This window comes from Pollachius pollachius (genome assembly GCF_949987615.1).
Source record: "Pollachius pollachius genome assembly, chromosome: 1".
Taxonomy (NCBI): domain Eukaryota; kingdom Metazoa; phylum Chordata; class Actinopteri; order Gadiformes; family Gadidae; genus Pollachius; species Pollachius pollachius.
The window spans coordinates 615,155-754,475 of NC_136934.1; the positions used below are offsets into that span (position 1 = coordinate 615,155).

The 139,321-nt window shown below is 47.8% G+C and overlaps 10 protein-coding genes across 15 annotated transcripts; 6 read left to right on the forward strand and 4 right to left on the reverse strand.

Moving 5' to 3' along the window:
• Positions 1–5,930: 5,930 nt before the first annotated feature.
• sub1b (SUB1 regulator of transcription b) lies at positions 5,931–8,906 on the reverse strand. The gene is made up of 5 exons (XM_079731170.1): positions 8,812–8,906; positions 7,731–7,800; positions 6,915–7,058; positions 6,460–6,568; positions 5,931–6,272 (listed from the first exon to the last, which is right to left on the reverse strand). Exons 2-5 carry the CDS (start codon positions 7,797–7,799, stop codon positions 6,193–6,195), a joined length of 402 nt encoding a protein of 133 aa, XP_079587296.1. The 5' UTR covers position 7,800; positions 8,812–8,906; the 3' UTR covers positions 5,931–6,192.
• A 141-nt stretch (positions 8,907–9,047) lies between these two features.
• uqcc3 (ubiquinol-cytochrome c reductase complex assembly factor 3) lies at positions 9,048–12,685 on the reverse strand. Its single transcript, XM_079741520.1, has 2 exons — positions 12,452–12,685; positions 9,048–9,780 (listed from the first exon to the last, which is right to left on the reverse strand). Exons 1-2 carry the CDS (start codon positions 12,566–12,568, stop codon positions 9,658–9,660), a joined length of 240 nt encoding a protein of 79 aa, XP_079597646.1. The 5' UTR covers positions 12,569–12,685; the 3' UTR covers positions 9,048–9,657.
• Positions 12,686–13,085: 400 nt separating this feature from the next.
• pias2 (protein inhibitor of activated STAT, 2) lies at positions 13,086–23,843 on the reverse strand. 2 transcript variants are annotated; one of them, XM_079729375.1, is made up of 14 exons: positions 23,806–23,843; positions 22,132–22,626; positions 21,955–22,042; positions 21,754–21,804; positions 20,585–20,675; positions 20,361–20,495; positions 20,126–20,231; positions 18,891–18,964; positions 18,650–18,810; positions 17,909–18,042; positions 17,333–17,537; positions 15,689–15,828; positions 15,265–15,302; positions 13,086–14,939 (listed from the first exon to the last, which is right to left on the reverse strand). In XM_079729375.1, exons 2-14 carry the CDS (start codon positions 22,241–22,243, stop codon positions 14,703–14,705), a joined length of 1,572 nt encoding a protein of 523 aa, XP_079585501.1. In that variant the 5' UTR covers positions 22,244–22,626; positions 23,806–23,843; the 3' UTR covers positions 13,086–14,702. The 2 variants fall into 2 exon arrangements, with proteins under 2 accessions (XP_079585501.1, XP_079585500.1); XM_079729374.1 differs by having other exon boundaries at positions 15,632–15,828.
• A 968-nt stretch (positions 23,844–24,811) lies between these two features.
• ube2l3b (ubiquitin-conjugating enzyme E2L 3b) lies at positions 24,812–29,861 on the forward strand. The gene is made up of 4 exons (XM_079757784.1): positions 24,812–24,876; positions 27,018–27,113; positions 28,494–28,680; positions 29,511–29,861. The coding sequence occupies exons 1-4, from the start codon at positions 24,850–24,852 to the stop codon at positions 29,663–29,665; spliced, it is 465 nt and encodes a 154-aa protein (XP_079613910.1). The 5' UTR covers positions 24,812–24,849; the 3' UTR covers positions 29,666–29,861.
• A 1,121-nt stretch (positions 29,862–30,982) lies between these two features.
• Positions 30,983–35,780, reverse strand: ydjc (YdjC chitooligosaccharide deacetylase homolog). Its single transcript, XM_079752050.1, has 5 exons — positions 35,263–35,780; positions 34,684–34,843; positions 34,109–34,208; positions 33,126–33,303; positions 30,983–32,531 (listed from the first exon to the last, which is right to left on the reverse strand). Exons 1-5 carry the CDS (start codon positions 35,424–35,426, stop codon positions 32,219–32,221), a joined length of 915 nt encoding a protein of 304 aa, XP_079608176.1. The 5' UTR covers positions 35,427–35,780; the 3' UTR covers positions 30,983–32,218.
• A 1,653-nt stretch (positions 35,781–37,433) lies between these two features.
• On the forward strand, positions 37,434–40,313 carry sdf2l1 (stromal cell-derived factor 2-like 1). Its single transcript, XM_079735765.1, has 3 exons — positions 37,434–37,700; positions 39,061–39,257; positions 39,531–40,313. Exons 1-3 carry the CDS (start codon positions 37,487–37,489, stop codon positions 39,807–39,809), a joined length of 690 nt encoding a protein of 229 aa, XP_079591891.1. The 5' UTR covers positions 37,434–37,486; the 3' UTR covers positions 39,810–40,313.
• A 12,364-nt stretch (positions 40,314–52,677) lies between these two features.
• Positions 52,678–73,915, forward strand: top3b (DNA topoisomerase III beta). Its single transcript, XM_079733185.1, has 18 exons — positions 52,678–52,924; positions 56,788–56,919; positions 56,989–57,095; positions 57,685–57,759; positions 60,892–61,088; positions 61,504–61,660; positions 61,948–62,061; positions 62,670–62,760; positions 63,677–63,831; positions 64,051–64,156; positions 66,018–66,164; positions 66,513–66,686; positions 67,207–67,335; positions 68,257–68,406; positions 68,504–68,604; positions 70,373–70,574; positions 71,147–71,334; positions 73,449–73,915. The coding sequence occupies exons 1-18, from the start codon at positions 52,855–52,857 to the stop codon at positions 73,725–73,727; spliced, it is 2,574 nt and encodes an 857-aa protein (XP_079589311.1). The 5' UTR covers positions 52,678–52,854; the 3' UTR covers positions 73,728–73,915.
• A 472-nt stretch (positions 73,916–74,387) lies between these two features.
• ppm1f (protein phosphatase, Mg2+/Mn2+ dependent, 1F) lies at positions 74,388–81,406 on the forward strand. Of its 2 annotated transcripts, none has more exons than XM_079746475.1 (8): positions 74,388–74,554; positions 75,494–75,718; positions 76,557–76,696; positions 76,791–76,996; positions 78,568–78,756; positions 79,053–79,196; positions 79,517–79,610; positions 80,481–81,406. In XM_079746475.1, exons 2-8 carry the CDS (start codon positions 75,549–75,551, stop codon positions 80,897–80,899), a joined length of 1,362 nt encoding a protein of 453 aa, XP_079602601.1. In that variant the 5' UTR covers positions 74,388–74,554; positions 75,494–75,548; the 3' UTR covers positions 80,900–81,406. The 2 variants fall into 2 exon arrangements, with proteins under 2 accessions (XP_079602601.1, XP_079602602.1); XM_079746476.1 differs by having other exon boundaries at positions 75,541–75,718.
• An 8,751-nt stretch (positions 81,407–90,157) lies between these two features.
• On the forward strand, positions 90,158–100,951 carry LOC307087836 (phosphatidylinositol 4-phosphate 5-kinase-like protein 1). Of its 3 annotated transcripts, none has more exons than XM_079753495.1 (10): positions 90,158–90,271; positions 91,549–91,768; positions 93,322–93,372; positions 93,825–93,979; positions 95,044–95,168; positions 95,653–95,705; positions 96,118–96,173; positions 98,585–98,694; positions 99,827–99,989; positions 100,174–100,951. In XM_079753495.1, the coding sequence occupies exons 2-10, from the start codon at positions 91,580–91,582 to the stop codon at positions 100,550–100,552; spliced, it is 1,281 nt and encodes a 426-aa protein (XP_079609621.1). In that variant the 5' UTR covers positions 90,158–90,271; positions 91,549–91,579; the 3' UTR covers positions 100,553–100,951. The 3 variants fall into 3 exon arrangements, with proteins under 3 accessions (XP_079609621.1, XP_079609622.1, XP_079609623.1); XM_079753496.1 differs by having other exon boundaries at positions 95,653–95,696; XM_079753497.1 differs by having other exon boundaries at positions 95,653–95,687.
• Positions 100,952–101,284: 333 nt separating this feature from the next.
• On the forward strand, positions 101,285–133,034 carry LOC307083779 (endophilin-B2-like). 2 transcript variants are annotated; one of them, XM_079747736.1, is made up of 11 exons: positions 101,285–101,418; positions 101,800–101,941; positions 106,805–106,933; positions 108,010–108,143; positions 110,216–110,308; positions 120,753–120,815; positions 120,978–121,001; positions 121,336–121,425; positions 121,524–121,624; positions 130,973–131,120; positions 131,215–133,034. In XM_079747736.1, the coding sequence occupies exons 1-11, from the start codon at positions 101,356–101,358 to the stop codon at positions 131,320–131,322; spliced, it is 1,095 nt and encodes a 364-aa protein (XP_079603862.1). In that variant the 5' UTR covers positions 101,285–101,355; the 3' UTR covers positions 131,323–133,034. The 2 variants fall into 2 exon arrangements, with proteins under 2 accessions (XP_079603862.1, XP_079603863.1); XM_079747737.1 differs by lacking the exon at positions 106,805–106,933.
• Positions 133,035–139,321: the final 6,287 nt, after the last annotated feature.

The following is a 139,321-nucleotide window of genomic DNA, read 5'->3' on the forward strand; positions in this document are numbered from 1 at the left end:
GAGCAGGTAGGGGTTAGACAGTACAGAGACAGGTCATTAAGGAGCAGGTAGGGGTTAGACAGTACAGAGACAGGTCATTAAGGAGCAGGTAGGGGTTAGACAGTACAGAGACAGGTCATTAAGGAGCAGGTAGGGGTTAGACAGTACAGAGACAGGTCATTAAGGAGCAGGTAGGGGTTAGACAGTACAGAGACAGGTCATTAAGGAGCAGGTAGGGGTTAGACAGTACAGAGACAGGTCATTAAGGAGCAGGTAGGGGTTAGACAGTACAGAGACAGGTCATTAAGGATCAGGTAGGGGTTAGACAGTACAGAGGTAATTTGAATAGTGATGAGTACTACTTTTAATACTGCTACTACTAGTTACCACAAATACATCTGCATTTTGGGATTTATTATCATGTATTATCATGGGTATATTTTCATGGATGTATTTTCAGGGATTTATTCGTAAGTATTTATAGGAATGCTTTTTATGTACTTGCAATATTCTTGCATTCTTTGGGTGGTGTCTTCGTTGTTGAATGCAGTTATTGTTAATGTTTTGGACAAGAGTATCAGTTCAATGTATTGTAATGTCACAGATCATGATTTGTTTGGTTTATTTGTGACATCACAAATAGCCAAGAAGATTTGGTTACTCACGGTTCACCAACATACTTTCTAAGATTTTAGCTCGATATCCCAGGGACTGAAACATTCTCACTGAAGTTTTTTTTATAAAAGTACATGAACAAATATGTTCATTTAAATGTAAATACCATTCCAGTGTATACTTAGTTCAGCTGAGTTCATAGGTGTCTTCTGAACCAGCTCAGCTGAGTTAATAGGTGTCTTCTGAACCAGCTCAGCTGAGTTAATAGGTGTCTTCTGAACCAGCTCAGCTGAGTTAATAGGTGTCTTCTGAACCAGCTCAGCTGAGTCCGGGCTCGCGGTCTCCTGGGAGCCTCCTCCTGGCGGAGCTCTTGTCTGTTTACTCCGTCTGAGGTTCAGTTGAACAGAAGAGATCTGAGGAGGAGGAGGTGGAGGAGGAGGAGGAGGAGAGCGTTGTCCAGGCAGGGGGGTGCTCCGTGTACACTGGCCCCCCCACGCCCCCCCACCGACGTTGACTCAGACCTCCACCGCCTGGGAAACGTCAATAAACACTGGGGCCCCTGAGAGCCACTGGAGGGCCGGCCATTAAAGCTGTGTACCTTGTTCTAACGACCGAAAACACACAGCAACCACCTCGACCCGACCCGGGACCCGGGACGGCCAGGGGAAGGGTCGTTAGACCAGGAGACACCAGGAGACACCAGGAGACAACAGGAGACACCAGGAGACACAAGGAGACACAAGGAGACACCAGGAGACACCAGGAGACACCAGGAGACACAAGGGGACACCAGGAGACACCAGGAGACACAAGGAGACACCAGGAGACACCAGGAGACACAAGGGGACACCAGGAGACACCAGGAGACACAAGGAGACACCAGGAGACACCAGGAGACACCACACTAGGAGACACCAGGAGACACAAGGAGACACTAGGAGACACCAGGAGACACCACACTAGGAGACACCAGGAGACAGCAGCAGACACTAGGAGACACCAGCAGACACTATATATAATATCTTGGCTGACCCTCTGGGGGTCAAATTGTCTTGGATCTTGTTGTGATTCTCCGTGTTGTTGGAGACGTTGTTGATAAGAAGGGAACATTCCAGATCGCACACTCTGAAAACACACCTAAACACACACACACACACACACACACACACACACACACACACACACACACACACACACACACACACACACCTCAACACACACACCTGTGTGTGTTTATACAAAATAAACATCTTCAATATGTTAAAGTAATAGTATGTTGTCCTGGCCCTTAGAAATAGTACATAGCATTGGGCAGCGTCTTATCCTAGCTGTCTTGTCTACGGGGAATGGGTTAACCTAGTGATGGTTAGTGCTTGGCACTTGGTTCTATGAACATCCTTACTGTACCGACAGATATATTGTTTCTCTTTCTCCGGAAAAATGTACAGATTGTAAGTCACTTTGGATAAAAGCATATGCTAAAAGACCTAAATGTAAATGTCAATATGATTATTGCTACTACTTAAGAGCCGTAATGGTAGCCAGCATGAATTATCTTCAATAGGACGGCGGCGTCCGACAGGACGTGGATGTTTTCCTAAACCGTCACATCACAGGTCATTAGGGACAGGAAGTAGCACAGATTACCAACGAGGAAGAAGGAACAACACAGCCACCACAACATAAACCATCAGCTACAGTCGGAGGACCTGAGAGAGATCAGGCAGAGCGGAGCTGCTCAATGGGGAACAATGCTGAGGTGGTTAGCTCAGCTTAGCGATCAACTATCAGCTCAACACTAGCAGCTAGCAGCTATCCTCTGTCAGCTGGCAGCTAACAGTTACAAGCTATTAGGTGGCTGCTATCAGCTCAACACTATCAGCGTGATGCTAGCAGCTGGCAGCTATCGGCTCAACGTTATCAGCTAGCAGCTATAAGCTAGCAGCTGTCAGCTCAACAGTATCAGCTAGCAGCTATCAGCTCAATGTTATCAGCTAACTACTAGCTGCTAGCAGCTATGAGCATGGCTTAGGACAACACAAAACCACACTGATCACAAAACCAGTTTCAACTTGTTTTAAATACCTCTAGTTAGGAGTTACTTGGTGTTTGGAACATCTTTCCCTTCTCATCGGCCCTTTCACAGAAGTGACATCTTCCACCTCTCTAAACACAGTGAGACGACCCAAGATGGACGTCATATCAAAGTACAGATCCTCCACATCATCTAGACCAGAAGATTGAATGCTATCGAACAACCATTTAAAATACTATTACAATGCTAGTAACATTCTGGAAGTATGGGAAGTATTTTAGAGAAGTATAGTCAGTGTATTGTAGAGCAGTATAGACAGTATTATAGAGCCATATAGACAGTATTGTAGAGCCGTACAGAGTATACAGAGTACTGCATAGGGCTGGGATGGGTTCTGGTCAGACACTAACAAACATCCACTGATGGGCACATCAGGAGGGGTTGACGAGCGGAACCAATCACACGGACAGCACTGCCAGGCTCTTGATTCTGATTGGCCGGCAGGAGGCTGAGTGTTCTGTGTTAACAAGGTTATTGGACAGTGTATTGTGTTCTAGGATCTCAGCAGCATGTGAGGAAGGTATTGAGGAGCTGTGTTGACAGATGTGTATATTGTTCCATCCAGGAGGTTGTTGGTTCAGAGCTAAGTTTAGCCCCAGAGTTGAGGCTCTCCGAGGCTCCGCACTAAATCACTAAGTGGTCCGGAGCGTCTGACACCAAAAGCAAACGATTAAAGCTCTGGGCTCAGACCAGACATTCCCCGCCTGGCAACATCTGGACGACCTTTCACACCAACAGGCTCACCTGCAGGCCGCCGTCCTGGTGGAGGGGGGGGGGGAGGGGAGGAGGTGGTGGAGGTATGCAGCGAGCCACGGGGAGGAGGAATGTGCAGCAGAACCGGCCCCTGACCCGGGCTCCAACGCAGCGCAGAACCTCTGTGTTGACTGAGGGCCCTCCTACGTCACAACCTCCAGCCTCTCCTCCGTCAGCCTCTCCTCCGTCAGCCTCTCCTCCGCCAGCCTCTCCTCCGTCAGCCTCTCCTCCGTCAGCCTCTCCTCCGCCAGCCTCTCCTCCGTCAGCCTCTCCTACGTCACGCGTCCTCACAGCCTCCTCCTACTGCACCGCCCCTCAGCAGCGACAGCGAGTCATTGGCCGACGGTTACAGAGTTCCCTCCAATCAGCAGGTGTGACTGCGTCTGCTGTTCTAACAGTCTGAGGTTCTGTTTGTTGTTCTGTGTGTTCTGTGTGTTGTTCTAACAGTGTGTTGGTTCTCACTGTGTTGGTTCTGCTTTGGTTCTTACAACGTTGGTTCTCACTGCGTTGGTTGTGTTAGTTCTCACTGCGTTGGTTCTGCGTTGGTTCTCACTGCGTTGGTTGTGGTGGTTCTCACTGCGTTGGTTCTTTGTTGGTTCTCACTGCTTTGGTTCTGTGTTTGTTCTCAGTGTTGGTTCTCACTGCGTTGGTTCTCACTGCGTTGGTTCTGTGTTTGTTCTCACTGTGTTGGTTCTCACTGCGTTGGTTCTGCGTTGGTTCTTTGTTGGTTCTCACTGCGTTGGTTCTGCATTAGTTCTCACTGCGTTGGTTCTGCGTTGGTTCTCACTGGGTTGGTTCTCACTGCGTTGGTTCTCACTGGGTTGGTTCTCACTGGGTTGGTTCTCACTGCGTTGGTTCTCACTGGGTTGGTTCTCACTGCGTTGGTTCTGCGTTGGTTCTCACTGCGTTGGTTCTCACTGGGTTGGTTCTGCGTTGGTTCTCATTGCGTTGGTTCTTTGTTGGTTCTCACTGCGTTGGTTCTGCGTTGGTTCTCACTGTCGGTTCTCACTTCGTTGTTTCTCACTGCGTTGGTTCTGCGTTGGTTCTTTGTTGGTTCTCACTGGGTTGGTTCTGCGTTGGTTCTCACTGCGTTGGTTCTCACTGCGTCGGTTCTGCGTTAGTTCTCACTGCGTCGGTTCTCACTGGGTTGGTTCTGCGTTGGTTCTTTGTTGGTTCTCACTGGGTTGGTTCTGCGTTGGTTCTCACTGCGTCGGTCATATACTACAGTGATAATAGTGTTGCAATGACAGAAGAGCGCAGTGATAGTGTAATTAGTTACTACAAATAAAATACTTGAATGTTGGTGGTATTTTCTACCTTTCCTCCCAGGAAACCTAATTTATAGAACAGAGTATTTGTTTTAATAAATTACATCCCAGTAAAGGGGTACTGGTTCAGGTCCCAGTAATGAGGTACTGGTTCAGGTCCCAGTAATGAGGTACTGGTTCAGGTCCCAGTAATGAGGTACTGGTTCAGGTCCCAGTATAGGGGTACTGGTTAAGGTCCCAGTATAGGGGTACTGGTTCAGGTCCCAGTAATGAGGTACTGGTTCAGGTCCCAGTATAGGGGTACTGGTTCAGGTCCCAGTATAGGGGGACTGGTTCAGGTCCCAGTATAGGGGGACTGGTTCAGGTCCCAGTATAGGGGGACTGGTTCAGGTCCCAGTATAGGGGGACTGGTTCAGGTAAGTTCAGGTCGTCTTCCCGTTGATCAGATCTCTGGCTGAGGGCGGCCGTCACACCTGAGCCCGGAGATATTTCACACGGCCTCCGCGGGCATTCCTCTCCGCTAACACCAGGAACATCTCCAAATCCCCCCCAACAAGTAGGTGCCAAGTCCACACACTGGTGACCCCTAAGGCCCCCCGCCCCCCCCCCCCTCGTTGACCCCACGAGCCTCACCGCCCCCCCGTCCCGTCCTGTCTGCGTGACGGTCAGTACGAGGACGGCAGGCCGGTCACATGTCTGTCAGGGGATCTTCCAGTCTTCTAAAACCATGACTGATCCTCCATGTCTCTCTGACCAGTCCTACCAGACCAGAAACAGGACGTCCTGGATGAGAACACGACCAGCAGCTCAACCAATCAGGAGCCCTCCATTTTAGAACCCCAAATCATGGTTTTCCTTCAAAAGGTTGGAGAAGAGTGGTCAGGGTGTCGCTGTCCTGTACACCGCACCACCTCAGAGGTGGACAGGAACACAGTCTGTTTTGTCAGGCCTCGAGTTTGGGTGATATTAAATAGTTTGTTTCCATGTTCTTTGAGAATATGAAACCTAATTTAGATTGGAGCGAGATAGAAACACTAATTGGGAAAGCAGCATACGTCCGTAAAGAAATTAACAACATGACTGCCTATGTTTCCATATGTGACCCGAGCCTGCCCCCTGGTGGCCAACTCACAGAATTAACCCGGAGTATGACCCGAGCCTGCACCCTGGTGGCCAACCCCTACCCCACCACCCCAAAGAGACCACCGGAACACAAATCATCTGGGTCAGTCTTTTTATTGTCAATATCTCAAAGAACACACACACACACACACACATACACGCACGCACGCACGCACACACGCAGGGCCTATCAGCCCAACAGCTAGGAAACTCTGCTTCTGCGGGTCATCAACAACACAAACTACCAAACACATGCAGGAAACATTTGGTCCAATACAACGCAAACTTCATCTAGTCGACTATAAAAAACTGAAGGAGTCAAGAAGTCGTTTAACAAAAAGAAAGGCAGGAGGAGCCCGCCTACAGCTTCTTCACCGCCTCATCGATGTCACTGATCTGCTCCTTGAGCTGGCTCCACTGCTCGGCATTCAGCGAGATCCCTGGAGGAGGAGGAGGAGGAGGAGGAGGAGGAGGAGGAGGAAGAGAGGGAGAGGAGCAGGAGGAGGAGGAGGGGGAGACAGAAAGAGGAGGAGAGGAGGAGCAGGAGGAGCAGGAGAGGAGACAGCAGGCCGTGTTTAACCAGCAGTGATATGGCCGTGGCTGAGCAGAAGGAGGTGAGTTCTGTACCTTTCTTCCCGGGCTTCATCTCTCCGTCCGGGTTCATCCAGTACTCCCTGATGTCCACCAGCGTTTTGCCCTTGAAGTCCCTGACACTCACGTACCGCATCTTCCCGATCTGAAACACAGACGGAGGTCAACAACAGAGCCTCCTCCCTCCAGACAGTACACACTGATCCCAAACTGGAACCACAGCTGGGGCCTGGAGCGTCGCCTAGCAGCATGAAAGAGCCCTATACCTGCTATGCTAGCAGGCGCAGACGCCCGTCACTAGCTCTAAATGCTAGCAGACGCCCGTCGCTACTCTCTAAATGCTAGCAGACACCCGTCGCAAAGCTCGAAATGCCCCTCCTACCTGGAGCCCCGCCCCCTGGCCCCTCCCACTTGGAGCCCCGCCCCCTGGCCCCTCCTAACTTGACCCCCACCCCCTCCTACCTGGAGCCCCGCCCCCTTGCCCCTCCTACCTGGAACATGCCGTCCTCTACGCCGCCGCCGCCGCCGCCGCCGCCGCCGCCGCCGCTCTTGGCCGAGCCGCCCGCTCTCGACGGCTCTCCGCTCTTCGGCTTCTTGGCCGCTTTCTCCGGAGCGCTCGGCTTCTTCCGCTTCGCCTAGCAACACACCACGCCGTCAGCTGATTGGTGGTCACAGATAGAACCTGTCTCCTATTGGTCCTTGCATAAGGATCCCTTCTCAGCTATTGGTCGTCACAGACAGAACCTGTCCCTTATCGGTCGTCATAGATAAAACCGTCCTCTCATTGGTCATCACAGATAGAACCTGTCTCTTATTGGTCGTCAAAGATAGAACCTGTCTCCTATTGGTCCTTACATACAGATACTTCTCAGCTATTGGTCGTTACGTAGTTGTCAAGTCATTATTTTGTCATTAAGCAGACGCCTTTACGTAAACAGGCACAGCAAAGTTAGTCGGACGCTGTCCTACCTGTCACTCAGGACGTGGCCCTACCTGTCACTCAGGACGTGGCCCTACCTGTCACTCAGGACGTGGCCCTACCTGTCACTCAGGACGTGGCCCTACCTGTCACTCAGGACGTGGCCCTACCTGTCACTCAGGACGTGGACCTACCTGTCACTCAGGACGTGAACCTACCTGTCACTCAGGACGTGGCCCTACCTGTCACTCAGGAAGTGGCCCTACCTGTCACTCAGGACGTGGCCCTACCTGTCACTCAGGACGTGGACCTACCTGTCACTCAGGACGTGGGCCTACCTGTCACTCAGGACGTGGCCCTACCTGACCAGGTGAGTGATGAGTCTTACCTTGGTCTCTACCTCGCTGTCCGAGTCGCTGCCCGACGTGGACGACAGAACTTCCTTTGATTTCGGCATCCTGAAACAGATGTGGCTAGAGGTTTGAATAAAGGTTGACACTGCCCCCTGGTGGCCATCAAGGAAGGTTCCAAGAAATCAACCAATGAGAAACCATTGGCCAACTTAAGGCTGCAGTAGGGTGCTATATAGGCTGCCATAGGGTGCTATAGGATGCTATATAGGCTGCAGTGGGGTGCTATATATGCTGCCATAGGGTGCTATAGGGTGCTATATAGGCTGCAGTAGGGTGCTATATAGGCTGCAGTAGGGTGCTTTATAGGCTGCAGTGGGGTGCTATATATGCTGCCATAGGGTGCTATATAGGCTGCAGTAGGGTGCTATATAGGCTGCAGTGGGGTGCTGTAGTATAGTTTTTTCCATTATTCCCCCTAACAGCTGAAGGAATGTATTTAATTCTGAGTGGACACACGTTAAGGGTTTCGAAAGAATCACTACTACTAACTGAGTAGCTTGGGAAGAAGGAAATAAATTGCCACAATTGCAGTCACACACACAATACACATATAATTCACACACCCAACCGTCAGCATACAATCAAAACAGAGCTACACAGACTGCTGGCTGTGTGTGCGTATATGTAGGCTGTGCGTGCACACAGGCTGTGTGTGTATGTGTTTGCGTATGTGTAGGCTGTGCTTGAGCGTGTGTGAAGACCACCTCAATGGCCGCTCGTTCCCACTGCGCTCAACAATGCTCGCTTTCAGCAGCACGTGCACTTCGTGTTCATCTGCCCTCGAGTTTAGAGGTGAGCGCGTAGCTGTAGCATAATGTCGACTAGGAGAGCCCACGGCTCGTCCTGTCTAGGATGCTCCACTAGCCTAGCTAGCGAAGCATCCTAGCCAGGAAGAATAGCCTAGCCAGTGGTTAGCCTAGCCACTGAGCTAACAGCTAGCTCCTCTACCTGGTTTCTTATCCTAAGTTATCAAACGCTCTTCTAGCCTCATCCTGCGGAAGACTTCATCAGTGTAGCATCAAGCTGTGTTGCATAGCGCGTGCGGCGAGTTCTTACGTGTGTCTGGTCGCGAGGCTGTGGCGGTCTGGAATCGGCAGCTCGAGACGAGGAAAGACTTAAAGAAACCGCAGCTCAGCTGTGTGCGCGTGTACGTGTCGGACATGATGTGTGCGCGTGCGTGTACGTGTAGTGCGGTCCTCAGAATGAATTACTAATTCTGATAAATTCGTAAAAACCTTTCGCCAGTAATGGTCCACATTTACACCTTTTTGTTTCTTTAATTTTCAGCTTCTTTGACAATGTGTTCATTTATGTAGAGTTTGTTTTTTAAATCAGGTGCTTCTGTGAGATTAGGCTGGAGTTGACAGATATTGTTTTAATGACATATATAAAACTAAACCAAAACACACAAACATGTTTAAATATTCCCCACAGTGCAGGTTGCTATGGTTACGGTTCTTATGTTATATTATCATACGTCCTCACATCAGAGGAACACAGCCACCTGGGGAGGGGTTCAGTCCAGTTTAAACCAGTTTAAACCCTCTAGAACACCTAGAGAGGGGTTCAGTCCAGTTGAAACCAGTTTAATCCAGGGTCTGACCAGCATTAGGACTCTTGAGCTCTGATTAGCTTCAAGCAGAGCAGCAACAGGACAAGACGATGAGGGGTGAAGGACCACCATGGCCCCGCCCTGCTCCACCCTAACCTCAGGGGGCCCCGGGGGGGAGGTGCTTCTGGGGTCCCAGCGGGTCCAGGTGGTTCTGGGGGTCCCAGCGGGTCCAGGTGGTTCTGGGGGTCCCAGCAGGTCCAGGTGGTTCTGGGGGTCCCAACAGGTCCGGGGGGCAGGTGGTTGTAGGGGGTCTGGGGTCTGGGGAGGGCTTCAGGGGGGTCCCGGTCCTCTCACCTCCCGATGCCCCGGGCCAGGTTGGCGTCGGTCTCGGCGGCCTCCTTCAAGACCTGCATCATCAGCGCGTTTCTCCGGCGCGTCTCCTCCGCCCGCAGCGGGTTCGCCTCCGGGAGGTTCTGAGGGGACAACAACCGTCACTTCACTGGTCCTTCAACCATTAGCTACACTGGTCCTTCAACCGTCACTTCACTGGTCCTTCAACCATTAGCTACACTGGTCCTTCAACCGTCACTTCACTGGTCCTTCAACCATTAGCTACACTGGTCCTTCAACCGTCACTTCACTGGTCCTTCAACCATTAGCTACACTGGTCCTTCAACCGTCACTTCACTGGTCCTTCAACCGTCACTTCACTGGTCCTTCAACCATTAGCTAAACTGGTCCTTCAACCGTCACTTCACTGGTCCTTCAACCATTAGCTACACTGGTCCTTCAACCGTCACTTCAGTGGTCCTTCAACCATTAGCTACACTGGTCCTTCAACCGTCACTTCACTGGTCCTTCAACCATTAGCTACACTGGTCCTTCAACCGTCACTTCACTGGTCCTTCAACCATTAGCTACACTGGTCCTTCAACCGTCACTTCACTGGTCCTTCAACCATTAGCTACACTGGTCCTTCAACCGTCACTTCACTGGTCCTTCAACCATTAGCTACACTGGTCCTTCAACCATCAGCGTCACTCGTCCTTCAGCACAGCTCCAGGGTACCCCTAGTGACCCCAGAGCCTCTGGGGCAGTGGTTCTCAGATGGGGGGTCTGCAGTTCCCTAGGGGTACTTTGGAGCACTGCAGGGGGCACTCAGGAGATACTAATTTAAAAGAAAGCCAACTCATTTATTTCTCCAGTATGTGGTTGAAATCTAAACAAAGAGAAGAAAGGATAATCTGTGAAGGGGGTACACTAGTAGAAAGAGGGGGAGAACCACTGCTCCAAAGGACCAGAGAGGAACCTCCTCTGTAGAAGAGCGAGGAACTCAACCTCAACGACACAGCAACATGAGACACCACGTTCAGACAGGAACCCCTGCTTTACAATGTGAACCCCTGCAGGACATGAACTCCTGCTTTACGACGTGAACCCGCTTTACGACGTGAACCCCTGCTTTACGACATCAGGTTCTAACTAATATAGTTCACTTCAACACCATTAAGCCAAAAAGGCAATTAAAGTGACTGCTCCTGAGTGAAGTATCGTGGGGGTTTGATGAGGGACATCTTAAGATACCCCACGGGTATTTCCAAATGCCAAACAGAAAGGAGTTGACACCGAAACGAGCCCTGACAGCCTTGACCCGCACTGCGGGGGGCGCCACCATGTTGGAGAGGGCGTCCTAACGCCGCCATGTTGGAGATGGCAAGATGTAAACAAATACAAACCAATGAATAAATACGACTAATTGAGTCCCTCGATAAATGTAAGCATTACGGTGCTTTTTATCCAGTTTACTTTAGTGGTTTACAGGCCGATCTTGGCCTCTACAATTTGCTGCGACGTGACGCGAGGTTCAAAGTTCATGTGTACGTATTCACCCCTTGCTAGTGACGTCACGCAAAACTCGCGCGAATTATGAACTCCATGACGGACGGCGGAAGTATCGGAAAAGCTATGCTGTAGTTGGCGGACGGCAAGCAAAATAGACATTCTCTGGTACGTGTTCACTCGTTCGTTCGTGTACCATGGTTATTTCTTGTTGTGCAGTTGGCTGTGCCAATAGGCAGGGTAAAGCCAATGTTTCGTTTTACCGGATACCATTCGATGGGGAGAGAAGGCAGCGATGGGTTGCTGCTATAAGCAGAAAGGACTGGCAGCCCTCCAAGTACTCGAGGATTTGCAGCGAACATTTTTTACAAAATAAGATTCATGTATTTCCCAATTACTTGTACTTAATCTGTGTAATGCCATACCATCATCCATGTCCAGATGGAGACCCAGTCAAATTGTCATTTGTAACATGAGTGGCCTGTGTTATGGGCAAGTGCCAACTAGCGTGATGGGGCTGTGCAGTCTAACGTTACCCATTCACAAACGTAGCCTAATGTCAGAATTCACTGATCAGTCTCAAACAGTGTCATCTGTATCTTACACAAGTGGTTATTACAGATAGATAAGTAGGCTATAAGTCCACAGATACTGAGAGATAGATGGATAGATGGATAGATAGATAGATATAGATACATTCATAGATAGGATAGTTATAGGCAGGGGCCATGGTTCTCAGCGCCCTCTTGGTGGTACAGTAGCCTTCTCAGGCAGCTTCCCTATATTTTATGACTAGGCTCTTGTCATATTGAAGCTCACTCAAATTGAAGCGACTTGATGCAGTCTGAAGTTAAGTCTGTTTGGCACCTACCAGATGCCCTACCTCCAACGATAAACTTCCAGCTCGTCTACTACACTCTTCTGCTGGTGATTTTGCCGTCCGTCATGGCGTCGTCACGTGGTCATGGTCACGTGCTTGCAAGGGGTGAATAGAGAGGTGTAACGTCCGGAGATCAATAAGGTTACTCCAATACTGACATGGTCAGAAATATCGTCTGAACACCCCCAAATGCTAGGCTTTTCCAAACAACATGAATACATGGAGTCCTATATACTCAGATCTCACCGTCGCGCGTCCTGCCGCAGCGCCTTACCGCCGCAGGTCTTACCGCTGCGCCTTACGGCACGTTTCCCCTGCTGTATAAACTTCCTTTAGGTGTAGTTACACCACCACGACCACACTATTACTGCTCCTGGGTAACGAACATACCGTCCTGCTCCTGCTGACCCATAATCAATAATCACCTTCACCATCTCCTTCTTGCGCTCCTCGGACGGTACCACGATGTACCACAGGCCCAGCCCGCCGCCCACTGCCAGCGCGCACCACGCGTAGCTCACCACCTTGCGAAGTGCGCTCATGCCTTCTGTTTGAGTGAACGGTTGAGTTCAGATAGTGGACCAAAGCGCGCTGCGAGGCACCGGGGAAGTGTCAACGCATAGCACCAACTTTTTGTGCAGCGTTGTTGTCTGGTTACGTATCCACGGTCGTGTGTGCAATGCATTGTGGGCCAGGCGCTATATAACCGGTCGTCCTTCCCGATATCCTCGACCACGCACCAAGATACAGTGAACACCACCTTACAGCGAGGCTTATGGGGAACGAAGTAAAGATATATCTGTCATGTACGACAGATACACCTCTTTTATATATACCTAGATTCTATGCCTTTTCTTTGGTGTTATACATGCACTTTACGCGAGAGGGCACCAGATCTACACCTCATGAAAAAATGCATAATTAGCTTTTCATGGAGGATTACAAAAAGAAAGTGCCTCAGCATATTAACCGGCCCCAGTGTTAATGTTAATGCATGCTAATGCTGGGGCTGGCGGGGTGGTTCAAACGACACGTTAATACAAAAACAAATTTTATTCATTGAAGTTCAGATCAGACCGGAAGGATCAGACAGCTTTCATAGCTTTTCGTTCCCGCACATCGTCCCAGGGTTCTGCCAGGACCCCCTACCGTTCAACCCCTAGTTACAACCCTACCATCACACCAGACCCGGGTCCTCCAATAGAACCCGGGTCGGGGTCTACTGGAGGACCTGGGTTCTACTGGAGGACCTGGGTTCTATTGGAGGACCCGGGTTCTATTGGAGGGGTTTCCCGAAGTTTCCTCAGACCGCCTGTCAGTGGACCGGAGGCGTGTCTTGAGGAAACGTGTTTCTGGTCCCACGGTATCAAACATTAAAACAGAATACAAACAAAACAAATCCTTCCAACGTCCATCACAGCCTGAAAAAAACCTCAACAAGAGAAGAAATGTTCTGCGGAGAAATTAAGAAACCAAACATGGCGGGACAGTAGAAACGTGAGAGACCATGGAACATCTTCAAGTTCTGTGTTGGTCACACCGGTCACGCGGTCCTCACAAAACGGACCAGAGGGATCCCATACGATTAGAAACAATCCCCACTCCCGACAGAGCGCCCTCAGAATGCATCATGGGAGGTCCAGTAGGACTCCGGCGGCCATGTTGAGGCGTCCAGAGGTCTTCCTGTTCAGGACTTAAACCAACGTAAAAATACCTTATAAAAAAACTGGGTTAAGGTTAGGGTCGTTTCAAACACAATAATGTTTTCCCATAATGATATCATTTCCCAAACAATTAAGCAATGACCCCAAAACCATGACTATCACCATGACAACATACCTCCCATGACTATCACCATGACAACCCACCTCCCGTGCTCCTCTGATTCCCAAACCAAAGGCTGGATTGCGATGTTGAGCCCTTATTAAATTAACGGCCAATCAAACAAAAGAAAACCTTTTTCAACGGTATTAAATTGGACTTTTGATTGGATATCACAAATACACTTTTTTTCAGTCACAGTGTAATGACATGTGCCCTTTTTTTTACTACACTTCAAAGGGGACTTGAATGCAACACAGGACTGATCTGTTATTGCTCTGGGATACAGAGAAGACCTTTAGCCTTCCACAGGGAGCCAATGGGATCGCTAGGACATTTAGCGTTCCACGGGGAGCCAATGGGAACGCTAGGACCTTTAGCCTAACACAGGGAGCCAATGGGAACGTTATGACCTTTAGCCTTCCACAGGGAGCCAATGGGAACGCTGGGACCTTTAGCCTTCCTCAGGGAGCCAATGGGAACGCTGGGACCTTTAGCCTTCCTCAGGGAGCCAATGGGAACGCTGGGACCTTTAGCCTTCCTCAGGGAGCCAATGGGAACGCTGGGACCTTTAGCCTTCCTCAGGGAGCCAATGGGAACGCTGGGACCTTTAGCCTTCCACAGGGAGCCAATGGGAACGCTGGGACCTTTAGCCTTCCTCAGGGAGCCAATGGGAACGCTGGGACCTTTAGCCTTCCACAGGGAGCCAATGGGAACGCTAGGACCTTTAGCCTTCCACAGGGAGCCAATGGGAACGCTGGGACACGCCCTGCTGCCGTGGGTCCGGAGTCCCGCCCAGCGGAGGTTCAGAGAGCCCCAGTCCTAGCTCTCCTCCGGGGGCCCCGGGGGTCCGGCTCAGTCCAGGGAGATGATGTCCGAGATGCTGCCGGGCCCACCGCCCCCCCCGGTGATGACGCAGGTCTCGTGGGGGGGGCCCGCCCCGTGGAGGCCGGCCCCCCCATGGAGACCGGGCCCCCCGTGGAGGCCGGGCTCGTAGCGTGTGCTTGACGAGGTCACCAGGGCCGAACCACTAGCCCCCCCGCCGGGCAGCCCCCCGGACAGGGTGTCCAGGAACATGGGGGCCCGGTAGTGCTGCACACACACACACACACACACACACACACACACACACGGTATTTAAATAAAAGACATCATCAGCAGCATGAGATGTGTCTGAGCAATGTAGCCGGGGCATTCAACATGGCTACATAGAGCTACACATAGAGCTGCTCATAGAGCTACACATAGAGCTGCTCATAGAGCTGCTCATAGAGCTACACATAGAGCTAATGATAGAGCTGCTCATAGAGCTGCACATAGAGCTACACATAGAGCCGCTCATAGAGCTGCTCATAGAGCTACACATAGAGCTAAAAGCCAAGTTAAAAGTGAAAGTATTTGTGTATTAGTGTTCTACCTGGGAATCTGCTTGAATCAGGGAGAACAGATCCAGACCTGTAAGTAAAGTAGAGAGATTTATAAGTATAATACAGAATATATACTAATAGTAATGTTGACTCACAAGTCAATTCATAAATATCCTGTTATCAGTTTAGATTTAACATCAGCAGTTCTGTTCTTCTGGGTTCTACAGCCACAGTGAGCTCATGAAGACCCCTGAGCCTTCTCCAGGGCTAGAGGAGCTCCAGCCTCATGAAGACCCCTGAGCCTTCTCCAGGGCTAGAGGAGCTCCAGCCTCATGAAGACCCCTGAGCCTTCTCAAGGGCAAGAGGAGCTCCAGCTCCTGAGGAGAGCTGCTGTGGGCCTGAAGGCTGTAGGCCTACTCTGCATGTCTGTGGGGTTGGAGGTCAGGGTGGAGTGGTGGAAGGCTGTAGGCCTACTCTGCATGTCTGTGGGGATGGAGGCCAGGGTGGAGTGGTGGAAGGGCACAGCGTAGTCGGCCAGGGTGGAGCTCAGGTAGGGCGCGTCCAGACTGGGCACGGTGGGCATTCGCACCGACGACGGCTGGTAGGTCAACACTCTGAGACGGAAGACACAGGAGACAGACGACAGGACACACAGACACGTCAGGACACAGCTGGGCTGGCCTCTGATCACTGAGACCGCTGCCGGTCACTGAGGTCCAATATGTTTACCTGCAGGCTAACCCCTACCCGCTCTTTAGACCCATCAGGTTACTGTCTAACCCCTACCCGCTCTTTAGACCCATCAGGTTACTGTCTAACCCCTACCCGCTCTAGACCCATCAGGTTACTGTCTAACCCCTACCCGCTCTCTAGACCCATCAGGTTACTGTCTAACCCCTACCCGCTCTAGACCCATCAGGTTACTGTCTAACCCCTACCCGCTCTAGACCCATCAGGTTACTGTCTAACCCCTACCCGCTCTTTAGACCCATCAGGTTACTGTCTAACCCCTACCCTTTCTCTAGACCCATCAGGTTACTGTCTAACCCCTACCCGCTCTAGACCCATCAGGTTACTGTCTAACCCCTACCCGCTCTTTAGACCCATCAGGTTACTGTCTAACCCCTACCCGCTCTCTAGACCCATCAGGTTACTGTCTAACCCCTACCCGCTCTAGACCCATCAGGTTACTGTCTAACCCCTACCCGCTCTTTAGACCCATCAGGTTACTGTCTAACCCCTACCCGCTCTAGACCCATCAGGTTACTGTCTAACCCCTACCCGCTCTCTAGACCCATCAGGTTACTGTCTAACCCCTACCCGCTCTAGACCCATCAGGTTACTGTCTAACCCCTACCTGCTCTAGACTAGTGATAGTGATAGTACAGTGATAGTGATAGTACAGTGATAGTGATAGTATAGTGATAGTTTAGTGATAGTACAGTGATAGTATAGTGATAGTATAGTGATAGTATAGTGATAGTACAGTGATAGTACAGTGATAGTGTTAGTACAGTGATAGTTTAGTGATAGTATAGTACAGTAGTGATAGTGATAGTACAGTGATAGTGATAGTACAGTGATAGTGATAGTACAGTGATAGTATAGTTATAGTATAGTGATAGTTTAGTGATAGTATAGTGATAATACAGTGATAGTATAGTGATAGTATAGTGATAGTACAGTGATAGTAAAGTGATAGTTTAGTGATAGTATAGTGATAGTACAGTGATAGTACAGTGATAGTGTTAGTACAGTGATAGTGATAGTTTAGTGATAGTACAGTGATAGTACAGTGATAGTGATAGTACAGTGATGGTACAGTGATGGTACAGTGATAGTATAGTGATAGTATAGTGATAGTGATAGTACAGTGATAGTGTTAGTACAGTGATAGTACAGTGATAGTGATAGTTTAGTGATAGTATAGTGATAGTACAGTGATAGTATAGTGATAGTATAGTGATAGTATAGTGATAGTACAGTGATAGTACAGTGATAGTGTTAGTACAGTGATAGTACAGTGATAGTGTTAGTACAGTGATAGTACAGTGATAGTGATAGTACAGTGATAGTATAGTGATAGTATAGTGATAGTACCGTCAGCAGCAGACTCACCCCTTGCCGTGCACGTCCTCGGTCTTGGTCATGTAGAGGCAGCGTTTCTTAGGGAGGGGGTCCTCCTCCTCCTCCTCGTTCTCCGAGGAGGAGGAGGAGGAGCTGTCCAGGGTGAGGTCGATGACGTCAGCCTTCTTGGTGGAAGGCGAGGATGGCTCCGAGCAGACCGACACCACCGCCGGGCTGGGCCGCTGGGGGGCCGACGCTGGGGGGATTAACACCCAGTAATGATCACATGTCTACTGCTCAGCCAATCTCTGATCAATACTGATCACTGTACTGATCAGCCAATCTCTGATATCTCTGATAGGACCTTCTTCTAGAGACCTACCTTCTTCTAGAGGTAGACCTTATAGAGACCTACCTTCTTCTAGAGGTAGACCTTCTTCTAGAGACCTACCTTCTTCTAGAGATAGACCTTCTTCTAGAGGTAGGCCTTCTTCTAGAGACCTACTTTCTTCTAGAGATAGACCTTCTTCTAGAGGTAGACCTTCTTCTAGAGACCTACCTCCTTCTAGATAGACCTTCTTCTAGAGATAGGTCTCCTGTATGGTCTATGATCTGCTGGAGACCTACCTTCTACTTTGGGGATGCACTGGGATGACAGCTTCAGTGCCTCCTGCTTGGGCCTCATGGGACACCAGGTCCCGTCCTCCTGGAACTTTATCTCGTCCACGTCAGAGCAGTCGTTCAGGATCTCCATGAACAAGCTGCAGGAGACACAGGAGGTTTATAGCAGCAAAGAACCTGGAGATCAGTATCTGGCAGGAGATGAGACAGGAGGTTTATAGCAGCAAAAAACCTGGAGATCAGTATCTGGCAGGTCCACATCATTACTTCCTTCGTTCTACTGTCCAACAGAAAGGTAGGAGCTAACAGGACAGTAGAAGTTAACAGGACAGAAGGAGCTAACAGGACAGTAGGAGCTAACAGGACAGTAGAAGTTAACAGGACAGTAGGAGCTAACAGGACAGTAGGAGCTAACAGGACAGAAGGAGCTAACAGGACAGTAGAAGTTAACAGGACAGAAGGAGCTAACAGGACAGTAGGAGCTCAGAGGACAGTAGGAGCTAAGAGGACAGTAGGAGCTAACAGGACAGTAGGAGCTAACAGGACAGTAGGAACTAACAGGACAGTAGGAGCTAACGGTAGGAGCTAACAGGACAGTAGCAGCTAACAGGACAGTAGCAGCTAACAGTAGGAGCTAACAGGACAGTAGCAGCTAACAGTAGGAGCTAACAGGACAGTAGCAGCTAACAGGACAGTAGCAGCTAACAGTAGGAGCTAACAGGACAGTAGCAGCTAAAGGCCACCGACCCGTCGATGATGAGGCCCTCGTAGGCGGCCTTCTTGTCGCACACGGGGCAGATCCAGGTGGGCTTCTTCTCGTTCATCTGCAGGTAGAGCGCGGCGTCGAAGCACTGCAGGTGGGAGCAGGTCAGCGCCCGGCACGGCACCGTCAGCCGCATCTTCCCAAGCTGGAGGAGGACGGAGTCAGAGACCTCACACACACAGGACCTCATGAGTGGACTGACCGACGGACGTGGAGACAACTTACCGGGCACATAAGGGACACGCGGAGGCTGGTGGTGGCGATCTCACTGTCCGGGTCCGCGGTCAGCTTCTCTTTGACTGAACAGAAACATGTTGGGTTAACCCTAACCCTCACAGAAACATGTTGGGTTAACCCTAACAGAAACATGTTGGGTTAACCCTAACCCTCACAGAAACATGTTGGGTTAACCCTCACAGAAACATGTTGGGTTAACCCTCACAGAAACATGTTGGGTTAACCCTAACAGAAACATGTTGCGTTAACCCTAGCAGAAACATGATGGGGTAACCCTAACCCTCACAGAAACATGTTGGGTTAACCCTAACCCTCACAGAAACATGTTGGGTTAACCCTAACCCTCACAGAAACATGTTGGGTTAACCCTAACAGAAACATGTTGGGTTAACCCTAACCCTCACAGAAACATGTTGGGTTAACCCTAACCCTCACAGAAACATGTTGGGTTAACCCTCACAGAAACATGTTGGGTTAACCCTAACCCTCACAGAAACATGTTGGGTTAACCCTCACAGAAACATGTTGGGTTAACCCTAACCCTCACAGAAACATGTTGGGTTAACCCTAACAGAAACATGTTGGGTTAACCCTAACCCTCACAGAAACATGTTGGGTTAACCCTAACAGAAACATGTTGGGTTAACCCTAACAGAAACATGTTGGGTTAACCCTAACCCTCACAGAAACATGTTGGGTTAACCCTCACAGAAACATGTTGGGTTAACCCTAACAGAAACATGTTGCGTTAACCCTAGCAGAAACATGTTGGGTTAACCCTAACCCTAGCAGAAACATGTTCGGATAACCCTAGCAGAAACATGTTGGGTTAACCCTAACAGAAACATGTTGCGTTAACCCTAGCAGAAACATGTTGGGTTAACCCTAACCCTAGCAGAAACATGTTGGGATAACCCTGGCAGAAACATGTTGGGTTAACCGCTTTGGAGGAAAGCATCCATGATGTGAAACATGGTGGGCCTAAGGTGTGTGCTGTGTTAGCATCTAGCAGAATGTGTTGATGTCATTAAGGAGCTGGTAGGAGTCCTGCTGAAGGATTCCTACAGGTAGGCTGTTGACAGAGGGGCGTGGACACACAACTCTGAGGAAGAGGAAGTGATGCGTACTCAGAGCTCTGCTAGGAGGAAGTGATGCGTACTTAGAGCTCTGCTAGGAGGAAGTGATGCGTACTCAGAGCTCGACTAGGAGGAAGTGATGCGTACTCAGAGCTCTGGAGTGGTCGGGGTTCCGGATGCCCTTCATCCTCAGCCTCTGGAGGAGCAGCGGCGACGTCAGCTGCCTCACCAGGTACACCGACAGGGAGTAGGTCTGCACACACACACACACACACACACTGGCTCACCCTTGGGTCATGATGGTGCAGATGGGGTCATGATGGTGCAGATGGGGTCACGATGGTGCAGATGGAGTCATGATGGTGCAGATGGGATGTCGTACCTTTCCGATCTCCGGCGACCAGGTCACAGAGATCTGATTGGGCACGGCCGACGACAGGCGTACCAAGGAGGTGATGTTGAGCGCCCTTCCTGGTCGTTTCTGCTCCACACCATTCTTAGGAGGCGGGGCATAACCCTAGACGCACAACAACCACAAGATGAGGGAACGGCGACGGCAGGAATGCCAGGTGGGGGGGGGGGGGGGGGGGGGGGGGGGGAACTCACCGGCAGGGGGAACAGCTTCCCGTTGACCTTGATGCACAGGCTGTTGGGGTAGTTATCTTCCTGAGGACAGCTGGTCTCCGACAGACAGAACCTAGGAGACGACACGGGACAACACCTGCTGGGACACCTCTTCACCAGAGGACCACACGCTGAGGACAGCACCTGCTGTCTTCTAGGGATGGGCAACGATCGTCGAATAGTCGAATAGTCTGAGTCATGTAGAATATCGAATAATGAATGTGACTATCGTTATTTATTACACGGCTCTTCTCAATGCTGTTGAACGCTCCGTTCACTTGCATGGGCTTTCACAACTTCCGCTGGTGAATCATTTTTTGATAATTCACCGTTGCTAAGGATATAATGAGCGCTGTCAAGGAAAGTTGATTTCTTTGTTTCTATCGTATCACTCCGGAAGTAGTCTAGTAACTTATCAACCCCAGCGTCCTCGGTTGCTAAGCGACGTCAATGTCTTTGGCGGACTATTTCTCTGCTGATCAACACTACGAATGCTGGTAACAAGTAAATTGTAAAAAGACACACCGTGTGAAGTTATTTTTTTGGCCATAGTTTCCATATGCTAAAGACGTGTCTAGATCACGTCATGCAGGCTGTGTTCAGTAAAATAAATAGCGATCTGTTTTCGGCGCATGTAGGTCTATCTGCCTAAGCCCACGTTGAAATCATTTTGATGTTGAATGTTGATGCCGCAGTTGTTGAAATAAACAGATTGATTTCATACAAATCATAAAAGCCTCTCCCAGTGTCATTGTGTGTGCGTGTATCCGAGGTGCGTGCGTGCGTGGGGGGTTCTTGCTTGACCGATTTTCGAATAGTATTAGAATACTTCTCAGCGAATATCGAATAGTATTTTTGCCAGAAATGCACATCCCCAGTGTCGTCACCATAGGACAACACCCTGACAACACCCTGAGGACAACCCCCTGACAACACCCTGAGGACAACACCCTGACAACAACCTGAGGACAACACCCTGACAACAACCTGAGGACAACACCCTGAGGACAACACCCTGAGGACAACACCCTGAGGACAACACCCTGAGGACAACACCCTGAGGACAGCACCCGGTGTCTTCCCCACAGGACAGCACCCGGTGTCTTCCCCATGGGGGACTACCTGAAGTAAAGGGAGCCGTATTAACTCACCTCAGCTGGATCTGAACCATGTAGTCCCGCCGGCCGCCTGGAAGGAAGTCTCTGATAAACCAACAGACAGCTTGTTAGTGTGGCTCTGCCAGTGGTAGAAATACAGAGAAAATAAAGGAGATGTAGCTACAGCATGAACCATGTGAAGAAGGTCTCCATGATACAGGATCTTCTATCAGAGCGGAGGAAGGTGAGTCCTACCTGGAGATGCAAATCTCTCGTACTTGCTGGGGCGTCAAGGCGAAGATGAAGTACTTCTCTTGGTGGTAGCGCTGGACTGTGCTCGCTCCTGTAAAGAAAGACAAGCTCGGTCAGGAAGGGGTCAGCAGAGCAGGAGGGAGCCACAGCACTGCTGAGAGGACCAGAGAGGGCTCAGACCCAGGCTGGAGGGCTTGATCAGCACGTCCAGCACGTCGTAGAATGGAAGGGCCTTCATCTGCACGTCAGGGTGGACAGGGGGCGGGAGAGGCGCCGGCTGCTGGAGGTTCATCCTGCTGGTCCTGGAGGTCACCTGGAGGTCACCTGGAGGTCACCAGGAGGTCACACTGGAGCAACACCGAAACAAGGGGACTCCTGTAGAAATATCCGGGTTCCCTCAGCTCCCAGCTCCTTGGGAGAACACTGCAGACCTAGCTGAAACCGGGCCAGGAGAAGGGGTCAGGGGGGACAGGGGTCAGAAGACGGGGTCAGCAGATGGGGTCAGGGGTCAGCAGATGGGGTCAGGGTCAGCCGGGTCTTTAATCCCGGGGGGAGGGGGGCAGTGAGCTACTCTCCGGGGCTCCAGCGGTTCTCGAGACACCTTGAGTCCCTCAGCAGAATGTGGGGTTCAGGAACACTCCAGCTGGGTCCAACAACACTTGAAGCTCGGGAGTTCTGGAGAAAGAGGGTGAGGGTTATCTCTGTATAGCGATAAACAATAGGGCTACAATAAGGGTGTGTGTGAAGTTGTTTTGAGGTAGTCTGGTAGTTTGGCTGGTTTGAGGCCCTGTGGGCAGGCAGGTAGGCCCACAAGTAGACTGCGGACATTGGGGGTTGAAACCAGAACCCTTGGGCTGGGGTCAACCTAGCCGCTAGATGTCTAGAGTGACTATCTTAGCCCCTCTGAACAGATGAACAGTATGCCCAGAGCTATGGCTAAGCACTATAGACACCGTTGTCGACCGACAAAATGGTTCAATAGGTTCATAAGTCCTATACCTTACGACCAAATTCTCCAGTAAAAGGAGTAGAAGTAAAGGGGGACTGTTTAGGGTAATGAAGTTCTACCGGCCGTTTGTTAAACCAAAAATATGATGGCAACAGATTAAACCTCAACCATGTCCCTTCTCTGTGGAGCAGTTCAACCGGAGATTAGACTGACGCCGTCCTCCGCATGCAGAGCACCTCGGACCTCCTGCACAACAAGCGATCAAGACGAGCACATCTGCATGTACAACGCTGACGTCCCCTGGCGATACAATCGCACACATTGCAGGACCTTAACGTGTCACAAGACGTTAAATTCACCTTTACTTTAGAATCGAATTTAAAATGTTAGCTAAATCCTTCCCGCCGTCCGCTAGGCAGCTCCCTGTAGTCCTACAGAGTTACGATTAGGGTTAAATGATGTTGTTCATCTGGTTTTATTTTAAAGTAACAGATAATAACATTCGGTATCCACAGAGACTCTGAACACCTCAACAGCTTCCACTTGGAAACCTTCACTACAGATTGAAGCTCAAGTTTAACGTGCGAGTAAACTATAATCCCACTTTCCTGGGTCTTTCTCTACCATTGGTACAGCCTGCGGTAGGAGGCCTGTCAGGTAATGGAACGGGACCACCGTTTAAAACGGTTATATAACATGAATATACAGCTATTTATATTAATATTATAATTATATCTCAATAGGAACTATAAGCAGAAGCTATCAGCTAGCCACATGAAGCTAGCGTTCAACAACAGAGATCCGATCCCTGAGCCCTTCGACCTCCGCGGCGAGAGCCCGTCAAAGGAGAGTATAAATATATATATCGTTATTAAACACAAACACTCGGTGTTGTTCTCACTCACCATCACAATCCGCCATCTTGTCTTCGCGGTCATCCGCGTCATCCTCTCCTGACATGTGACCAGCGTTGCCAGATTGGGCGGGAAATCTATCTGGCAACACAGGTCACTTGACCAGGATCCCAAGCCCGTTCTCTCAATGATCGATGATCCATAAATACCAGCAAAGTTCCAAAAAAAAGAAAATGTGTGAAGTGTCTTTATAGGTAATGAATTATAATATCACAAATAAATCTGGATAACATCCTGCTTATTTAATATCGTAATTGCATATAATAAATAATACAATTGATTGGAATGGCCACTTGGGGCTCTACGTGAAGGGGGATAGCAGATGAGACATTTTAAAACCATTTTTATAACCTCTTCATTTGGGATGCGGAATGGATCCTTGTTTTCAATGTGAAATAACAAACTGAATTGGACTGTAGGTAAGGTTTAATATAGCCATAGCGCCATTGTGTTTCAGGTATCTGAATAAAACCATATGGATAGAAGGCAGCTCTCTAAATACACATTAAATATGAAATACCAAAATATACTAGGTATATAAAGGAATATACACAAGATAGATAAACCATATTGGTACATAATCTATAGATCCTTCTACTAGATCTCAGAAATCTAGGAAAAGCAAAAACATAACATACAAGGGAAATTATATAATAAGGGCTGGTATGGATAATAAGAACTAGGGTGTATATTGGGCAGACAGGTAAATTATATAATAAGGGCTAGTATGCATAATAAGAACAAGGGTTAGATCGTGTACAAAGGTATTCAAACAAGGTAGGTGAGGTATAGAAGGGATTTACCAAAACATTTGCAAACATATTCGAAAATGAAAACGCATAATAGGATAACATGTATATCAATTATGATGTAAATAAGAAAATAAACTGCAAAATATAACCTGTTTATAATAATATTTACATCATCATCATCATCATCATCATCCTCCTCCTCCTCCTCCTCCTCCTCCTCCTCCTCCTGCTCACCAGGTTTGGGGCGTCGCGCCGTGCATGCTGGGAGCACATCGGTTTCAGGATGGCGGCGAGCAGACGGCTAGGGAAGGTAAACCATCACTCTCTACACTCACGTCACCTCCAACACATTCATACCAGGTCACTGGTTGTGTCTAGGGACCCGCTGTGTGGGTTTACCGGGGGGTGTCGGGGCGGATCTCCGCCTATGAGCGAGGCTAACCCCGGTCCTGTGGCACCGGAGCCCCGGAAGAGTGAGGCCGACCCGGGCCCCTCCGGACCCGGCCTGGGAGCGTCCACACCCCGCTGAACCGCAGCGTGGGGGACGGGGGAGGATCGGAGAAGATGATAGAACATGGGTCCTCTACCTGCTTTCGCCCTAAGTTCTACTTGCTAGCTACTTTACGAAACGAAATGCTGTTCATTTCCGTAACAGATAGCATTCCATTAGCATCTCCCGAGCTAGCAGCTCTTCACCTAGCATCTCTTAGCTAGCTGCTGGAGCTCTGCTGCTAGCCTGGCACTAGCTAGCCTGCTGAGGAGCTCCTAGAGCAGATGAGAAGCCACTAGCTAGGATAGGAGCTGCTAGGCAGCCAAGGGACAGCTAGCTATTTGGCTAACTAGGTAGCTTTTGTTGAGCTAGCTAGCTAACCAACCAGTCATTGTTTGTGGGTGTTATTCTGACATTTAAAAACACGTCCAACGTTTGTTTTGGAGGATATCTCGAAGAAGGTAAAAGGAATGTTATTGTAGAACCAGCTGACAGCCTTCATGTTCTTTAAACCTCTCATCCTGATCGTCAATAACACAATGAAATGAAGAGCTTTTACATTTCCACTGCCGTTTGACGTTGTAATGATGTTTGGTTGTGCCTTAATAATGTATAAAGGCTTATCTAGGCAGATCGTTTAGTTATAACTATCGTGAAAACAAAAGTGAAACTAAAGCTGAGCAGACTAATGATGATAACTTGAAACCCACTTCCTCATAGACATGTTGTCGTGACATGTTGCCCCCCTGTTGTTGTCGTATTTGACATGATCATTATGGTATGTTCCAGATGCCTCATGCACTGCCCGAGTTGCTCTTGTGACGCCATTTCCTGGTTTGCCGCGCTTACAGCGTTCCCGTCTCTCATTGGCTAGTTATTGTTATTGTAACTTACACTAGCCTCTTTAGCAAACCAGCTCGAAAACAAACAACACCATTTTACATTGTATTGCACAAACAGCAAGACATTAAAATGACCAACGTAGTACAAATATAAAGAAAATAAATCTCTTAACGGGCGCAGCCATTTTTGTTGTCGGGTCCTACGGTCAGCTTCACTGAACTTGGTGTACTCACAGTATTTCCGAGTGGGGCCGACCAAAAATGAGGGTTCCTCCGTGAAATGCCACAAGAAAGCTGGGAGATTTCTCCACTTGCAACTGGTGCGAGCGGTGTACGAGGCGTCTGGAACACGCCATTAGCCCAGTTTCCAGACTCAGGTCAGCGTAGCCCCGATTGGTCAATGGTCCTACCGGTTTGTTTTGGCCCTAGGACCCTGTGGTACGTCAAGAGGGCTCCTAGGACCCTGTGGTACCTTAAGAGGACCCTGTGGTACCTTAAGGGGCCTCTAGGACCCTGTGGTACCTTAAGAGGACCCTGTGGTACCTTAAGGGGCCTCTAGGACCCTGTGGTACCTTAAGGGGGCCCTAGGACCCTGTGGTACCTTAAGGGGGCCCTAGGACCCTGTGGTACCTTAAGGGGGCCCTAGGACCCTGTGGTACCTTAAGGGGGCCTAGGACCCTGTGGTACCTTAAGGGGGCCTAGGACCCTGTGGTACCTTAAGGGGCCCTAGGACCCTGTGGTACCTTAAGGGGGCCCTAGGACCCTGTGGTACCTTAAGGGGCCCTAGGACCCTGTGGTACCTTAAGGGGGCCCTAGGACCCTGTGGTACCTTAAGAGGACCCTGTGGTACCTTAAGGGGCCCTAGGACCCTGTGGTACCTTAAGGGGGCCTAGGACCCTGTGGTACCTTAAGGGGCCCTAGGACCCTGTGGTACCTTAAGGGGGCCCTAGGACCCTGTGGTACCTTAAGAGGACCCTGTGGTACCTTAACGGGGCCTAGGACCCTGTGCTGTGGTACGTTGAGATGTTTGTTTTCATATCGGGGCCTCACCGATTTGAAACCACGAATATTAAACATGTTTAACGAATTAACTTATTTTTCTTCCCTCCAACATTCCAGGAACTCGATGAAATCCGCAAGTCTGGGATGAAAAACTTCAGAAACATTCAGGTTGATGAAGCAAACATATTGTCATGGCAAGGACTCATTGTGCCTGTAAGTGGATTCCTCTATTACATTGAATTTAAGTGTATGCTTAATATAAACACCCCTTCTGCTGTAACGTGATTAGGCCTGTCGCGATAAGCAATAAATCAATTAATTGCGCGATAAATTAAAATGAGCGATCATATCTTGCCAGCCGTAATAATTTCCATTCGCACTCTTTTTTTTTGTAATCAATGCTTTATTGGCCTAATCTGAGAAGAAATCTATGCCATAAACACAAATATTATAGGCCTTTATTACACGGGTCTCCTCAACGCCGTGGAACGCTCCGTTCACTTGCATGGGTAGTAAGTAGTCCGGTAACTTATCAACCAAGCGTCTTCGGTTGCTAAGCAACGTCAACGTCTTTGGCGGACTATTTCACTGCTGATCAACACACCATGTGAAGTTATTTTTTTTTCGTTTTGGCAAGTAGCCGTGTAATAAGCGGGATAATGTATAGAACGTTGCTGGTCATTATCGAAAATAAGCCTTATTTTCCCGATAATGACCGGCGTTCTATACATAATATATATTTATATATTTAGCAGAGTAGGCCTAAGTAACAAATGTCGGGTTGAAATCGGGCTCGGGCTCATAATTACAGGGCAAAACAAGCATTTTTTGTTAAAATAGACTGACTCCATTTTATTTATTGTTTTTGGTTGTTTTGTTAATTTATTCTGGATATTTTAAATGTCTTCCAGACGTCCAGTTCCAGTGTTCTTTACAAATAAGTTTATGGATCTTCGAAAGGGTGTACTTGCATTATTATGCCATTATCATTATATTAGTTAAAAAACTGCAATATTATCGCTTATCGGAATCATTTCTGGGGCAATTCATCGGCCAGAAAAATGTGTTATCGTGACAGGCCTACGTGTGATGTAATTGCTTATTCATTGTATATCTGTCTTTGAGTGAATCTTGACAAGTTGGTTATTTTAATGATGAAAATAATGGATTCGGATTGAAGCAAAACTCTCTCCTGGCAGCACTGGTCTCTCCCCAGTTCACCACTGGTCTCTCTCCAGTTCACCACTGGTCTCTCCCCAGTTCACCACTGGTCTCTCCCCAGTTCACCACTCGTCTCTCCACAGTTCATCCCTGGTCTCAAGTTCACCACTAGTCTCCAGTTCTCCACTGGTCTATCCCCGGTTCACCACTAGTCTCCCCAGTTCACCACTGGTCTCTGCCCAGTTCACCACTGGTCTCTGCCCAGTTCATCACTCGTCTGTCCACAGTTCATCCCTGGTCTCAAGTTCACCACTAGTCTCCAGTTCTCCACTGGTCTATCCAAGGTTCACCACTAGTCTCCCCAGTTCACCACTGGTCTCTGCCCAGTTCACCACTGGTCTCTCCCCAGTTCACTCCCGTTTTCTGTTCCAGGACAACCCTCCCTATGACAAGGGGGCCTTCAGGATCGAGATCATCTTCCCTGCGGAGTACCCCTTCAAGCCCCCCAAGATCACCTTCAAGACCAAGATCTACCACCCCAACATCGACGAGAAGGGCCAGGTCTGCCTGCCCGTCATCAGCGCCGAGAACTGGAAGCCTGCCACCAAAACGGACCAAGGTGTGTGTGTGTTCTTGGTCCATTACACACCCATTAGTTTTGTAGTGTAGCAGGGTCTAACAGAGGGTGTGTGCGCTCTTGTGTCCCCTGTACTACAGTTTGTGTGTTGTGTGTCCCCTGTATGACAGTTTGTGTGTTGTGTGTACCCAGTATGACAGTGTGTGTGTTGTGTGTCCCCTGTATGATGGTGTGTGTGTGTCCTTTGTCCCCATTATGACGGTGTGTGTGACGGTGTATCTTGCGTCTCCTGTATGACAGTGTGTGTGTCCTTTGTCCCCATTATGACGGTGTGTGTGTCCTGTGTCACCATTATGACGGTGTGTGTGTCCTTTGTCCCCATTATGACGGTGTGTGTGACGGTGTATCTTGTGTCTCCTGTATGACAGCGTGTGTGTCCTTTGTCCCCATTATGACGGTGTGTGTGTCCTGTGGCCCCATTATGACGGTGTGTGTGTCCTGTGTCCCCATTATTACGGTGTGTCTTGTGTCCCCATTATGACGGTGTGTGTGTCCTGTGTCCCCATTATGACGGTGTGTCTTGTGCCACCTGTATGCCAGTGTGTGTGTCCCGTGTCCCCATTATGACGGTGTGTCTTGTGTCCCCTGTATGACGGTGTGTGTGTCCCGTGTCCCCATTATGACGGTGTGTCTTGTGTCCCCTGTATGACGGTGTGTGTCCTGTGTCCCCATTATGACGGTGTGTCTTGTGTCCCCTGTATGACGGTGTGTGTCCTGTGTCCCCATTATGACGGTGTGTCTTGTGTCACCTGTATGACGGTGTGAGTGTGTCCCGTGTCCCCATTATGACGGTGTGTGTCTTGTGTCCCCAGTGATCCAGTCCCTCATCGCGCTGGTCAACGACCCCCAGCCGGAGCACCCCCTCAGGGCCGACCTCGCAGAGGAATACTCAAAGGACCGGAAAAAATTCTTTAAGAACGCAGAGGAGTTTACAAAGAAACACGGAGAGAAGCGACCAATGGACTGAGCCTCGGCCCCGGGCCCCTCCCCCCTCTCGCTCTGTCTCTCTCTCTCACCCGCCCAACCAAATATCCTCCCTCCTCCTGGCCTCCCTGATGCACCCTGCTCTCACCTCACTGTCTCCTCGCTTTCTCTCTCTGTCACCTCACTATTTAACCCTCTCTCACCCTCCCCCTCTCTTACCTCACTCTCACCCTCTCCTACCTCACCCTCTCTCTTACCTCACTCTCACCCTCTCACCCCACTCTTACCTGCCCCCCTCTCCCCCCCACCCCCAGGACGGTGTTGTATAACTCACCATGCTGTGTCTAACTTTCTACTGTTGAATTAAAAGCAAGGAAGCTGTTGTAGAGCGCATCCTGTGAGTTAGAGACGGCGGTGTTTCTGGCTGTTGTAGTCCTCACGCGTAGCCCTGTTGTGTTTTAAACTATGATTCCCTCCCCGTTCTCCCGGAGCACGTCTGCTGTCCCTGGCCCGGTCCAGAGGGGGGGGGCCCGAGGAGCCGGCTCTAGAAGCCCCTGTAGGGACATCCCATCCCCCCAGGGCCCTCGTTAAACACTCCCCCCCGCTGGTCCACGGCTGTATGCTTGGGTTTCTGTGCCAAATAAAACGGCACTGAGCAATCTGTGAGACGTGATTCTGATGGTTTTTGTAGATACATTTGTGTGGGTGTGTAGTGATTCTAGGCCAGGGTTTCTGGACGAGTGAAGGCAATTCCTTTATCCCTCATCTACTACCTTTCACCGTTTACTTTAAATTATTTGAATTGGCTTTGGGTGCTCGAATGTTTTGTCCTTCTGTGTCTGCTGAGACCGCCCCATGACCCAGTAGACCCCCCTGCTGCCTGCCTGGGAGCCCCATGACGGGACTCCCCCCCCCCCCCCCCCCGGGGATACCTGTCCAGGTGTAGAGAGGACGGGGACAGCCCTCCCCCCGTAAGCCACTCTGACCCGGTCCACTCTGGTTTCATAATAAAGATGACCCCCGTTAGCCCGTCTGTCTGCCGGGACACCGGATGCGTTGTGTGTCTGCCTTTTCACATTTGGGTGTCCTTAGTTTTTTATTATTGGGAGGTGTGTGCGAGTGGGTTCTTATTGGTTACAGGTCGGAACCATTTACAGCCACTAGGGGGCGCCAGAGCAGCAACATGGCTGGACGGTTGAGAACTGAGCCAATGGGTTCCGGTCTACAGGCAGAAGTTGGCAGCAGTGACGGAGGTCTGGCGTTACCGGACCGTTGGATTGGGTCACACCTTAGACTCAAGGTGGGATAAATCAAAGCTGGAGCTCCCACCATGAATGTATTGTATGAACTTTAATCCCCTTTTCGCATTGTATGGCGTGTTACAGGAATTACTTTGGCTCTACACACTTAACTTACTGAGTCCACAACCAAGGGATGCATGTGCTAGACATATTCAATATCACTGGAACAATTAAAGGCATTATTATACAGTAATAATAATATTAACGTGGCAGTAGTGAGCATTGCATTGTCTGTTAGCAGACCTGAAGGTAGAGGAATGTAAACCAGGGACTCTTCTGGTTCCCCAGCCTCACAGGAGGTCCAGAGAGAACCCAGGCTGGCAGTAGTGTTACACAGATTGTGAGGAACAGAGCCCGACAGCATTCCATCAGGAAGAGTAAAAACCTGTTTAGGTACATGAGCCTGAAGCTCTTTGTGTGAACGTCCTTCATAATTCCAGTTTCTATATTCACAGTAGTCACTGAGCGTGATGAGTTCTAAAATGGTTGTAAATAATATTCATAAGTCATACTTAACACGACCACGGCACAACGCCTGAGACGGTGTTCTGTCTGTGTGCTTAGCACCCTACAACAGTCAAGCGTGAGCTACTGAACACGCCCACCTGGTGACGCTAGCTACTGAACACGCCCACCTGGTGACGCTAGCTACTGAACACGCCCACCTGGTGACGCTAGCTACTGAACACGCCCACCTGGTGACGCTAGCTACTGAACACGCCCACCTGGTGACTCTAACTACTGAACACGCCCACCTGGTGACGCTAGCTACTGAACACGCCCACTTGGTGACGCTAGCTACTGAACACGCCCACCTGGTGACGCTAGCTACTGAACACGCCCACCTGGTGACGCTAGCTACTGAACACGCCCACCTGGTGACGCTAGCTACTGAACACGCCCACCTGGTGGTGACCTCTAGCTGACTGAGGACAGGGTCATGGCGGAGACCTGAGTACCTCTGTTTCTCTGTGGCTTAGGGTGGAGTTCAGATGGCTTTAGGTGGAGTTCAGATGGCTTTAGGTGGAGTTCAGATGGCTTTAGGTGGAGTTCAGATGGCTTTAGGTGGAGTTCAGATGGCTTTAGGTGGAGTTCAGATGGCTTTAGGTAGAGTTCAGATGGCTTTAGGTGGAGTTCAGATGGCTTTAGGTGGAGTTCAGATGGCTTTAGGTGGAGTTCAGATGGCTTTAGGTGGAGTTCAGATGGCTTTAGGTGGAGTTCAGATGGCTTTAGGTGGAGTTCAGGAGGGGGTGTAGCAGCCGGGTACAGCTCCCTTGGGCCTCAGGAAGGGCTCCTCAGAGGTCCTTGAAGGCACAGAGCTGGACCCCCTCCTGGGCGTAGAGCTCCAGCAGGGCGGGGTCTGAGAGGGTCTCCATCTCCCGCCGACGGTCCGCCGAGCGTGAGAACTCGTCCGGCCCTGCGCCGCATCCCCCCTCGGCCGGCCGGCTGGGGTACCCCGGGTGGGCCATCAGCTCGGCGGTCAGGACGCGGGGCGGGGGGCAGGGAGAGCAGGGGGGGGGCTCCAAGGCCAGGCGCAGAGCTCTCCTCACGTTGGAGATGGACATGTTCTGGCCCATGGTGGTCAGGCCCAGGTAGACATCAGGCCACCTGGAGAGAGACAGCAAGACACCATGTGAAAACCTGTATCACTCACACTAGCCACTAGGGGGTTCCCTAGAGCCTAGCCTCTGACGCCCTCTAGGGGTTCACTAGAGACTAGCATGTGGTTCCTCTGACGCCCTCTAGGGGTTCACTAGAGACCAGCATGTAGCTCCTCTAACGGCCTCTATGGGGTTCACTAGAGACCAGCATGTAGCTCCTCTAACGGTCTCTAGGGGGTTTGCTATAGACCAGCAGGTCTCCTAATTCACCGTAAAGCTTCAGTTATGGCTCCGGTCGACGCAACGCAATGGCCACACAGACACTTCAACGCAGTCATGAACCTGTAGGTTCTGTGTGAGGATTTAGTGAGCTGACCAATCATAGCCCTTCCTGCTGCGTCGCCTCGACAGAGGGTTCCACTTTTGGGAGGCGCACGTCAGCCCTTGCAGTGGACGCAAGGAGGGTCTGCCAGGTCATAGGGGTCCATAACCCCCCGGCGCTGCGTCGACGTTGAGCCATAACGGAGCCCTAGGTCTCAGGTAAGCGTTGCCTCCGGTCCGGGGGAGGGGTCAGCGCACCTGTGTTTTGAGGGAGGCTCACCTGATGCCGTGGCGGGAGAAGACGGGGGCTGCCTCCAGCGCGTCCTGCTCCACCTGGGCGAAGAAAAGGTGGAGGTGGGGGGGCAGCCAGGGGCAGCTCCTCCACCCCCGCTCGACCGGAACACGGGTGTAGAGCACCCCGAAGTCTGCCAGCACCCGGGCAAACACCTCCCGCACACCTGCACACACACACACACACACACACACAATTTTACAAGACAACAAGCTAGTTCCAGTTGAACTGGATTCTAACGGCTTGGTAGCATAGCTAATTATTTATCTATTAATAGCGACAATGATTAGTGTCAATTCCTTGGCCGGCAAATCCACGAGAGAATTAGGGCATTGAATGTTCCTATTCAGCCTAACGTGTTCTATCATAACCAACATCAGCCTAACGTGTTCTATCATAACTAACATCAGCCTAACATGTGTTCTATCATAACCAACATCAGCCTAACGTGTTCTATCATAACCAACATCAGCCTAACATGTGTTCTATCATAACCAACATCAGCCTAACATGTGTTCTATCATAACCAACATCAGCCTAACATGTGTTCTATCATAACCAACATCAGCCTAACATGTGTTCTATCATAACCAACATCAGCCTAACATGTGTTCTCTCATAACCAACATCAGCCTAACATGTGTTCTATCATAACTAACATCAGCCTAACATGTGTTCTATCATAACTAACATCAGCCTAACGTGTTCTATCATAACCAACATCAGCCTAACATGTGTTCTATCATAACTAATATCAGCCTAACATGTGTTTTCTCATAACCAACATCAGCCTAACATGTGTTCTCTCATAACTAACATCAGCCTAACATGTGTTCTCTCCAGCTGCCATGATCGTAGATGATTCATAATATTTTATTTTATTTACATATATTATAATGAGTCAACCACGACCACCAATCAGGACGCAGGGGTGGGCAGGGAGGGGCTGTACTAGCGTGTGATTGGCTCACCAGGCAGTACATGAACATGCTGGTGTCCGTCCATGTGACCGGGCAGGTGACCCAACAGCTCTGCAAACAACAACACCTGAGACCGCAGCTCCAGCTCCACCTGAACACACAAGCACACGCACACAGGCACACACAAACACACAAGCACACACACATTCACACGCAGACACACCCATACAAAAGCATGCATACACAGAAACACACACACACACACGCACACAAACGCACAGACACACAAGCACAGGGACACACGCACACACACACAGAAACGCACACACAAAGGAAGGATGAATGAAATATATATGATCATAAAGAAGTGTACTGGAGTAGGTGGTCGTCATGGAGACAGAAGGGGAGGACAGCCTTGTGACGTGACGTGTTGACTCAGTCATGGACGTTGAGTTGACATTATTCAGGCTGAATCCTCGACACACCGCAGTGCACAGAAGGACTACACAGTAGGATATTGTAGGGGGTTCACATATATTTAGAGAACCCCATACATAATAATGTATAATAATGTATATTATGTATATTATGTATATAAAGTATATATGTATATAATGTATAAGCACCTCCTCCATGAGCAGAAGCCCCGCCCTCAGAGCCTCCCTGAAGCCCACCTTTCCCCTCAGGAGGCCCCTCCCATCCAGCAGGGAGGCGGAGCCACGCAACGCCGCGCACACGGGCACGCCCTCAGACAGGTTGGCATGGAGACCGATCGGGATGGCATACCTGCAGATAATCAATTAAGAATACTCAGAACACGGTGCGCCACGGCCCTTTAGGGTCCACATTATCAATACATTATTACAAACATAGACATGCATCAAATCTTATCTACATTTATAATGTGTAGATCTACATTTATATAGTCTTATCTAAATTCATAATGTGTAGATTTAGAATTTTAAAGTAGTATCTACATTTCTAAAGTATTATCAACATTTAGTAATTTTTGTATCCTTTTTGAAAATTCTTATTCCGAGTGATCTTCTTCCTGTCTGTATTTCATGTTCCATCCGGGAATAACGGGGTTCCTGTCACTCGGGTGTGTAGGTACCCGACAGGTCACCCACCCTGACCCCCGGATCATAATCATTACCTTATATAACAGCTGTATGTTATGTATGAATGTTATGAAGGCTCGGTACCGTTTGGCCAGCTCGGCCGCGTCCTTCGCCCCGGCGCCGTTGACCAGCAGCGACACGGCGGATAGACCGCCCGCCCGGAACACCTCCACGATGCCGCGGTTCCGCCTCGCGCAGTAGCCGAAGTCGTCCCCGGTCACAACGAGCTTCACTCGGGCTTCAGGCATTCTCCGCTGAGCGCAGGACTCACACACTCACACACTGACACACTGACACACACACAATCACACTCCCTCTGCCGAGCGCGGGATCCCATAAGAAGTAACCCGGGACACTTACACCCGCAGGTCGCGCGCTGAGCCGCATTGTTCCCATTCCATCAGCGACGCCCCGTGGAGCTGAAGACGCGATGAGAGGGAGAGACCGGACGGCTGCTGCGCTCCCCCCCGCGGCGCTCCGGCCGGCCCGGGATCATGGCTCCCTCGATTTGAATATAGTGAAAGTCCAGAGAGCCCCGAGGGTTCGAATTTGCCTCGAGTCTCGAGCTGGAGACCATGGGGACGTGTACAAACCAACATGTGTGACATCATCATAATTTGGTTTTGTGCCGCCTTCAAAACAGCTCGGAGGTTTGGAAGCTCTTACGTGTCTTTACGTAAACCTTCCCTTTTTCCGAAATAAGAGTGTTCAGGAAACGTTCGCAAAATAAAACCCGAAAAACAGATTGTTCGTGAGACTAGACTTCACCACAACAAGTATGGATGCCCGCAGGGACCTCTTTGCGCTTCTTTACTGAATCAGATGAATCAGTTATTAGAACTGCTTTCGATGGTTGAACATGAGCGATAATTTATCAAGTGATGTTTATAATTGTAAGCTATAATGTATCGTAATGCAAATGTTAAGATGGTTGTTAAGTTCGCCTCTTAGTGTTTGCAGCAAGTTCACTTCATGGTGTGTTCCTGAATCCTCGGACGCCAGCCTTCCGAGTTGCGCTCCAAGACTTCCGGTCTCGGAGCATTCATAGCGTTCCTGTTAGTCTTTGTGATTGTGTCATGAACTTGGCTAGTCGATGTTTATTGTTAGCTACATTAGCCTCTTTAGCAAACCAGCCCGAAAACAAACAACACAACTTCACATTGTATTGAAGGCACAGTAAGACCATGCAATGTATAAATTGGTGACTGGAATAAAGTAGCAATGTAATCAAGTGTGTAAGAGCATTTAAAATCGACATTAAAATGACCTACGTGGTTCAAATACAAAAATATATATCTCTTCACGGGCGCAACCACGTCACAGGAACACGTCACACATGAACAAATTGGTGCGTTCACATCGCTGGAAATTATGGGGGAAACATTTTCGCGACGTCGGAAAGTTCCCGTTAACCAGTACACAACGTTTAAAACTGAGGAAAGTCATACCAACAGACGCTACAACGTATATCAATAGCAAAGAATGTGATATGATGGTTGATTATTTTATATTGATTAAAACGTTCATGTTCCGCCATGTCCATGCCCGTCACTAGTAATACGTCACCAACTGGGCAACTCTACTATCAAAATTTGGCCTGAGTTGCCGAACGGAAGTAGAATCATAATAGCGTCATGAGGTGTCGTTCACGCGAACTTTCCGACTTCGCGTCTCTGGCCATGCCCAATTGGGCCCCCAGGATTGGTCGAGGTTCAGCTGTTTTTTAATAACTATTTTATCTCTTCATCTATCGTTATTTTGTAGTTTGATCTATGAGGAGTCTCTACGTTGATCTGATCGATAATGTGACTATTGAACTGTTCATAGTGATGCTCTATAAATAATTTGGTTTTATTTCCACTAATCATTAAGCGACTGAGGCCTGCTGTCCGCTGATAAAGACGGGTTCGATACCGTCGGTGTTATATGTAGATATTGTTAAATGTACTGATTCATTTTTCAAGTAAGAAAAGAAAATGCAAACCTTTTACAATTTCATTAATCGTTAATCTCCTGTAAAACAAAAATACATGTATCCTGCAAGTATCTAAGTTACTTTTCATTCATTTAGTATGTTGTATATTTTATTATGTTTTATATATGTATAACACATATTTAGCCCACATATGATGACGGAAGTCAGAGGTCCGACTGATTATGAACGCATCTCCATCAGCCAATCACCCAGCAGCTTGTGGATCTTCGTCACATCCGCTCTTCAGGACTTGTCACGCTGTGATTGGTCCAGATCAGCGTAGTGTTTATAAGCGTCTCAAAACAGCGCATCTTCAGACCGGACTATGAGAACATGGAGACCCGTATGCAGCCTCCGAACGTCCGCCCCTCTCCGGACGCCGGGCTCCGGGTCCTGCTCTTGGCCCCGTGGCTCCTGGTGCTGTTCCTCTCGTCCTGTAACGGCCGGGAGTCGGACCAGGACCTGGTCACCTGCGGGTCCCTGGTGAAGCTCCTCAACACGCGGCACAACGTGCGGCTCCACTCGCATGACGTCAAGTACGGCTCCGGTAGGCCCCCCTCCGGTAGACTGTGATTGTGATTGTGCCGTGGTGACGTCAGTGTGTTGTTGTGTATAGCGCGCTGCTTGCTGAACGTGTTCAAGGGTCTCTCGGCCCCCGTGTCTGCGTGTGTTCTCCATACCGGGTCGGTACGAGTCTTTCTCTGCCCTGGAGGGTTGGAGTCGCTTGGTACTAGACCCTCTGTAGGGAACTAGACCCTCTGTAGACCCTCTAACGGGAACTAGACCCTCTGTAGACCCTCTGTAGGGAACTAGACCCTCTGTAGACCCTCTAACGGGAACTAGACCCTCTACAGGAAACTAGACCCTCTGTAGGGAACTAGACCCTCTGTAGACCCTCTGTGGGGAACTAGACCCTCTACAGGGAACTAGACCCTCTGTAGACCCTCTGTGGGAAACTAGACCCTCTGTAGACCCTCTACAGGGAACTAGACCCTCTGTAGACCCTCTGTAGGGAACTAGACCCTCTGTAGACCCTCTGTAGGGAACTAGACCCTCTGTAGACCCTCTGTAGGGAACTAGACCCTCTACAGGGAACTAGACCCTCTGTAGACCCTCTGTAGGGAACTAGACCCTCTGTAGACCCTCTGTAGGGAACTAGACCCTCTGTAGACCCTCTGCGGGGAACTAGACCCTCTGTAGACCCTCTGTGGGGAACTAGACCCTCTGTAGACCCTCTGCAGGGAACTAGACCCTCTGTAGACCCTCTGCGGGGAACTAGACCCTCTGTAGACCCTCTGTAGGGAACTAGACCCTCTGTAGGGAACTAGACCCTCTGTAGACCCTCTGGGGAACTAGACCCTCTGTAGGGAACTAGACCCTCTGTAGACCCTCTGCGGGGAACTAGACCCTCTGTAGACCCTCTGGGGAACTAGACCCTCTGTAGACCCTCTGTAGGGAACTAGACCCTCTGTAGACCCTATGCGGGGAACTAGACCCTCTGTAGACCCTCTGTGGGGAACTAGACCCTCTGTAGACCCTCTGTGGGGAACTAGACCCTCTGTAGACCCTCTGCGGGGAACTAGACCCTCTGTAGACCCTCTGTGGGGAACTAGACCCTCTGTAGACCCTCTGCGGGGAACTAGACCCTCTGTAGACCCTCTGCGGGGAACTAGACCCTCTGTAGACCCTCTGTGGGGAACTAGACCCTCTGACCCCACACAGCTCTCAACCACAGGCCCACCTCATCACAACCCCCCAGGCAGCTGTTGTGTTGTGGACCCTAACAGTGTTGTGGTGTTGTGTTGTGGACCCTAACAGTGTTGTGGTGTTGTGTTGTGGACCCTAACAGTGTTGTGGTGTTGTGTTGTGGACCCTAACAGTGTTGTGGTGTTGTGTTGTGCGTCCAGGCAGCGGGCAGCAGTCCGTGACGGGCGTGGAGAGTGCTGACGATGCCAACAGCTACTGGAAGGTGCGGGGGCAGACAGGGGGTCCGTGCCAGCGGGGGGCGGCCGTGCGCTGTGGTCAGGCCATCCGCATCACTCACATGATCACCGGACGCAACCTCCACACTCACCACTTCACCTCGCCGCTGTCCAACCACCAGGTCACTCACTCACTCACTCACTCACACGGAGTAATCGGTCAGAAACTGGCTACAAAATGGAAGAATAGGAAGTGTGTGTGTGTGTACTGATGGTGTATGGGTACTGACTGTGTGTGTGTGTGTGTAATGACCCTGTGTGTGTGTGTGTGTGTACTGACGGTGTGTGGGTACTGACTGTGTGTGTGTGTAATGACCTTGTGTGTGTGTACTGACGGTGTGTGTGTGTAATGACCTTGTGTGTGTGTACTGACGCTGTGCCCCTGTGATTGACAGGAGGTGAGTGCGTTTGGTGAGGGCGGCGAGGGCGACGACCTGGACGTGTGGGCGGTCCAGTGCGACGGGCCGCACTGGACCCGGGACGCGGCTGTGCGCTTCATGCACGTGGGCACGCAGGTGTACCTGAGCGTGACGGGCGAGCAGTACGGCCACCCCATCCGCGGGCAGCGCGAGGTGCACGCCATGCCCTCGGCCAATCAGCACAACTGGTGGCGCGCCATGGAGGGCGTGTACATCCAGTCCAGCGCCCCGCCCCTCCGCCACGACGAGCTCTGAGGACCTCACCGCGTGTGTGTGTGTGCGTGTGCTTGTGCGTGTGCGTGTGTGTGTGGGGGGGGGGGGGGGGGGGGTTAGTCACTGTGTAGTCATGGAAACGTGTTGTTTTGACTGCTCATTAAATATGATGTCGGATGGGAGGACTGTGAGTGGTTTCTGTAGAGACGGGTTAGTGGTGGTTAGTGTGGGCTGGGTTAGTATTGGTTGGGTTGGGGTTAGTTGGTGTAAAGATTTGTTCGAGACTTTAGATCCACATTTACTTTGTTTAACTTAAACCTGGTTTAATTATATATGAATATGGATCATATATATGTATATGATGTAACCAGGCTTTGTTGTATTTTTTTAAATATTCTACTTGATTGTTTTAGTTACCTCTTGATGTTTTGAGTCATGCTCCTTGAGGAACCCTGGGGCTCGTGGTTCTCGCCGTTCTCATGTCAAGAAATGCAGAATTGCCTTTCATGAATGAATTTCCTGACCCTCAATAAAAGGTGTGGGGACGTTCTGGCTATGGTGTAATGAATAGTGCACGTGTCTGTTGAGGCTGTGGTGTAATGAATAGTGCACGTGTCTGTTGAGGCTGTGGCGTAATGAATAGTGCACGTGTCTGTAGAGGCTGTGGTGTAATGAATAGTGCACGTGTCTGTTGAGGCTGTGGCGTAATGAATAGTGCACGTGTCTGTTGAGGCTTGTCTGTCACCTAAACGTCCCGTATCACATGCCACCTATTGATGTAAATGTAACAGTATGTAAGCCATAGAAAAATCCAATCAAGTTATAAGTTATTTTGCAGAAGATTTAATTATTGCCAGATTATGTGATCGTATGACGACACAAAAAGGCCTAAAAGTATTTATTTAGGAAGTAATAAACTAGTAATAATAGTTGTACTGTGGAGGAAACAGCGCTATCTGGTGTCATGATGCTGCTGAAATCTGATTGGTTGATGTTTTAATATCTTAAAGGTTTATCATTGGTGGCATCTAGCGAAATGGAATTAAATATGACATTCATAAATACGTTTTATTAGAGAATAATCCCATCGAAATAAGAATCGATGTGTTTAATTAACCTGGTAGGAATCATGGACCCAATGAAGAAACCCAGGAATCCTCGTTTTGCTCCGCCATGTTTCTACAGGAGCCAGGAACGGACAAACGGCTCGAGAGAAAACGCGTCAAAAAACCAAAACGTTCTGGCACTGAGGAGGGGAGTGTTACCCCCGATGGATTCAGATTATTGCATTCTGCAACCTCACCACCAGCTGCTACAATGAACTCCACCCTGGACCTTTCATTCATAAACATGAACATAAAATGTGTGGTTTGAATACATATGCTTGTGCTTCACTTATGATGGTCATTCATTGGAGAGATTAACAGAGTATTCTCTAATTCATTTTAAGATTCAGATTAGAGATTATCCTGTTCCTTAGAAATCCCCCACAGTGTCGGATTCGCCCAGGTCACGGGGTCTAGAGGACAGGCCGGTAGGTCTACTGATGACTTTAGCATTACTTAGGTATCCTACCTAAATAACAAGACGGAAATATGCTAGTGTTTGGAAACACAAGCTGATCAAAGCTTGGAAATCTGCAGATAATCAACTGAACGGATCGTTTTAATTTTCAAATTATATTCAATTACTGTCTGTGAAGGATAATTAAGTTATAGCCCACAGTACTTTGGAAATGTATTCTAATTATTGAACATTATTAAATTTAAACTTTGTACCAGGGTGATGCTCTCTGATCAGTTGCGTGAACAATTCAACTGCCTTCACGTTGAGTCTTTTTTATTGGAATAAATGCGTAAATTCATGTTTGATCCACAAGGTGGCGATGTAACACAGGGACAGTTTTACCACCAGTCTGTTACTTTAGTTCATATCAATCACCGGTGTACAGTTCATTGTTTTGAAGCCCAAAACACACCGACGGCGCGCTGCCCCGCTATCCTTCACGCCCCTGTCCTATTTGCTAGCGTTACCGCTAGCGTAGCGTTGAAAGAACGCTTTTTAAAGCTCTGTCATACATCCCGGCTTCATAGGCTACAATGTCCTGTAGCCTACATTTGGAGATTGGTAATGCAGTAGATGAATAATTCAACAATGCAAAGAATGAGCAATGACAGTAAATAAAGTGTGTAAAGTGACTTAACCGTAAACAAAGTGCCCGACAGTATAAAGTAACCATGAATTAATGTGACTATCATTGTAAGCACAAACAGAGGATTATGGGCATCAGGGCCATATATGTAGTCATAAAACAACTGGTATAACGTTATGGGCGCCTAACCACTGGGTTGGTTGATCTGCTGCTTTCAAAACATAATCTCAACGGCACCGCAGCGCGAGGCTTCCTATTGGTGCTAGGGCCGGCAGCGAGGCTTCCCATTGGTGCTAGGGCCGGCAGCGAGGCTTTTTATTGGTGCTAGGGGCGGCAGCGAGGCTTTCTATTGGTGCTAGGGCCGGCAGCGAGGCTTCCTATTGGTGCTAGGGCCGGCAGCGAGGCTTCCCATTGGTGCTAGGGGCAGCAGCGAGGCTTCCCATTGGTGCTAGGGGCGGCAGAGAGGCTTCCTATTGGTGCTAGGGCCGGTGTTTGTTGGGCTTGATACAACGTTTATTTACTTGGTAATGCTACAACCATAGTTCTTTGTAATTGTATTAACACACGATTTGTGTAATAGTTTCATATTAACATAGAGATATGAATTCATTTTTATTATTTTTATGCATATTTAAATGCTTGGTTTAATAGTTTGACGTTCATAATCCTTCTAAAGTGTAATAGTATTAGTAAAGGCTTGGTGTAATAGTCTGACGTTGATAATGTTTATAAAGTGTAATAATATTAATAAAGGCGTAGTGTAATAGTTTGATATTGATAATGTTTGTAAAGTGTAATTATATGAATAAAGGTGTAATAGTTTGATGGTATGCCCTAACCGTCTGGGCCAATCGGGTAGTGCGGTTCTGTCCTTCTGATGGATGCTCTTTCGTCATTGCACTGCTCGCTGCAGAGCCACAGGAGTGCAACAGGGAAAGAGTGACAAGCAGAGGAAGACTATCACACTCCTCACCCCTAAACTCACCCCTCCCCCCTCCCCCCTCCTCCAGTACCGTCGAGCTCCCCCTGCGGCCGTCTCCGGCCTCCCGGCCTGGGGAGGAAACTGGAACTCCCTCCTGCTCCTCCTCTCTCTCCTCCTCCTCCTGCTCCCCTCCTCTCTCTCCTCCTGCTCCTCCTCCTCCTGCTCCCCTCCTCTCTCTCCTCCTGCTCCTCCTCCTCCTGCTCCCCTCCTCTCTCTCCTCCTGCTCCCCTCCTCTCTCTCCTCCTGCTCCTCCTGATCTCCTCCTCCTGCCCCCCCTTGTGCATTTGGGCCGACCGTCCAGACGGATCCGGCGCTCGAAAACACACTTTTTGAAACGAGGTCCCAGGTTGGGGGACCTCAAATAATTTGTGTTTGGATTTGTGTGGTCATCGCCCCACCACCAGCTGGGCGAGGTCAGAGTTCTGTCAAATTTGTTTTTATTCATTTGATTTGTATTATTTTTGTAGCTTTAAATACAGGCCCTTGGTAAATTGAATTACTAACTGTACATTAAAAAGTATTTTCTGCTCAATGTAGAAGGTTTAACTGCTCTCTCCTCCTCGACTGAATGTTTGCATCAAGCGAGCAGGCTTGATGCTCGGCCGGTCTGCTTCTTTTATTGGTGGAGAACCAGCGCCACAGAGGCCTTGAATATGTACTACAGCGATTCTACAGCTCGATGCGTTTTCGCAATGAGTCCATCTTTACGAAGATATTCCTAAAACGCAGCCAAGGAAAACGGAGGCAAAAGATAGTTTTCGCCCATGTGCACAGGGCCTTAGAAGCACACACACACAAACTGACAGACACACACACGCACACCCACAATCAGACAGACAGACACACACACACACACACACACACATTCCTTCCAATTAGACCCCTCCCCCAGAGAGCCACAAATAGGAAGTGTCCCCGCCCCCATCTCACTCAGCAAGACTTGAGAAGTTCTGAGAGGCAGGTTGACAAACGTCAACCTATGGTAGCCTACTGCCTCTATTTTAAACCCATGGTAGCCTACTGCCTCTATTTTAAACCCATGGTAGCCTACTGCCTCTATTTTAAAGCCATGGTAGCCTACTGCCTCTATTTTAAACCCATGGTAGCCTACTGCCTCTAGTTTAAACCCGTGGTAGCCTACTGCCTCTAGTTATGAATAGTAGGTTCTCTTGGCCCAGTAGACCTACCTGCAGGTCCGGGGGGGGGGGGGGGTCCTGCCGTCCCATCAGCAGCAGTAGAGCAGTAGGCCTACCGGTAGGATGTGCGTAGGCCCTCTGCTATGACAATACTGTTGCACTGCTTGGGCGTTTGGAACAGTAGTGCAACGTCATCACGGCAGAGGACCCTAGCAGGTTATGAGCCTGGTGGGAGGCTAAGCCTGTTTGGTGGATGATAAGCCTGTTTGCTGAACGATAAGCCTGTTTGGTGAATGATAAGCCTGTTTGGTTAATGCTATGCCTGTATGATGAATGATAAGCCTGTTTGGTTAATGCTAAGCCTGTTTGGTGAATGATAAGCCTGTTTGGTTAATGCTAAGCCTGTTTGGTGAATGATAAGCCTGTTTGGTTAACGCTAAGCCTGTATGGTGAATGCTAAGCCTGTTTGGTGAATGTTAAGCCTGTATGTTGAATGCTAAGCATGTTTGGTGAATGCTAAGCCTGTTTGGTGAATGCTAAGCCTGTTTGGTGGATGATAAGCCTGTATGGTGGATGATAAGCCCGTATGTTGAATGCTAAGCCTGTATGTTGAATGCTAAGCCTGTATGTTGAATGCTTAGCCTGTATGTTGAATGCTAAGCCTGTTTGGTGAATGCTAAGCCTGTTTGGTGAATGCTAAGCCTGTATGGTGAATGATAAGCCTGTTTGGTGGATGATAAGCCTGTATGGCGGATGATAAGCCTGTTTGGTGGACGATAAGCCTGTTTGGTGAATGCTAAGCCTGTTTGGTGAATGATAAACCTGTTTGGTGAATGATAAGCCTGTTTGGTGAATGCTAAGCCTGTTTGCTGAACGATAAGCCTGTTTGGTGAATGATAAGCCTGTTTGGTTAATGCTATGCCTGTATGATGAATGATAAGCCTGTTTGGTTAATGCTAAGCCTGTTTGGTGAATGATAAGCCTGTTTGGTTAATGCTAAGCCTGTTTGGTGAATGATAAGCCTGTTTGGTTAACGCTAAGCCTGTATGGTGAATGCTAAGCCTGTTTGGTGAATGTTAAGCCTGTATGTTGAATGCTAAGCATGTTTGGTGAATGCTAAGCCTGTTTGGTGAATGCTAAGCCTGTTTGGTGGATGATAAGCCTGTATGGTGGATGATAAGCCCGTATGTTGAATGCTAAGCCTGTATGTTGAATGCTAAGCCTGTATGTTGAATGCTTAGCCTGTATGTTGAATGCTAAGCCTGTTTGGTGAATGCTAAGCCTGTTTGGTGAATGCTAAGCCTGTATGGTGAATGATAAGCCTGTTTGGTGGATGATAAGCCTGTATGGCGGATGATAAGCCTGTTTGGTGGACGATAAGCCTGTTTGGTGAATGCTAAGCCTGTTTGGTGAATGATAAACCTGTTTGGTGAATGATAAGCCTGTTTGGTGAATGCTAAGCCTGTTTGGTGAATGATAAGCCTGTTTGGTGGATGATAAGCCTGTTTGGTGAATGCTAAGCCTGTTTGGTGAATGCTAAACCTGTTTGGTGGATGATAAGCCTGTTAGTAGACAGAGGAGCGAGGAGCCGATGCCCTTTTAATATTGCACTGCTGAGTGTTTCACAGTAGGACAACAGAAAGAGGGCAGCGGACCTCCACCAGGTAGGCCTACATCCACCTCCACCAGGTAGGCCTACATCCACCTCCACCAGGTAGGCGTACATCCACCTCCACCAGGTAGGCCTACATCCACCTCCACCAGGTAGGCCTACTTCCACCAGGTAGGTCTACATCAAGAATTAGGCTGTAGGCCTACATCCACAGTAGTGTGGGGTATGTCGATGCTGTATGTCACTTGAATTTTTCTAAAAGATTTTCTCAAACAATGTCCATGTTATAAATAAAATCTCTTAATTTGTGTTATAAATAATTAATAAGAGATCAATGACAAACTATCGTATTCAATCAATCATAATTGTTATAATAATAATAATAATAATAATAATAATAATAATAACATTGATGTTTACTAAATGGGATATTAATGCAATTCCTAAAATAAAACTATGAAGTCAGACTAAACCGCCGCACAGCGCGGTGCGCTGTGCGTAGCGCACGGAGGCCCTAGACGGATGTAGACGCGTAGCGCGGTGCGGTGCGTGGTTCGATGCGAGGAGCAGCGCGGCGCGGTGCGGGAGGGCCTCTCGACGGATGTAGGGCAAAGAGCACATTCCTGCTACAATGGCAGAAAGCTTCGAGTAATGCAGACTATTCTGGTCCCGGGGCCAGGCAACCCGAGACCCGGGGGGGCGGGGGGGGGCTCTCCATTATACAAGTTTCAAATCACTCTCTTGCCCCCAGAGGAAGTGTGCATTTTTGGAAACCAATTCTGTACCAAAGAACAAGAAGAAGGAAGCGCCTGAGTAACAACAATGAAGTCTCATGTTGTCGTCTCCAACATCCCTTCAGATAAACTCCACCACCATCTTCATCATGACAAACCAACGGCCTCATCTGCCACGAGGGGTTTCGAAATCGCAGCCTCCGTCGCGTCATCAAGAGGACGAGCGGCACCAACTTCTCAGGAGGCGTTCATGCAGCAAACTCTGCGCGGGCAAGGCCGCCACGCGCGCGAGCGCGTTAGGTCACTGCTATGAAGCAGGTTTTTCAAACAGCTGTCAATCAACTCTCTCCGGCCAACCACGGCTCGTCATCACACGCACACGCGCGAGCGTGCGCGAGAAATTCGGTTATCCACACGCACACGCAAGCAACCGTGGCGACAACAGCTTTTAACCCGAGATATATCCGAGGCCGCGGGGTCCCCCCCCCCCCCGGACCATCTCCCAGGTCTCCCGGAGCTTCCCCCCCCCTCCAAGGGCCCCTCCCGGAGCCCCCCCCCCCCCCCCTCACGGTCCCCCTCCCGGAGCCCTCCCCCCTCCCGGTACCTGGCCGACCGCCTTGGCGAGACGAGCAGAAAGGAAACGTAGTAAAGTTGAAGACTTGGGTCGGGAGATACGGTCCCGTCGGTCCCTGTCCCTCCGGTCCCCGGTGGGAGTCCCTCCGGTATCCCGGTGGGAGTCCGGTACCACGACGGGAGGCGCGCCGTGGTGTCCGTGCTGGCGCGTCCCGGATGCGCGGTCCTGTGAACCTAAAACGCGGTTCCGTCCAGCAGCGCGCGGCCGCTGGCGGCGGACTCCATCTTTGACTGGTTGACATTCAGCTCCGCTCGAGACAAATTCCTGATTTGCATCAGAGCCTCTCATTGGTCCGTTGTAGTTCTCGCCTTCAGCCTGATTGGCGGGAATATCTTGCGAGCAGCGTCCTGACTGGTCGCCAAGGGACAGTCTTTTATAGTTAGATTCCAACAATGAACACACAAATTCTTTCTTCCATTCACAAATGTGTAATGACCCGCGGAGGGGAGGGTTGGGGGCGCTCTGGGAGCGACTCGATAGTTGTTACACATCATAGTTTGTAGATCTGTTTTATTGCTTATAGTTCAACCATTCAAACCTAATCCACCATGTGGTGGATGGGGGGGTCTATTGGCTGATCTAATAAATCCTAATTAGATTATCAGAAGGCTATTGGCTGATCTATTATATCCTAATTAGATTATCAGAAGGTTATTGGCTGATCTATTGTATCCTAATTAGATTATCAGAAGGCTATTGGCTGATCTATTATATCCTAATTAGATTATCAGAAGGTTATTGGCTGATCTATTGTATCCTAATTAGATTATCAGAAGGTTATTGACGCTTTGAATTTCAGGGGGGACCGATGTAGATTTATATCTAGCTCTATATCTAGATCTATATCTAGCTCTAGGGGTATATGTATATTTGTAGTTATCAGCTATCCCCACCGTGGTTAATGTTAACAGCCTACAGGCAGAACATGAGCCAACCAAATTAGAGCAACGAATGGACCACAGGATCTGAGAACCTTTTTTAATCATTTATTGTATAAAGACAAATGTAAAAAGTATGAAGGATGGTAATGGGAAGTATTAAGGTATGAAAAGCGTTTTAAGTTTAAGGATAAGTAAGATATAAAAAGTGTTTTAAGAGGTATGATAAGCATTAACATATAAAAAGTGTTTTAATTTGTAGGATAAGTATTAAGATATAAAAAGCGTTTGAAGTGGTTAGGGGGTTCGGTCTCCTGGAGTTATATCTATATATAAGGGCTTTAGGGGTTCACTTGTACTGTTTGTTTACGGTACACATTGGGAATGAATGCAGTAGAACCACAAGGTGACTGAAGCGCCACGTAAAGAACACTTAACTCAGAGTTAAGGTTGGCGTTGTAAGTTTTACATGCATTCGTTCCCCTCTGAACTGAAATCATACTTATATTTATTGATATATATATCTTTATATCTATATATGGATATCTAATCCAGTCTTCTCCAACGGTCCACTCTGCCTTCTCAACTTCTAGAACGTCCTGTCAGGAAAAATCTTCTTTGGCAGGGTCGAAGGTCAAAGGAAATAGACACGCACACACACACACACACACACACACACACGCACACACACACACACACACACAGTATAAGGAGTAGCATAAGGTGTTAGCATAACCTCTTTACGTGATAATAATTGAGGTATATTTGTTAATTTGTGAACTGCACCCTAAATTGGGAAATGATACTGTAGTTAACATATATATTTCATATATATATATAATATATGGTCCAGCTCTACATAGACCTTCTGGGGGCCAGCCAGGCTCCAAGTGTTTGTGGGAAGAGGAGAGGGGGAGGGGGGGGGGCGTGTCAAAATGGTGTAAAGAGTTGGCCACACACACACACACACACACACACACACACACACACACACACACACACACACACACGCACACACACACTCACACACACAGAAACCAGGGCCTCTGTGTTAGCCTGATGGATTAACTGGTGAATGAAACGATCAAAGGTCAATAATCAGCTGTCATGACGTCATAGCGGGAGCATTCTAGTGCTAATATCTCAACTGAAATTGTATTTAACGAATTCTGAAAGATTGGATCTTGTGATGGTTGTGGCGCTGTGTGGCGCTGTGACAACATACAGCAGGTTAGGGAAAGGGAAGGGAAACACTGTTTACAACATCAAGCTGTTTATTGTAATAATTTAATAATCACAATGACGACAGAAGAATATCAATTACTGCGTCAACAACGTTATTATGATTAGTAATTATAATCATAAAAATCATAGTAATTATTGCAATAATAATAACAAATTAAAACATTGAATAATACATTTATTAACACCAATAATAATAATAGGCCTAGAGTTTAATAATAATTATTATTTTAATAATTATTATAAAAATTGTTAAAATAATAATCATATTGATAATTCTTTATTGATCATAATAGGCATTAAAACGAAACCATTATTTGTTTAGAGGATCATGCTGTGAAGCTCAAATAAACAAAATATTCACATTTGTTTTTGCATTAATAATGGAGAGATTTGGATTATAGTTTAACATACAAAGATATGAGACAGTTTATTATCTATACATGTGTAGATATTATATTTTCATTTTTTTATATTCATTCTTGTAGGCCTATTTCAGTTTAAATGATTCCTAATTTAGAGGAGAATTTTATAATGCTCAAAATTTGTATTATCTTTGTATTTATGCATAGTCTCACTAAAATATGAAATAACTAATTAAATTCATGTTTAATTTGTTGTTAATTTGGTTCTGGATTTACTGATTTTAGTATCCTCTTAAAACTTGTGGACCATTAAAAAGAACAACAATTGCTCAATCATTTTGTTTGAATATAATATTGTAATATGTGTAGTACATATTATAATGAATTAATTAATACATGAATACAATATATCTACAGTAGTGTCACAAATCGAATATGGTAATATATGCAACATGTAATAAATCTATAGCATATCTTATTGTTATATATATATACAAATATTTTAATGAAATACAGATGCAACAAATCTTTATGTAATAAATATTTGAAATAAATTAATGTAATAAATATGTAACATATCTTAATGTAATAAATATGTAACATATCTTAATGTAATACCTATGTAACATACCTTTAGGTAATAAATATGTTACAAATTGAATGTAATAAATATGTAACATATCTTCATAACATACCTTGGTATGTATATCTGTGTGTGTGTGTGTGTGTGTGTGTGTGTGTGTGTGTGTGTGTGTGTGTGTGTGTGTGTGTGTGTGTGTGTGTGTGTGTGCTTGCGTTCTAGAACCCCATAATCAATATTTCAATGAGTCAAGGGGAGAGAGGTCAGCCACTGGAAGTTCCACAGAGAGAGAGAGAGAGAGAGAGAGAGAGAGGGGAGAGTATAACATTTGATATGTATAGATAGTTTGTATTTAAAGGTTCATAGTCATTATTATTATTATTATTATTATTATTATTATTATTATTATTATTATTATTATTATTATATATACCGTACCTTTTTACTTTTTATTTGATAATGCTGTTTATTTTATTATTCACCTGCTTTGGCAATGCAAATGTATATTTCTCATGCCAATAAAGCTTTTTTGAACTTAATTGAAAAATTGAGAGGGGGGGGGGGAGAGAGAGAGAGGGGGGGGGAGAGAGAGAGGGGGGGGAGAGAGAGAGGGGGGGGGGGAGAGAGAGAGAGAGGGGGGGGGGGGAGAGAGAGAGAGGGACGGGGGAGAGGTTGTCTCTGGAATGTGGAGGTGAGGGGCCGTCTGATGATCCCAGGGGCCACCGGCACATTCCTCATGAGGAGGAGGAGAAGAGAGGAGGAGGAGGAGGAAGAGACTTCAACAGTATTGTTAATAGTCACTATACTATACACAATGCTATAAACACAGTATACACACTATACTATAGTATAAACACTATACACGATACTATGTATACACACTATACTAACACTATACTATAGTATAAACACTATACTATACAATATACTATAGTATACACACTTTTTTATACTACTACTAGTTCATTCATCCCAGGAGGAGAACATTTGGGACATTAAGGACCTACTGGGGTTCTGAATCACACACAGATTCATCCCCCCCCCCCCCCCCTCCCTCTGTCGTCTCTCTGTCTGTCTCTCTCACTGTCTCTCTCTCTCTGTCTCCCTCTGTCGGTCTCTCTCTCTGTCTCTCCCTCTGTCGGTCTCTCTGTCTGTCTCTCTCACTGTCTCTCTCTTTCTGTCTCTCTCTGTCGGTCTCTCTCTCTGTCTCTCTCTGTCGGTCTCTCTCTCTGTCTCTCCCTCTGTCTGTCTCTCTCTCTGTCTCTCTCTGTCGGTCTCTCTCTCTGTCTCTCTCTCTGTCGGTCTCTCTCTCTGTCTCTCCCTCTGTCGGTCTCTCTCTCTGTCTCTCTCTCTGTCTCTCCCTCTGTCGGTCTCTCTCTCTGTCTCTCCCTCTGTCGGCCTCTCTCTCTGTCTCTCTCTGTCGGTCTCTCTCTCTGTCTCTCTCTCTGTCGGCCTCTCTCTCTGTCTCTCTCTGTCGGTCTCTCTCTCTGTCGGTCTCTCTCTCTGTCTCTCTCTGTCAGCCTCTCTCTCTGTCTCTCTCTGTCGGCCTCTCTCTGTCTCTCCCTCTGTCCGTCTCTCTGTCCATCGTAGAGGGTGCTTACGTCACGTGACGGAGGACCAGACAGACCACTCGGACTGAACCGTTGGATTATAGAATATAATAACGTTACAACATCTCCAACTACAGCTCCCTCTCTCTCTCTCTCTCTCTCTCTCTCTCTCTCTCTCTCTCTCTCTCTCTCTCTCTCTCTCTCTCTCTCCCTCTCTCTTTCTTTTCTTCATCCCCACCCTGCACCTTAACAGGTGATACATCATACAGAAAGCTATCAAACCAAAACACCAGCAGTGTTCTCCATCAGAGCATCTGCCCGTGGGGTCCCCCCCTCACCCCTCACCCTCCACCCTCAAGGCCTTCCTGTTGTCTTCTCCTTCCTGGAGCCCAGCCGAGGCCCTCCATTGTTTCCCATGAATGAAGGCCGCAGCTTGTGAGACCAACCAGGGCTTTGTAGCGATGAGCGAACCAGTAGAAGTTGAGACGCTGCCATTCAGACCAGCTCCCCGGGTGGTTGAACGCGGCAGCCTGCGTTCCATGTTAACTTGCCCTCTTGCGACCCCTAGCGGCCATTTGGAGGTATAACATGGTGCAATGCTTGCATACTGATCGGGATGGCTGCTTTCAATGAATGTAAAAAGTGGGATAAGATACAATCTTAATACAATATATCAATGTTTATAAAAATACATTATACAATATTGTCACATATTGTATCTTACTAAACGTATACATGTATATGTATAAAAATTAACTGAACTTCTACTTCCAAACAGAAGACCAAGTGGTCCCGGTGGATCAGAATCTCCCGGTGGATTGTCTTGTCTGGATCAGAACCTCCAGGTGGATCAGAATCTCCCTGTGGATAATAACCTCAAACCGGTGGATCCGAACCTCAAACTGATCGATAAGAACCTCCCGGTGGATCAGCGTCTCTCCTGTAGTGGTGGTCCGGGCCGCAGGGGGGCGCTGCGGGCACACAGCCGTTAGACTTGAAACCACAGAGGAAGACCTTCTACGTCAATGTGTTGAAGCTTCAAACATGAAAACAAAGCGGTGACCTGGTGTTTGAGTGTCGGTCCGTCCTGGTGCTTCATCTGGACACTAAGCGGTGAGCTGGTGTTTGAGTGTCGGTCCGTCCTGGTGCTTCATCTGGACACTAAGCGGTGACCTGGTGTTTGAGTGTCGGTCCGTCCTGGTGCTTCATTATCTCTGTGACCATGAGGACGGTGCTGATGGTCGCGGAGAAGCCCTCTTTGGCTCTCTCCATCGCCAAAATCCTCTCCAAAGGTGGGTGTCGAGTCTTATATCATCAGTGTAGTATATCATATATCTTTTAAATTTAGTTCATAGAAAGAGGACAGCCGCAGCATCAGCAACACGTTCTAATGTGGGGTTTAAAGGTAGAGTCAGTAGATCCATCACAACGGACTAGGCTGGAATAGAACATAATAAGTATGTTAAGTATGTTATTATTAGTGTATAATACCTAGAACATAATAATGTTATTGTTTTTTTTTTACCTTAGAATGAGCTCTTCATATCTATATAGGCGCGGGTCCTCTTCCAAGGAGGACTCCATGATTCTACTGTAGCCCAGAACGGACAAACTCCTCTAGAGGGAACGCATTTTTTTCAAACGTTGTGTAGGAGCGTTATAATGAGCGTTATAATGAGTTATAACTTCTATGCATTTGAGAATCTTCACCCTCTCAGATGTCTATTTCAACCTAACCGTCTGCTGAACCTACTCAGGATCAGCTCCATGCAGCCACACACACTTTTGGGTTACTGTCAGTGCTTCATCGATCACTGGGGCGCCCCTGATGTATAGCCTATGAAGAAGTCGGTGTGCATTCTTTAATAGATCCATGTTTAGAGAAGTTAGGTATAAGGTTGTTTCCCTGTTCGATAACTCAAAGTATCGCTCTTTCAGAAACAGCGCGTACCGCAGTGCGGGTCAACATTGGCTCTTAGTGCCGGCTGTTTTTGAGATGAATGATCAATACATACAACAAAAAGTGGTACTTATACTGGTACTGACCGTAATCAATATAAACCCGTACAGGCCACCGTAGTCCATGAAAGAAGAGGGGTGAAGGGGGTATTCAGTCGGTATCTCCCCGCTAGTTGCTACTAAATTTATTCTCATCAGTCAACTTCATATATTATATATAAAGTATAATATCCAACATACATATACATTTATTTATTAGTATTATATACACACTAATATGTATAGTATAATTTCAAGAGTAGTAGCTACTGCACACATTTCACTGTTAAAATGTAATTTTATTTCATTTTGCACAAAACGCAGGTATAGTTCTATCAGTGTCTAAAGTGAAGGCGGTGTGACCGTAGCCCTGGTGCTGGACCTCCGTCACCAGGACCGCTCGGCTGTCTACTGTAAGGGAAGGTGTGTCTGGGCCTCCCTAGAAGGGAGGGCCTTTGTTAAGTGGGTGTTTCCATCATTGATTCATCGTTTATCGTGTCGCTGCGCCGCTGCGGCCATCAGCTGCTCCGGGACACGGCGCAGATGCAGGCGATGTTGATGGACTCGTATTCCAGGGAGTAGCTGGCCCTGGGGAAGCAGGCGGGGTTCCTCTTCAGGACTGGGACCCTCAGGGAGATGGGGATAGTCTCCAGGCTGGACGGCCCCTCTACGCCCTGACAGGAGTGGCTGGTGTGGCAGAAGGCCTCGTGAATGATCCGGGGGATCCGGTCCAGGTCAATGTTCTCCCTGTGGAGAGAATCCGTTAATGATCCGTTAGCAACCAATTAACAACCAGTTAATAACCAATTAACAATTCAGGATATGCTATAGTGCTGGTTGCTATAGTGCTGGTTGGTGTAGTGCTGGTTGCTACAGTGCTGGTTTCTATAGTGCTGGTTAGTGTAGTGCTGGTTGCTACAGTGCTGGTTGCTATAGTGCTGGTAAGTGTAGTGCTGGTTGCTACAGTGCTGGTTTCTATAGTGCTGGTTAGTGTAGTGCTGGTTGCTACAGTGCTGGTTGCTATAGTGCTGGTTAGTTTAGTGCTGGTTTCTATAGTGCTGGTTGCTATAGTGATGGTTGGTATAGTAGCGTTGCAGTGTGGTCCTCACACGTAGCTCCAGGAAGCGATGCTCCTCTCGTTGATGCGGTGCGGCAGGTTGATGAGCTGGCCGTAGTAGTCGGGCAGGCTGCAGTAGGACTCGTCCATGCATTGACTGCCCAGAGGCATGGCTAGGCTCTGGTGCAGCGCAAACACACACAGCACGAAGAGCTGGGAACACGACGGGGGGGGGGGGGGGGGGGGGGGGGGGGGGTTAAACTACCGCAGTCAGGGGCTAAACTACCAGGGGAGGAAGGTGTTAAACTACCTAGAGGAAGGTGTTAAACTACCAGGGGAGGAAGGTGTTAAACTACCAGGGGAGGAAGGTGTTAAACTACCAGGGGGAAGGTGTTAAACTACCAGGGGAGGAAGGTGTTATACTACCAGGGGAGGAAGGTGTTAAACTACCTAGAGGAAGGTGTTAAACTACCAGGGGAGGAAGGTGTTATACTACCAGGGGAGGAAGGTGTTAAACTACCTAGAGGAAGGTGTTAAACTACCAGGGGAGGAAGGTGTTAAACTACCAGGGGAGGAAGGTGTTAAACTACCAGGGGGAAGGTTTTAGCGGTTCCTCAACCAGGCAACCAAGTGGGTAGGAGGGGCCAGAAATACCGCTTCAAAATTATGAGGCAGATCGCACTTTAAACCCTCGCTGTCAATGTTGTCCCATACGCTGTCATATTGAACATATTGTATATAGCATCATGAGCTAACCCTAACCCTAGCATAGGAGCTACTTTAGCGTCACTAGCATAGGAGCTACTTTAGCGTCACTAGGATAGGAGCTACTTTAGCGTCACAAGCATAGGAGCTACTTTAGCGTCACTAGCATAGCAGCTACTTTAGCGTCACTAGCATAGGAGCTACTTTAGCGTCACTAACATAGGAGCAACCAAACAAAGCACCGTTCTGTCTCTGTTACAAGTCACTGATATGTTATACTGTAAACATGCCAGCACTACACATCACCACACCCACCACCTTAACCACACCCACCACCTTAACCACACCCACCACCATCACCACACCCACCACCATCACCACACCCACCACCTTAACCACACCCACCACCATCACCACCTCCACATCCCCCTACCTTACAGCCTCCACTCCGTAACCCCAGCTCCTCCTCCGTGAAGCCGTTACCTGGATGTTGTCCATGAGTCTGGGGCTGGAGGAGGTGGTCCGGTGCTGGGGGTCCCTGGGGCTGGTGGTGGCGGTCCGGTGCTGGGGGTCCCTGGGGCTGGAGGAGGTGGTCCGGTGCTGGGGGTCCCTGGGGCTGGTGGTGGCGGTCCGGTGCTGGGGGTCCCTGGGGCTGGTGGAGGCGGTCCGGTGCTGGGGGTCCCTGGGGCTGGTGGAGGCGTAGTGGGGTCTCCATGCTGGTCTCCACCCTATTTATCTCCTGGTTCCACGGGGCCTGTGCTGTGAGGTGACGTCTCTTGACGTCAGCGTTGGGTCTTCTCCGTCGAGGTCCAGCCATGAGTGGAACCTTTTTTCAGAAGGTGGGGGTGGGCATTAGCAACCCGCTCATTAGCATCACAATCAGGGTATCTCCATTAGCATTTAGCCTTGGGCGATGAGTGATTCATTTGGCAGGACATCACGGCGTAGCATTTAGCCCTGCTAGCCACTTAGCCTCCAGACTCGAGCCCACTTAGCAAGAACTGGTGAGGAAACCCGAGTTCATCTGGAACCTCTTCAACAATGGAGGACATTTGTCTTCAGCGTGCTGGGTGAGGGGGTGAGGGGGTGAGAGGGTGAGAGGGTGAGGGGGTGAGAGGGTGAGAGGGTGAGGGGGTGAGGGGGTGAGGGTTAGGGTGAGGGGGTGAGGGGGTGAGAGGGTGAGGGGGTGAGGGGGTGAGAGGGTGAGAGGGTGAGAGGGTGAGGGGGGGAGTGAGTGAGGGGTGAGTGATTGAGGGGGTGAGTGGGTGAGGGGTGAGTGGGTGAGGGGTGAGGGGTGAGTGAGTGAGGGGTGAGGGGGTGAGGGGTGAGTGGGTGAGGGGTGAGGGGTGAGGGGCGAGGGGGTTCGCTGGGCTCACCCGTCCTCTCGTCTTCCAGGGAGTTGTTCGAGCCACAAGGGGCTGAACGGAGCGTGCTCCGTCCACCACTACCAGGGCAGCTTCCAGGGCCAGGCGGCGCGCTTCAAGATGACCTCGGTCTGCGGCCACGTGCTGAGCCTGGACTTCATCGGTGAGCCCCCCCACCCGTCTCCCTCGGTGTGACCCCGCCCCCCCTGACGCTGTGCCCCCCCCCACACAGGGAAGTACAACAACTGGGACAAGGTGGACCCGGCGGAGCTGTTCAGCCAGGCCCCCACCGAGAAGAAGGAGGCCAACCCCAAGCTGAACATGGTCAAGTTCCTCCAGGTTAGTGTGATGGGGCTGCTGGTTAGTGTGATGGTGCGGGTTGGTTAGTGTGATGGTGCGGGTTGGTTAGTGTGATGGTGCTGCTGGTTAGTGTGATGGTGCTGCTGGTTAGTGTGCTGGAGTGGGTTGGTTAGTGTGTGGGTTGGTTAGTGTGATGGTGCGGGTTGGTTAGTGTGATGGTGCGGGTTGGTTAGTGTGATGGTGCTGCTGGTTAGTGTGATGGTGCTGCTGGTTAGTGTGATGGAGTGGGTTGGTTAGTGTGCGGGTTGGTTAGTGTGATGGTGCTGCTGGTTACTGTGATGGTGCGGGTTGGTTAGTGTGATGGTGCGGGTTGGTTAGTGTGATGGTGCGGGTTAGTTAGTGTGATGGTGCGGGTTGGTTAGTGTGACATGCGGGTTAGTTAGTGTGACGGTGCGGGTTCGTTAGTGTGTGGGTTGGTTAGTGTGACGTGTGGGTTGGTTAGTGTGACGGTGCGCGTTGGTTAGTGTGACGTGTGGGTTGGTTAGTGTGACGTGCGGGTTGGTTAGTGTGACGTGCGGGTTGGTTAGTGGGTGTAGCAGCTGTAGTCCTAAGGTGTGTTTGTTAACAGGTGGAGGCCAGAGGCTGCGACTACGTCGTTCTTTGGTTGGACTGCGACAAGGAAGGAGAGAACATCTGTTTTGAGGTGAGTTGTTTTTTACACATGCATCCCGCCGTGCATAGATAAATCAAGATTATTTTGCATTATTTTAAATAATGCAAAAACGATTCAAAATAATATATACGTATTTAATCGATGTATTCAAATAACTTAAAAAATTACACAATGAATAAATGTATTTAACTAATAGATGCATGTTTAACAACTAGATTATCTGTTTACTAGGTAACGTACACGTGTACGTGTACACGTGTAACAGGTTAGTAAATCATATATCATAATCATAATCTGTAAACGAAAACCGTAAAAAATAAATAATAATCACCGCGCCATTCGTTTCAATGGGAATCGCGACAGTTTATACTTTCAACATAAAGTTTACATATTTATAATTCGAAATGCGTCCCTTTTATACCACAGATACTGTAGGGTCTATAGCAGTGGTTTTCAAACTGTGAGGCGCGCCTCCCCTGGGGGGCGCCAGAGTTCTTCAGGGGGGGCGCGACGTGAGAAAAAAATAAACCAGAAAAAGAAACAGAACACAAAGACGAAGACGCGCTGTGTTCGAAATCGTTCCCTATTCACTCACTCATTATTCCCTATATAGTGTTCATGATATAGTGCTCTATATAGGGAACGAACAAACGAGAATTCGGACACTACGCTGAACGTCATTTGCGTCAGTAAATGCGCCGGGTATTTGTGTAACGCAGACAGATGCGCCCATAGGAAAAGGCACCCACGAGCAAAGCTTGGGGTTGTATTGATGTTGAATTGACGTTGATCAAGGTTTTTTTTATTAATTTAGAACAGCAGTTAACAGTTACATTTTCTATGTTAAATTCCAAATAAATTGTTGACATTTCTTAACGAAAGCCGGAGACTCCATCATTAAATGTATTCGTTTTCGTTATTATTCAGCTTCTTCTTCTCCTCCGGAAAAACACGACCGCATTACATTGTGGTATACGGGAGTAACATGTAGGTAACATCGTATGTTCACTCAAATTTGGGGTATTTTAAGTCCACTTTATAGTGCGTGAAATTTACCACTGAGAATTCGAACACCACTACAAAATGGCGAGCACCCTATATAGTGCACTATGTCCGTGATGGGGAACGATTTCGAACACAGCTACTGTTGGGGCAAAATAACCTGCTGAGCACATCACATGTACATTATAAATATAGCTAACTCCTACCCTAGCTTAATGAGCACATCACATGGCAGTCACCTTATAATATAGTCAACTTTTAACACATAACACATACATGAGAATATAGTCAGGTCAGGGCCGGAGCCAGGGCCCCATATCTCCCTATCTCCTCCCGGCAGATGGTAGACACTCAGACAATGCACCAGTCATCCTCAAGGACGGGAGGACCACAACGGGTGATGCTCTGAAGCTCTCCCCCGTAAGGAGGAACACAAGAAGATATACATGCATACACTAGTGCCTGGGAACCAAGGTCAAGTAAAAACACACAGAACCACACACATCTCAAACGCACACACCTCATCACGAGGAGATACAGCATAAGACTGTATCACTCTGAGACTCTTCACCTTCTTCCGAAGCAGACCTTCCACGGAGGCGAAGCTCCGGACGAACCATCAGCGCTGATTAGGGACTTAGACATATTCGATTTCTCACGCTTATGACTCTGTATAACCGTTGCCACTTTACTTAATAAATCCAAGGTCCTCGTGCCGATAGACTTTATTACCTCTCCGTCTCATTTCATCTGGTCCAGTAACTAGACAGACCGTTTTTCCCAACACTACGCAAACTCATTCATCCACTGAAGTAGAGGTGAGCTAAAAGGAGGCTAAACTGGCAGTTTACAGATTAAGATGTTCGAATGTATTTCAAAAACGTTAAGCGAAAACATGCTTAGATAAAGATGTTAAAATGTGTTAAGAAATGTGTTTAAAAACACACAAAGATGTTTAGAATGTTTCAAAAATATGTTTAAAATGTTTCAAAAATGTTTAAAATGTTTTAAAAAGATATGATCAGAGATGTTTAAAATATGATCAGAGATGTTTAAAATGTGTAAAATAATTAAAAGATCTTTCAAAACAAAGGGATTTAGAAAAAAAAAATGGGGGGGGGCTCAGCTGAAATTTGTTCTCTGAGGGGGGGCTCACTCTCTCATACTTTGAAAACCCCTGGTCTATAGCATATAACCGCGTTTTTTGATTACAGTTTAATTCATTTTTCACAATTTACCAGCTCTCGTTTTGAAGAATAATCACTGCGCCATTCGTTTCAATGGGAATCGCGACTACTACTATACTATACTATATTATACTATAGGGTCTATAGCATATAACTGCGTTTTCTGGTTACAGTTTAATGTAACAGTAAGCTGACAACATCGCTAATTAATGCCGCAACTGCAAATTAACCACACGGAGAAAACCATGGCAACCGGTCAAACTAATTTACTTTTTGCGATCATTCTGCGCGCGCGTCCGTCTTGTTGATAAACAAATAATTCCCCTATAGCGCGACTGTGGTCCACTTTAAAAAAAAAAGAAAAAATCATTAATTAATAAAAAAACGGTTAACCGTATACACGAAAAATAGGGGTCGTGTAACCGTTTACAATTTTTTGTAACCATTCACACCCCTACTGTGTACCCAGTTTATATATGTGCATATTTTTCTTCGTTGGATGTGTATTCTTGTATTTCTGTATATATATATTTTATTTCTCTGTTCTCCTCATCCTGAGCAGTCAACCTCTGACCCCTCAGCCGACCTCTGACCCCTCAGCAGAGCGGCCGACGTCTGACCCCTCAGCAGAGCGGCCGACGTCTGACCCCTCAGCAGAGCGGCCGACCTCTGACCCCTCAGCAGAGCGGCCGACCTCTGACCCCTCAGCCGACCTCTGACCCCTCAGCAGAGCGGCTGACCTCTGACCCCTCAGCAGAGCAGCTGACCTCTGACCCATCAGACGACCTCTTACCCCTCAGCAGAGCGGCTGACCTCTGACCCCTCAGCAGAGCAGCTGACCTCTGACCCCTCAGCGGACCCCTGACCCCTCAGCAGAGCGGCTGACCTCTGACCCTCAGCGGACCCCTGACCCCTCAGGTCCAGTAGCGGACTAGCAGCTCACCGCTCCTCCCCGTCTCTCCGGTCGCCGCAGGTCCTGGATGCCATCGAGCCGGCGATGAACGCGCCGCGCGGCCGAGAGCAGACGGTGTTCCGGGCCAAGTTCAGCTCCATCACCGACACAGACATCTGGAAGGCCATGAGCCAGCTGGGGGAGCCCAACCGCAACGAGGCACTGGCCGTGGACGCCCGGCAGGAGCTGGACCTCCGCATCGGCTGCGCCTTCACCAGGTGATAGCTCCTCACCACTACTAGCTCCTAGCCCAAACTACCTGATACCTCACCAGGTGATAGCTCCTCACCACTACTAGCTCCTAGCCCAAACTACCTGATACCTCACCAGGTGTTAGCTACTCACCGCTAGCCCAAACTACCTGATACCTCACCAGGTGTTAGCTCCTCACCGCTAGCCCAAACTACCTGATACCTCACCAGGTGTTAGCTCCTCACCGCTAGCCCAAACTACCTGATACCTCACCAGGTGTTAGCTCCTTAGCACTAGCCCAAACTACCTGATACCTCACCAGGTGTTAGCTCCTCACCGCTAGCCCAAACTACCTGATACCTCACCAGGTCTGCTGTTAGCTGTTAGCTGTTAGCTGCTCATTTACAGACTTTCCCTGTCTTCCTGTGTGATTGACATCAGGTTCCAGACTAAGTACTTCCAGGGTAAATATGGAAACCTGGACTCCTCCCTGATCTCCTTCGGGCCCTGCCAGACCCCGACCCTGGGCTTCTGTGTGGAGAGACACGACAAGATCCAGTCCTTCAAACCCGAGACCTACTGGGTCATCCAGGCCAAGGTAGGACCTCAGATGTGATTCTGCAGGTGTGTGACGGGTGCGTTTGATTCTGCAGGTGTGTGACGGGTGCGTTTGATTCTGCAGGTGTGTGACGGGTGCGTTTGATTCTGCAGGTGTGTGACAGGTGCGTGTGATTCTGCAGGTGTGTGACGGATGCGTTTGATTCTGCAGGTGTGTGACGGGTGCGTTTGATTCTGCAGGTGTGTGACGGGTGCGTTTGATTCTGCAGGTGTGTGACGGGTGCGTTTGATTCTGCAGGTGTGTGACGGGTGTGTTTGATTCTGCAGGTGTTCAAAGGGAAGGACGGCCCTCTGACGCTGGACTGGGATCGGGTGCGGGTCTTCGACCGGGAGGTGGGCCAGATGTTTGTGAACCTGGCCAAGACTTCCAGGGAGGCCCGGGTGAGAGGACGCACAAACACTATCTACCTCCACACGTGGCCCCTGTAGGTCAGTCTGTTCCATGTGGCCCCTGTAGGTCAGTCTGTTCCATGTGGCCCCTGTAGGTCAGTCTGTTCCATGTGGCCCCTGTCGGTCAGTCTGTTCCATGTGGCCCCTGTAGGTCAGTCTGTTCCATGTGGCCCCTGTAGGTCAGTCTGTTCCATGTGGCCCCTGTCGGTCAGTCTGTTCCATGTGGCCCCTGTAGGTCAGTCTGTTCCATGTGGCCCCTGTAGGTCAGTCTGTTCCATGTGGCCCCTGTAGGTCAGTCTGTTCCATGTGGCCCCTGTAGGTCAGTCTGTTCCATGTGGCCCCTGTCGGTCAGTCTGTTCCATGTGGCCCCTGTAGGTCAGTCTGTTCTATGTGGCCCCTGTAGGTCAGTCTGTTCCATGTGGCCCCTGTAGGTCAGTCTGTTCCATGTGGCCCCTGTAGGTCAGTCTGTTCCATTTGGCCCCTGTAGGTCAGTCTGTTCCATGTGGCCCCTGTAGGTCAGTCTGTTCCATGTGGCCCCTGTAGGTCAGTCTGTTCCATGTGGCCCCTGTCGGTCAGTCTGTTCCATGTGGCCCCTGCAGGTAGAGTCAGTGAGTAAGAAGGAGAAGGCTAAGCAGAGGCCCCTGGCCCTGAACACGGTGGAGATGCTTCGAGTAGCCAGCTCCTCTCTGGGTAAGCAGACCACTAACCCTAACCCCCCCCCCCCCCAGCCTTAAGACCCCCCAGCCTTAAGACCACTCAGCCTTAAGACCCCCCAGCCTTAAGACCCCCCCAGCCTTAAGACCCCCTCAGCCTTAAGACCCCCCAGCCTTAAGACCCCCCAGCCTTAAGACCACTCAGCCTTAAGACCACTCAGCCTTAAGACCCACTCAGCCTTAAGACCCTCCAGCCTTAAGACCCCCCAGCCTTAAGACCACTCAGCCTTAAGACCCACTCAGCCTTAAGACCACTCAGCCTTAAGACCCACTCAGCCTTAAGACCCCCCAGCCTTAAGACCCCCCAGCCTTAAGACCACTCAGCCTTAAGACCCACTCAGCCTTAAGACCACTCAGCCTTAAGACCCACTCAGCCTTAAGACCCACTCAGCCTTAAGACCCCCCAGCCTTAAGACCCCCCAGCCTTAAGACCCCCCAGCCTTAAGACCACTCAGCCTTAAGACCACTCAGCCTTAAGACCACTCAGCCTTAAGACCACTCAGCCTTAAGACCCACTCAGCCTTAAGACCCCCCAGCCTTAAGACCCCCCAGCCTTAAGACCCCCTCAGCCTTAAGACCACTCAGCCTTAAGACCACTCAGCCTTAAGACCACTCAGCCTTAAGACCACTCAGCCTTTAGACCCCCTCAGCCTTAAGACCCACTCAGCCTTAAGACCACTCAGCCTTAAGACCCCCCAGCCTTAAGACCACTCAGCCTTAAGACCACTCAGCCTTAAGACCACTTAGCCTTAAGACCACTCAGCCTCCTGTTGTCGATAAACAACTGGTCTTAACATGTTTAGTAGCATGTCTAATAACACCTTTAGCGATATGTTTAGTAGCATGTTTCCTAACACACTGAATGTCCAGTAACATGATGGATGGTGTTCCAGGCATGGGGCCGCAGCACACCATGCAGATCGCGGAGCGGCTCTACACCCAGGGATACATCAGCTACCCCCGAACTGAGACCAACCATTACCACGAGAACTTTGACCTCAGGGAGGTCCTGCTCCAGCAGACCACCAACCCCATGTGGGCCCAGGAGGTCAGGGTCCCTCCTCCCCTCCTCCTCCTCCTCCTCCTGTTCTCCCCTCCTCCTGCTCCTCTTCTCTCCTCGTTCTCTCCTCCTCCTCCTGTTCTCTCCTCCTCCTCCTCCTCCTCCTGTTCTCTCCTCCTCCTGTTCTCTCCTCCTCCTCCTCCTCCTGTTCTCTCCTCCTCCTCCTTCTCCTCCTCCCTTTAAGTGCCGTCCTGTGTTCTTCCTCAGGCGAAGGCCCTGCTGGCGGCGGGTCTGAACCGGCCAAGGAAGGGTTCTGATGCTGGAGACCACCCCCCCATCACCCCCATGAGGGCTGCGTCCGAGGCAGAGCTGGGTGAGGAGATGCCCACCTGGGACAGCGGTGTCTGTAGCTCTAGCTCTAGCTATAGTTCTAGCTCCAGCTCTAGCTCTAGCTATAGTTCTAGCTATAGTTCTAGCTCTAGTTCTAGTTCTAGCTATAGTTCTAGCTCTAGCTCCAGCTCTAGCTATAGTTCTAGCTCTAGTTCTAGTTCTAGCTATAGTTCTAGCTCTAGCTCTAGCTCTAGCTATAGTTCTAGCTCTAGTTCTAGCTCTAGCTATAGTTCTAGCTCTAGCTCTAGCTCTAGCTATAGTTCTAGCTCTAGTTCTAGTTCTAGCTATAGTTCTAGCTCTAGCTATAGTTCTAGCTCTAGCTCTAGCTATAGTTCTAGCTCTAGCTATAGTTCTAGCTCCAGCTATAGCTCTAGCTATAGTTCTAGCTATAGTTCTAGCTCTAGTTCTAGTTCTAGCTATAGTTCTAGCTCTAGCTCTAGCTCTAGCTATAGTTCTAGTTCTAGCTATAGTTCTAGCTCTAGCTATAGTTCTAGCTCTAGCTCTAGCTATAGTTCTAGCTCTAGCTATAGTTCTAGCTCTAGCTATAGTTCTAGCTCTAGCTCTAGCTATAGTTCTAGCTCTAGCTATAGCTCTAGCTCTAGCTCTAGCTCTAGCTATAGTTCTAGCTCTAGCTCCAGCTCTAGATATAGTTCTAGCTCTAGCTATAGTTCTAGTTCTAGCTCTAGCTCTAGCTCTAGCTATAGTTCTACTTCTAGTTCTAGCTCTAGTTCCAGCTCCAGCTCTAGATCCAGCTCTAGCTCTAGCTATAGTTCTAGCTGCAGCTCTAGCTATAGTTCTAGCTCTAGCTCTAGCTATAGTTCTAGCTCTAGCTCTAGTTCTAGCTCTAGCTCTAGTTCTAGTTCTGCTCTAGCTCTAGTTCTAGTTCTAGCTCTAGTTCTAGCTCTAGCTCTAGCTATAGTTCTAGCTCTAGTTCTAGTTCTAGCTCTAGCTCTAGCTATAGTTCTAGCTCTAGTTCTAGTTCTAGCTCTAGTTCTAGCTCTAGCTCTAGCTCTAGTTCTAGCTCTAGCTCTAGCTCTAGCTATAGTTCTAGCTCTAGTTCTAGTTCTAGCTCTAGCTCTAGCTCTAGTTCTAGTTCTAGCTCTAGTTCTAGCTCTAGCTCTAGCTATAGTTCTAGCTCTAGTTCTAGTTATAGCTCTAGCTATAGTTCTAGCTCTAGTTCTAGTTCTAGCTCTAGCTCTAGCTATAGTTCTAGCTCTAGTTCTAGTTCTAGCTCTAGTTCTAGTTCTAGTTCTAGCTCTAGCTCTAGCTCTAGTTCTAGTTCTAGCTCTAGCTCTAGCTCTAGTTCTAGCTCTAGCTCTAGCTATAGTTCTAGCTCTAGTTCTAGCTCTAGTTCTAGTTCTAGCTCTAGTTCTAGTTCTAGTTCTAGCTCTAGCTCTAGCTCTAGTTCTAGTTCTAGCTCTAGCTCTAGTTCTAGTTCTAGCTATAGTTCTAGCTCTAGCTCTAGTTCTAGTTCTAGCTCTAGTTCTAGTTCTAGCTCTAGTTCTAGTTCTAGTTCTAGCTCTAGCTCTAGCTCTAGTTCTACTTCTAGCTCTAGTTCTAGCTATAGTTCTAGTTCTAGTTCTAGCTCTAGTTCTAGTTCTAGTTCTAGCTCTAGCTCTAGTTCTAGTTCTAGCTCTAGTTCTAGCTCTAGTTCTAGTTCTAGCTCTAGCTATAGTTCTAGTTCTAGTTCTAGCTCTAGCTCTAGTTCTAGCTCTAGCTCTAGTTCTAGTTCTAGCTATAGTTCTAGCTCTAGTTCTAGTTCTAGTTCTAGTTCTAGCTCTAGCTCTAGCTCTAGCTATAGTTCTAGCTCAACCTCCAGTGCCTGACCGTCCCCCCCCCAACAGGAAGTGACGGCTGGCGGCTGTATGAGTACATCACGCGTCACTTCATGGCCACGGTGAGCGAGGACTGTAAATACCTTCAGACCACCATCGAGTTCTCCATCGGGACGGAGGCCTTCTCCTGCAGCGGCAAGACGCTCATCTCACCAGGTCCTCTCTCTGTCTGTCTGTCTGTCTGTCTGTCTGTCACTAGAACACTGACTCCCTCTCCCACTCCTTGCAGAACCTTTCAGTCTCAGACTACAGGCGGTGATGTGTGTGTGTGTGGTCTCCCAGGTTACAGGCGGTGATGTGTGTGTGTGTGGTCTCCCAGGTTACAGGCGGTGATGTGTGTGTGTGGGGTCTCCTAGGTTACAGGCGGTGATGTGTGTGTGTGGGGTCTCCTAGGTTACAGGCGGTGATGTGTGTGTGTGGGGTCTCCTAGGTTACAGGCGGTGATGTGTGTGTGTGGGGTCTCCTAGGTTACAGGCGGTGATGTGTGTGTGTGGGGTCTCCTAGGTTACACGGCGGTGATGCCCTGGCTGGGGGTCCCCCTGGAGGAGGCTCTGCCGGCTTGCGAGCCCGGGGACGTCTTCACGGTGGACGAGATCAAACTGGTGGAGAAGCAGACCTGCCCCCCCGACTACCTGACGGAGGCGGAGCTCATCACCCTGATGGAGAAACACGGCATAGGTACTGTGTGTGTGTGTGTGTGTGTGTGTGTGTGTGTGTGTGTGTGCGTGTGTGTGTGTGTGTGTGTGAGTGTGTGTGTGTCGCCCTGGACTTCATTCTCTGTGCATTGAATCCATCCTCAGGGAGAATCTAAGCCCCTCCCCCCTCTGTCCTCAGGGAGAATCTAAGCCCCTCCCCCCTCCATCCTCAGGGAGAATCGAAGCCCCTCCCCCCTCTGTCCTCAGGTAGAATCTAAGCCCCTCCCCCCTCCGTCCTCAGGGAGAATCTAAGCCCCTCCCCCCTCAGGGAGAATCTAAGCCCCTCCCCCCTCTGTCCTCAGGGATGATCTAAGCCCCTCCCCCTCTGTCCTCAGGGAGGATCTAAGCCCCTCCCCCCTCTGTCCTCAGGGAGGATCTAAGCCCCTCTCCCTCTGTCCTCAGGGAGGATCTAAGCCCCTCCCCCCTCTGTCCTCAGGGAGGATCTAAGCCCCTCCCCCCTCTTTCCTCAGGAAGGATCTAAGCCCCTCCCCCTCTGTCCGCAGGTACGGACGCTAGCATCCCCGTGCACATCAACAACGTCTGCCAGAGGAACTACGTCACGGTGGAGAACGGCCGCAAGCTCAAACCCACCAACCTGGGCATTGTGCTGGTGCATGGCTACTACAAGACTGGTAGGGAGAACTACAACACAGGTACAAGAACTACAACTCAGGTACACAGAACAACAACACAGGTACCAGAACTACAACACAGGTAGGAAGAACTACAACACAGGTACAAGAACTACAACTCAGGTACTTAGAACAACAACACAGGTACAAGAACTACAACACAGGTAGGAAGAACTACAACACAGGTACAAGAGCTACAACTCAGGTACTCAGAACAACAACACAGGTAGAAAGAACTACAACACAGGTACAAGAACTACAACACAGGTACAAGAACTACAACTCAGGTACACTGAACTATAACACAGGTAGGAAGAACTGCAACACAGGTACAAGAACTACAACTCAGGTACAGTGAACTACAACACAGGTAGGAAGAACTACCACACAGGTAGGTAGAACTACATCACAGGTACACTAAACTTCAACACAGGTAGGAAGAACTACAACACAGGTACAAGAACTACAACTCAGGTACACTGAACTACAACACAGGCAGGAATAACTACAACACAGGTACAAGAACTACAACTCAGGTACAGGGAAATACAACTCAGGTACACGTAACTACAACTCAGGTACAGGGAACTACAACACAGGTACACAGAACTGCAACACAGGTAGGAAGAACTACAACACAGGTACAAGAACTACAACACAGGTAAGGATAACTAAAACACAGGGGATAGAACTACAACACAGGTACATAGAACTAGAACAGACGTACATGGAACTATAAGACGGGAAGAAAGAACTACAAGATAGCAGATAGAACAACAACAGGTAGATAGATCTAATAGATAGAAAGAACTACAATACAGGTACTAAGAGCTACAAGCCAGATTGAGACAGGTAAATGGTTGATGTAGTAGTTAACTAGTTGTTAACAAGTCGTTAACTGGTCCGTGTCGGGGGCTCCAGATGCAGAGCTGGTGCTGCCCACCATCCGCAGTGCGGTGGAGAAGCAGCTGACGCTCATCGCCTTGGGCAAGGCCGACTACCAGCAGGTCCTGCAGCACACGCTGGACATCTTCAAGAGGAAGTTCCACTACTTTGTGGACTCTGTCGGCAGTAAGTTAGACCTCACTGCTGCAGCCAGTCCAGGGCAGGGGGTCAGGAGGACCTCCAGTACCTGCTGCTCCTTGGTAACATGCGTGTGCGTGTGCAGGTATGGATGAGCTGATGGAGGTGTCCTTCTCGCCGCTGGCTGACAGTGGGAAGCCGTTGTCTCGCTGTGGGAAGTGTCACCGCTTCATGAAGTACATCCAGGTGAGCGTCACACTGCTCTGTGTCTATAGAGTACCCAGCATGCCTCAGGGGTCTCTGCTCTGTGTCTATAGAGTACCCAGCATGCCTCAGGGGTCTCTGCTCTGTGTCTATAGAGTACCCAGCATGCCTCAGGGGTCTCTGCTCTGTGTCTATAGAGTACCCAGCATGCCTCAGGGGTCTCTGCTCTGTGTCTATAGAGTACCCAGCATGCCTCAGGGGTCTCTGCTCTGTGTCTATAGAGTACCCAGCATGCCTCAGGGGTCTCTGCTCTGTGTCTATAAAGTACCCAGCATGCCTCAGGGGTCTCTGCTCTGTGTCTATAAAGTACCCAGCATGCCTCAGGGGTCTCTGCTCTGTGTCTATAAAGTACCCAGCATGCCTCAGGGGTCTCTGCTCTGTGTCTATAAAGTACCCAGCATGCCTCAGGGGCCTCTGCCTCCCAGAGGAGCAGTGAGGACGGGGGGCTCCACTTGGAGAGCCTTGCTCAAGGGCAGGGCAGGAGGGTCCTCTGGTGTGTTTGTGTTGTCTGGGAAACCGGAGCTTCCGGACTAGTCCCACGTTGACACAGGAACGTGAGGAGAACATTAGGAGAACGTGAGGAGAACGTGAGGAGAATGTGAGGAGAACGTGAGGAGAACGTTAGGAGCACGTGAAGAGAAGAACGTGAGGAGGAGAACATGAGGAGAACATGAGGAGAACATGCACACAGAAAGGCCTCCTGATGGCTCCAGGCTAACCACCAGATTTCACCACTAATCTAACAAATAGTTAAACCACTATTATTACGACGTGTGTGTGTGTGTGTGTGTGTGTGTGTGTGTGTGTGTGTGTGTGTGTGTGTATGGTCATTAGCGTAGCAAGTGCCCTCTGATGTTCTGAATGGTTCTCTTCGGCCTTGCTGCTCATCAAGAGCTTTTACCGTTTGGCCGCTCCCTCCAGGAACAAACCCTGAATGAGACCCGAGGTCGCTGCTAATTAAGTCTGGTACGAAGGGGGGGGGATGGTTACCAGGTTGTGGGTAGTAGCTTTAAGCATCTATTAGCATACACTCTACGTGACGCAGTGCATTATTTTCATTTTTTTTTATTTTAATTTTGAAAGGTTTTGCCCACAGAATGTCAACGTTCATATCAGATTCTTCTTTTGCTTATTACGTACATTTAGTATGAATGATAATGTGTCATTCCATTTGACAATCTCCTTTAACTCTAATTGGAGTGGATTTAAAAATATTGGTGAGTTAACTCACCAATATTATGCAATTAATCGTGATTTAAAATGTTAGCTGTAAGCCCGCTGTTAGCCTGCTGTAAGCCTGCTGTAAGCCCACTGTTAGCCTGCTCTAAGCCCACTGTTAGCCTGCTGTTAGCCGGCTGTTAGCCCGCTGTTAGCCTGCTGTAAGCCCACTGTTAGCCTGCTGTTAGCCGGCTGTTAGCCCGCTGTTAGCCTGCTGTTAGACTGCTGTAAGCCTGCTGTAAGCCCACTGTTAGCCTGTTCTAAGGCCACTGTTAGCCTGCTGTTAGCCCGCTGTTAGCCTGCTGTTAGCCTGCTGTTAGCCCGCTGTTAGCCTGCTGTAAACCTGCTCTAAGCCCACTGTAAGCCCGCTGTAAACCTGCTCTAAGCCCGCTGTAAGCCCGCTGTAAGCCTGCTGTAAGCCTGCTGTAAGCTCGCTGTTAGCCTGCTGTTAGCCCGATGTAAGCCTGCTGTAAGCCCACTGTAAGCCCGCTGTAAGCCCGCTGTAAGCCTGCTCACCACCCCCCCCCAACAGGCCAAGCCCAGCCGGCTGCACTGTTCCCACTGTGACGAGACGTACAGCGTGCCCCAGAACGGCGTCATCAAGCTGTTCAAGGAGCTGCGCTGCCCCCTGGACGACTTCGAGCTGGTGCTGTGGACCTCCGGGGCCCGGGGCAAGAGCTACCCGCTGTGCCCCTACTGCTCCAGTAATCCCCCCTTCAGGGACATGAAGAAAGGTATCAGATACACCGTAGTACACTATCAGATACACCGTAGTACACTATCAGATACACTGTAGTACACTATCAGATACACTGTAGTACACTATCAGATACACTGTAGTACACTATCAGATACACTGTAGTACACTATCAGATACACTGTAGTACACTATCAGATACACTGTAGTACACTATCAGATACACTGTAGTACACTATCAGATACACTGTAGTACACTATCAGATACACTGTTTGATGTTTACTGTAGTACACTGTATAATGTATGTAGTGTCTGTAGTAATAATGTCATAATGTCTAGTACACTGCCTGGTATCCAGTGTATACTGTAGTACACAGTAGTACACTGTGTATACTGTGTACTGTAGTACACTGATGATATCCAGTGTATAATGTATACTGTAGTACACAGTGTATACTTTATACTGTAGTACACTGTGTGTACTGTGTACTGTACACTGTAGTACTCTGTGTATAATGTGTACTGTACACTGTAGTACTCTGTGTGTACTGTGTACTAGTACACTGCCTGGTACCCAGTGTGTAATGCTCTCTGTGGTGCCCCCCCAGGGGTGGGCTGTAACGAGTGCACACACCCCTCCTGCCAACACTCGCTGGTGTCACTGGGCATCGGCCAGTGTGTGGAGTGTGAGGGCGGGGTTCTGGTGCTGGACCCCACCTCCGCCCCCAAGTGGAGGATGGCCTGCAACAGCTGCAACGTCTTGGTGCACTTCTTCGAGCACGCCCACCGGGTGCAGGTAGGACATGCCCACCGGGTGCAGGTAGACACGCCCACCGGGTGCAGGTAGACACGCCCACTGGTGCAGGTAGACACGCCCCCTTGGGCAGGTAGACACGCCCCCAGCCTCAGCCTGAGGGTTGACCGCTGGGCCGCCCACATTCTGAAACGCCGCTGTCACCCTTTGATGCATCTTACAGGTTAGAGCTTCAGCTGATTGGCATGTGTAAGCCCCTAGCCCTCACCAACAGGTGGGGGCCATAAAAAATATTTTGTGTGACAACTACATTTATTAATGTGCTTAATGTGCTGATATCTGAAACACGCAGCAAGCCTGTTGATAGGGGCGCACTCTCTAGTCTAGAATCAGTTTAACGCGTTACTAACGGCGTTAACACAAACCAATTTTAACGGCTTTCATTTTTTTATTGCGCGATTAACGCTCTTTTGGCTTGGCAAACGTAGTTATTTAACCTGCTGTCTAGCAACAACTAGTCACGTTAGGAAAACTACAACACCATACCGGATCTATCTACACCGGAAACAAAACAACAAGCACGCCGCACAAACTTGTTGGGGCGAGCAAGGATACGGAGCGGGTGAAAAACTCCTTAAAAGTGTGTGTGTGTTTGTGTGTCACTCTGTTCGAGCCTGCACGAGAGTTCAATTTTGTCATTAGCTGTTACGTCTTTCTGACCGGTCGCAGTTCAAGGCCCACCTGGGCTGTACCACTTCGGGAGGGGCCGCTCAGTTACTCCCTCTAGACAAAATCGACTTGGTTGCAACGTTGACAGTGTGAGTGTTGTGTCTGTTGAGCGAGTGAGAGGTTGCGGGCGCACAGCTCAGGCTGCCGGACGGCGCTGCAAGGAACTTCTATAAACGCAATATTGTTATCCCGCAGTAATCAGCCCGACAGCCTCAAAACATTAACGGCCCACCGGGAATTCTCCCGACTCTCCCCGGTTTAAATAATAAATTTTATAGTATTTCCCATCTTTGCTGAGCAAGAGTTTTGCTCGAAAGTTCAGCGATTGAAACAAATAAAAGCCCGGGCTATTGAAGTTTTACGGTAGGCCTACCACTGTCATGCACCTACCCGATGTCAAGTGGACCAGGTTGAATTCACTGCGGGTCTCTCTTCTTACTGTCCTTCTCAACACTATCTGATCGCACTAAAAGGCTAGCAGCACGAAATCAAGGTAATTTAGAATAGAAAAAAATGTGCGATTAATCGCACGTTAACTATGACATTAATGCGATTAATCGTGATTGAATATTTTAATCGCTTGACAGCACTGGTGTAAACATTAAAAATGCAACATTCCATTCATTCATTATCATTCAAACGCAGAAGCTAGGCATTGACATGGCTATTGACCCGAGTAGGAGAGCTTGGTCTAGACCCTGCCCGTACTGCCGGCCAGGGGTATGATGGTGCGGGCAATGGAAGCGGGAAAGCGTGCGTCCAGTTTCCCACAGCAGTCTACGTTCACTGCAGAAACCACGCTCTCAACTTGGCGATTGTGCACGCCAAGGTCAGGGATGTTCGTAACCGCCTAGACACGGTCCAAGAAATAGTGAGCTTCATCACAACCTCACCGAAGCGCCTAGTGCTTTATGGTAAACAATCGCAACAAAAAACGCCTGCAGAAATATCGGCGGTAACCACTGTTTTTGGGTTTTTGCAAAATTGCTCTTTTAATGAAACACATCCAATACCACTGAATGTCCAGCTGGTGACGGCACTGAGGCTAAGGTAACAATGCTCTTAGCACCCTACGAGTACCCCTGGAGCCCTCGTTAGCTACAAGGGGGTTCACGACGTTCATTACACAACGATGCTTTTGGGAAACGGTGTGAAAACTGTACGATGCTCATACGACAAACTTCACGAACCCCTTAGACGAACGATGCTTTGGGGAAACTGGGCCCAGGCCATTAACAAACAGGTAGAGGCTCAATAACAAACTGGTAGAGGCTCAATAACAAACTGGTAGAGGCCCAAACAGGACAGGTAAAACAGAACACACAACGCAGGCAATGGCAGCAGTAGCAGATTGAAAATGTATTGAAATCTCTATTGATGGGGATCTCTGTGTTTTACATTATTATCCATGTATTTATTAACCCCAGGTGGCGCCAGAGAGCTGTGACGCCTGCGAGGCGTCCCTGGTGGCGGTGGACTTCAACAAGACACGCTCGCCGCTCCCGGCGGGGGGGACGCAGCACACGGGCTGCGTGTTCTGCGACCCGCTGTTCCAGGACCTGGTGGAGCTGAAGCACGCCACCATGAGGCACCCCATGCACCGCGGGGGGGCGCGGCGGGGTGGCCGGGGGCGCGGCCGGGGGCGCCGGGGGAACCCCAAGAAGCCCAAGGACAAGATGGCGGCCCTGGCGGCCTACTTTGTTTAACGCTTTCGGTTTACCCTCCCTCATTTATAATGAGAACTTATTTTTTGGGACTTCACTTGTCACTCTTTTTGTACACGTTTGTTTAATACAAAAGACAACCCTGTGTCTTGATTTACTTTAAATGCTCATTAGTTTGTTAATTTGCGTCAATGAAGAAACGCTCCTTAGAGGCTGTGTGTCTGTGAAGGTCTGATCACCTCATCACAACATTAAAGTCATCAGTCTGATGCTGTCTGCTTTATTATCAACACACACACACACACACACAAACACACAGCCTGAACAGGGTATCCTCACCCTGACGCACCCCACCAAAACGTCCTATATGATTGTTGAGGATGCCGTGATGAAGGCATCTGGAACACACCGTATAGCCTTATATGAAATCCAAGGAAAAAGAAAGCGACACAATAAAAGACCAACAATGTAGGACGTCCAAGAAAGACAACCTTTGGGCAAAGTTTTCTTCAATAAACGAAGCTTTCGACGTTGTACAGAAATACCTCTTGGGTACTGCGTTAGTTTGTTAATATCCCTCGGCCGCCTCGTGGTCAATCAGGGTAGGAGTTTCATATGATGAGGGGTTTTATCATGAAGCCGCCAGCAGGGGCATCCACGTCCTCCAAACTACCGAAGAAGAAGAAGACAACTAACATGAACAACGTGAAGGCGTCCCAGGCTGCTGCTGCTACTGAACGGTTCTAGGGGCCCCTGCTGGGATCGGTTCGGGTTCGGGCCGACAGGAAGAGGAAGCGCGCCGCCGCCGGGCCACTGGGTGTTTCCTCTCCGCGGACACGCGCTGGACCGCAGACCGACGGAGGCTGAAGGTACGAACACAACTTCTATCGTCAATCCTCCCATTGTTTCAGTTCATGTTTCTGCTTTACTTCATAGTTTTGTTGTTTAGAAACTGCGTACGAAGGGAAGATTTTAGATTGGCTTCAAACTGGAAGCCTTGGCCAGAGACGCAGTGTGTCAGTTTGTTGATGCGCAATAATGATAATATTATTAATAATTTAATATTGCGTCTCTTGTTGGGTTTTCCAGTGAAACACTTTGTACATTTGGCTTCTAATCGATCTTTATTTAATGATGTAGTTCTACAATTCTCTACTTAGCACAACAACGCTCCGGCCTCAATTAGAACTTGGAAATCACTGGAGAGATTTTAACAAATATCACTATTACCATGATTACTACTATATACCAATATTAATAGATACATGCAGTACATACATTATTTGCAATCAAGTGTTCCTGTTCAACACATACAGTGTGTGCGTGTTTAACTTGTACATACATGTAGTGCATACCTGTTAACACATACAGCTCATACCTGTTCAACACAGTTTACAGAGTGTATACCAGTTCAACCAATACAGTGTGTACCAGTTCAACCAATACAGTGTATACCAGTTCAACCAATACAGTGTGTACCAGTTCAACCAATACAGTGTATACCAGTTCAACCAATACAGTGTTTACCAGTTCAACCAATACAGTGTGTACCAGTTCAACCAATACAGTGTGTACCAGTTCAACCAATACAGTGTGTAGCAGTTCAACCAATACAGTGTGTACCAGTTCAACCAATACAGTGTGTACCAGTTCAACCAATACAGTGTGTACCAGTTCAACCAATACAGTGTGTACCATTTCAACCAATACAGTGTGTACCAGTTCAACCAATACAGTGTATACCAGTTCAACCAATACAGTGTATACCAGTTCAACCAATACAGTGTGTACCATTTCAACCAATACAGTGTGTACCAGTTCAACCAACCGGGGCCCTGATCTCCGCCCTCTGCAGGGAGTAGGATGGCGGAGGACCAAGTGAGGAGTTTCCTGCGGAGGTTGGGGGAAGACTTCCCGTCGGCCCTTGGCCCCGAGGACCCCCTCCCCCTCGGGCCCCTGAGCCGGGGGCCCGTCAGCCTGGAGGAGCTGCAAGGGGAGAGCCTGGATCTGGGCCTTCGCCTGCTGGACACCTGGTGGGTACCCCCGTACCCACTGCCTCCCACTGCCTCCCACTGCCTCCAGACCTCTATGAACCTCCTTTACCCTGGCTCCCATTAGCTCCCACTGGTCTCACTGGGTCTCACTGGGACTCACTGGCTCCAGACCTCTATGAACCTCCTTTACCCTGGCTCCCATTAGCTCCCACTGGTCTCACTGGGTCTCACTGGGACTCACTGGCTCCAGACCTCTATGAACCTCCTTTACCCTGGCTCCCATTAGCTCCCACTGGTCTCACTGGGTCTCACTGGGACTCACTGGCTCCAGACCTCTATGAACCTCCTTTACCCTGGCTCCCATTAGCTCCCACTGGTCTCACTGGGTCTCACTGGGACTCACTGGCTCCAGACCTCTATGAACCTCCTTTACCCTGGCCTCCCAGGTAAAGTCTCTAAAGTGTGGCTCTTAAATCAAAATGACACTCACTTTGAATGACAAGTTTGTCATCGCTCTCTGAACACCAGCCTGCGAGCTCAGATTTGTTTTTGGTCTTTAAGTTTGATCTTTTTCCCTCGGACAGGATGAACCCCTACATCCTAAGAGCAGACAGGACATAACCCTACATCCTGTCAGAATGACCTCATTTCCTGTCTGTGAGGTCACCATTGTTTTCCCCTGCATGAGGTCTAGAACGTTCCTACTCACAGTTTAGACGCCTTCATCTAGAAGCCTGTTTCTATAGTTGTGTGTTTGTGTCTCTTTATCGTGCGTGAGTACTGACAAATGTACCCATCGTAAGCCTGCCAAATGTTAAGTGTGTGTGTGTGTGTGTGTGTGTGTGTGTGTGTGTGTGTGTGTGTGTGTGTATGTTAGGTCCACCCCTCCAGCTCTGTCTGCCCTCCTCTGCCAGGCTGCCGTGGCCAAGGTTCTCCAGAGTGACCTTTCCCCTTTCCACTGCCCTCCCCAGGGCCTGGCCACCCGGGAGCAGGAGGTGGACCAGGACCCGGTTCAGTGTGAGTGGGGGGGGGGGGGGGGAAGAGAGAGACCTAATCCTATGCTACGCTACTCAATACTGACTTATCATTTGGCTCCTCCCCTCCGGCCCAGTGCTCCAATCAGAGCCCTTACAGCGGTTCTTCCTCAACACACTGCGGGAGGTGGGCGTGGCCTGGCACCGGACTCCTCCCACCCTCCCCCCGAGCCCCGCCCCCTTCGTGCCGCTCTGCCTCGTCCACGCCATCAGGAACACTCGCAGGAAGATGGAGGACCGCCACGTGGCGCTGGAGCACTTCAGCGCGCTGTTCAACCTCCAGGTACACACACAGACACACACACACACAGACGCACACACACACACACACACACAGATGCACACACACAGGCACAGACACACACACACACACATAGACACACACAGACGCACGCACACACACAGACGCACGCACACAGACGCACGCACACACACAGACGCACACACATACGCACACACACACACACACGCATACAAACTCGGACACAAACACATAGCCCTCCCGGGCTGCGGAGCTCGGCCCCCGGCATCTCTCTGTGTAATGGTACCTATATCTCTATCTATATCTATATATCTATACCTATATCTCTCTGTAATGTAAGGTACCTATATCTCTAGCTATATCTATAACTATATCTCTCGCTATATCTATAGCTATATCTCTGTAATGTAAGGTACCTATATCTCTATCTATATCTATATCTCTCTGTAATGTAAGGTATCTATATCTCTCTCTATATCTCTCTGTAATGTAAGGTACCTATATCTCTATCTATAGCTATATCTCTCTGTAATGTAAGGTACCTATATCTCTATCTCTATCTATAGCTATATCTCTCTGTAATGTAAGGTACCTATATCTCTATCTATATCTATATCTCTCTGTAATGTCAGGTACCTATATCTCTATCTCTATCTATAGCTATATCTCTCTGTAATGTCAGGTACCTATATCTCTCTCTATCTATATCTATATCTCTCTGTAATGTAAGGTACCTATATCTCTATCTCTCTATATCTCTCTGTAATGTAAGGTACCTATATCTCTATCTCTCTATATCTCTCTGTAATGTAAGGTATCTATATCTCTATCTATAACTATATCTCTCTGTAATGTCAGGTACCTATATCTAATTCAATTCAATTCAATTTTATTTGTATAGCCCTTAATCACCATTACAGTCTCAAAGGGCTTAACAAGTCAAATATTTATGACACCCCCCTTTACCCAAGCCCCCACAAGGGCAAGAAAAAACTCCCTTGAAATTAGCAAGGAAGAAATCTTGAGAAGAAACGCATAGTGGGGGATCCTTCTTCCAGGGATGGTCAGGAGTGCAATGGGTGCCATAATTGACAGACAGGTAAATACATGCACAAAAATGGTGATGTGGTGCTGGCCGGTTGACCATGAGGAGAGTCCAGGCATCCAGTCCAGTCACCGCAACATGCTAGAACAGACAGAATAGTGAATTAGAACGGAACAGTACATAGCGGGAATGTATACTGCATTAACAAAACACAAACAACCAGAGTGGTCTCTAGCTATATCTATATTTCTCTGTAATGTAAGGTATCTATATCTCGCTGTAATGTAAGGTACCTATATCTCTAGCTATATCTCTCTGTGTAATGTAAGGTACCTATATCTCTCTCTATATCTCTCTGTAATGTAAGGTACCTATATCTCTATCTATAGCTATATCTCTCTGTAATGTAAGGGGCCTATATCTCTATCTATATCTCTCTGTAATGTAAGGTACCTATATCTCTATCTCTCTATATCTCTCTGTAATGTAAGGTACCTATATCTCTAACTATATCTCTCTGTAACCGACCCTATCGCCTCTCGCCCAGGACGGGGTACAGCGCCGCTACTACGGCGTGTTCGACGGCCACGGGGGCGTCGACGCCGCCGTCTTTGCCGCCGCCCACCTGCAGGTCCTCCTCAGCCAGGAGGCGGAGCTACGGAGCGACGCCGCCGCCGCCTTCAGACACGCCTTCCAGCTCACCGACCAGATGTTCAGAGACAAGGCCGGCCGCGAGGTTGGCTGCTGCTCTACTATGTATGGAGAGAGATAGGGGAACCGATGGAGGAACCTACCTCATACTAGAGCAGAACATGAAGGTCTCCTGGTCTCTGTTGTGGTCTGGTTCCTCCTGGTCTCTCTGGTTCCTCCTGGTCTCTGTGGTTCCTCCTGGTCTCTCTGGTTCCTCCTGGTCTCTCTGGTTCCTCCTGATCTCTCTGGTTCCTCCTGGTCTCTGTGGTGATCTCTGTGCTGGTCTGTTCCTGATGGTCCTTGATGTTCCTAACGTTCCCGTCGTTCCGCTCTGGTCCCCAGCGGCTCCGGAGCGGCAGCACGGGGGTGGCGGTGCTGATCCAGGACCAGGAGCTGACCCTGGCCTGGTTGGGGGACTCCCAGGCCCTGCTGGTCTCCCAGGGCCACGTGGTGCCCATCATGGAGCCCCACAAGCCAGAGAGAGAGGTGGGCTCAGACAGTCTCTCTTCTACTGGGTTCTACTGTAGTCTACTGGGTTCTACTGTAGTCTACTGTGTTATACTGGGTTCTACTGGGTTATACTGGGTTATACTGCAGTCTACTGGGTTCTACTGCAGTCTACTGTGTTCTACTGTAGTCTACTGTGTTCTACTGTAGTCTAGTGTATTCTACTGGGTTCTACTGCAGTCTACTGTGTTCTACTGTAGTCTACTGTGTTCTACTGTAGTCTAGTGTATTCTACTGGGTTCTACTGCAGTCTACTGTGTTCTACTGGGTCAGCGTGGTAACCTGTTCTCCGCCCCCAGGATGAGCGGCGGCGCGTTGAGGAGCTGGGGGGCTGCGTGACCTTCAGCGGCTGCTGGAGGGTCAACGGCACCTACGCTGTGTCCCGGGCCATAGGTCAGTCTGGGGGGGCCATAGGTCAGTCTGGGGGTCAGAGGTCAGTCTGGGGGGGCCATAGGTCAGTCTGGGGGGGGGCCATAGGTCAGTCTGGGGGTCAGAGGTCAGTCTGGGGGTCAGAGGTCAGTCTGGGGGGTCGGAGGTCAGTCTGGGGGTCAGAGGTCAGTCTGGGGGTCAGAGGTCAGTCTGGGGGTCAGAGGTCAGTCTGGGGGTCAGAGGTCAGTCTGGGGGTCAGAGGTCAGTCTGGGGGGGCCATAGGTCAGTCTGGGGGGGGGCCATAGGTCAGTCTGGGGGTCAGAGGTCAGTCTGGGGGTCAGAGGTCAGTCTGGGGGTCAGAGGTCAGTCTGGGGGGTCGGAGGTCAGTCTGGGGGTCAGAGGTCAGTCTGGGGGTCAGAGGTCAGTCTGGGTCAGAGGTCAGTCTGGGGTCAGAGGTCAGTCTGGGTCAGAGGTCAGTCTGGGGTCAGAGGTCAGTCTGGGGGGGTCAGAGGTCAGTCTGGGGGTCAGAGGTCAGTCTGGGGGGGTCAGAGGTCAGTCTGGGGGTCAGAGGTCAGTCTGGGGGGTCAGAGGTCAGTCTGGGGGTCAGAGGTCAGTCTGGGGGGTCAGAGGTCAGTCTGGGGGTCAGAGGTCAGTCTGGGGGGTCAGAGGTCAGTCTGGGGGGGCCATAGGTCAGTCTGGGGGGGGGCCATAGGTCAGTCTGGGGGGGCCATAGGTCAGTCTGGGGGGGTCAGAGGTCAGTCTGGGGGGGCCTCTTTTCAGGGGAGCCCTCACAGTTTTGCTCCGCCCCCCCTTGTGCCCCCCCCCCCTCTCTGCCCCCCCCTCTCTCCCCCCCCCCCCCCCCCCCTCTCCCCCCCCCCCCCTCTCTGTTACCAGGGGACTTCGACCAGAAGCCCTTCGTCTCCGGGGAGGCGGACTGCGTGACGGTGGCGCTCAGCGGGGTGGAGGACTTCCTGCTGCTGGCCTGCGATGGCTTCTTCGACACCGTCAGCCCCGCCGAGGTCCCCGGGCTGGTGCTGGCCGCCCTGGGGGGGGGCGTGGCCTCCCTGGGGGGGGGCGTGGCCTCCGCAGGGGAGGGCGTGGCCCAGAAGCTGGTCTCCCACGCCAGGGAGGCGGGCTCCAGCGACAACATCACCGTCATGGTGGTCTTCCTCCGCCCCCCCCACAGCGTCCTGGCCTCGGGGCGCGTTGCCACGGCGACCGCACAGCCGGCCCCAAACCGCTCCGACCGCTCCGACACCCAAGATGCATCAGGGTTAGGAGTGGGGAGCTGCATTGTGCCAACGGACCAATGAGAGAGGAGGATGGAGTCCAACAGAACGTTGCCAAACTACTGAAGCAGTATTTCCAAGCGGGGGGGCTGAAGCCCACCAACGTGTCTTTAATCTGTTATCTAAGCACCGCTGTGCTGGGGGCCCTCTGGGCTCTCAGGGGCCACTGGGGGGCTCTCTTGAGGGCTCTCCATATAAAAATGCTAAATCGTTATTTCAAATATATTAAGCCGGTGGCAGAGGATAGTGGTTCCTAACCTTTACAGTATTTCCCTCTGTGGTCTCAGAGGTCACTTCATAGGTCACAGGTCATAGGTCATGACCTCCTTACAGCCAGGTCCAGCTTGTTATGATCTGAAGCTAAAGATGTCATCTCTCCCTCATACACACCATAACCCCATCATGTAATGGTGCTACTGTATACTTCCATAAAAAATATGTTATACCTCCATAAAAAATGTATTATTTTGGAGTTGGACTCACTGTTTTTTTACCTAAAGTCAAGTTAACTAATGTAAACAGTAATAAAAAAAGATGATACAGTATTTTTTTTGTCTTCAATCCGGTTTGAAATATTTAAGGATTCCTTATGTCGTCAGAATAAGATGAATGATGTCAAACAAGACCTTTTGGTAAGACTTTTATTAGTAGGAAATGTGCAACATTAAACCTAGTACATACACTTCAACAATTTCCATCAATGTTTTTACATTATTAATGTAATCAATGTTATTTACATTATATTATTAATGTACATTAACTAAGCAAACAGCTCTCTGGTCAGTAAGTCACTAACTAAACCATTGTATTTATATTATTAATGTTATTTGCATTATGTTATTAATGTACATTCACTACCCAAACAGCTCTCTGGTCAGTTAGTGACTAACCAAACAGCTCTCTGGTCAGTAAGTCACTAACTAAACCATTGTATTTATATTATTAATGTTATTTGCATTATGTTATTAATGTACATTCACTACCCAAACAGCTCTCTGGTCAGTTAGTGACTAACCAAACAGCTCTCTGGTCAGGTAGTCACTAACCAAACAGCTCTCTGGTCAGTTAGTGAGGAGGCGTAGGCCCATGGGGGACGTCGGGTCCAAACACCATTTCCCTGAGGCGGTGGTGACCCTGGAGAACACAACAGAACTGTTAGAACACAACAGAACCGCTAGAACACAACAGAACCGCTAGAACACTGAGAAAGATGCATCCTTTAAAGATGCGTCCTTTAGAGACGTGTCCTTTAAAGATGCATCCTTTAAAGATGCATCCTTTAGAGACGTGTCCTTTAAAGATGTGTCCTTTAAAGATGCATTCTTTAGAGATTTGTCCTTTAAAGATGCATCCTTTAGAGATGTGTCCTTTAAAGATGTGTCCTTTAAAGATGTGTCCTTTAGAGATGTTTCCTTTAAAGATGCATCCTTTAAAGATGCGTCCTTTAAAGATGTGTCCTTTAAAGATGTGTAATACTCACAGAATCTCGACCCGGTGACAGGAGTGATTTTCTGGAAACACCTCCACCCTCTTTAATGGTTTTTTCACAAAGCGGACACCTTTGTCTGCACACAGACACTTACGGCTGCGTGGTTGTTGCCCTGAGGCACGGAGGAATGACACGTTAAATACTGTATCTACTGTTAACTACTGTATCTACTGTTAACTACTGTATCTGCTGTATCTACTGTATATACTGTTAACTACTGTATCTACTGTTAACTACTGTATCTACTGTATCTGCTGTTAACTACTGTATCTGCTGTTAACTACTGTATCTACTGTTAACTACTGTATCTACTGTATCTACTGTTAACTACTGTATCTACTGTTAACTACTGTATCTACTGTATCTGCTGTTAACTACTGTATCTGCAGTTAACTACTGTATCTACTGTTAACTACTGTATCTGCTGTTAACTACTACAGCTTGTAGGCTACAGCTTCGGCATAAGCTGTGAACGTTAAAGGAATATGATTAAATGTCTATCATGGCTCTTTAAATAAATCCTAATTTGAATCAGAAGCATGTGCACTATCGTAGGCGACAGGTGCAGAGATAAAGTATAATAATCCATCAGAAAGTGTCGCCTACAGAATATGAGCTACAACATTAAGATGATAGAAGGACATTCCAAAGGGGGGAGGTGAGTTACCGTTCAGGTGGGAGACGAGCAGGAGGCACAGGAGGCTGATCAGAGGGAGGGCGGCTCTCATCGTGCTGCAGAGGGCTTCTGGGGAGGGAAGCTCCGCCAGGGGTTTATATCCTACCGGCCCCGGTTGCTTCCCCCAGAGGGGCCGCCCACAGGGCCCAGCCTCTCCTCTCTGTTCCACAGAACTCCCCGCTGGTTTCCCGGAATAGAGCCCTTTCTAGTGAAGGCTTTCAAGTTTGCAGAAGTGGGAGCTGAGCTGCCATGCCTCCTCACCCCTCCCCTCCCCTCCCCTGGGACTACAGTGGGATCATCACATTCCCTGCGTGGGGGGATTCCATTCACACTGCGCCAAATATTTGGAGCAATGGCAACGAGCAACGATTTATGACTTGAAGACACGAGAGGCCTCGGAGGAAGCAGGGGTCCTGGGGTCCTGGTGGGGGTCCTGGGAGTCTTGGTGGTGGTTTGGGGGTTCCTGGGAGTCTTGGTGTGGGTTTTGGGGGTTCTGGGGGTCTTTGGGGTCCTGGTCTGGAGGCGTGCAGACCTGCAGGGGTTCCTGTTCTTCAGAGCAGTTTCACTGGAAAAGCTGCTGCGCTCTGAGCCCCAGGAGGGATCTCCTCTGGATGCCAAACCGCTCTCTGCATCACCATTCATCCTTTCACAAGTTAATTAACAGTCTCGACCAAAGGGCCTGGAGGCATGTTATTTATACTAACATTAAGGGGCTGCGGTTTTTAATAATATTAATATAATAATAATGGATTGAATTTATTTAGCGCTTTTCTAGACACTCAAAGACGCTATTACAGCGAAGGGGGGGACCTCACTCACCGCCTCCATGGGGCTGCGGTTCTGAAGATTCTGTTCAGAATAGAGCTGACTTGTTGTCTCCTAATCCTAGCCGGCCTTTGACTGACTACACACCATGTCGCTCTCCCACCGGAGCTCAGGGTTATGAGTGACTGTGGACGTGACATGCTGGTAAAGAGCTCAGCCTCCTCCTCTGAGACCAGGGAGGCTTGAGCGGAGGTCAACCAGATGGAATACTTTAATATCACAACAGCCCTGACGTTAATAACAGCAATGCACCCAACACAACATCACAGCATCTAGAAAAAACAAACTCAGCACATAAAAACAGAATACAGCTCACACAAATACACATTTAGAATCAAATCTAAAAGGTGATGCTGAGTTTTGCTTTGGTTAGGGTGAAACTACGAAACACCATTAACTTTAGAAACTTAACACCAACAAAGGCCACACACACACAAACACACACACACGTGCGCGCACACAGTCAATGGAATAGAACTCAATAGATCATTGATTGATTGATGAGCCCCAGTGCAGCCGTTGGTTTACGCCGTCTGGTGCCTCTCGGAGTTCAGCCTCTGGCGCCCCCTGCTGGCTGGCCTCTCGGTCAGCAGGTAACACATGATGCACCACACGCTCTCCTCCGGGGCGATCTGCACGCCGTTCGACGTCCGGAAGGCCCGCAGAGCGCACGAGCCTGCGGTGTGGAGAGGTGATACATGAAGGTCAGAGGTCACTGGCCAGCCAGAAGCACGACCCAATTGTGTCAGAGGCGGAGCCAGACTTTGTGTACATCCGGGGCTTAGCCCAGAGGGGGGTCTGGGGGTCCTCCCCCAAAAAAATTTGAATTTCTAAAATACGATTTCCTGCATTCTAGTCCATTTTAGGGTGACCTGCTGGACATTGACAAATCCTAAATCTCTGAAATATCAGTGCATTATCATTATCAATTTTATTTTATTTTAATTTAAAATAATAATGATAATGCACTCAAGTATTATACATATGCACACAAATAAGTACTACATTGTTTTAGAGGTTAGTCCGCATCTATCACTCTGGTAGAACTCATTTTAAAAGGGGTCAAAGTTCAATGAACGTGGATATGGACGCAAGCTGAAAGTCAACAAGACGGTCTAGCACCCGCCGCGCATCGGTAACATCGGTAACATGTTGGCTGCTGGTCGAACAGCGAATGCAGCAACGCGATATCTGTAGATTTCTTATCTAAATCGTTAATAAAGTTTGAGTTTAAAATAACCGATATGTCAGACATGGATATGTTTTACCTCTTCATGATATTCAGTGGACCTCAACATTTAATTTAAGGTAACATTTGGTAACACACAACACTGTACAATATTGTCTGAGACAGAATCGCAATCAGAAAAACGGATTTCTGACATTTTAAACAACGCTGGTAATCTGTTTTGTGTGAAAGGAGTAATTATCATAGCAGCCTAGCTAGCCGAGGCAGGCTAGTTAGCACTAGCACCAGCACATCAAGGTAATCTCACTGAGCTGAAACATTTGACAGGTCATTGGCAGGGGCTGCTGCTACAGTATCACTGGATGTTGGTTTAGAACAATAATTTCTAATGTCCATGGTAATGTTTGTTCCACACCCTGAGGCTACTTTAACAAGACTGCTGAGAGACGGGGATGGTTAGAAAACGTCACGTTGTCCTGGCAACCGTTCTAAACAACCGAACGAGAGATGGCGTTTAACATTGCTTCCATGTGTGAAAATCACTACCAGTTGAAACATGAGGGAACATGTCAGGGTTGACATAACTTCAAAAGCTTAAAAACGATCCGGGGCTTTTGACGTGAGATTCGGGCTTCAGTCCCGAAAGCCACCCCCAAGCTCCGCGCATGAGCTGTGGGGGCCTCGTTGATCGTCTATCCGTTTTTTAACGTTTATTAATGTTCACATTGAAACGGCTTCACCTTGAAACGGTCAATCGCCATCAAGAGGCAGCGCAGGTAAGGCTGTGTACAGAGAAATGTACTCCTAACATTTATTGATAATATACAATTATCATCTTGCCTATCCGCTATATGAATCAAATATGTGAGGAGAAACCTTGAGTAAACCCGGTGCCACTCTCCCCAAGTACGGCTGCAGGGTGCTGCCGTTACAGGTGCCAGGAGCCGGGGTGAACGAGTGCGGTCGGTTTAATGTTTGGAGGACGTTCCATCTGGTCCATATGGGGAGATACTGGCTGGGAGCCAAGAGGAGAACTGGCTGTGGGCAGAAGTGTAAGAATGTACTGGAGTACAGCTGACGTCGACATAAGGAAGCATGAGATGAGGGGGTGAGGTGCGGAGGATGGCGGGCAGAACGGAGCATAAGGGCTGATCATGGTCCCACGTTCACACAACCCAAGGGGGTGGCAGACCCCTAACGTCCTGTCGACCCTCCTCGCGTCCACCGCAAGGGCCGGACGTGCGCCTCCCAAAGATTGTAACCTTCCGTCGAGGCGAAACAGCAGCAAGGGCTGTGATTGGTCAGCTTACTAATAACCGACGCAGAACCAAAGCAGGTTCAGGAATGAGCGGAAGCGTCTGCGCGGCCGTTGGGCGCGGGGCCCTGGGGACAGGCTCCTCGGTTCTTCTGCAGACGGCCTCAGGCTTTGTTCTTACCGGTTCGCGAGGGATAATAAAGTCTTTATCTTTCACGCTTCAGTTTCCTCAAACTCTCTTATTTTGTGTTAAGTGTTGAAGTGTTTTTTTCCAGCCCAGTTTCAGCCAATCCCAATCCGCGTCACACCTGGGTCCTTCCTGATTGGCCTAGCCCCCTGCCAATACAAACAACAACAACAGCTTGTGATTGTTTACCGAGGACGAAGTAGGCGGTGGCGCTGATGATGAGTATGATGAGGAAGATGGTCCCCAGCCCGAGGTCGCCCCCCCCGCAGCTGTTGGCACAGGCACAGGGGCCCCCCACCCACACCTGCAGGGGCCCGGCCGTGCGAGGCTCCGCCCAGAGAACGAGGGGCCCGGACCGGTCGGGCCCGCAGCGGTAATGGATGACGGTCGTGGGGCGGTCGAGGTCCACTGGGGCTGAGGAGAGAGAGAGAGAGCGGGGGGGGGGGGGAGGGAGAGACAGAGACAGAGGGAGAGAGAGAGACAGAGGGAGAGAGAGAGACAGAGGGAGAGACAGACAGAGGGAGAGAGAGAAAGAGAGAGAGAGAGAGAGAGACAGAGAGAGAGAGAGAGAGAAGAGGTGATGGAGAGAGAGGAGAGGTGATGGGGGCCGGGGGGTGGACAGACGGGTTCCAGGGGGTCTTACTGAGACGGGGGGGCTCCCTAAGGCTCTCACCGTAGTAGGAGACGGAGAGCGTCCGGCTGCTGGCGTTGAACTGGAAGCTGCTGCCCTCACGGCGGCCATAGTCCTCGTAGCTGATGGAGCCAGCACCTCTGGGAGGGGGGGAGGGAGGGGGAGAGAGGGAGGGGGGGGGAGGGAGGGAGGGAGGGGGGGAGGGGGAGAGAGGGGGGGAGGGAGGGAGAGAGAGGGAGGGAGGGGGGGAGGGAGGGAGGGGGGGGGAGGGGGGGGGAGAGAGGGAGGGAGGGGGAGAGAGGGGAGAGGTAGGGGAGGGAGGGAGGGGGGGAGTTAGTTAGTTAGTTGTCTCTCAGCTCATGAAGAACATCCATCAAACCCATTTATACATTTGACATTGACGACAACAGACGGGAGGGCGGTGATCTAGGTTAGGTTAATAAGGTGAGGTAGGTTAGGTAGGTGGGATAGCTAGGTTAGGTTAGTTAGTTAGGTTAGGTAGTTAGGTAGGCTAGTTAGGTGAGGTAGGCTGGGTAGGTTAGTTAAGTGTGTTACACCTCGCCAACCTTCTCGCTATCTAGTTGTGGTAACCATTCTTTAATGCTTCTTTGAGAACCGTTACAATAAGATAAGATTTTCTAATGCCATTATCGTTCAGTGTTGGAGTTAAGTGTAAAGTGTTTATTTAGTATTTAGTGGTTAGTGCTTTATAGCACTCGAGGATCGACCTAGGAAAAGGTTGGCTTGTTCTGGTCGCTGCTGGATCGTATGTGTGTGAATGTGTGTGGGTTTAAGTGTGTGTGTGTGTGTGTGTGTGTGTGTGTGTGTGTGTCTATATCAGGGCTGCCCAGTCCGGGGCCCGCCCCTTACCCACTGTATATATTATTGTTTTCCGCCATCAGCGCTCGGAATCTGCGCTCGCTCTCATTGAATATTATTTATTGGTGCACTTCCATTCCTGACCCTAGAATAACATTGTGATACATTGATGGTAGGGTGGCGCTGTTGAGCTCCTATCCTGTTCAGCCGCCTCCCACATATTTGACTAAATATACTGAAAAATTTAAATTGTGGCCCACGAGCCTCCCCACGATTACATTTTGGCCCTCCACTGGGAAGAATTTGGGCCCCCCTGGTCTATATGTATATGTGTGTGTGTGTGTTTGTATATGTTTGTGTGTGTGTGTCTATACGTACATGTGTGTGTGTGTGTTTGTATATGTTTGTGTGTGTGTGTCTATACATACATGTGTGTGTGTATATGTGTTTATGTTTAAGTGTGTGTGTGTGCGTATTTTTGTGAAAGATTCCAGCGTTCTCCTGGTGCCTCCCAGACTGAGTGATCATCTGAATCATAAAGCTGTTCTTTGCCGCATGCAGTAGCCTTATCCCTGCCCACCTGACAAGAGACACGCCCACCCGACAAGAGACACGCCCACCCGACAAGAGACACGCCCACCCGACAAAAGACAGATCCACCTGGCTGTGAGCCACGCCCACATGGCTGTGAGCCACGCCCACCTGACTTTGAGACACACCTACCTGGCTGTGAGACTGCCCACCTGACATGAGACACACCCTCCTGGCTGTGAGCCACGCCCATATGACATGAGCCACGCCCACCTGACTTTGAGACACACCCACCTGACATGAGCCACAACCACAAGACATGAGCCACGCCTACATGGCTGTGAGCCACACCAACCTGGCCATGCGACACGCCTACCTGACATGAGCCACGCCCACCTGGCCATGCGTCATGCCCACTTGGCTGTGAGCCACGCCTACCTGACATGAGCCACGCCCACCTGGCTGTGAGCCACGCCTACCTGACATGAGCCACGCCCACCTGGCTATGAGGCACGCAGCGGCGCGGCTGCAAGCCGTCCCGGCCAGCTCCCAGGGCTCCACCAGCGGCCGGCAGGGGCTGAAGGCCAGCAGGAGGTCCTGGTCCCGGACCCCCCGGTCCCGGACCCCGCGGTCCTGGACCCCCGGCGGGCGGGGCACCGGCCTCAGGAAGGCCCCCCGGTCCCCGACCCCGTCCAGGTTGATGACTCCGGTCCCGTCCTCCATGATGCACTTACAGCTGTTCACCTTGATGCAGCGCGGCTCTCCTGGGGGGCCCCCGGCCACGGCCCCCCAGGGGAGCCGGACCACCACACACACCCACACCCCTAGGAGGAGCACCAGACCCATGGCTACCCCTTCGACCAGAGGTCCAGGGGGCGGTCTCTCTAGAGCTCCAGGGGGCGGTCTCTCTAGAGCTCCAGGTGGTCTCTCTAGAGGTCCAGGGGGCGGTCTCTCTAGAGGTCCAGGTGGTCTCTCTAGAGGTCCAGGGGGCGGTCTCTCTAGAGGTCCAGGCGGTCTCTCTAGAGCTCCAGGGGGTGGTCTGTCTAGAGGTCCAGGGGGCGGTCTCTCTAGAGGTCCAGGGGGCGGTCTCTCTAGAGGTCCAGGTGGTCTCTTTAGAGGTGGTGTAGTCCGGTCTGGGTGTGGAGCAGGTCTGGTCTTGGGGTGTAGTCCAGTATGGGTGTGGAGCATTGCTGGTCCCACCTTCTGGCACCGCAGTGCCACAGAGAAAGTAATTAGAGAGGAAACGCCAATCCTGGGGGGCCAGGAAGGGGCCGAGCGGCAGGAGACTCATGCCAGAGGTGGGGGAGGGGTTGGAGCCCTCCCCCATAGAGCTTATGCCCCCATAGTGCTGTCCCCAGGTACCTGGGTGGACCACCCCCACCCGTTGGAGAATATGTTCCCCTTCTCTGGGTCACATTGTGCTGCTCTCTCTCCCTCTCTCTCTCTCTCTGTCTCTGTCTCTCTCTCTCTCTCTCTCCCCCCCTCTCTCTCTTTCTCCCCCCCCTCTCTCTCTCTCTCTCTCTCTCTCCCTCCCCCCCCGTCTCTCTCTCTCTCTCTCTCTCTCTCTCCCTCCCCCCCCCCCTCTCTCTCTCTCTCTCTCTTTCTCTCTCTCTCTAGCCACACCCTTCAGCGTACACACCTGGGCTCCTCCTTGTCCGTCCTGTTCTGATTCACCTGTCTGGAATGCTGTCCTGAGCGGGATCTCTGAGCCACAGGTTGGGCGCTGGGTTTGTTCTCCACGTCTGGTCCCTGGACTTGTCCTCCAACGCCAGCTGCGGCTGAACGCAGCACCGGGTAAGGTCGTCTAACTTTATACCACCAGGTTTGATACGGAGGCAAATCTCTGCCCTAAACAGGACTGAATTCGTAACAATTTATTTATTTTCAATTCCCCTTTGAAATTCTTGCAACTTGTATTTCAGGTTGAACCATTTCAAAACCACCGTTCAAATATTCACTGTTCACTAATTCAGATAAAAAAAATAAGTTGCAGATAAGTTCAAAATATGATATTCATTATCATAATGATATGCAAATGCATGTGTGTTTTTATCCTGAGTTTTACTGCTTCACTATTTTAATACAATAGCAGGTGGAATAGCTTGTCATCAAACCAGGAAGAGTCACACCCTCATGCTAATATGAGCCAATAAGAAACAGGTTGTGACAGTCGCTGCCTGCTCTGGGTAAAACAAATGGGATGCTGCTGCCCAGTCCTGGATGCTGTTTTAATTTTCAGTAAGATAGCATACAGTAGCCACTTATTGAGTAACGTAGCATACAGTAGCCACTTATTGAGTAACGTAGCATACAGTAGCCACTTATTGAGTAATGTAGCATACAGTAGCCACTTATTGAGTAACGTAGCATACAGTAGCCACTTATTGAGTAACGTAGCATACAGTAGCCACTTATTGAGTAACGTAGCATACAGTAGCCACTTATTGAGTAACGTAGCATACAGTAGCCACTTATTGAGTAACGTAGCATACAGTAGCCACTTATTATTAATGTAGCATACAGTAGCCACTTATTGAGTAACGTAGCATACAGTAGCCACTTATTGAGTAACGTAGCATACAGTAGCCACTTATTGAGTAACGTAGCATACAGTAGCCACTTATTGAGTAACGTAGCATACAGTAGCCACTTATTGAGTAACGTAGCATACAGTATCCACTTATTGAGTAACGTAGCATACAGTAGCCACTTATTGAGTAACGTAGCATACAGTAGCCACTTATTGAGTAACGTAGCATACAGTAGCCACTTATTGAGTAACGTAGCATACAGTAGCCACTTATTGAGTAACGTAGCATACAGTAGCCACTTATTGAGTAACGTAGCATACAGTAGCCACTTATTGAGTAACGTAGCATACAGTAGCCACTTATTGAGTAACGTAGCATACAGTAGCCACTTATTGAGTAAAGTAGCATACGCTAGCCACTTATTATTAATGTAGCATACACTAGCCACAGTATGAAGCAGTCATTAAGGAGAAGGTTGGGTTGTGGCGTGCTCAGGGCGGGTCTGGGGGTCAAACACCCTAACCCCCCCAACCCCCCCAGTGTGAACCCAGGTCAGAGGTCAGAGGCGGAGATGCCGGCCAAGAAGAAGGTGTCTGCGTCGGGCGCGGCGCGCCGGCGGCGCTGGTGGCAGCTGCGGATGCTGTGGAGCATGCTGGGAGTGTTCGAGATCAACCAGGACCACGACTTCTACGACCTGGCCTGCTTCATCAAGACCGGACTACAGACCGCACTGACGGACGCCCCAGACCCCCGCCCCCTGGTGAGGCCCCACCACACAGCAGGGAGGGAGGGGGGAGGGGGAGAGAGGGAGGGGGAGGGGGGAGGGGGAGAGCGGGAGGGGGAGGAGGGAGAGAGGGAGCGAGAGGGGGGAGGGAGGGAGGGGGAGAGAGGGAGGGAGGGGGGGAGGGAGGGGAGAGGTAAGGGAGGGAGGGAGGGCGGGGGAGGGAGGGAGGGGGGGAGTGGGGAGGGGGAGGAGGGAGAGAGGGAGGGAGGGAGGGGAGAGGGTGAGGGGGAGAGAGGGAGGGGGAGGAGGGAGAGAGGGAGGGAGGGAGGGGAGAGGGGGAGAGAGGGAGGGGGAGGGGGAGGGAGGGGGAAGGGGAGAGAGGGAGGGAGGGGGAGAGGGAGGAGGCGAGGGAGGGAGGAGAGAGGGAGGGAGGGAGGGGGAGGTGAGGGAGGGAGGAGAGAGGGAGGGAGGGAGGGGGAGAGAGGGAGGGAGGGAGGAGGAGAGAGGGAGGGAGGGGAGGGGAGAGGGGGAGAGAGGGAGGGGGGAGGGAGGGGGAGAGAGGGAGGGGGAGGGGGAGGGAGGGGGAAGGGGAGAGAGGGAGGGAGGGGGAGAGGGAGGAGGCGAGGGAGGGAGGAGAGAGGGAGGGAGGGAGGGGGAGGTGAGGGAGGGAGGAGAGAGGGAGGGAGGGAGGGGGTGAGAGGGAGGGAGGGAGGAGGAGAGAGGGAGGGAGGGGAGGGGAGAGGGGGAGAGAGGGAGGGGGGAGGGAGGGGGAGGGGGAGAGAGGGAGGGAGGGGGGAGAGAGGGAGGGAGGGAGGGGAGAGGGGGAGAGAGGGGGAGGGGGAGAGGGAGGAGGCGAGGGAGGGAGGAGAGAGGGAGGGAGGGAGGGGGAGGTGAGGGAGGGAGGAGAGAGGGAGGGAGGGAGGGGGAGAGAGGGAGGGAGGGAGGGGGAGGGGGGAGAGAGGGAGGGAGGGGAGAGGGGGAGAGAGGGAGGGGGAGGGGGAGGGAGGGAGGGGGAGGTGAGGGAGGGAGGGGGAGAGGGAGGAGGCGAGGGAGGGAGGGAGGGGGAGGTGAGGGAGGGAGGGGGAGAGGGAGGAGGCGAGGGAGGGAGGAGAGAGGGCGGGAGGGAGGGGGAGGTGAGGGAGGGAGGAGAGAGGGAGGGAGGGAGGGGGAGAGAGGGAGGGAGGGAGGGGGAGAGAGGGAGGGAGGGGAGGGGAGAGGGGGAGAGAGGGAGGGGGAGGGGGGAGGGAGGGGGAGGGGGAGAGAGGGAGGGAGGGGGAGAGGGAGGAGGCGAGGGAGGGAGGGGAGAGGGGGAGAGAGGGAGGGGGAGGGAGGGGGAGAGAGGGGGAGGGAGGAGAGAGGGAGGGAGGGAGGGAGGGGGAGAGAGGGAGGGAGGGAGGGGGAGAGAGGGGGAGGGGGGGGGGAGAGACTCACCAGAGCGTCCAATTAGTGTAATAACAATGTAAATGATGACCAACCAAGTTAGTATTTAAGGTTATTATTGTTTTATCATTTGGATGAATTAATTATGATTGGTGGTGGTGCAACATGTGACTCAGACTCCACCCCCCCCCCCCCCCCCCCCCCCCCAGGAACAACTGACAGCTGATTGTTTCAAAAAACAGGAAACTCAGGTCCATGAGGTAAGTGACTTTACCTTCACAGGAATAAACATTAAGTTAATGAACTTAACCTGACAGTTTAGGAACATTAAGTTAATGAACTTAACCTGACAGTTTAGGAACATTAAGTTAATGAACTTAACCTGACAGTTTAGGAACATTAAGTTAATGAACTTAACCTGACAGTTTAGGAACATTAAGTTAAGGAACTTAACCTGACAGTTTATAAACATTAAGTTAATGACTTAACCTAAATCATGTCATGTTCTAAAAACAGGGATAGAGTTAGGTTTACTAGAACATGTCATGTTCTGTTATTAGAACATGTCATGTTCTAATAACAGGGATAGGGTTAGGGTTATTAGAACATGTCATGTTCTGTTATTATAACATGTCATGTTCTAATAACAGGGGTAGGGTTAGGGTATTAGTGTAGCTCTCCTGGAGAGCTTCAGACTGGACCTTGTCTCCAGGGCTTCCAGATGCAGACCTTCTCGGGCCCGGTGTTCAGCTCCTTGAGGAGGTCACTGGGTCTGAGCGAGGAGGAGTATCGCTCCTCCCTCAGCTCCGACGACTTCTACCTGCAGTTCATCAGCAACTCCAAGAGCAAGGCCGACTTCTTCATCACGTAGGTAGACCTCCCCTCTTGACCCTACAGGGACAGGAACCGGTTCTTCATCACGTAGGTAGGCCTCCCCTCTGGACCCTACAGATCAGGAACCGGTTCTTCATCACATAGGTAGACCTCCCCTCTGGACCCTACAGGGACAGGAACCGGTTCTTCATCACGTAGGTAGACCTCCCCTCTGGACCCTACAGGGACAGGAACCGGTTCTTCATCACGTAGGTAGACCTCCCCTCTGGACCCTACAGGGACAGGAACCGGTTCTTCATCACGTAGGTAGACCTCCCCTCTGGACCCTACAGGGACAGGAACCGGTTCTTCATCACGTAGGTAGACCTCCCCTCTGGACCCTACAGGGACAGGAACCGGTTCTTCATCACGTAGGTAGACCTCCCCTCTGGACCCTACAGGGACAGGAACCGGTTCTTCATCACGTAGGTAGACCTCCCCTCTGGACCCTACAGATCAGGAACCGGTTCTTCATCACGTAGGTAGACCTCCCCTCTGGACCCTACAGGGACAGGAACCGGTTCTTCATCACGTAGGTAGACCTCCCCTCTGGACCCTACAGATCAGGAACCGGTTCTTCATCACGTAGGTAGACCTCCCCTCTGGACCCTACAGGGACGGTTCTGAAGAGCGCACTCAAACACGCGTGACAGCCCATCTCCTCTGAGAACGTCTGGGGGTCTTCAGCTCTTCGGAAGGAGAGCGCACTGTCAGGTCAACCGTGGCTCTTCCCCGTTCTGCTGGGCGGTCAGAGGTCTACCAGATGCTTCAGCTGGGCGGTCAGAGGTCTACCAGATGCTTCAGCTGGGCGGTCAGAGGCTCCTGCTATCGTCGTTTCATCGTGGTTTGGTTTGACTGTGAGTCGCTCTGGATGAGAGCGCCTGTGAACGTCAATGTTAGGAGAACATGTGAACCAGACGGTCAACACTTCTCTAAACACGGCTCTCTCAGGAGCTGGCCCAAAGGTTAGCTGCCTTGCTCACTGACACCTGAGCTCTACACCGGGAGTAGAACCAGCCACCGTGAGGTCCTCAAGCCTGGTGTCTCTCTCCCTGCAGACACGACAAGAGGTTCTTCCTGAAGACCCAGAGCCATCGAGAAGTGAAGTTCCTCCTGTCCAACCTGCCGCTGTACGTGGACCACCTCAACAGATACCCCCACTCCCTACTGGTCCGCTTCCTGGGTACGCTTATATCCTCTGTGTCCTCTGTGTCTGCTATCTCTCTATATCTCCTATATCCTCTGTGTCTTCTAAATGTTCTCTGTCCTCTATATCATCTATATCCTCTGTATCCACTGTGTCTTCTGTATCCACTGTGTCCCCTATCCTCTATATCCCCTATATCTTCTGTGTCTACTATATCCGCTATATCTACTAAATCTACTATATCTCCTGTATCTACTATATCTTCTGTGTCTACTATATCCTCTATATCTACTATATCTGCTAAATCTTCTGTATCTACTATATCTTCTGTGTCTACTATATCTTCTCTGTCCTCTATATTATATATCTACTATATCTTCTATATCTACTATATCCCCTATATCTTCTGTATCTACTATATCCTCTATATCCTCTATATCTCTATATCTACTATATCCTCTGTATCTACTATATCCTCTATATCTTCTATCCTTTACGTTGTGAACCTCTCTCCCCTCAGGTGTCCATAAGATCAACGTCCCCAACCACACCAAGGTAACCAAGGTAACCAAGGTAACCAGGGTAACCAGGGTAACCAGGGTAACCAAGGTAATCACGGTAACCAGGGTAACCAAGGTAACCACGGTAACCAGGGTAACCACTGCTCCCCTCAGCATGTCTGTACACTGGCTTCTATTCTCTCCTGGTATTCTACTACAAACTACGGTTTTCTACTGTATTATACTGTATACTTCTGTATTGTAATGTATACTACTGGAAACAGCTGCATTGTTCTGTATTTTATTATATACTACTATGTACTACTGCAGTGTATTGTAGTCTACTGTATATGACTATATACTACTGTATTATACTGTATTATACTGTATATAACTATATACTACTACACTCTACATTTTGGAACGTATATAACTTTATACATCACCGTATTCTACTGTGTACTACCCCCCCCCTGTCTCTCCAGAAGTACTTCATCATCATGCAGAGTGTGTTCTTCCCTGATGACAGGATCAGCAGCAGGTAGGGGTTAGACAGTACAGAGACAGGTCATTAAGGAGCAGGTAGGGGTTAGACAGTACAGAGACAGGTAATTTAGGAGCAGGTAGGGGTTAGACAGTACAGAGACAGGTCATTTAGGAGCAGGTAGGGGTTATACAGTACAGAGACAGGTCATTAAGGAGCAGGTAGGGGTTAGACAGTACAGAGACAGGTCATTAAGGAGCAGGTAGGGGTTAGACAGTACAGAGACAGGTCATTAAGGAGCAGGTAGGGGTTAGACAGTACAGAGACAGGTCACTAAGGAGCAGGTAGGGGTTAGACAGTACAGAGACAGGTCATTAAGGAGCAGGTAGGGGTTAGACAGTACAGAGACAGGTCATTAAGGAGCAGGTAGGGGTCAGACAGTACAGAGACAGGTCATTAAGGAGCAGGTAGGGGTTAGACAGTACAGAGACAGGTCGTTAAGGAGCAGGTAGGGGTTAGACAGTACAGAGACAGGTCATTAAGGAGCAGGTAGGGGTCAGACAGTACAGAGACAGGTCGTTAAGGAGCAGGTAGGGGTTAGACAGTACAGAGACAGGTCATTAAGGAGCAGGTAGGGGTTATACAGTACAGAGACAGGTCATTAAGGAGCAGGTAGGGGTTATACAGTACAGAGACAGGTCATTAAGGAGCAGGTAGGGGTTAGACAGTACAGAGACAGGTCATTAAGGAGCAGGTAGGGGTTAGACAGTACAGAGACAGGTCATTAAGGAGCAGGTAGGGGTTAGACAGTACAGAGACAGGTCGTTAAGGAGCAGGTAGGGGTTAGACAGTACAGAGACAGGTCATTAAGGAGCAGGTAGGGGTCAGACAGTACAGAGACAGGTCGTTAAGGAGCAGGTAGGGGTTAGACAGTACAGAGACAGGTCATTAAGGAGCAGGTAGGGGTTATACAGTACAGAGACAGGTCATTAAGGAGCAGGTAGGGGTTATACAGTACAGAGACAGGTCATTAAGGAGCAGGTAGGGGTTAGACAGTACAGAGACAGGTCATTAAGGAGCAGGTAGGGGTTAGACAGTACAGAGACAGGTCATTAAGGAGCAGGTAGGGGTTAGACAGTACAGAGACAGGTCATTAAGGAGCAGGTAGGGGTTAGACAGTACAGAGACAGGTCATTAAGGAGCAGGTAGGGGTTAGACAGTACAGAGACAGGTAATTTAGGAGCAGGTAGGGGTTAGACAGTACAGAGACAGGTAATTTAGGAGCAGGTAGGGGTTAGACAGTACAGAGACAGGTCATTAAGGAGCAGGTAGGGGTTAGACAGTACAGAGACAGGTCATTAAGGAGCAGGTAGGGGTTAGACAGTACAGAGACAGGTCATTAAGGAGCAGGTAGGGGTTAGACAGTACAGAGACAGGTCACTAAGGAGCAGGTAGGGGTTAGACAGTACAGAGACAGGTCATTAAGGAGCAGGTAGGGGTTAGACAGTACAGAGACAGGTCATTAAGGAGCAGGTAGGGGTCAGACAGTACAGAGACAGGTCATTAAGGAGCAGGTAGGGGTTAGACAGTACAGAGACAGGTCATTAAGGAGCAGGTAGGGGTTATACAGTACAGAGACAGGTCATTAAGGAGCAGGTAGGGGTTAGACAGTACAGAGACAGGTCATTAAGGAGCAGGTAGGGGTTAGACAGTACAGAGACAGGTCATTAAGGAGCAGGTAGGGGTTAGACAGTACAGAGACAGGTCGTTAAGGAGCAGGTAGGGGTTAGACAGTACAGAGACAGGTCGTTAAGGAGCAGGTAGGGGTTAGACAGTACAGAGACAGGTCGTTAAGGAGCAGGTAGGGGTCAGACAGTACAGAGACAGGTCGTTAAGGAGCAGGTAGGGGTCAGACAGTACAGAGACAGGTCATTAAGGAGCAGGTAGGGGTTATACAGTACAGAGACAGGTCATTAAGGAGCAGGTAGGGGTTATACAGTACAGAGACAGGTCATTAAGGAGCAGGTAGGGGTTAGACAGTACAGAGACAGGTCATTAAGGAGCAGGTAGGGGTTAGACAGTACAGAGACAGGTCATTAAGGAGCAGGTAGGGGTTAGACAGTACAGAGACAGGTCATTAAGGAGCAGGTAGGGGTTAGACAGTACAGAGACAGGTCATTAAGGAGCAGGTAGGGGTTAGACAGTACAGAGACAGGTCATTAAGGAGCAGGTAGGGGTTAGACAGTACAGAGACAGGTCATTAAGGAGCAGGTAGGGGTTAGACAGTACAGAGACAGGTCATTAAGGAGCAGGTAGGGGTTAGACAGTACAGAGACAGGTCACTAAGGAGCAGGTAGGGGTTAGACAGTACAGAGACAGGTCATTAAGGAGCAGGTAGGGGTTAGACAGTACAGAGACAGGTCACTAAGGAGCAGGTAGCGGTATATAACCTGTATCTGACCATCCAGGTATGACATTAAGGGCTGTGAGCTGGGCCGCTGGACGGCGCCGGCGCCACAGGGCAGCCCGGTCATCAGCGTGCTGAAGGACAACAACTTCCAGGGACAGATCATACTGGGTACACTTTACTACCAAACTCTACTGTACCGTACTCTACTGTAGCATACTCTACTGTACTCTACTGTACTCTACTGTACCGTACTCTACCATACTCTACTGTACCATACTCTACTGTACCGTACTCTACCATCCTCTACTGTACCGCACTCTACCATACTCTACTGTAGCATACTCTACTGTACTCTACTGTACTCTACTGTACCATACTCTACTGTACCATACTCTACTGTACCGTACTCTACCATCCTCTACTGTACCGTACTCTACCATACTCTACTGTAGCATACTCTACTGTACTCTACTGTACCGTACTCTACCATACTCTACTGTACCGTACTCTACTGTACCGTGCTGTACTCTACTGTACCATACTCTACTGTACTCTACTGTACCGTACTCTACTGTACCGTACCGTGCTCTACTCTACTGTACTCTACTGTACCGTACTCTACTGTACTCTACTGTACTCTACTGTACCGTACTCTACTGTACTCTACTGTACTCTACTGTACCGTACCGTGCTTTACTGTACCGTACTCTACCGTACTCTACTGTACCATACTCTACTGTACTGTACTCTACTGTACCGTACTCTACTGTACTCTACTGTACCGTACCGTGCTCTACTCTACTGTACTCTACTGTACCGTACTCTACTGTACTGTACTCTACTGTACCGTACGTGCGCTACTGTACCGTACTCTACTGTACCGTACCCTACTGTACCGTACTCTACTGTACTGTACTCTACTGTACTGTACCGTACCGTGCTCTACTGTACTGTACTGTACCATACCGTACTCTACTGTACCGCACTCTACTGTACTGTACCGTACTGTGCTCTACTGTACCGTACTCTACTGTACTCTACTGTACCGTACTCTACTGTACCGTGCTCTACTGTACCGTACCGTGCTCTACTGTACCGTACTGTACTGTACCGTGCTCTACTGTACCGTGCTCTACTGTACCGCACTCTACTGTACCGTACTCTACTGTACCGTGCTCTACTGTACCGTACTCTACTGTACTGAACTGTACCGTGCTCTACTGTACCGTGCTCTACTGTACCGTACCCTACTGTACCGTACTCTACTGTACCGTACTCTACTGTACCGTGCTCTGTGCAGGGCCGGAGCGGTCGTGGTTCGAGGAGCAGGTGGAGCTGGACAGTGCGTTCCTGCGGAGCCTCAACGTGTTGGACTACAGCCTCCTGATTGGCCAGCAGGCTCTGCACCGTGACGAGCTGGACCAGAGGCACTCGCTGGCCACGCTCGTCAACCGGACCACAAAGTAGGAGTTGTGTGTTTGTCTGTGAGTGTGTGTTTGTGTGTGTTTTTGATGTTCATGTGTGTGTGTGTTACTGTGTGTGTTTGTCTGTGTGTGTGTTTATGATGTTCATGTGTGTGTGTGTGTGTGTGTGTGCGTCTCTGTCTCCCCCCCCCCCACGAGCCTCTCACTGATCATGTGACCGCAGGTCTCTGGATCTGGACGAGGGCTGCCCCAGCCGGCCTCTACTGGAGAGGCAGCGCTCCCTGGAGGAGGAGCAGGACTTGGGGGTCCCCAGCGGCGGGGGGGTCCCCCTGGGGACCCTGCCCAGCGGGGGGGCCGAGGGGGAGTTCCACGCCCGCCACCGCCGGCTGCTGCCGGACTTCCAGAACGCGGTGCACGTGTTGGACGGGCCGCAGCGGCGCTACTTCGTGGGCATCATTGACGTGTTCACGCAGTACGGCTGGAGGAAGAGGCTGGAGCACTGGTACAAGGCGCTGCGCTTCCCCGGGCGTAGCTTCAGCACCGTCAGCCCCCACGCCTACTCCCTGAGGCTCTGCCACTGGGTCCGCAGCCGCACCCAGTGACCCCCGGTCACCCAGTGACCCCACTCCTGAATATTATTTATATATATCAAAGTATGTATATAAGTAAATATATTTTTGACTGCTTAATAATACGCTGCATAATCTAACATCATGTTATCATTACGTCTATGAAAGTGACATTAGAAGAGGAGTTTGTTTTGTAATCTGATGTTATATGTCTGTTCTTATATTGTATCTTATCTTATATGTTGTTCCGGGTGTTGTTTAACAATAAATGTTGTTTTAGTATTCTTGAAGCCAAACTAGTCATCTTGTCGACTGTTAGTAGTTCATAAAAAATAAGAAAAAAGATAATCTTGAATTTATTAAATGAATAACTACAGTAATATAATCATATCAAAAAGCTGTCATTTAAAATCCACGGCCATAAAACATATCATTGCTCTGAACAAAAAAGTAATACTTTACAATTATTTGTATTATTTATTAATTCTTTTTTTTTCCTGACTAAATGTTAAAACTTGGTTCCTTGTGCTTCCTTTTCTTTATGCATGTAAAGTTCCAAATAAGGGCAGTGGGTGGCGGCAATAAAACAACAATGTGCTCCCACTGCAGTAATTCAGAGGAATAGCTAGCGGTCCGCGGTGTAGCCTGGCGGATCACCGTCAGACTGCAGCCTGACCGCGGCGCCCCCTGGAGGCTCACCGTCAGATTGCAGCCTGACCGCGGCACCCTAGAGGCTCACCCGCAGACTGCAGTCCGCGGCGCAACCTGGAGGCTCACCCTCAAACTGCAGTCTGCAGCAGCAACAGACGCAGCAGAAACAAACTTCCAGTCGCAGCATGGATTTCAACATGAAGAAACTGGCTTCTGGCGCCGGGGTGTTCTTCACACGGGCGGTACAGGTAGGAATAAGGACTTCATATGTTTCGGATAGACAAATTAAGTCTTTGGCGAATGCTATAAAACGAAAACCTTCCCTTGAGCATTAGCAGGAAGCTAATCACGATCTGTCTCGGATCTGAAACACATCTGGATCATATTAATATATTATGGGATGTTAGACTGCGCTATCCTTGCTTACTGTACACCACAACAAGTCGTTTAATAAAAAAGGAGCATCTTTATAATGTCTAAGGAGTCAATAGTTGATGTTCTGACTGCAGTAGTTCTCAGTCCCATGGTTGTAGTTTTTGTAGAACTAGATAATTAGACCCAGGTAGAGTTTGGGGTCTGGTGTGTTCTCTGACGGTACTGCGCCCTTATTTTATGGTCCAACTGTCCAGTTCACGGAGGAGCGGCTCGGTCAGGCCGAGCGGACCGAGCCGGACGCGGACCTCGAGCGGCTGGCGGGCCGCGCCGACGTCACCCGGCTCTGGACCGAGAGGATCTGCCGGCAGACCGAAATCCTGCTGCGGCCCAACCCCGGTACGGAGCCTTCTTCCCCTCGGTCATTGGACTAATAACACATTACAGCACGAAGCAACCTTATCCACCTTATTGTGGAACATGGGTGGCATGTGGTTCAGGAGGTAGAGCGGGTTGACTGGTAACCGGAAGGTTGCAAGTTCGATCCCCGGCTCCTCCAGTGCTGAATGTTGACTCGTTCGCGAACGAATCAGTTCGAATGAACGAATCGTTTAGACGAACGAACTGAATTGGTTCCTCTCTCTCGTTCGTCTCGTTCGCCTCGTTCGTTCTCAGACTCGACTCCTCCCAGTTCGTTCACTCACTGTGTGAGTGTTGAGGAGGGACCAACTAAGAGACGTCACGACTCACGAGAGCCAGCCAATCGTATGCGGTTCTAGGACTGAGTCTAGGACACGCTCGTTGAATTTTAGTCAATCAGAGACAGAAATCAACCGGTTTAATGGGGGAAAAACAAATGGGCTTAGTGAGCGAGTTATCTATTATTCACATTGGCCATCTGTTGCATGGACGTATTTAAAGGATGCATTGTACATATTTATAATTCGAAATTCGTCCCAGCCTTTATACCACATTTTTCACAACCTACCAGCTCTCGTTGTGAAGACTAGTCACCGCGCAATTCGTTTCAATGGAAATCGCGACAGTATACTTTCAACATGAAGTGTACATATTTATCATTTGAAATTCGTCCCAGAATTTATACCAGAAACTCTAGAGTCCATAGTGTAGCGACCCTGGGACATTTAAAGAGTTTGTGTGTTATGTGTTGCATTGTATTTCGTTGTTCGTTATTCCAGTTGTTCTCTGTGCATGCATTGGATGTTCTTCTTGTCAATCAGTGTGGGGGGCGAATCATCAGGTCAGCTGGGGGAGGGCCTTGGGAGAACAGGAGGGTGGGGGCTTGCACGTTGAAGGGACCGGGTTGGGGGGTTGCCCGGGTAACCGGTTGTTGTTAGTGTGGCTTTTTGCCGTTGGTTACGTGTTTTCAGTGACCTGGTTTGTTACATTAAAGTTCCTTCAAGTACTCACGACTGGACATCGTTATGTCACCGTCGAGGTCATTACAATAGCGTATAACTGCGTTGTCTGATGACAGTTTAATGCATTTTTCACAATTAACCAGCTCTCGTTTTGAAGGCAGTGTTAATTTTGGCAGCTAGATTTAGTCTTTGGCTGCACAGGGTTCTGTTTATGGGAGCCTAAAACACCCGGACGCCCACCATCATTGCTAAATCAAGTCTATTATTTTGCTGATATGTTAAACATCCAATAATCAACTACACCCCCCATCCCGCTGCGTTTGGTTAAAGTTGTAATGTTGACGTATGAGAATGAGAACGAGGGAGGCGTTGAGTCTGAGCCGTTCATTCCATGATTCGATTCACCGCTACCGGAAACTTGACTGAACGAACGAACGAACGATTCGCGAACGACTCGTCATGGCGAACTGAATGACGCGAACTGATTCGCGGAAACGAATCACTAAATCCAACCCTAGTGCTGAGGTTTTCCTGAGCAAGTGACCTCCCCCTGACTGCTTCCGATGAGCTGGCTGTTGCCCGGGTGAATGTGAGGCCTTATTGTAAAGCACTGAGTGGCCACTGGTTAGAAAAGCGCTGTAAAAATGCAATCAATTTACCATTTACCATAATAACACATGGAACATAACATACGGTGAAGGATAATAACACCGTCAGTCCAACACCGACTGCCCCTAAAGAGAGAGGGATCTGGAAACTAAACATTCTGTCTGCTCCCTGAACCCTTCATGAAAGAGGCTCCCTGATTGGCCTAAACTAGGAGCCGGGGGCGGTCCTCAGATTGACTGGCAGCACATTCCTCCATTAATGGCTGACCTTCTCTATCCAAACACACTCACAGAAAGGTCCCAAAAATACAAACAGCTCTTAAAGGGGTAGTTCGGAATTTTGGACACAGGGCCTGATTCCCAAGTTAGCCTTGGTGTTCTTTATCATTGGCGACGGTTTTCAACACATTTCATTCAGTCCTTCTAACAGCTATGCTAGTTGCAGAGTTTGCTTGTGGTAGGCTAGCGCACGGCAACGGGCAATACTAGCCTGCTAATAAAACGGTCTTACCCACTCCAGAGTACACCCGAGGCAAATCTACTATAACGCCAGACGGTCGATGTAAATGTCTGTGTTGATAGAATAATGTTAGAAATAAAACCAACCTTGCATTGCATTGCATTTTGAGGGACTTGCTGTGTTTCAGCAGCAGTGTTATATTCCTGGTAGTAGGCTACGGCAGCGGCGGACTGATACCTAGGTTAAATTCCGCTGCTGCTGAGAAAGTAGTCCCTCAAAATGCAATGATTCATGCGATGCGAGGTTAGTTTTATCTCTAACATTATTCTATCAACACAGACATTTACATCTATAGTCTGGCGTTATAATTGATTTACCTCGGGTGTACTGTGGAGGGGTAAGACTGTGTTATTAGCAGGCTAGTATTGCCCGTTGCCGTGCGCTAGCCTAGCACAAGCGAAATCTGCAACTAGAAGGACTGAATGAAATGTGTTGAAAACCGTCGTCAATGATAAAGAACACCAAGGCTAACTTGGGAATGAGGCCCTGTGTCCAAAATTCCGAACCACCCTTTTAAGTATTAAATATGAGGCTTCAGTCTGACCTACAGCCACGTGAACCGATGCTATCATAGTTGTCGTTATTCAGTGATTCGTCTAACTTGTGTTTTAATCTCCACGCTTCAGTGGACTACACTGGTGAGTACTGCTCTGATGATGTCAGTGTTCTGATGATGTCACTAATCTGATGATGTCACTGTTCTGATGATGTCACTGCTCTGACGATGTCACTGCTCTGATGATGTCACACTTAACGAACACCCAACATAATTCAATTCAATTTTATTTGTATAGCCCTTAAACACCATGGGACCTATTTTAACGGTCTGAAACGCAAGCGAGAAGCACCAAGCGCAAGTAGCTTTGTGGGTGGTTCTATGGCGATGTCGCTATTTTACCAGCGCAAAAATTACTTGTGCCAGGCGCAAATCTAAAAAGGGTTGGTCTGAAGTAGCCTAATTACCCGTAGGTGTGGTTTGGGCGTAACATGCAATAAACCAATGAGAGTGCCAGCTCCCATCCCCTTTAAGAGACATGAGCGCATTTGAATCTGACGAGTTGATATTTTGACAGCGCGTCTGCAGTCTCCGATGAGACAGATGCACATGAATTCAAACTTCAAATGGCATAGTTTATGGCCAAATAATATGGCCGAATTCAGACATGGAATAAGGTTTTCTCCCATAACTTCAGAAATACTGAGTCCTCAAATAATTTTTGCCAAAGAAAACTTAACACACATATGATATGCATGTAACTGTGGTTCTATTTAATGATATACTTAATACATTATAAACATTGTTTCTTATCAGTATTGTATGCATTATCGTTATTGACTTGTGTTCCTAATATGCATGTGTCCCCCCCCGTTAATATACATTGCCATGGACTGTATTATGCGTTACGTGTTTAGTTTGCGTGTGTTTAAACAGATGGATGCACACATGCGCGCCCGCATTCATTAATTATTTTACACATACACACGTGCGCCCGCATTTATTCATTCTTTTAAACACTCACTCGCGGTATAACAATGTTTTCTCACGATGAAATACTCATCAATCCTAAAAGTTATGGGCTTGTACACGATGTCTGTGTCAAGAAAATATGTGTTTGCTGTACGGTGTTTGCAGATGCATTGATTTAAAAGTACAACTTATTACCACTGTATCAGCTGTTCTTTCCCAAATAATTTACCAAGAATGTGTGGCTAGGTAGATGAGAGGAGCAAAGTGTATGCGCGAGGTGCACAAGCAATATTATGCATGCGCCCTTAAAGTAGCATCTGAACAACGCGCCACTGACTTTAAACCAGGTATTTCCTGGTTTGTGGCGCAAATGATTTCTGAAACTGCAAAATAGCACCAGGGAACATTTGCGCCAGAACACGCCTCCTCCTTTCGCCGAACCGCCCCTTGGGGCACAAGATCATTCCCTAATTTATCAACGTGTGGCGCAGGAGGGAAAAGAACGCTCTGCGCCAGTTGCAAACTAGCAACGACACATGCATCAGTAAGAAAGTCAATTGCGCCGGATGCAAGATAGGGCCCCATGACAGTCTCAAAGGGCTTAACAGGCCAAATATTTATGACAATCAATCATGTTATGGTCTGATAACACCTTTTTCTACACAGACAGACAGTGTGTACACAGGCCAGACAAGCTGATTCGCATGAATTTATTACAATATATCTATACATATATAGGGCTGGGTAAATAAAATCGATTTAATTGATTTTGGATCGATTTCATTTAAATCTTGCAATATCGATTCATATGGCATGAGATCGATTTTTTTTTTTCTTTTTTAGTTTTGTTACCATTATTTTGCACTTTAATAAACAATGCCTTCATGCAATTTGCAGTGATGGAATGTTGTAGTTCAAGTAGACTTTCAATTGCAATTCCTTTCTAATTTCAAAATTGTACTTTTGAGACTTGAGACAGTTTTGGTTACAGCTCAACTTTAAACTGTCCAATTTACAAGTTGGCACTTAAAACCTTTTGTTTAAGATGAAGAGAAAAAATAAAGTACATTTGTATTTTGTAACACAGTTGAGCCATTTTCATTATTTAAGAGCAGATTGAATCAAATCGAATCGTGATTAATCGATTCAGAACCTTATGAATCGAAATCGAATCGATTTAGGAAATTGGCCACGATACCCAGCCCTATACATACGGCTGGGTGTAACGGTGTGTTACGGCACCACACCCCTGTGTCACCTGCCCGTCTCGGTGTGGTGCTCCAGGTGTGCGGATGGAGGAGTTCCTATATGAGAAGCTGGACCGCACGGCGCCACAGAGGCCGGCCAGCGGCCAGCTGCTGGGCCGCCACATGGAGGACGCCGCCAGGTCCCTGGGCCCCGAGCTGGCCTACGGTGAGCCCTGCTGGGAAACCGTAGCGTAGCTCTTAGTAGTTTGTAGCGTAGCTTTTAGTATCTTGTAGCATAGCTTTTAGTAGCTTGTAGAATAGCTTGTAGCGTAGCTCTTAGTTGCTTGTAGCGTAGCTTTTAGTAGCTTGTAGCGTAGCTTGTAGCGTAGCTTTTAGTAGCTTGTAGCATAGCTTTTAGTAGCTTGTAGAATAGCTTGTAGCGTAGCTCTTAGTTGCTTGTAGCGTAGCTTTTAGTAGCTTGTGGCGTAGCTTTTAAAAGCGTAGCTTGTAGACGATGGAGCATGTAGCATAGCTGTTAGAAGCTTGTTGTGTAGCTGTGATTAGCTTGTAGTGTAGCTTTTAGTAGCTTGTGGTGTAGCTGTTAGTAGCTCGTAGCTGATGTAGCTTGTAGAGTAGCTGAGATTAGCTTGTAGTATAGATGTTAGCAGCTTACAGTGTAACTGTTAGTAGCTTATGTAGCTTTTAGCTTCTAACTTGCAGTTTAGCTGCTAGAAGCTTGTAGTGTAGCTGTGATTAGCTTGTAGTATAGCCGTAAGTAGCTTGTAGTCTAGCTGGTAGTCACTCGTAGTGGATGTAGCTTGTGACATAGCTTGTAGCGGATGTAGCTTTTAGCTTGCAGCCTAGCTGTAATGAGCTTATATCGTAGCCTTAAGTAGCTTGTAGTGTAGCTGTTAGTAGCTCATAGCTTTTGTAGCTTGTAGTGTAGCTGTGATTAGCTTGTAGTGCCGCCGTTCATGCATAGAGGATGCTGTCTAACTTGTTTTTTCTTGTAGTTGTTCTCCATATTTTTTCATCTCGGAATGAGAAATACTGATTCCAGAACTGAATCATCAAAATGAACTTTGTACACATAAACTGTGTGTGTGGCTGTGTGTGTGTGTGTGTGTGTGTGTGTGTGGGAGCTCCCAGCTTGTGGCTGAGCTGACCTTTATAAGTGCTTTCAGTTCATCCGGCTGACTGCAGTCTGCCATCAAGCTGTTATACAGTCTATGTTTAGTAATGCTACTGCAGATGTTTTGTGCTATTTTGAGCTATATTAATGGTTAAAGAATGTGTGTGTAGGCCGGAGTCTGCTCCTGGTGGGGGGGTGTGAGCAGCGTCTGGGCCGGGCGGAGCGGGAGTTCTCCCAGCTCTCGGCCGTGGCTCTCATCAGCCCACTGAGAGACTTCCTGGAGGGAGACTGGAGCCTCATCACAGTGAGCAACACACCGATTTTCCACATTTCTTTTATTTCTACTTCTGTCCTATACTTTCTACCTGTGACACCCACATATCTTTAAAGTAGATATTATCATAACATTAAAGTTAAGGAGTGCCTGGATTGGTTGGGTTAAGGTCTGGGTTGTGATTGGACCTCAGTGATGGGTTGGGTTAAGGTCTGGGTTGGGATTGGACCTCTGGGATGGGTTGGGTTAAGGTCTGGGTTTTGATTGGTCCTCGGTGATGGATTGGGTTAAGGTCTGGGTTGTGATTGGACCTCGGTGATGGGTTGGTTTAGGGTCTGGGTTGTGATTGGATCTCGTGATGGGTTGGGTTAAGGTCTGGGTTGTGATTGGTCCTCGGTGATGGGTTGGGTTAAGGTCTGGGTTGTGATTGGACCTCTGTGATGGGTTGGGTTAAGGTCTAGGTTGTGATTGGACATCGTGATGGGTTGGGTTAATGTCTGGGTAGTAATGCGCGATATAAACGATATACGATATAAACGATAAAAAAATGGCCTACGATAGAAATTTTAATTCTATCGCTCTATCGCGATAATGCATGTTGATGACGCAAAATACAATGTTTAATTTTTGGTTTGGTGCAATTCCTTTTCACATTGCAATTTTCGCAACAGTGCCAGAATTGCCAGTGGGGGGGGGAAGCACCGGTGAAAGTAAACAATCATGGATATCCAGCGTGATATACATTGATCTGCGGACTGGTCCAACTCCTTCTCCCTCATCCTGACTCGGAATGTGTTAAATGCATCGGCATTTTTAAGTTATGTTTTCCAGCATACTTTTTACTTGCTTTTGTCGGACCGTTGGGTGGTGGCTCAACATGGAGCAAAGAGGAATGTCTTTTGGATATCGGACCCCAATATCCAAAAGACGTTCCGTCTCCTCTTTGCTCCATGTTGAGCAACGTCTCCGAGACCACCTCTCCGGCTGGGTCAACCTTCTTTTGATCGATAAAAAATATCACGTAATTGACAAAAATCTTAACAATCAATGATCGATCATCAATTAATCATGCCCATCCCTAATTGTCAGTACAGTGTCTGTTCCTTATCTAGAAAGACACCCGTTTTTCCTGTTCTCTGCATCTTGGGTGGCATTTAAGAACCAAGGACTTAAACTAAGTGTAGTGCCTTTTAGAATGGTTTGCACTAAAGGAAAGAAACCCAATACTAATTTTATTTATCTGCAACATTATGTTGTATGATTACAGTGTTTCACAATAAATGTTCTCGAAATGACATACTATATTTCTCTTTTTTTTAAATACATTTAGCAGTTTGTCTTTCCTTAGGGTCTATGTAACCTGTTCTGAAACGGTTATTTTATGATTTTATATCGTGATATATATCGTTATCGCAAGAGGCTGCAATGTATATCGCAATATGGATTTTAGGCCATATCGCCCATCTCTAGGTCTGGGTTGTGATTGGACCTCAGTGATGGGTTGGGTTAAGGTCTGGGTTGTGATTGGACCTCGGTGATGGGTTGGGTTAAGGTCTGGGTTGTGATTTGACCTCAGTGATGGGTTGGGTTAAGGTCTGGGTTGTGATTGGACCTCAGTGATGGGTTGGGTTAAGGTCTGGGTTGTGATTGGACCTCTGATGGGTTGGGTTAAGGTCTGGGTTGTGATTGGACCTCGGTGATGGGTTGGGTTAAGGTCTGGGTTGTGATTGGATCTCGTGATGGGTTGGGTTAAGGTCTGGGTTGTGATTGGACCTCGGTGATGGGTTGGGTTAAGGTCTGGGTTGTGATTGGATCTCGTGATGGGTTGGGTTAAGGTCTGGGTTGTGATTGGACCTCGGTGATGGGTTGGGTTAAGGTCTGGGTTGTGATTGGACCTCGGTGATGGGTTGGGTTAAGGTCTGGGTTGTGATTGGATCTCGTGATGGGTTGGGTTAAGGTCTGGGTTGTGATTGGACCTCGGTGATGGGTTGGGTTAAGGTCTGGGTTGTGATTGGACCTCGGTGATGGGTTGGGTTAAGGTCTGGGTTGTGATTGGATCTCGTGATGGGTTGGGTTAAGGTCTGGGTTGTGATTGGGTGCAGAAAGAACGCCGTCTGCTGGAGAACCGCCGTCTGGATCTGGACGCCTGCAAGGCCCGACTGAGGAGAGCCCAGGCCGCCGAGAGCAAGGCTGCAGTGAGTCTGTCTGCCTGCCTGTCTGTCTGTTTGCCTGTCTGTCTGTCTGTGTCTGCCTTACTGTCCGTCTCTCTGGCTGTCTGTCTGTCACTCTGGCTGTCTCTTTGTCTGCCTGTATGTCTCTCTTAGTGTTTGAGGAATAAAAAGGAAAAGGTAAGTAAAGTTAAATGTAAACTATTATCCAGATGCATCTTCTTTCTTCTTTAATCCCCTTGGCCCCTTTGGGAGCATAGGGCGTCCACCAAAGATCTCCACCTCACTCTCCTCAGCGCGATGGGCTTTGCTTCTTGCCAGGAGGTCCGTCTTGGTCAGTTCATCAAGCGTGGACCGCCTCCAGTTGGATCACTTCCTCTTGCCTTGGAGATTATAGTCCAGAGCTTGTCTTGCTATATTCCTGGGATCCTTCCTAAGTTTATGACCGATCCATCCCCACTTTCTTGATTTGATTTCAATGTGGATTTGCTCCTGGTTCATGCGTCTCCACCGGTCTACCTTTGATATTTTGTCGGCCAAATGCTCAGTTTGTATCTGAGACAGTTGTTAATAAACACTTGTAGTTTATTGATGATTGATTTGGTGGTTTTCCAGGTTTCACATTCATAGTGAAGGACAGATTTTACATTTGTATTGAAGATTCTGATTTTGGTGTTTCTGGAGAGCTTGGAAGAGAGCCATACAGGTCGGAGTGTTCTAAAGGCATGTCTTGCTTTGCTGATGCGTAGCTCAACATCTTTCCAGCTCCTCCATCTGTGCTGATGTTGCTTCCCAGGTATACCGACTCGGCCACATCTTCCAGGGGTTGCTCCTCGACCATGATAGGTGGGAGGGTTTTGGTGTGGAGCCTCATGGCCTTGCTCTTCCCAACATTTATCCTGAGGCCTATCTGTTTACTGGGTTCAGTGTGTTATACTTCCCTGGTGCCCTGCCCAGATTCAGCTTTTTGCTGGCTCTCCTTATTTCCTCCATAGACATCCTACCACAGTGGTCTTTCTCTGCTTCCTCTGTGGCTGGGGGGTTGTCTGGGGGGGGACTATCTAGGACCTCTTCAAAGTGTCCTCTTGAAGCTTTGACGGACCCCCTGTTCTTTTCTTGGAAATCTTGTCAGAGGCGTTTCTTCCTGTTACAAGTGTTGCTTTGATTTCTCGTCTAGATTAGATCTCAATCCATGTTGCATCTGTCAGTGCGTTTACATGCAGTCATTATCCGGTAAATAAACGAGTAAGACCTCAACAGGGCTTTTAAAATGCAAGTAAACACCTTTACCCGATCTACTTCGGACGGATATCGTAACATGAACGGACAAGCGAAATCGGATAAGAACACCTAGATAACGGGTTCATAGTCCGCTTTCTACCTGCATGTAAACCAGCATCGTATCGCATATCGGATTTTGTGTTCTGCGCATGCTGGAGATCGTGAGGCTGAAGAAGAAGGAGACGGTAGTCGTGTTGTTGTCGCCATAGACATATAAACAATTCTTATTCCTTTATCAATATAAATATAAAATTATTTCTTTATATGTTTATGGTTGTCACCGTCGGAAAGCATGAAACTGCGATTTATTTAAAAAGCTGACGCAGAAGATGGTGGAAGCCGTGTCATTACCCCCTGAGGGCTCAGAAACTGGCAGAGAGGAGCCCGTTGTCACCATCTGCCCCAGTCCTTCAGTCCCATCGGTCCTCTCCAGTCGCCGTTATCCTTTCCAATTTTGGCATTCAGATCTCCCATTAATTCAATTCAATTCAATTTTATTTCTATAGCCCTTAATCACCATTACAGTCTCAAAGGGCTTAACAGGCCAAATATTTATGACACCCCCCTTTACCCAAGCCCCCACCAGGGCAAGAAAAAACTCCCTTGAAATTAGCAAGGAAGAAATCTTGAAGAAATGCATAGTGGGGGATCCCTTCTTCCAGGGATGGTCAGGAGTGCAATGGGTGCCATTATTGACATACAGGTAAATACATGCACATCATGTTAAAATGGTGATGTGGTGCTAGCCGGTTGACCATGAGGAGAGTCCAGGCATCCAGTCCAGTCAACGCAACACGCTAGAACAGACAGAATAGTGAATTAGAATGGAACAGTACATAGTGGGAATGTATACTGTATTAACAAAAGCACAAACAAACAGAGTGATCTTCACTTTTCATCTGTCGTTTTCACACTTCTATGTTCCAAATGCAAGATCGTAGAGTTGCGTTTTGAGCTTTCCTTTGAATAGCTCCACAGATTCAGCTTCCCTGATCACTTGTGGCAGCCTATTCCATAGGAAGGGGGCTCGATAGGCAAACGCTCTCTGTCCCGCCAATTTCTGTTTAACCTTCGGCAGTGAAAGAAGGCCAGCTCCAGAAGACCGGAGGGACCGAGAAGGACTATAAGGAATGATCAGTCCCTTCAAGTAGGATGGAGAAAATCCATGCAAGGCTTTATAGGTTAGCAGTAGCACCTTAAATTCAGATCTGAAAGTTATTGGTAGCCAGTGCAGAGAGGTGAGAATAGGTGTGATATGATCAAACCTTCTCGTTATGGTCAGCAGTCTAGCTGCAGCATTCTGTACAAGCTGTAGACTTTTTGTGGTAGATTTTGGTAGTCCCGAGAACAGTGCAATAATCCAGTCTTGATGAAACAAATGCATGAATCAGTGTCTCTGCATCCGCTGCAGATAACATTGGTCTGATTCTTGCAATGTTTCTCAGATGGAAAAAGGCAATTCTAGTTATACTTCTAACATGTTAGTTAAAGCACAGTTGAGGGTCGAACAGGGCACCAAGATTTTTGACAGATGCACTCTGTGGGATGGCGAGGCCATCCAACAACAGTGAGACATCCTCAAACTCTCTCCAGTCCCGCTTCGAGCCGATAATTATCAGCTCTGTCTTCCCAGTGCTAAGCTGTAGGAAGTTTTGTGACATCCAGCCCTTCACCGCAGCCAGACAGGACTCAACCCTCTGGATCTGGGCCGAGTCCCCTGAATCTACAGGAATGAAGAGCTGGGTGTCATCCGCGTAGCAGTGGAAACTAATTCCGAAGCTGCGGATAATGTCGCCCAAGGGAAGCATGTAGATTGCAAAAAGTAATGGACCAAGGACCGACCCTTGTGGTAAGCCAAAGCGTAGTATGCAGTGTTTTGATTCTGAACCCTCATGGAGCATGAATTGGGTTCTATCTGTGAGGTACGATTCAAGCCAACCAAGAGCCGTACCCCCGAAACCAACATAGTGCTCAAGACGGTGAAGAAGAATGCTATGGTCGATCGTGTCGAACGCAGCACTCAGGTCCAGCAGCACAAGCATTGAGCTTGTATTTTTATCCAAGGCAAGAAGGATGTCATTTACAACTCTTGTAACAGCAGTTTCAGTTGAGTGGAAATTCCTGATCCCCGACTGGAAACGTTCGAAGAGATTGTTCCTCGTCAGATAATCGATGATTTGCTTTGCTACAATCCTTTCCTGTACTTTGGACAGGAAGGGCGGGTTCGATATAGGCCGATAGTTCCTGACTAATTCAGGGTCTAGGCCAGGCTTTTTGAGTAGCGGTTTTATCATCGCAGCCTTGAAATTGGAAGGAACAATTCCTGTTGAAAGCGAGAGATTCATAAGCGAGAGGATTGCAGGCCCCACAGTGGGAAGAAGTTCTTTGAGAACCTTGGAAGGGAGAGGATCCAACATACAAGTTGTTGGTTTCGATGCCTTTATCACCTTTTCAAGTTCCACCAGAGGAATTGCCTTGAACTCCAAGAGAGTTGTGTCAGAGTTCCCCATCCTACTGGGCAGGACCCCATCCTGCCCAGTAGGATGTGTAGGACAAGCTGCACGGCAAGCACCAATTTCCTCTCTAATCGATTGAATCTTATTCTCAAAGAAATCCATGAATTCACCTGCCACGATGGAAGAGCCTACTGTCTCAGTCTGATTCTGAGTCAGACTCTTCACCATGTCAAAAAGAAACTTGGGATTGTTTCTATTCATGTTGATGATATTGGAAAAGTAGGCGTTTCTGGCAGTAGTCAGTGCACCCTTATAGGTGAGCAGACTTTTGTGCCATGCAAGATGAAAGACCTCAAGTTTAGTCGAGTGCCATTTGCGTTCAAGGATTCTGCAGCTTCGCTTCAGGGTGCGCGTTTCTGCATTAAACCAGGGAGCTGTTTTTTTCAATGATCGTTTTTTAATTACGAGCGGAGCAACTGAATCAATGGCAGCAGACAGGGCAGTGTTGAGGTCATCATTAAGGCACTCCACAGAACCCCTATAGTTACAAAGCGGAGCAAGTGAACGGGGTAACTTATCTGCCATCGCTGTAATGGTTGCAGGTGTGATGCGGCGACAGCTGAAAGTAGCCTGCTGATCGTCGCAGGGGCAGGATACCACCACCTGGAAAGTGAGCAAAAAATGGTCTGATAAAGCTGAGGTGTAGGGAGAGACCACTAGCTTTGAAATGTCTACACCGCGGGTCAAAACGAGGTCCAGCGTGTTTCCACCGATGTGGGTTGGGTGCTGGACGAGCTGTTTGAAGCCAAGCGTATCTGTAATAGACAGAAAAGCCCTTGCGAGGGCATCAGATGGGTTATTCACATGAATGTTGAAATCCCCAATAAGCAAAATATTGTCTGAATATGTAGCCAGATCAGCTGCAAAATCAGAAAACTCATCAACAAAAAGTGAATACGGTCCTGGGGGACGGTATACTACAGCTAAAACGAAAGAGTCTGGAACTCGTTTCGCTTGTCGGGGAGCTGAGGAGCAGAACGCAAGCACCTCAAAGGATCTGAATGTATATCTATTCTTTGGCTTTAAATTAAGCTTAGAATTAGATATCAGGGCTACTCCACCACCTTTCTTAACTTCTCTAGATACTTGGGCGCTAACGTAATTGGGGGGAGTAGCTTCGTTTAGGGCTAAAAACTCATCTGGTTTTAACCAGGTTTCACAAAGGCCCAGTATGTCTATCTTATTATCAACAATTAAATCATGGACCAAGAGCGCCTTAGATGAAAGCGACCTTATATTCATGAACCCTATTCTGAGTGCTTCCATTTTATTATTTTCAGAGGGAGTCCGGTTAACACTCGCTCTGAAGCGATCAAGGGGATGGTGCGATTTCGTCATACTGGTCGCAGCCCTCGCCTGCGGGTTTTACACCTCGAGACAGTGCGAGGCCGCACCACCGTACATATAGGTACAGCGTTATTTTCAGAGGGAGTCTGGTTAACACTCATCTCTGAAAAGATTGGTGCAATAGATACATCTTCCTGATAAACTGGTTCAGTTAAGCCATCTGCTGTTCTAGACTTGCTAAATTCCTGCAACTCAGTGTGCTGCCAGTGGATTAGTCACGCCTGGCTAAGACATCTCTCCATCTATTTTTGACATAATTGAGGCGCCTAACCCAGTAGGGTGTAGGCCGTCTCTCATGAGCACACCAGGGCGGCCCCACAAGGAGGGCCAGTTATCAATGAAACCAAAGCCCTGCTCTGAACTAAATCGTGCCAGCCAGCGATTTAGAGACAATAATCTACTATAACGCTCATCATTACCCTTATCGGGTAGAGGGCCAGAGAGAATTAATCGATGCCGACACATCTTTATGGCGAAGTCACAAAGCCTAGCTATGTTGCTTTTTGTGACCTCGGTTTGTCTCGTCCTGGCATCGTTGGTGCCGACATGAACTACAATGTTGTCGAAACTAGTGTCGGTGTTTGGTGCATCTAATTTAACTCTGTGTGTGGTCTGACTGCATGCCAGCAACCTAAGATTAGCTTCAATGTCGGGAGCCCTGGCCCCGGGTAGGCAAATAATTTTTGCTGGCGAGTGTAGTCTAACTTTACGTGTAACAGAGTCGCCTATGACTAGCGTTTTTACCCCCGAAAAAGACTTGCGAGGCAGGCTACTGACAGCAGCCTGCCTCGCAAGTGGTGCTGCCGACAGGATTGCCTTGACGGAGTCACTGCTAACGATAGCGTTAGCTCTACGAGTCCGCATGGCGGGTCTCTTTTCTATACTTTCTGGAGTATCTGTTTTCTTTATGCTCGCTACCCTTTCATCCTCTAACTCAGGGGTTCCCAAACTTTTCAACCCATGACCCCCAAAATAACGGTGCCAGAGACTGGCAACCCCCACTATCCCCGGATGTAACTGAAAAAATAAAATAAAATGTGCGCACAGGCCATACGCACTAGGCTTATCCAAACACGGGCTTAACGACAACACAAAAGAGCAGATCAGCCTGTTATGATTTTACATATAGAAATTTACTGTTTGATAAAAAGCAGAATACCAGTCAAAATAATATCCATGTAACATGAGTGCACAGTATTGCTGTCATGTGCAAACTTAACTTTGAAACTTATGAAATGAAAATTACTTTCATTTCCATTTGAACAGAAGAATATCTCAGTCAGGGTATTATCCACACTGTTGGACAACTGTTGTAAACATATGTACATTGTTGCTGGCAACTATGTTTCTGCATTAATCTCATCTAATGAGATGTATGCGTGGAACACAGCAAGTCCATTCTCGGTTTAATTGTTGAGACGGCCGCACGGAGATCATCCTCCACATTTAGACGTGATCTGTATTTATTTTTAATATATGTCAGTGCAGAGAAAGTTTTTTCACACAGATATGTGGAGCAAAACGGCGTCAGTACGTCCATCGCGGCCTTGGACAGCTGTGGATATTCCCTCTCGACTGAAATCCAGAACTCAGCAAGCGTCTTGGAATTAAAATCTGTCTTTAAACACATGCGGTCACATGACAGCAGTCACATGACAGCTCAATCAGTGCGTCCTCCATGCCGGCTGACAGATGACTTGCGGTGGTTACAGTGAATGGTGATTTTATCCAGTCATATTGTTCAAGAGCCGTTTCCTCAGGGAAATACTTGTCAAAGTGTTCCAGGAGGGCTTGAAGGTGGGTAGTTATAGACGTCTTCACAATGTGAACATTTTCTTCCATGAATTCGTCCAGCTCATTAAACATGTCAATCCTGCCCATTTCAACTCGTGCAGTCCAGCGATCCACTTTTCTGTTGAATGCGCGGATTTTATCACTCATTGACATGATGCTTGTGTTTTCAACTTGCAATGACAGGTTAAGTCCATTCAGTCTGTCAAAAATGCAAGACAGATACGCTAGCCTTGTTAACCAGTCAGGGTCAGTCAGGTGGTCAGCGAGCTGGGACCCATGCTCCATCAGAAACAAGCGCACCTCGTCCCGCAGCTCAAACAGGCGGCTGAGAACATTTCCCCGCGAAAGCCATCTGACTTCTGTGTGGAACAGCAGGCCCTCGTGCTGCGATCCCAGTTCGTTGCAGAGAGTGGCAAACAGCCTGGTGTTGAGTGGACGCGATTTAATGTGGTTGACAATTTTTATTGCAGTCTCAAGAACACTTTTCAGCTCTGGGCCGAGCGTTTTACTCGCAAGAGCCTCTCTGTGGATAATACAGTGCGTGAATTTTATGTGGGGCGCCACTTGTAAGACTCTTGCTTTAAGTCCTTTCTTTTTCCCCAGCATTGCTGCAGCACCGTCTGTACACACACCGATGCATTCATCCCAAGACAGTCCCTCTTCTTTCAGTTTGTTGTCAAGTTTTGTGAAAATGTCCTCGGTGATAGTCCTGTGCATGTTCCCTTCAGCGGGGCGCAAAATAGCAGGTCCTCGTTAAGTTTTCCATCAAAACAATATTTACATTTACATTTAGGGCATTTAGCAGACGCTTTTATCCAAAGCAACTTACAATAAGTGCATTTGTTACAATAAGTACATTTGTCATAAGAAGTGAAACAATATATCGCTGTCGTTACAGTAAAGATGTTCATAGAACCAAGTGCAAGTATTACAATCGCTAGGCTAACCCATTCCCCGTGTAAAGCAAAGATAGCAGCTACTGTAGATGCTACACAATTAAGTACCTTGAATAAGTGCAATGTACAAGTGCCAGGACGTACAACATTCAATGGTGGCTGTGCATTGGTTTCTATGCAGAGTCGAGGTAAACTCTGAACAGGTGAGTATATACTCACCTGTATATATATAGAGTCTTTTGCGGAAGCTGGTGAGCGACCCTGCGATCCTGACATCGGTAGGGAGCTCGTTCCACCACTGAGGTCCCAAAACAGAGAAAAGTTGTGACTTCGCAACTTTTCTCAAGCAGCCCAGCTGCTTGTTATCTAACGAAAACAAGCAGCTGGGCACAGTTTGATACATCCGTGGATTTGTCTAACTGTAAAGCATATTTCCCTTTCTTCACTCTGTCAATCAGCTGACTCTTTATGTCCTGGGCCATATCGGTGATGCGCCGGGAAATGGTCCCGTCAGACAGCGGCACTGATTCCAGCTCACGGGCCGGTTTATGCCCATACATTGCGCGACTCATAGCAATGGCAGCTGGTTTTATTAGTGTTTCCCCGATTGTGTGTGGCTTTTTTGCCTGTGCAATTAAATATGCCACCTCACATGAAGCCCTTTGAGCTTTGGTTGGGATTGTTGTTTGGTTAATTAGGATTTTCTTTTGGCCTTGCAACTCTTTCTCCTTTCTGCCGAAAAAATCTATGGGTTTAGCGGCAAGAGAGGGGTGCTTAGTTTTCATGTGTCTGAGCATTTTTACGGGCTTTAGGCTCTCATGTGCAAGCACCTCTGTACACACTACACATTGGGGATGTTGTATTTCGTTGACAACGACGCATGTGAATCCATACTGTAAATATCCCTCTCGATACTTGCGACACTTGGAGGAAGGCTGATCCGACTGCTTTATGGACCCCCTTATGGCGGGCACCTCTTCCCGCGCCAGAGGTCGATGGCCAAGGCGATTCTCCGCTCTCCTCTGCTACCCTCTCCGCTGACCTCTCTGCCTCCTCCGCTGACCTCTCTGCCCTCTCCGCTAGCTTCTCTGCCCTCTCCGCTAGCTTCTCTGCCTCCTCCGCTAACCTCTGCCCTCTCCGCTAGCTTCTCTGCCCTCTCCGCTAGCTTTTCTGCCTCCTCCGCTAGCTTCTCTGCCCTCTCCGCTAGCTTCTCTGCCTCCTCCGCTAACCTCTGCCCTCTCCGCTAGCTTCTCTGCCCTCTCCGCTGGCCTCTCTGCCTCCTCCGCTGGCCTCTGTCTTTTCTTTGCTCAGTATTAACCAGCGTTTCATTTTGAAAAATCATCAAAAAATCATCAATGAGCTAGTTCAGAGAAAATCTACTGGTCCGCTTTGTGATGTTTACTGTGGAGCCGTAAAGAGACCAGACACCTGCAAATGATGCTATCGTTAATCTAGGTCGTAATCACCTCAGGAGGAAAAGCTGTAGTTTTATTTTAATTTTAACTACCATGTTTCATAATTTTTACAACTATCTAGCTGAATTTTTCTGTATTTTATTTTTTTAAAATTTATTTTATTATTTTTATTATTTTTTTATTATTTATTTTATTATTTGATTCATGGAAATCATTCCGCGACCCCCCTTTGGGACCCCTGCTCTAGCTGACATGTACGTCTCTCTAACAGAGCTATTTTATCCATGAGAAAGGCGGGAACAAGAGCCACCGGAATCCATGCTTACCGTGGTTGATGCAGACGGAGCGACAATCTTACAATCTTGTTGTCTTTTTTGGGAGTGCTCTGGAAGACAGCCTGTAGTTGTTGGTAAAAGGTCTCTCTTTCTTTATAAGTGTTGGTGGGAGCATAGCATTGGATGAATGTGATATTGCGTCTTTTGATGTAAACCTGGCTGTGATGATCCATTCTGAAATTGGTTCCCATTCATGAGGCTTTTAGCTGCACCTTTTAAAAGGAGTAGTCCTGCTCCGTGTGGAAGAAAAGAGAAAGGTCTCTCCAGTGGCAGTTGTTACTCCTCCAAAGGTATTCACTCGGCTCTGACATACACCAACAATGCTTTGGTTGTACCGCTGCATTTCTTTGGTCAGTTGTGCCAATTTTCCAGTTTGGTATAGTGGTCTAACATTCTCGCATCCAATTCCCGATCTTGACTTCAGCTTCAGCAGACATTCCTACCCCTGGGGTCTCTGATAAGCTTGCTTCAGGCGCTTCAGGCGGTCAGAGGTAGAGTTTCCATCATTTCGGTTTCTCAAACCAGTTCTTTTTTCCGGAACCGGTAGTTAGCCCATCGCCCAACCCCCAACCTGCAAAGCCCTTGGGATGGGTCATTGTCTGTTCAGCCTGGGTCACCCTGTCCGGAGTACAGGACTCCTGCCGCCTCGGAGAGCCGTAAACCGCCCCACCACCATCAGGGAAACATTATTCATATACAATATGAATAATCTACACAGAGATGGTTGTCTTAGTTAGTTATGTTATCATTATAACTAGTATAAAGTATTTGTACTATAATAGTTATTATTATAACTAATATAGTTATAGTGTGCAGTTTGGACATTCCATTTGGAATATATATGTTATGATGTTGTTTCCATTTAAGACTGTTCTCTGTTTCTGTAGATGCAGCCTGACTTCCAGGAGACCAGACCTCGGAACTACATCCTTTCTGCCAGTGCCTCAGGGGTAGGGTGTTGTCTGTCTCAGGGGTAGGGTGTTGTCTGTCTCAGGTTAGGGCGTTGTCTGTCCCCACCCTGTCTCATTAGGGTGGGGTTGGGGTCGGGGTTAGGGTCAGGCTTCCTCTTCTTTTTCTGAGAACTGCTCAAAATTCTTCTCATCCTCCAACAGCTCTGGACCCAGGAAGTGGAGAAGGTGAGTCTGACCCCTGAACCTCATGCTTTAACAAACAACCCTACAACAGGAAGGGGAGAGAACTACAACAGGGAGGGGAGAGAACTACAACAGGGAGAGGAGGGAACTACAACAGGGAGGTGATGATAAACTACAGCGGGGAGCTGATAGGAATGAAGTGCATTGATGATAAACTACTGCCTCAGGTGAATACCGGTGTAAACATTGCTTACAACCCAACCAATGGGTTGCAAAATGTAAACATTCTATATATCCCATTTAGTTAGTGATGTAGGTACGATTTAAGAGCCATTATTTGAGTGTATTTTATTTCTAAAAGGCTCCTGGTTTGCAGGCTGGAGATGAGCTCCACCGAGCCCAGGTGGAGTTTGACAAGCAGGCGGAGGTCACCAAACTACTGCTGGAGGACATCAGCAGCACACACGTACGTCTTCTCCACACATTGGACACGGCCCAGCGTTGCCCTCCAGGTGGTGAACCACCTGTCTGTGTGGTCAACCACCTGTCTGTGTTTTTCGTCAGGTGAACCACCTGCGCTGCCTGCACGAGTTTGTGGAGGCCCAGGCAGCGTACTACAAGCAGTGTCACCTGCACATGGAAGACCTGCAGAAGGAGCTAGCATGGTAGGACAGAAGCAGCTAGCACTAGCGTGGTAGGACAGAAGCAGCTAGCACTAGCGTGGTAGGACAGAAGCAGTACACATTACTACACAGTACTACATTGTACTACTCAGTACTACTCAGTACTACACAGCACTACTCAGTACTACTATTACTACACAGTACTACTCATTACTACACAGTAGGGGTGTAACGGTACACAAGTCACGGTTCGGTAGGTACCTCGGTTTTTAAGTCACGGTACGGTACGGTACGGTTAATAGTTAAGGGGAAAATTTTAAAAAACTGCTTGTTTCTCAACCCGTAGATAAGCAGCAATGAAAACACCAATAAACTTGGTTATGGCATTTGCATTTCTGAATTCCCAGACAGGGGTTGTTAACATAGTGTCGTGAGCTGGGTTTGCACAGCTCGTTTTTTTTTCCACAGCAACGGTGATAGTAACACCTGGATGGTGCGTTTTCAAATGCGTGTGCATGTTAAAGTGCTGTACGTAGACACGGAGAGCCCTCTCCACAGCCGAAGAGCCTGTTGGAGACCCTCTCCGTAGATTACCTGCGCATCCAATATTTTTTAACTATCCGTCGACGCCATGGACCTATTGGTCGACGCAACTGAGACGGCAAGGGCTGTGATTGGTCCTCTAACAATCATTTCCTGAATCCCTTCTCCGGTTTGACTTTGCACCTTAATTAGTTTGTACATTGTTTACCTTGCACCGTAAGGACCAATAAAACACCAAATAAGATTTGAGAAGCTTTGGAAGTTTATTTACAACACTGCTTACATGGTTTGTAGTTAAAATATAAGATAGATCGGGCGGCGAATTGCATTGCGTTTCCGACATCCCGACGGAGAGCTTCTGAGGGGATTACGGAGTCGGATTAGTATACTTTGGCTAAACGGTCTGGGTGGAACTCCGACTTCAAGTTTTAAATCCGGCATTGCAAAACAAGCCCTTACATTCGCCATATTAACGCTATGTACGCCACATTTAGGAACCGCGGTCCACCTCTGTAACCGCACCGAAGTGCCTGTACCGTGAAGGTACGGTACAAATACGTGTACCGTTACACTCCTACTACACAGTACCACTCAGTACTACTATTACTAATCAGTACTACACAGTACTACTCATGCTACACAGTACTACTCATTAGTACACAGTACTACTCATTACTACACAGCAGAGATGTGGACTCGAGTCACATGACTTGGACTCGAGTCATGATTTTGATGACTTCAGACTCGACTTGACAAAATTACGCATGACTTGCGACTCGACTTAGACTTGACTGCTATTGACTTGAGACTTGACTCGGACTTTGCCTCTTTGACTTGTGAAATGACTTGTTTGAATGACTCGACATGTCTTGAGTCAAAAACATTTATTGTTGTCACGTGACGCTGGGATACGTGATGGCAGCTTGAAACGTGTGCTCCTGCTGTCTTTTGGGTTAATATCCTTAATACATCCTAAAATAAGTTCAGATATAGGCATTTTTCTCCTATATGTTGTTGAACTAAACAATGTCAGAAGAAGGTAAAAGTTCGACGGCTGGCTGTAACATTGAACAAAGAAAACTTCGCTCAGCCGCACAGACTCAGCTCCACATGTGTACGAAGGGAGTAGCATCTAGCAAGGATACCACTGCTAGCACTGCCACGGAGCCCGACCAGCCTGATATGGCTCAGATTCACGGGATGCTAAGCAAAATACTAGAAGAAACCGCGGATTTGAAAGAAATTCGTCGGTCTATGAGCTCCGTTGATACAAAGCTATCCACCCTCATTTCTCGTATTACGCAGGTGGAAGACCGAGTGAGTCAGCTAGAGGACGAGCAAGCTAACTTAAAGGCAAGACCGGCGGCAGCGACTAAAGAGGACATAAAACTCCTGACAGACAGGCTGGCCACAGCTGAAGACCGATCCCGACGCAACAACCTCAGATTCGTTGGGATACCGGAGGGGGCTGAAAAGAACAATGTTACTGCGTTTCTGAACGAGTTTATCTCAGCGACCCTTGGCATTGATCCAACCCCGGGGGGTATCGAGATGGACCGTGCTCACAGGATCGGGACGCGGCTGGAAGCAGGAGAGAAGAATCGTGGCCGAACGATTGTGGCGCGCTTGCTACGATACAAAGATTGCCAAGCCATCCTGGAAGCAGCACGGGAAAAGAAACGCCTGACGTGGAACGGTAAACAAGTTATGATTTTCCCAGATTATTCGAGGGAGACGCAAAGGAAGCGAGAAGCCTTCTCACGCTGCAAGAAAGCACTCCACGAGCGCAAGATTAAATTTGGAATGCTATACCCTGCACTTCTGAAGATTTTCATCAATGGATAGAGTCCACGGGTGTTTGATGACCCGGAAATAGCAATGGAATACATCGAGATGCGCTGAGGTACATGCTTGACACTGAGTATGTGCGTGATACGTTCCGGGCGCGCTCTGGATAAACTTGGAAACTACACAAGTCTCTGCCGGCCGCTTGTCCGGGAGAGTAATGGTATGTGAGATAGGGTGTGTGTATATGCAGATTTCACGACCTTTGTTCTGTTTTTGGACATGGAAAGATCCTTTCCGGCTTTGCACGTCACAAAGAAGTTGGATGCTGGCATTTCAGTTTATATCTTTATAGCCGGGGCCTGTATTGCCGACCATTTCTATTTTTGTATAGAAATCGCTATGTTTTCTTTAACCTAATATCTGAACACAATTTTGTAAACGATACTCAGGGCAGTGGGCTTTTAGGCTGCCCTTATTCCATAAGTCATGGACCTAAGAGATTTACTTTTTTGTTTTATCTCACCAATGTTCTTGGTTCTGTTTTTTGTGCCAGACTGGTTCGCAGTCTGCAGTTTATTGACATCACTATGGTGTTGGTTTTATGTTGGTTTTTTGTTTTTTTTCTTGTCAATGTGTATATCTACTGTTGCACCATGGATCTTATATCATAATAGAATGGCCACTTATTCTACAGTAAAATACTTTAAGATTGCTTATGACTAGCAGTGGGAGGACATTATGTTATTCGACCTGGAATGTGAATGGCCTGGGCTGTCCAATTAAAAGGAAGAAAATACTGGGGCATCTGAAAACTAAAAAACAAGATGTAGTATTCTTGCAGGAAACACATTGTTGTTCCCAGGAATCAGTTAAATTATGTAGGGACTGGGTAGGACATGTATCCTTTAGTGCTGGGATATCTAAAAGTCGAGGAGTAGCTATATTAATTAACAAAAGCTTACAGTTCAGGCACAGGAAGGAGGTTAAAGATGAAGAGGGCAGAATTATTATAATACTAGCAGAGATTCAAGACAGACTCTGATACTGGCCAATATATATGCACCCAATCAGGGTCCAAAACTAACTTTTTCACTTACCAGCCAGGCTGGCTGGTAAGTGAAATTTTACCAGCCAGGCAGATATTTTACCAGCCAACCAAATAAAAATTGCTTTTAAGTGTTGTGAATTGCTATCAGTATTATTTAACATGTCATTTGGGTCTAATATGCGATTCTCAATCAATATTTTAATAGTATATGCACTAATACTAGTAGCAATGTATGTTAAAATATGAATCACTGTTTCTGATTTTAGCTCAACCAGACTGCAACAGCCCTATATAAACATGAATATCTGACCAGTGGTGGACAAAGTATTCAAAGACATGACTTAAGTGAAAGTTCTTTTTTTTAAATTCATGTAAAACCATAACCGTAACCCTAATATTCATTCTTCCGGATTCCACCTACGAAAAACACCGGTCACATACAAAGCGGGGAACATAGGGATGACCCCGTTAGATCGGTCTAGCACACAGTCTATACATTATTTTATCACAGGGAGTAAGTTGTAACGTTACGATGGATGGTTTCCATTTGATAACGAGCGAACGAAGCCATAATATTGATAACTCAGAACGACAACTCACTTCACTCAGTTCAGACAACTATACGCTCAATATACAACAGTTAGGAACCAATCAGATCGCTTGATTTATGCCACCCGTTTTATATATATATATATATATATATATATATTTACGTAATTTACCGTTAAAATATTATTAATATATTCGGGCGCAAACAATCCCAGAATGCACTCGCCCGTGATGTGGGCGGGGCGTGATGTCACGCCCCGCCTTCCCGCAGGCCGCAGCGAGACGTACTTGGAGAACTCTGCTGGAAAGACACGTTACTCTGTCAGGAAACTAGCAGTTCTACTGGGCGCGCCAAACAACACCAATGGGTACGCTGAATGGTGGCATCACGCGCTTACGTGCCAAAAGATCGTCTCTGCTGAAAAGACACATTACTCTGTCTGGAAACTAGCAGATACCAGCGTCGTTCTCCTCCAGTAACGAAAAATTAAATTTTCGCCGGTAAAAAAAATAATAACTCGCCAGAGTGGCGAGTGGTCTTAAAAATTTACCAGCCAGAGACAAAATCTACTCGTAATTGGCGAGTGGCGAGTGTTAGTTTTGGACCCTGCACCCAATGTTGATCACCCTAATTTTTTCGTAGACTTAGAAAGTAAGCTGCATGATATGGGACAGTATCCAATAATTCTGGGAGGAGACTTCAATATTGTATTAGACCAAATCCTTGATAGAAGTAAGCCATCATTAAGTAGAATGCCTGACTCTGTTTTGCTTGTTAAGAGAATGTGTTCATCTATGGGTCTAACAGATGTGTGGCGTCTGAACCACCCAACGGACAGAGATTACAGTTTTTACTCAGGAGCCCACAAAGTCTATTCAAGAATAGATTTTTTTCTAATTTCTAGCTCGTTACTGCCTGCCACATTGTCCTGTTTAATTGATAGCATTCTGTTAACGGACCACGCTATGGTCAGACTACAAATCACCCCATATCAGGAAACAGAAAGATCACAGATGTGGCGTTTTAATTCATCTTTATTGCAAGATGTGGGATTTAAGGAAGATCTTCGAGCCCAGATTAGGCTGTATTTGGAGACCAATGTCTCCACAGCTCCCTCTGCCATAGTGGCCTGGGAGGCCATGAAGGCCTTTCTAAGGGGATTTATTATTCAATATTCTTCTCACAAGAAGAAGGTCAATACTGCTAAACTCACAGATCTAGAAAAGAGAATTAAGAACACTGAAGCTAAATTAAAAAGGATTATATCTGAATCTATTTTAAAAGAACTGACTCACCTTAAATACGAATATAATATTATAATATCCAAGAAAACTGAATATCTTTTGTTTAGGGCCAGGCAGACTATTTTTGAATCGGGGGATAAAGCAGGGAAGTTTTTGGCCAGGTACAGTAAACAAAAAGAGTCCAAGTCTTCTGTAGCAGCAGTGACGACTGGGGATGGAAGCATGGCAACTAAATCTAGGGAAATAAATGATGCATTCAAGAAATTCTATATAAATCTTTATACATCTGAAAGTACTGCCACGGACAAAGAGATAATGTCATTTCTGGATAAATTAAACCTTCCTAAGTTGAGTAGCTCCCAACAGGAAGACTTGGATTCACCTATTAGTTCCCAGGAGATACTTAATGCAATTAAGGCCCTACCAGCAGGTAAATCCCCAGGACAAGACGGGTTTACGGCAGAATTCTTTAAATGTTATGCAGGAGATCTATTACCATTATTTGAAAATATGCTTACAGAAGCATTTGAATTTGGTAAATTACCTCCCTCCTTAAACCAGGCAATTATCACACTTATACTTAAAAAAGAAAAGGACCCAACTGACTGTAAAAGCTATCGTCCAATAAGTTTAATATCTGTTGATTGTGGACTTTTATCTAAAATACTTGCGAATAGATTGGATAGAACACTTAGGTCACTTATCCATCCGGACCAAGTGGGCTTTATTAGACAAAGAAATTCTTCTGATAATGTGAGACGTCTTATAAGTATTATGTGGTCTGTACGGGACTCCAACGATCCAACAGCAGCTATCTCACTTGACGCTGAGAAAGCGTTTGATAGGCTGGAGTGGAGGTATATGTTTCATACGCTTAGAGCTTTTGGATTTGGTCAAACATTTCTCAGATGGATAGATATTCTCTATAAAGACCCACAGGCCGCAGTGAGAACAAATGGTCTGATTTCCTCTTATTTCACACTTGGTAGAGGCACCCGGCAGGGCTCTGCATTGTCGCCAGGGCTTTTTTGTCTAGCTCTTGAGCCTCTTGCGGCAGCTATTCGGAAGAATCAGAATATTCAGGGAGTTAAAATAAATGAGTCTACACATAAGCTTCTGCTTTACGCGGACGACATTCTGTGGCTTACCTCGGACCCAGCCAGATCTGTCCCAGCATTATTGGACGTTATTAAGTCATTCTCCAAAATATCAGGGTATAAAGTCAACTGGTCTAAGTCAGAGGCCCTCCCACTGACCTCATACTGCCCAAAAACTTTATTTCAGGCAGGGCTATTTCAGTGGCATACTGAAGGCATAAAATATCTTGGCATTCTCTTCCCTCACCAAATTGATAAAATAATCGAAAAGAATCTGGACCCACTTTTTAATAAAATGTCATTAGATACAGATAGATGGTCACCACTATTCTTATCATTATGGGGGAAGGTTAACGTCCTTAAGATGAACTGTATCCCAAGGTTGAATTATTTGCTTCAATGTCTTCCTATTGCAATACCCCAGAAATACTTTAAAAGGTTTGACCAAATTTGCAAAAAGTTTTTATGGAATGGCAAACGTGCAAGGATAAAGTTAGAAAGGCTTCAAGTTCCAATCAATAAGGGTGGCATGGGCCTCCCCAAGCTAGCCCTGTATCATTATGCCTTCTGTCTGAGACATATAGCTCAGTGGACACTGCCACCAGAGAGAGCCCCTGCCTGGTTTGAGATTGAACAGAGACTGCTTTCCCCACTTGCCCCTATAAATGCTCTGTCTAGCACTATACCTTCCGAATTAAAATCTCACCCTATCATATCCAACCTCGTTAATGTGTGGAAGAAGTTTTCTAAAGCTTTTAATATCAATGTCTATCTTAATTCTGAATCTTGTATTTGGAATAACCCAAAGTTACGTATTAATAAACATTCTTTTTTATGGAAAGATTGGGTGGAAAAAGGAATTATTACACTAGCAAACCTATATGAGAGGGATAATATAAAGTCATTTGAAATGTTGACTGGTGAATACAATCTGCCCAGAAATAATTTCTGGAAGTACTTACAAATGCGTCACTTGTTACTTACTGTCATAGGGAGAGGAATAGAACCTCAACAGTCGGATCTTCTCTCTCGGACTACGAAAATAATGGGTTTGGGACATGAGGCTTCCATATTCTATACAATGTTATTCCAACAGACAGTTACCATATCTTATGCATCAATGTTAACTTGGTCGGCAGATTTGAACATTGATGTCACACATAAAGACTGGGATCGTATTTGTGAAAACATTAAGAGGGTGTCAAGAGACATTAAAATTAGATTAATCCAATTTAAGATTCTTAATCGCTTTTATTGGACTCCAAGCCGACTGTTCAGGCTGAAGCTGCGGGATAATGCAGACTGTTGGAAGTGCTGCAGCTCAGAAGGGACTCTCCTTCATCTGCTCTGGGAATGTCCCATGATACAGAACTACTGGCTAAAGATTCATGATCACATTGAAAATATTACCCGGTCTAGCTTGGAGTTCTGCCCGCGGCTTTATGTCTTAAATGATCCACAAATAACATCCAATTGTGGAGCAGCAGACTTTATCCAGACCAGTATAATGGTTGGAAAACAAATTATAATGAGAAATTGGAAGAACCCAGGTGAGCCCTCTTTCCAGGAGTGGAGCACGGAGTTAGCAAAAGTGGCATCCTACGAAAAGATTTCTTTCAACATTAATGACAGGACTGAACGGTATGTGGCGAAATGGGGAAAGTACGTGCAATATATTGCTATAAGATGAGAGCGTGGTGTCTATTGTAAAAATGTAAAATTGATCCATGTGTGTTTTTCTATTTTTATTTTCTTTAATTTTTTTTTTATTTTATTTTTTTTATTTTATTTTATTATTATTTTACTTTTTCTTTTTCATTTAACTATTTCTACCCGATTTTTAGTACCTTTTTTGGCTTAATCTTTATGTTCTTTTTCAAAAATGTAACATCACTAAGGAACAATTGGTAAGATGTCAATTGTCATGTGGACTACAATGTTGATTGCAGTGTAATAGTGATGTATAAAAACTCAATAAAATACCAATTACAAAAAAAAAAAAAAACATTTATTGTTTTAGATATCTAACCTATTTCCCGCCTAGAGGGCTAGAAACCCGAGACGCATTCACTTCCGTGAAGATGAAAAAAAACAGCGAGCGAAGACAAATCTACACTTCAATAATATCAAAACGAAATTTCGATATCGTTTATACTTTATTCAGAATAACAGTTTTAGTTTCATATCAGCTGCGTTTTGAGTTGGTCCCATTGAAGCCGTCTGGCCAGCCTCTGACACTTAAGACATCGTAACTAAATCATTGCTCAACCATTGACCTTCGTTCAAAAAATATAACAAATCTACACACTCGTATCTTCAATGATATCTAAACTGAATTTCGATATAATTTATGCTTTCTTCAAAAATCACAGTTTAAGTTTCATATTGGCTTCGTTTCAGTTGGTCTCGTTGATTTACGTTGACGGTGGAGGTGAGGAAGTTCAGCAGTGTTGCCAGATTGGGCGTTTTTTACAGACCTATTGGCCTAAGTTTTGAGGACGTGCAGGCAGTGTTGCCAGATTGGGCGGTTTTCCCACCCTATCGGGCTACTTTGAACAAAATAAGATTTCGGCGCATGCGCATATCATAACACATTTGAAGACAGAAACAATGAACATATAACTGTATTGATAAGAAATTACTGTACATTAGAGTGATATGTTGAAATTATGATCAATAGCCTAATTATGACATTATTAAGTAAAAATACATGATGACTTGTTCAAGACTTGAATAAGTTTGGGACTTGGACTCGACGTGGCTTTCCCTGTCTTGCCTTGGGACTCGACTCGGACTTGACTGCTAAGACTTGGGACTTGCCAAACAGTGGCTTTGTCCCATCTCTGCTACACAGTACTACTCAGTACTACACATTACTATAGTTATACTCAGTACTACTCATTAGTACACAGTACTACTCAGTACTACACATTACTATAGTTATACTCAGTACTACTCATTAGTACACAGTACTACACATTAGTACACAGTACTACACAGTACTACTCAGTACTAGTCAGTACTACACATTTTTACTCAGTAATACTCAGTACTACTCATTACGACACAGTACTACTCAGTACTACACTCTATTTAAAGATGATGATGACCCCCCACCAGCGTCTCCGCGGGGGGCTCTGGCCAGCAGGGGGCAGCGGGGGAGCAGAGTGGGGGTGGGGGGGGGATCCCCCCGGGAAGCCGCACCGCCCGGGTCCTGTTTGACTACGACGCGGCCGACGCCTCGGAGCTGTCGCTCTACGCAGACCAGGTGAGGACCGGGGGGCAGACCTGGACCCCCAGGCAGACCTGGACCAGAGTCTAAACGTGTGTGTGTGTGTGTGTGTGTGTGTGTGTGTTCTCAGCTGATTACAGTGTATACAGTGCCTGGGATGGATTCTGATTGGCTGGTCGGAGAGAGAGAGAACCACAGAGGAAGAGTTCCTGTCACCTACCTGGAGCTGCTCAGTTGAACACACACACACGCACCACACCACACCACGCACACACTCTAAGACTGATCCTAGTCAGCATGTGATAGGATTTATGTTAGCTGACATGTGATAGGACTAATGTTAGCTAACATGTGATAGGACTAATGTTAGCTAACATGTGATAGGACTGATGTTAGCTAACATGTGATAGGACTGATGTTAGCTAACATGTGAGGGGACTGATGTTAGCTGTAATGTGATAGGACTAATGTTAGCTAACATGTGATAGGACTAATGTTAGCTAACATGTGATAGGACTAATGTTAGCTAACATGTGATGGGACTTATGTTAGCTAACATGTGAGGGGACTAATGTTAGCTAACATGTGATGGGACTTATGTTAGCTAACATGTGAGGGGACTAATGTTAGCTAACATGTGATAGGACTAATGTTAGCTAACATGTGATGGGACTTATGTTAGCTAACATATGAGGGGACTGATGTTAGCTAACATGTAATGGGACTGATGTTAGCTAACATGTGAGGGGACTGATGCTAGCTAACATGTGATGGGACTTATGTTAGCTAACATGTGAGGGGACTGATGTTAGCTAACATGTGATGGGACTTATGTTAGCTAACATGTGATGGGACTAATGTTAGCTAACATATGAGGGGACTGATGTTAGCTAACATGTGAGGGGACTGATGTTAGCTAACATGTGAGGGGACTGATGTTAGCTAACATGTGATGGGACTTATGTTAGCTAACATGTGATGGGACTAATGTTAGCTAACATATGAGGGGACTGATGTTAGCTAACATGTGAGGGGACTGATGTTAGCTAACATGTGAGGGGACTGATGTTAGCTAACATGTGATGGGATTGATGTTAGCTAACATGTGATGGGACTGATATTAGCTAACATGTGATGGGACTGATGTTAGCTAACATGTGATAGGACTGATGTTAGCTAACATGTGATAGGACTGATGTTAGCTAACATGTGATAGGACTGATGATAGCTAACATGTGATAGGGCTGATGTTAGCTCACATGTGATGGGACTGATGTTAGCTAACATGTGATAGGACTGATGTTAGCTAACAAGTGATAGGACTGATGTTAGCTAACATGTGATGGGACTGATGTTAGCTATAATGTGAGGGGACTGATGTTAACTAACATGCGATAGGACTGATGTTAACTAACATGTGAGGGGACTGATGCTAGCTAACATGTGATGGGACTGATGTTAGCTAACATGTGATGGGACTGATGTTAGTTATCATGTGAGGGGACTGATCCTAGTCACTATGTGATAGGACTGATGTTAGCTAATATGTGATGGGATTGATGTTAGCTAACATGTGATGGGACTGATCCTAGTTAGGAACAGTCCCATCACATGTTAACTAACATATTTGTGTGCATTTGTCTTCAAACACAACAGAGCCAAACTGCCCAGTCCCTCTTTGAGCCAATCAGAGAAGTCCACTAACCTGCCATGGGAGGGCTCTATCTGGAGGGGGGGTATCCAATAATATATATGTCATTGAGTTTACTAATAAGGATTATAGTTAATGTTATATTTTATTTAACTTTGTGCCATGGCTGGCAGCCTACTTCTTGAACCAGACCGTCTGGTCATGTCATGTTTACATATTTATTGTGCTGCTGTGTGTGTGTGTGTGTGTGTGTGTGTGTGTGTGTGTGTGTGTGTGTGTTTCTCCTGTCTGTATGTATTTTCCCGGATTACACTTTCAATTAAAAAAACAATACAACAATGTTATCCATTCATCTCCGACTCCCTGGACCAGAGTTCTATGACGCAAGATCATTTGGTAATCTCTGCTTAACGTGTAAAAACATGAAGAGAGGTCTCCAATGTTACAGCTAGGCTATCCTCATTGTGGCTCGATAACAACTAGAAAGCACACAGCTGATATATTGGTCATGACTGGTTTAGACTATCTAAGTGTGGAGGTTGCCTACTTCCAAACTATTTCACAGTCAGAAACTGTTGCGTGTGAACACCTTTTTGAACTTTTTGCGTGGCAACAGTTGGATTACCCCCGTTTGTTCTGGGAATACACACTGTGACATGTTGTTTTTGTTTTGATAAGAAATAATGACTTCATACTTGTTCACAGACCAATCCTCTCCAAAAACTTTCAAACATTCCAATTTAAATATCCCAGTATAAGGTCACCAGTATATAGTCGGACTGCCCATCGGGAGGTTCGGGAGATTTCCCGAACGGCCGGCGATTTCAGGCCAAGCAGGCCGGAAATAATAATAAAACAAATATATATATATATTTATTTTATTATTATTATTTTAGATTATTATATTATCCTGTTAAGCCCTAGGCCTATTTCACAGGCCTCCTGCCCGAAATGACATGCCCAAAATGAATAGAGTATGCCTCCACAACTACAAGGGCTACATGAATAAAGTTTGTTTCAAAAAGAAGGTAACATCTGTGAGGTGGCTGCAGAAGTGTCAGAATCAATATAGATGTTATTGTGTCAGAGTAAATTCAGCTAGAACATAGTAAGAAATGTCAATTTTCAATTTTCGCCTAGAGAAAACACATTATTTAGAGTGAATACCACCTTGAAACTATGGGATAGTAGCCCAGAACCTTTAGGGAAACATATAACAACATCTGATGAGTACCCTGTTCCAGGATAAATGCTAATAAAGTGATTTTAGAGAGGTTTTAGTACAGGTAGGTCCAGGCGGACTAAATTGTGCCATTTGGGCACTTTTGGGCACCATCAGTGCCATTTGACCTTTCTAAGGTACCAGACTGTAAAACTAATTTTATTTCACTGACATATCACTATAGGTATCCATTCCATCCAAATTCAACAGTTTTGACTTGTTTTGAAAATTCACCCAGACCTCTATACATTTTCCCAGTCAAAGAAAACCATACAATCTAAATGAAGTTTGACTCCAACTGGAGCAGATATATTTGAGAACAACATATAATAAAACCAAACTGTTAAAACAAAGGTAAAAACACAGCTAAAGACTACAATCACTAGGGATATATATATAACACGCTGGCAGCAACTTTGAACAAATATAACTAACTAAAACTAACTATATACACTAGGGCTGTCATGCCACTGCTGGAAGCAGTTCTTTTTGGATGTGAAGCACAAAGGGACCTGGCACTTCCTGCAGTACCATTAATCCGTGTCCAGTTCTGGCAACAGCAAGTCACTCGTCAGACGAGGACTCGAGAGGGACTACAGTAGCCCCACTGTCGCTAGTAATGATAGCAAATGCCTCGGCAAACGTATAGGTCTTTCTCCTGCCTGCCATTATTTATTTGAAAAGAATAACAAATGGAGAAAAAAAAAAGGCAAGAAAAAACGAAATAACTAGCTAACTACGAATACAAACGTTGTAAGTTGTGTGTTGTAATCAAACGCGGGGAGATATCTTGGGTATACATTGGTCAATTGGGATGATTGACCCCTCTACCGAACCGTCAGAGCCAGTAGAGTCGAGGGACTGACAAATCGAGGGACCCAAATCCATGTAAAAAAAACACCATTCGCCAATCAAAAGTATCACTCTTTTTTATTTGTTTATTTATTTTGCTATTCTTTGGCTGCTAGTTCAGTGAGTTTTCGTCGTAGTGATGAGTGATGAGTGATGAGAGTGATATCATTGGAATCCGTGGAGCCTCAGCTTCCATATGACACATAGTTTCTGTGGGTGGCATGAAGTAGCGAAATCGGCGGCGGCCAGTATGCGCGCATGGACGTTTTGCGTGTTTTGCTACGGGCTCATTTAGTTGCTTGGTGTTAGAATTGTGTTTTGTTTAGGTATAAAATGGCTATCATGGGCTTTTAGCCGAGCTTCTTCCCATTACGTGGGTATGCACCATGGACATATTGGAGCATGGTGGTGCTGTTTACAGCACACGTTGGCGCAGCTGCCCCCGCCCCCGGGAGCGCTCGGGTTTAACAGATGAAATAACATAAAGAGATTTAAAAAAAAAAAAAAAAGGTGGTGGAGAGGAAAAACAAATGGGTGGCGCACAGAAGTTGGGGTTGAAAAGAATGTTAGAGCAAGTCGAGGCCAAATGCATAAAATGAACCGACCGTGGGAAATCCATGGTTGATGCAACTGTCAGCGAGACCAGTGATGCAAGAGGCGGGAACAGGACAAAGCAGCACAGCTACGACACACTAAAAAAAGCTGTGTTATAAACAACACATATTTAACACATCTACGTGTTTAGTTCAGGACAACACAACATGTGTTAACCCATTTACACAGAGACTGTGTTGAAATATTTAACACATTAATGTGTTAAACACAACAGTTTGTGTCAGTAAGTTTTTTATTATTATGTATTTATTATGTATTAATAAGTTTTATTCATTCTATTCTAAACTAGTGAGATGCAATAAAACATCCTCAGTACAACATTAAATATTTCTTACAAATAATTGTATTATTAATTTAAAAGGTTTACAACATATCAATCATACAAATATCTAATATTATATATGTTCATTAATCAGAAATATTTGTTAAAAAAATTACAGAATCTTATACCTAGGATTTACATACATATTACCGTTAAAACAGATCAAATTCAATGGTTTTATGTCTTTTAAGTTGATTAACAGAAAGTCTCTTGTCCTTTGCAACCGAAATGCATGTAAATGTGGGTGAAAAAACAGTTGAACCAGTATTCTTACTAAACAGATAACATTTTGTTTGTCACACTCTGGGAAAACGTGAATGACTTCACCAAAAACAAGCTCTCCTCTCCCATCCCATTGTAATGGCAACACACAACCAATCTGATATTCTTGGCCAAACATAGAAACTGATCGGGAAACATTAAAGTAATGAATCATAAAATGGTGTTTCGGGATTAAAGGCGTAGGATAAATTACTTTGAATACTGTGGTGATCAATGACCAGCTGCTTCAACAGCATAGCTAATCCTTTAGATACAACTGGAGCAAAGATAATGTCGCAAATCTCTCTTAACAAAAGAAACAACTTTCAGTGTTCACTACCTTCATCTATGAAGTCTCCTATAAAGAATGGTATGAAGAGAATCAAGCACCACATTTGGCTCGCAGTTTGTCGTATCTTCCCTGTTCTTAAATTCACAATGACACTCGGCTTGTTTTTCCCATTACCATTACCATGGTCAAAACCTGCTATTCTGTTGTTTAACTGCTCCAATGTGAAGAAATTCTCGTCATATATAAAATGTCTCAACATCAGCTTTAGCTCAAGCCGGGCTACTCCCTCTAAGACATCATGCATTATATCACCACTAACACCTTCTGTGACGTGAAAGTGGCTAAGAGAGTTTAGACAAGAGTTGTCTTTTAAGCCTGTCAAAGAAGGATTGTTGAGTTGAACATGTTCGTTATAGTTGTCTCGATTGCGCAACTCTAAGTGGTCATCATCAAAGATATGCTGGGCATTCTGTTTATCAACCAGACATATATGACAGAACTTATTGGCAGCAAAGCTCTCAAAATAACCACCAAGAGAATGACAAGCCAGGTTATCAGCAGTAAAGAGGCATAGTGTACCATAAAACAATGTGCTTAGGCCGAAGTTTGATTTCATCTAACAAAGGCTTGCATATGGCATTCAATCCATAAACTTCCTTGTCGATTGAATTGAAGAGCAGACACAAATGAATATTTTGAAGAGAGTAGTTAAATCTAGGTGGTAAGTTTCTGAGGCAAAAGTATACTGCTCCCAGTTTGTGAACCTTGGTTTTTGAACCCAAAGGATTTGTTGTCTCCAAATCATCAAAATAAAGCTGGATTTGCAATGCTAATGGGTATTTACTGTATAATTGATGATCTCTGAATCTAATACCATCACAGTAATCATACATTTTACCATCAATGCTCACATTTGACTGTGAGCAAAATGTTTGTTACTGTGTGTTTTCAAAGAGGAACCTCAGGGTATCAAAAACAGATATGTATTGACATGTATCTGCGATCAGAGTTTGACTTAAGTCTCCCTGTTTTCTTACAGTATCACTTCGGTAGCCAAGGAATGTTTCTTTTGGTGTCACAAGGGACAGATTGTCTGAAAAATATTTAGTCATCTTATAGTTGGTATCTATTCCTTCAAACATATTCCTCCCCGTTTCAAATTCCTCCATCAGACTTTGGACAGCCATGTCATTAGAAGGTATATTGTGACTCTTAAGTAAAGATACAGTTTTCTCTTGCAACCTATCCAGTGCCCTGCTGAGTAGCTCTTTGGTGCATGTAATATTTCTTTGCACATCAGTGAGGGTGGAATTAGAATACGAATATATTTTTGCAGCAAATTCTGCCGCGCATTGTTGATAGTTGTAAGTGCTGTCTAGTGAAAGCCCCCCATCAGTCTCATGAGTCTAATCAACTGAATTAGAGCACAACAGCGGTGAAAAGTCCAGTGATATGTCAATAAAATTTGTATATGTGTTTTGAGAATTAGGTATGTCCTGGGGATGGTTTCTCTTGAGGTGCCTAGCGTAGGAGTTGAAGTTGTGGTATGTTCGTAGGCAAAACTTCTGACTGCAAACCAGGGCCGCTGCTGGCCATTTCGGTGCCCTACACGGGAGGGGGGGGAGCCTCTTTTTATATATTAGGTAAAAACATATAACTGCCGAAATTGAGTGAAAGGTACGGTGGCGCTGAGCATTCACAAAAAAAAAGAAAAAAAAAGTAAGTTTCACACCGTTAGCACACCAGGATCTCGTAATTACGAGAAAAGATCTCGTAATTACGACATCAGGATCTCGTAATTACGAGGCCAGCAATAACATGGGGATTGCTATTTGTTGTGTAAGCATGTAGCCATATGACCATACGGGAAAATCCATCGACAGCACCATTAATACATATGCCATAGGGTTTAAGTTTGTCGATTTGGACCTGGGTTTATGTAAAGACGACGTCTTAGACGATTCCGTTTCCTCAGTTGTACTCCTCGAGGATCTAGGATTAAGAGCAGGTGCCGTATCGTTGTTTGAGTAACTACCAAGCCTGCTTGGATGCATTTCAGATGCATAAATTTGTATCCGTGAAGCATCCCGTACTGGTTCAACTGCTCCTGCAGGAAGAGAGCCACTTGTAGCACGTCCGACTGGGCTTTTCTCCTGAATAGTCCCAATGACTTCAGATGTCTGCGCAATGTTGACATACTCATATAAATGCCCTCCTCACTTTTAAGGAACATCAATATTTCCCAATGCCTCAATCCGAGCAAGAAATAAAATACAATAGCGTCGGATAGCGTCATCGTTGCCGTCCTGCAGCCAGCCAGCCACGTTATTGATGAATGAGAGGGGTGATCCTGATATCGTAATTACGAGAAAATATCTCGTAATTACGAGATCTTTTCTCGTAATTTCGAGATCCTGATGTCGTAAATACGAGATCTTTACTCATAATTACGAGATCCTGATGTCGTAATTATGAGATCTTTTCTCGTAATTATGAGATCTTTTCTCGTAATTACGAGATCCTGGTGTGCTAACGGTGTGAAACTTACTTTTTTTTTTTTTTGTGAATGTTCAGCGCCACCGTAGATAGGTTATGCAATTAAGAAAAAACAACGGTGGGCCTCTTCATAACTAATTTATATATTTTTTTAATTCAATAATGTAATATTTTTTTTAATTTTTTTTACAAACCATAATTTTTGGTGCCCCCCCCCAGGTACTTGGTGCCCTACGCACTCTGCGTACTCTGGGTATAGGGAGCGGCGGGCCTGCTGCAAACAATTGTATACTCTTGTCCATCAGAGAGCGCATGTACATTTATAAGATGGCAGATGAGTTTTCTGACATCTTTCACATCAGATTTACACTTGGGACAAACGTACATATTTTTTATTTGTCAGGCTACTTAATAGCTTGGATCTTTGAAATAAGGTCCACAACCTTAGCTCTCTTCCCACTGGAGAGGGGCACTTCGTAAACATGCTCAAAGAAGTGAAACACAGATGTCAGTTGGGCAGGATATA

What these genes read in the sequence shown, in the direction of transcription:
- LOC307083779 (XM_079747736.1), top strand. Translation starts at nt 101,356, where the DNA reads ATGGATTTCAACATGAAGAAACTGGCTTCTGGCGCCGGGGTGTTCTTC. An exon ending in TCTTCACACGGGCGGTACAG is followed by an intron (nt 101,419 to 101,799) that starts GTAGGAATAAGG and finishes CCAACTGTCCAG; the next exon opens with TTCACGGAGGAGCGGCTCGG. An exon ending in TGTCGCTCTACGCAGACCAG is followed by an intron (nt 131,121 to 131,214) that starts GTGAGGACCGGG and finishes GTGTGTTCTCAG; the next exon opens with CTGATTACAGTGTATACAGT.
- sdf2l1 (XM_079735765.1), top strand. Translation starts at nt 37,487, where the DNA reads ATGGAGACCCGTATGCAGCCTCCGAACGTCCGCCCCTCTCCGGACGCC. An exon ending in TGACGTCAAGTACGGCTCCG is followed by an intron (nt 37,701 to 39,060) that starts GTAGGCCCCCCT and finishes TTGTGCGTCCAG; the next exon opens with GCAGCGGGCAGCAGTCCGTG. An exon ending in CGCCGCTGTCCAACCACCAG is followed by an intron (nt 39,258 to 39,530) that starts GTCACTCACTCA and finishes TGTGATTGACAG; the next exon opens with GAGGTGAGTGCGTTTGGTGA.
- ube2l3b (XM_079757784.1), top strand. Translation starts at nt 24,850, where the DNA reads ATGGCGGCGAGCAGACGGCTAGGGAAG. An exon ending in CGAGCAGACGGCTAGGGAAG is followed by an intron (nt 24,877 to 27,017) that starts GTAAACCATCAC and finishes CCAACATTCCAG; the next exon opens with GAACTCGATGAAATCCGCAA. An exon ending in GGCAAGGACTCATTGTGCCT is followed by an intron (nt 27,114 to 28,493) that starts GTAAGTGGATTC and finishes TTTCTGTTCCAG; the next exon opens with GACAACCCTCCCTATGACAA.
- top3b (XM_079733185.1), top strand. Translation starts at nt 52,855, where the DNA reads ATGAGGACGGTGCTGATGGTCGCGGAGAAGCCCTCTTTGGCTCTCTCC. An exon ending in ACTGGGTCATCCAGGCCAAG is followed by an intron (nt 61,661 to 61,947) that starts GTAGGACCTCAG and finishes TTGATTCTGCAG; the next exon opens with GTGTTCAAAGGGAAGGACGG. An exon ending in GCTTCATGAAGTACATCCAG is followed by an intron (nt 68,605 to 70,372) that starts GTGAGCGTCACA and finishes CCCCCCCAACAG; the next exon opens with GCCAAGCCCAGCCGGCTGCA.
- LOC307087836 (XM_079753495.1), top strand. Translation starts at nt 91,580, where the DNA reads ATGCCGGCCAAGAAGAAGGTGTCTGCGTCGGGCGCGGCGCGCCGGCGG. An exon ending in AAGGCCGACTTCTTCATCAC is followed by an intron (nt 93,980 to 95,043) that starts GTAGGTAGACCT and finishes CTCTCCCTGCAG; the next exon opens with ACACGACAAGAGGTTCTTCC. An exon ending in AGGTAACCAAGGTAACCAAG is followed by an intron (nt 95,706 to 96,117) that starts GTAACCAGGGTA and finishes CTGTCTCTCCAG; the next exon opens with AAGTACTTCATCATCATGCA.
- ydjc (XM_079752050.1), bottom strand. Translation starts at nt 35,426, where the DNA reads ATGCCTGAAGCCCGAGTGAAGCTCGTTGTGACCGGGGACGACTTCGGC. An exon ending in GGCTTCTGCTCATGGAGGAG is followed by an intron (nt 34,209 to 34,683) that starts GTGCTTATACAT and finishes TTGTGTGTTCAG; the next exon opens with GTGGAGCTGGAGCTGCGGTC. An exon ending in GCATGTTCATGTACTGCCTG is followed by an intron (nt 33,304 to 34,108) that starts GTGAGCCAATCA and finishes GTGTGTGTGCAG; the next exon opens with GTGTGCGGGAGGTGTTTGCC.
- ppm1f (XM_079746475.1), top strand. Translation starts at nt 75,549, where the DNA reads ATGGCGGAGGACCAAGTGAGGAGTTTCCTGCGGAGGTTGGGGGAAGAC. An exon ending in GAGACAAGGCCGGCCGCGAG is followed by an intron (nt 78,757 to 79,052) that starts GTTGGCTGCTGC and finishes TCTGGTCCCCAG; the next exon opens with CGGCTCCGGAGCGGCAGCAC. An exon ending in CCCACAAGCCAGAGAGAGAG is followed by an intron (nt 79,197 to 79,516) that starts GTGGGCTCAGAC and finishes CTCCGCCCCCAG; the next exon opens with GATGAGCGGCGGCGCGTTGA.
- sub1b (XM_079731170.1), bottom strand. Translation starts at nt 7,799, where the DNA reads ATGCCGAAATCAAAGGAAGTTCTGTCGTCCACGTCGGGCAGCGACTCG. An exon ending in ACAGCGAGGTAGAGACCAAG is followed by an intron (nt 7,059 to 7,730) that starts GTAAGACTCATC and finishes GTGTGTTGCTAG; the next exon opens with GCGAAGCGGAAGAAGCCGAG. An exon ending in GATGAAGCCCGGGAAGAAAG is followed by an intron (nt 6,273 to 6,459) that starts GTACAGAACTCA and finishes CTCCTCCTCCAG; the next exon opens with GGATCTCGCTGAATGCCGAG.
- uqcc3 (XM_079741520.1), bottom strand. Translation starts at nt 12,568, where the DNA reads ATGAGCGCACTTCGCAAGGTGGTGAGCTACGCGTGGTGCGCGCTGGCA. An exon ending in GCAAGAAGGAGATGGTGAAG is followed by an intron (nt 9,781 to 12,451) that starts GTGATTATTGAT and finishes TTGTCCCCTCAG; the next exon opens with AACCTCCCGGAGGCGAACCC.
- pias2 (XM_079729374.1), bottom strand. Translation starts at nt 22,243, where the DNA reads ATGAACCTCCAGCAGCCGGCGCCTCTCCCGCCCCCTGTCCACCCTGAC. An exon ending in GGAAGCTGTTCCCCCTGCCG is followed by an intron (nt 20,496 to 20,584) that starts GTGAGTTCCCCC and finishes TTGTGCGTCTAG; the next exon opens with GGTTATGCCCCGCCTCCTAA. An exon ending in GTGCATCCCCAAAGTAGAAG is followed by an intron (nt 17,538 to 17,908) that starts GTAGGTCTCCAG and finishes TAATCCCCCCAG; the next exon opens with CGTCGGCCCCCCAGCGGCCC.